Source organism: Phyllobates terribilis, unplaced genomic scaffold (genome assembly GCF_046119375.1).
Source record: "Phyllobates terribilis strain yellow unplaced genomic scaffold, ASM4611937v1 Scaffold_5__5_contigs__length_657084704, whole genome shotgun sequence".
NCBI lineage: Eukaryota > Metazoa > Chordata > Amphibia > Anura > Dendrobatidae > Phyllobates > Phyllobates terribilis.
This window is the reverse complement of record NW_027362765.1, coordinates 299,121,502-299,257,817: the sequence shown is the minus strand read 5'-3', so window position 1 is coordinate 299,257,817 and position 136,316 is coordinate 299,121,502. Positions and strand designations below refer to the sequence as shown.

At 49.6% G+C, this 136,316-nt stretch overlaps 2 protein-coding genes across 2 annotated transcripts; one reads left to right on the top strand and one right to left on the bottom strand.

The window, feature by feature from the left end:
* Positions 1-4,868: 4,868 nt before the first annotated feature.
* On the bottom strand, positions 4,869-17,265 carry LOC141273064 (uncharacterized). Its single transcript, XM_073684414.1, has 5 exons — positions 17,165-17,265; positions 15,665-15,802; positions 10,927-11,115; positions 10,718-10,841; positions 4,869-10,632 (listed from the first exon to the last, which is right to left on the bottom strand). The coding sequence occupies exons 2-5, from the start codon at positions 15,740-15,742 to the stop codon at positions 9,248-9,250; spliced, it is 1,776 nt and encodes a 591-aa protein (XP_073540515.1). The 5' UTR covers positions 15,743-15,802; positions 17,165-17,265; the 3' UTR covers positions 4,869-9,247.
* A 21,888-nt stretch (positions 17,266-39,153) lies between these two features.
* LOC141273055 (uncharacterized) lies at positions 39,154-79,061 on the top strand. The gene is made up of 6 exons (XM_073684390.1): positions 39,154-39,215; positions 56,642-56,891; positions 67,226-67,390; positions 69,306-69,437; positions 75,210-75,333; positions 77,140-79,061. The coding sequence occupies exons 2-6, from the start codon at positions 56,703-56,705 to the stop codon at positions 78,483-78,485; spliced, it is 1,956 nt and encodes a 651-aa protein (XP_073540491.1). The 5' UTR covers positions 39,154-39,215; positions 56,642-56,702; the 3' UTR covers positions 78,486-79,061.
* Positions 79,062-136,316: the final 57,255 nt, after the last annotated feature.

Sequence of the window (136,316 nt, the reverse complement as noted above, 5' to 3'; positions counted from 1 at the left end):
TATTACACGGCCAAGTGCTACCTGATGATTTATCAGATAGCAGGCGATCAAATGTTATACTATAATGCAATACAGATCGGAGTTTTTTTTCTCATGCCGATCAAGCATGAGAAAGAGAAACGCAGCATGCTGAAAATGGCTCTGCAAATCTATCTGTTCTATTCCCATTTATTTGTGTGTATATATACAGAAAGTGAGATTTACACCAAGTATTTATGACAGGAGAAGTGGTACTGTGCAGCGTATATATACAGAATAATAAAGATACTGAGAATTACACTCAATATTCATGACAGAAGTGGTACTGTGCAGCGTATATATACAGAATAATAAAGATACTGAGAATTACACTCAATATTCATGACAGAAGTGGTACTGTGCAGCGTATATATATACAGAATAATAAAGATACTGAGAATTACACTCAATATTCATGACAGAAGTGGTACTGTGCAGCGTATATATACAGAATAATAAAGATACTGAGAATTACACTCAATATTCATGACAGAAGTGGTACTGTGCAGCGTATATATACAGATACTGAAAATTACACCCAGTATAGAGGACAGGAGAAGTGGTACTGTGCTGTGTATATATACAGAATAATACAGAAACCGAGAATTACACTCAATATTCATGACAGGAGAAGTGGTACTGTGCAGCGTATATATACAGATACTGAAAATTGCACCCATTATACAGGACAGGAGAAGTGGTACTGTGCAGTGTATATATAGAGAATAATACAGAAACTGAGAATTACACCCAATATTCATGACAGAAGTGGTACTGTGCAGCGTATATATACAGATACTGAAAATTGCACCCATTATACAGGACAGGAGAATTGGTACTGTGCTGTGTATATATACAGAATAATACAGAAACTGAGAATTACACCCAATATTCATGACAGGAGAAATGGTACTGTGCAGCGTATATACACAGATACTGAAAATTGCACCCATTATACAGGACAGGAGAAGTGGTACTGTGCAGTGTATATATGCAGAATAAAACAGATACTGAGAATTACACCCTGTATATAGGACAGGAGAAGTGGTAATGTGCAGTGTACATATACAGAACAATACAGATACTTACAATTACACCCAGTATACAGCATAGGAGAAGTGGTACTGTGCTGTGTATATATACAGAATAATACAGAAACTGAGATTACACCCAATATTCATGACAGGAGAAATGGTACTGTGCAGTGTATATACACAGATACTGAAAATTGCACCCATTATACAGGACAGGAGAAGTGGTACTGTGCAGTGTATATATGCAGAATAAAACAGATACTGAGAATTACATCCTGTATATAGGACAGGAGAAGTGGTAATGTGCAGTGTGTATATACAGAATAATACAGATACTGAGAATCACTCCCAGTATACAGGACAGGAGGAACGGTACTGTGCAGTGTATATATACAGAATAATACAGATGCTGAGAATTTCTCCCAGAATACAGGACTGGAGAAGTGGTATTGTGTGTGTATACAAGTTACTGAAGGAGGTTTCATAAACTCAAGATAATATGTCCACTTAACATTAAAATTAAACTTTTATTAGGATATTAAAAACGTATTCAAACATCCACTGTGCTTGTATGCAGTCTATCCCCTCTGAATCCTCATTCAAGGACAGAGCTGTACACTAACAATAATAAAATATGCATAACCATCCATCTTTAATGTCTTTCCTATATTTATGACTGATTCAGCAAAGTGTTGCCAGCACCCCACTTATTGTTATTGCACAATTAACACTATCTTTATTTGTGCACAGGTATTTATTATTCTTCAAGCCAATAAATAAAAGACATTATATTGCACTTAACCCCGAGACCATAGAAAAATTCCCTACTAATCCCACTATCAGGTGGACATTTACAAACTCACATTATATTAAATAGAGGGCTAGGCAGGACCCATTATAATATATGTAAAGCTATGGGGTGCCCATTACATTAATTGAAGGGCTACTTGGGACCCACTATATTAAATGGAGGGCTATGTGGTGCTCAATACATTAAAGGGAAGGCTATGTGGGGCCCATTATATTAAGTGAAAGGGTATATAGGGCTGTTATTAAATTTATGGCCATGTGATACCCATTATATTATGTGAAGGGCTATATGTGACCCCTTATATTAAATGGAAGGCTATGTGGGTCCCGTGATCTTATATGGATGGCTATGTGGCGCCTATTATATTAAATGAAAGGCTAAGTGGGATCCATTATATTAAATGGAGGGTTATGTGGGGTCCACTATATTAAATGGAGGGCTATGCGGGTCCCATTATAATAAATAGAATCCTATGTAGGTCCCATTATATTAAATGAAGTTCTTTGTGGGACCCATTATATTAATTGCAGGGCTACGTGGCGCCCATTGTATTAAATGAAGGGTTTTGTGGGTTACATTATATTAAATAGAAGGCTATGTAGGGCGCATTATAATAAATGGAGGGCTATATGGGACCCCTTATATTCAATGGAGGGCTATGTGGGTCCCAATATATTATAAGAAAATCTATGTGGGGCCTATAATATTAAATGGAGGGTTATATGGGACCCATTATATTACTTACACTAAGAATTGCACCCATTACACAGGACAGGAGAAGTGGTACTTTGCAGTGTATTTATACAGAATAAAACAGATGAGAATTATACCTTGTATACAGGACAGGAGGAGTGGTATTGGGTATGAGGGTCATCTTGCTACATATAAGGGGCATTGGGGCCCATTATATTATATAAAAGGGGAAGTGGGTGCCATAATACAGTATATAGGGTGCAGTAGGGGCCATAATAATGTACAAGTGGGTGTGGGGGCCATCATACAGTATATATTGGGCTGTGGGGGCCATCATACAGTACTGTATACATGGGGCTGCGAGGGCGATTATACAGGATATAGGGAGTTGTAGGGGCCATCATACCAGTCATAGGGAGCTGTGGGGGCCATCATACTGGATATAGGGAGCTGTGGAGACCATCATACAGTGCATTGGGAGCTGTTGAGATCATCATACCGTGCACAGGGAGCTGTGGAGACCATCATACAGTGCACTGGGGAACTGTGGGGACCATCAGTGTGTAGGGAGCTGTGGGGACCATCATACAGTGCACTGAAAGCTGTGGGGATCATCATACAGTGCACAGGGAACTGTGGGGACCATCAGTGTGTAGGGAGCTGTGGGGGCCATCATACAGTGCACAGAGAACTGTGGGGATCATCATACAGTGCACAGGGAACTGTGGGGACCATCATACAGTGCACAGGGAACTGTGGGGACCATCATACAGTGCACAGGGAACTGTGGGGACCATCATACAGTGCACAGGGAACTGTGGGGACCATCATACAGTGCACAGGGAACTGTGGGGACCATCATACAGTGCACAGGGAACTGTGGGGATCATCATACAGTGCACATGGAACTGTGGGGGCCATCATACAGTGCACAGGGAACTGTGGGGGCCATCATACAGTGCACAGGGAACTGTGGGGATCATCATACAGTGCACAGGGAACTGTGGGGACCATCATACAGTGCACAGGGAACTGTGGGGACCATCGTACAGTGCACAGGGAACTGTGGGGGCCATCGTACAGTGCACAGGGAACTGTGGGGACCATCGTACAGTGCACAGGGAACTGTGGGGACCATCGTACAGTGCACAGGGAACTGTGGGGGCCATCATACAGTGCACAGGGAACTGTGGGGATCATCATACAGTGCACAGGGAGCTGTGGGGACCTTCATACAGTGCACAGGGAGCTGTGGGGACCTTCATACAGTGCACAGGGAGCTGTGGGACCTTCATACAGTGCACAGGGAACTGTGGGGATCATCATACAGTGCACAGGGAACTGTGGGGGCCATCATACAGTGCACAGGGAACTGTGGGGGCCATCATACAGTGCACAGGGAGCTGTGGGGACCATCATACAGTGCACAGGGAAATGTGGGGACCATCATACAGTGCACAGGGAAATGTGGGGACCATCATACAGTGCACAGGGAAATGTGGGGACCATCATACAGTGCACAGGGAAATGTGGGGACCATCATACAGTGTGTAGGGAGCTGTGGGAACCATCATACAGTGCACAAGGAGCTGTGGGGACTTTCATACAGTGCACAGGTAACTGTTCATACAGTTCACAGGGATCTGCGGAGACCATCATACAGTGTGTAGGGATAATCATATTAATGACATCATTTTTGAAGTATTGTGGTCACTGTTTCACGTCGGAAAAGCCGGCAGCATGAGAAGGTTGTGCAGGTTGGCAATAGATGGGGACGGTGCTGGAAATGTGAGAAGTCAAATGGTCTTTGTACAGTGTGTTTTTTATGTAGAGGCAATGGTCATATCATAATATTATGTACTCACTGTGAACTGGTGATGGTAGGGGACATTGTGTAGCAGTATTTTTTTTTTGCCCTGTATAGTTGTAAGTTTGTAATATCGGTCTTTGCATTGTGTATTTTAGGTTAGCAACAGTGGTATACTGTAATTATATATGTACAGATCCTCTTTGAAGTGGCGGGGAGGTTGTATGGGGAAACACGTACTTTGGGGCTTGGGCCCTTGACCCTAGCAATGCCCCTGCTGAACACTATAACGACAGGTTGAGTGGCACTAACAAAAATGAAGAAGTACATTTTAGAATTCAAATGGCATTTTATTGCTCAGCACATACCAACTTATATTGTTAAATCATAATTAACCAGAAATTGAATATTTTTTTTGTAGTTTAATTCAATAATAATTATTAGATGTTGAGGGAACATTGCAAGAAGCCAGCAAGAACAGAAAGAAACCGACACTGACAGTGTATGTGAGGACAGTTTTATTAGCAGAAAAAAAAAGAATGTCCCAAATAACTATAGCTAATTAACTAAACCAAATTAAACTGTTGTGCTGAGTCATTAAAAAACAGTGTTTAAGATGTCTAAATAAATCAAAAGTAATGAAACAGGATAGTGGAAATTTCTGACCATGCCAGAGGTAGAAAAAGTGAACAATTAATACATTTTGGTCACATTGGATAAACCATACCTACAGTAAAGACTCTCCTGACACCTCCTTTTAAGAAGGAGAAATCCAAAATTCCAATCTATAAAACAGTCAAAGTGTGACAACCACAACAAAGTAATCAAGGTAACATGCTGGAAATTGCTCATTCTTCTAGAATGCTACAGTTCAAAGTCTTCACCTCCACAAAAAAATTGTTATAAGGCCTTCTAGAGTGGTTACTGAAAAGAGATAGGAAACCATGTGAAACTGTCAGTAAGTTTTTATAACTCCATCTGAGTGCAGCATGATGTAAGGGCAGAGTCCCTGATTACAGTGATGTATCACTTACTGGGCTTGCTTACTGTAGTATTTTCTCAGATGTACATCTACCAGTTCACTGAATGATGACCTAACGTATAACCCTGTCTAAACCACTAATTGGCAGCTTTCTGTGTACACTGTGCCTAGGCAGAAAGCTGCTAATTAGTGTGGGCGGGATTACACAGACCTGATGAATATGGAGGACTACCTGGCAGCAGTGATAATCTCCTGCTGATAAAACAATAAAAAGTGGACCATAAAGTGCTGAGATGTACAAGGAGGTGACCAGAGTATATATGTACAAAAACCTATGTCATTATTGTCATCTACGGATAGTTTCCAAAAATTGCCTCAAAAGGGAGTCTGTCACCCCAAATTCAAACTAACCACAGCCTTATAGATGGAAATAGTCATTAATTTCAAGTGTAAAAATGGTGTGATAGACTCCATATAAAGAGCACAGTAGACTAAATACAAAAAACAAACAAATTCCATGAGTATAAGGGCAACTGCTGGTATAGCAATGCTGAACAAAGCCAACAATATAAATACATACAAGTCAAATCAACAAAAATTACCTATTTAGCGGTGCAGTCACAAGTACAATTCATATACCTGCTAACAAGTAAGTGGAAATACATCTACGTCCCATGTGGTCCGTGCCCCTCTACAAGGAAGACTGATGTGTCTTGGAGCTAAGGCATATTATAAGCAATTATTGTGAACTGCTCCCCGATGACAGTAATAACCTAATGTAGGCATTAAATATACAGTCTATATTCTTCTGGTCACAAGTCTCATGTAATGGTCCAAATTGTATACATTTAAGCATGTATTGTCTTATTTCTTTGGTAAATGTACTATTTTTGGAGGTTGGCATGCTGAAGAAACCATAACAATGTTTTCTAGCTACAACAATATAACTTACTAGACTGTGTTGTTTCTCTTCTGTAGCATAAATGGGGAAACCACTGCCCAGCCCCCAACTACAACATACCTATACACTGTATATAAATTCTACAGACAGCTGAAATGAGTTACCACCGTAACAACTATTTACCCGATAAATGCGCCAAAAAAAGTCTTTGACTATTACCTGTTGAGACACTTTCTACGCCTTGTCCTACCTGAAAAGGGGGCTGTGGATTATCAGAAAAGGGGCATGTCCTAACATGCGATATGCGGTGACAAAAGTGCGTCACAATTGAAGAGCGCATTTTTCGCACAAAAAAAAAGTCATTTTAGACTAGACAACCTTAAAATACAAACAGATTTATCAATATGAATCACGTAGATAAATCTAGAGCATTTTAAGACTGTGTAATCTAAAGCACGCCATGCACAATATGGCTGTTGGCCGATCGATGCTTCGGCCAGAAGTCGTCTCTCCCATACACAGAAGCTGGAGTGAAACTGCCAGGCTTATCTCTGGGAAAAGCAAATTATCAGCAGTCCAAAATTAGACATGTGGGATAAATATCTCCCCTGAAAGTAAATTGTCCAAGGCTCCCACGCACATTAAAGTGTCGGCCGAACCCATTCATAGACTGTACCAACTAAAGCCCCCCCTAAGAATTAGACAGTATTGATAAATCTGCCTTAATAACTATTCTACATTATTCATGCTCTATCAACAATCATCGTGCCAAGAGACCTTGATTCAACCTAACAGCACAATGAAGACTAAAGTGGTAAAATGTCATACCTGGGGTCTCAACTGAATGTGGACTGATCAACTTAAAGTTTTTGTGCCAAGTTTGTACCATACTGATTGCAAGAGGATCAACTGCAGGACCTTCACAAATCCCAAGATTGGAAATCTTCATCTGAATGTTTGCGAATGCACATCTCCGCTCCATTCATTCTCTACGGGACTGCCCAGCACACAGCTTGGCTATCTCTAGCAGTCCTATAGACAATGAATGAGTGAAGGTGGACATGTTTAACCTCCGATCCATTCAGATGGAACTCTGCAAAGCCTCGTTTTTGGAATCAGTGGAGATCCCAGCAGTCAGTCATCAGTAGCTTATATCCTACCCTATAGATAGGGGTTGGCTTACACACTTTGTACAAGCCCTTTAACTTAAACCATGGGTTTTCATTTTCAAGTTTAGGTAAGGAGAAAAACAGGTGATTTGTAAAGAACAGAAGAGTCGGTATAAACATGGGGCACATTGAAGGAGTTATTTCATCAATGGCCTTCACATTAAAGAGAGTCTGTCAGCACAATTTTGCATGTTGAAGTAAAGGCATGGCCAGAATTGAAAATTAAATAGATATCTTTAGTGAAGAAAATCCTCTCTGTGCTTGTTCTTTAATCAGCATTTGAAGTTTTGGTGTAAGAAGCTTTAGGTGCAAACGGGCAGGACTGTGGGTATGGTCTTCGTTTCTTGAGTTGGCTCCTCCGCAGGCTTCTGGTGTCTGTATTCCAGGTCACTGTGGCTTTGTGAGTGACCTGCCTCCTGTTTGCGCTGTCCTTGCTGTGGACGGTGCTTGCGTAGATTGATTACCCTGCAGTCTTCAATAAAATGATGCTGGTGGAGGTGCATGCACAGACTGACCTCCTGGCTGTCCTCAGTAAAATGTTGCTGGTGGAGGTGCATGCACAGAGTGACCTCCTGGCTGTCCTCAGTAAAATGTTGCTGGTGGAGGTGCATGCACAGACTGACCTCCTGGCTGTCCTCAGTAAAATGTTGCTGGTGGAGGTGCATGCACAGACAGACCTCCTGGCTGTCCTCAGTAAAATGTTGCTGGTGGAGGTGCATGCACAGACAGACCTCCTGGCTATCCTCAGTAAAATGTTGCTGGTGGAGGTGCATGCACAGAGTGACCTCCTGGCTGTCCTCAGTAAAATGTTGCTGGTGGAGGTGCATGCACAGAGTGACCTCCTGGCTGTCCTCAGTAAAATGTTGCTGGTGGAGGTGCATGCACAGAGTGACCTCCTGGCTGTCCTCAGTAAAATGTTGCTGGTGGAGGTGCATGCACAGACTGACCTCCTGGCTGTCCTCAGTAAAATGTTGCTGGTGGAGGTGCATGCACAGACTGACCTCCTGGCTGTCCTCAGTAAAATGTTGCTGGTGGAGGTGCATGCACAGACAGACATCCTGGCTGTCCTCAGTAAAATGTTGCTGGTGGAGGTGCATGCACAGAGTGACCTCCTGGCTGTCCTCAGTAAAATGTTGCTGGTGGAGGTGCATGCACAGAGTGACCTCCTGGCTGTCCTCAGTAAAATGTTGCTGGTGGAAGTGCATGCACAGAGTGACCTCCTGGCTGTCCTCAGTAAAATGTTGCTGGTGGAGGTGCATGCACAGACTGACCTCCTGGCTGTCCTCAGTAAAATGATGCTGGTGGGGTCACGTGCACAGATTGAGATCTCAGTTCATTAAGATCTTTTAACGATTTAATTAAGCCGAGATTTCAATTTGTGCATGCGCCGCCAGTTTACTAAAGACAGCCAAGAGGTCAATCTGTGCATGTGCCGCCAAGGTCGTCATTTTTTTGAAGAACAGGAGATCAATTTGTACAAGCGCCGCTCATGGCGAGCAAAGCGCCAGTGGGAACTTTCAGACAGAAGGCAGGTCACTCACAAAGCAGTGACCTGTCATATGGACACTAGAGGCAGGCGGAGGGGCCGAAGTCGAAGACCCTACTCACAATCCTGCGGCTATACACCTAAAGCTTATTAAACCTAAACTTCAAATGCTGAGAGGCTTTCTTCACTAAAGGGATCCATTTAGCTGTATAACAGCGCCATTATGGCCATGCTTTTACCTTAACATGCTGACAGGTTCACTTAAACATCAACGATCAAGTCACATAAGTCAAAGTAATATCAGTTTTTACCAGCTGGAAATCTATAGCGAACCCCCACGGACACATCATTTAGACAGTTCTACTTTTGTATGACATAACATGTGTCTGTCATGAACGTATTTGGAAGTAAAATGTTTTCCACACACATGGCATCCATAGGGCTTCTCTAATGTGTGCCTCCTTTTGTGTATTTCCAGCTCTGTCTTACTGAAAAAGCATTTGCCACAATTGTAGCAGTGCACAGGGGATGAATGAGTTTTCTCATGTTTTATTAAAGATGCTTCACTGTAGAAACATACCCCACACACTTTGCATACACACAACTTCAAGTCTGTGTGAATGACCTGGTGTTTGACAAGGAACGACAGCTCTGTGAAGCTTTTCCCACATATGGGACATAGAAAGAGTTTATCTACGGAGTGAGTGACTTGATGTCGAGCAAGTTCCAAATTACTTGAAAAGCGTTTTTGGCAACTGGGACAGTGGTACAAGATCTCCATTGCGTTGTCACTTTGACGGACTGAGTAGACGGAAGAACTGTTCTTCTCATCATCCACATCCATTTGAAGATGCTCTGAACCATCAGATTTTTTTAAGATTTTGCGCTCGCTTTTTTGATGAAAAGCTGGTATAATTTGCTTAACAAGTATAGATGTAGATTGTTGTATAGGATAACTCAGTGTTTTCATGTCTATATCTTTACATGAGACTAGTATTTTGTTGGATGAGGATGGTTCCTCCATAGTATCAGGAGTTGGATATTGGTTTTTGTGGTCAGTATTTGCGTCATTTCCTCTCTCACGTGAGGCTGCCTTCTCAATAATATGAATAAATGGATATTGAGAGGGATCTGCGGGTGCATACATATTGGGTTGTATGAGTTTTTTTCCATCATATGAGGACTGTTCCTCCACGGTATGATGTTGTGTATGATCGGTAGATATATACATATTAGGTTGTGTTTCATCAGAAGTAGACAGCAGCTCCCTGATATGTGGATAAGATTGATGTAGCGTATGATCTGTAGGTGTATATGTATTGAACTGTGGCCCACCAGATGAGGATGGCTCTTCTACAGTATGATGTTGTGTATGAACTGTGGGTGTGTAACTGATGGAGTTTGTGAGGTGACCTCCATCATATGAGACTGGTTCCTCCTTAACATGAACGGAATGAACTTGTACAGCTGAGTGAGGAGTTGGGAGATCTTCTCCATCACATGAGTCATCAAAGGGTTCCTCCTTAATACGCCTACAGCAATAATTAGTATGATCTACATTACTGATGCTTCCATCTTCACATGCAGATATTTTTTCAGTAAAATTTGCACTGGATATATTTTGCATTGTTAGGTTTTCCATCCCTGATTCAGTTTGCATGGTCATGTCATCTTCATTTAAAAGATCTGATGTTCCATTATGGAGAAGACTATTTTTACAAATGGGGTCATCTAGAGGACAAAAACAAAAAAATGAATTATCAGCTTTGGAATCTACGAAGATCTGGTTTTGAAGTACAAAACATTCTTCTCTTACCCAGTAATTCAGTATTTTGATGTTTCTTCATCGGGACATCTTTGTACAGATCCTTGTGTCCTTCTATATACTCCCACTCCTCCATGGAGAAATGGACAGTGACATCCTGACATCTTATAGGAACCTGACACACAATGATACAGTCATCATCCAGACACATTAACACTTGTATTATGGTACAATGTCCCAGTATTCCCAGCAGCGCTCACCTCTCCACTCAGCAGATCAGTGATCTTGTTGGTGAGGTCCAGGATCTTCTGCTCAGTTTCCTCTTGAGAAGTCACAGATTGAGATGGAGTCCGTAATACATTTCCCAGAGTTCTAGAAATCCCTTCTACGACCAAAAGTTTGTTGTTGTGTGTGGTTTGTCTACCAGGCTTCTTAACAATAATATAATCCTGTAGAGAAAAAGAGACTTCTGTACAAACTAGGTTCTGAAATCATTCCTGTTCTCAGTATATAACACATTTCTGCATGATCTAAAATATATGCCAATATTTCCCTTAGTTGGAACATTTACAGTAGATATAAAAAGTCTACACATCCCTATTTAAATGCCAGATTTTTTTCATGTATTAAAATCATACCAAAAATAATAATTTTAGTACTTTTCCCACCACACTTTGTCACCCATAATTTGTACAATTCAATTGGAAAAGTAAAGTGAAATCTTTTCAAGTGGAAAAATAAAAATAAAGAACTATAATAATGTTGTTACATAAATATGCACACGCTTAAAAGGAACCTGTCACCGTGAAAATGTAGTCCAATCTGCAGGCACCATGTAATAAAAGCAGTAGGAGCCGAGCAGATTGATGTACAGTCATAGCCGAAAGTGCTGGCACCATTGAAACTGTTCCAGAAAATGAAGTATTTCTCCTAGAAATTTATTGCAATTACACATGTTTTGTTATTTCCTTTGTGTGTATTGGAACATCGCAAAAAATCATAGGGAAAAAAGCAAATTGAACATAGGAAATCGTGATTTTAGCTACATGTGGCAGTGCTGATGCACCATTATGTATAGCACAAGCGATCAGGCGATCGCAGCTTTAAATCCACTTAGGGCACGTTCCCACTATCAGGAATAGCAGCGTTTTGGACCCAGGGCACCTGCGCTGTGTTCTACAGTACAAGCACAGTGGATGGGATTTAGAGAAATCCCATGCCCACTGTGCTTGTTTTTGACACTCTGTAAACTCACCCGCGGTGTGGGTTTACGAGCCGCAGCATGTCAGTTTCTGTAGCGGAGACGCAAGTCTCCGTTGCAGATTTTGACCTATTTTTGGATGTCACTACATGCGGTGGATCCGCATGTACTGACAAAACAAGTGCGCAGTGTTTTGGAAGCAGCGAAAATCCGCTGCGTCCAAAGCACTTCTGGTTCCTGATCGTGGGGATGTACCCTAAGGGGACTAACAAATACAGTAAAAAGTTTTTAAAAAATATATATAAAAATTTTTTTTAAAAAAAGTTCAAATCGCCTCCCTTTCGTCTCATTAAAAATAAAACAATTTAAAAAAAATAACTGGTAAATGGGGTAACAAAAAAACAGAATTATGTTTTTTTTGGAAGTCGCAACATTGCAATAAAGTGCAATAAGGCGCAATCAAAATGCATCTACGACAAAATGGTATCAGTAAAAATGTCTGCTCAAGCAGCAAAAACATACCCTCACACAGCCCCATATCCCGAAAAATGAAAACATTATGGGTAGTATTGAGAGAACGTACTGAGATAACGTGCTATCCGAGCATGCTCGTTTTATCAGAGTATCCTCGGCTAACATGTTTGCCTCTCTGCGCCTGCATGTTTCCCAGCGGTAGACAGACGCAACACATGCGGGGATTGCCAGTTTGTTAGGCAATCCCCGCATGTGTTGCATCTGTCTTCCGCTGGAAGGCAAACATATTAGATGAGCACGTTTGCGCAACACTAGTTAGGGGTCTTGGGAAATGGCGACAAAAGCCACATTTTTTATTTATTTATTTTTTACAAATTTTATAATTTTCACCAATTAAATAAAACAAACAAAAACACTATACATGTTTGGTATCTGCATATTCGTAATGACCTGGGGAATCATACTGCCAGGTCAGTTTTACCATATAGTGAACATGGTAAATAAAAAAAAAAAAAAACAATTGTGAATTGCACTTTATTTTTTTACAATTTCAAAGCACTTGGATTTTTTTCCCGCTTTCCAGTATGTCACATGATGAAATGAATGATGTTATTCAAAAGTACAACTCGTCCAGCAAAAAACAAGCCCTCATGGAAACATAAAAAAGTTATGGCTCTTGGAAAAAGGGGAGGAGAAACACAAATTAAAAAAACTGAAAAATCGTCTGGGGGTAAAGAGGTTAAAGGTGGAAAAAGTTCTGAAATTATTCTTACAGGGATTTAAAAAATAACTAAATAAAATACCAGATCATAAAAGTGAACCTCCAGTTTTCGGATAGTTGATTTTTAAAAAAGTGGGGAACTTCATGCAATTTTATTTTTTAGTTTGTTTTTCCAAATATAATAGCTCTTTTTATTTTAAAGAAATAAATTATTAAAATAAATTTGAATGGTGTCCCTCTACCCTTTTTCAAAAGCCACCAAGATAAGCAGGCAGTCACATGCTGATATCATAAAGGAAAGGGTTTATGGATATTGCTCCTCTCTCACCTTTAAGTGCTTCCTGACATCCGTCTTAGGGCTCTTTCACATGTCCGGATATTTCTGGTACTGGAAAAACCAGTACAGGATATATTCGTGTCCGTGTGATACGTGTGTGTGATACGTGTGGCAACCGTGTGCTGCATCAGGATCACATGTACCGGTGCCTGGGAATCAGCGTACAGATAGTGCCGGGTGCTGAAGGAATCTCATCATTGTCCCCTGCTCGCGCTGCCATAAGCACCAGCAGTGAACAATGTTGAGAGTAGTATTCTGCTCCCGCTGTCTCCTAGTGTAAAAATAATAATAAAATAAAAAAAAAATCATTATACTCACATGTCCAAAGATGAAATAAGTGTCCCACGCTGTAATCCATCTGACCGCACACGCTGAGGAGTAGGAGGAGAATGACTCGCTCCAGCGCACGGGCCCCTGTACTACTCTGAACTCAGTGAGCAGTGTCCTGTCACTCACTGAGATCAGCGCAGTCTAGGGGCCCCCTCGCTGCAGCGGCTCATTCTCCTCTGCTCCTCAGCGTGTGCGGACATCTCAAGCCACCGCACATGCTGATGCAGAAGACAGTATGTCTGACTGGTGAGTATTAGGGTTGTTTTTTATTTTATTTTTTTTTACAGGGGACAATGGCTTCAGGGAATTAGGTTGTAAAGGTGAGCATAATGTTTTTTTTTATTCTTATTTTACCCTTGCTGGACACAGCGGGGCAGAATACAACTCTCAACATTGTCCCTTGCTTGCACTGATCTCAGCGCTGGTAGGGGACACCCGGCGCTTGGGAACAGCCCGAACTATACCGCTGGTTCCCAGGCACCGGTAAGTGTCACACGGATACTTTGCGTCTCGTGCTGCAGGTAAAAACCGGACATGTCAGTGTGTGTTGCCCACGGACACGCGGTCTGTGAAAACACACTGACATGTGCACAGACCCATTCATTTCAATGGGTCTACGCGTGTATGTGTCTCCAGTACGTGTGGAAACTGTCACCACACGTACTGGAAACACTGAAGTGCGAAAGAGCCCTTACACGTAGGACAGATGTCAGGTGCACATGTACAGAACGAGCTCAAGTGCTACACAGCCGACACCTACATATAAGGCCACGCTCACACGTTCAGTATTTGGTCAGTATTTTACATCAGTATCTGTAAGCTAAAACCAGAAGAGGAACAATCAGAGGAAAAGTATAATAGAAACACGTCACCACTTCTGTATTTATCACCCACTCATTGTTTTGGCTTGCAAATACTGGGGTAAAAAAACTCACCAAATACTCAATGTGTGCACATGGCCTAACAGCAGAGATTACAGCTTGCACTGATCATTGTTGTTTAACCATTTAAACACTGTTCTTCTTTAGCTTGAATGATCAATAGGGGTGTGAGTCCAAAGAGCACAGCATGAGCTCTAAATACAGCACTGCCTGCACCCCTCCTAATGTGGGCCTTGGACGGTTTGCAAAATGAAATAAGTGACAGCGGCCAGCTTGGATTATCTTTCGGAGAACCACTGTAAACTTTTTTTTTTTTATATATATATATATATGTTTTAATAAGAAAAATCATATTGGTTCCAAGCTAGAGAGAGCTAGTCTCCAATATGCACTGTGCTCCATAGATGACAACTATTTTTTCACTGACATAATTCTTTGTTTTTAACCTGTAACTACCATTTTTTCAGCCCTAAAAAAACCATTGCACCTATTTTACTAAAACATTTTTTTTAATATTTAGAATTCTTTATTATTTAAAGGGATTTTCCAGTCCTAATATATTTTTGTTCACTGGCTTGCTCCATCTGAAAACAACAAAATGTGCGTAACTTACACCCTTACTGCCTAAGCAATGACTCTCCACTGCTGCTCCGTTTTTTGTCCACATGGCTGTATCGGTGATGTCACAACTGCATAATGTGACCACTGCAGCCAATCTCATACTATCAACCTTGGTAGCACTGCTGATCCCAGTTGTTGGCAGCACCGATCATGTGCAGCAATTGTGACTTCTGAGGAACAGTTGTTTTTTATTTTGCAGTTTCCCACTAAAACACAGTGGAAAATTGCCAAGGAAATATTTCCCTCTTCCATTATACCAATCGCTGGTAAAAATTATTTAGGTTTGTCTTTTCTTAAATTCTCAGACAAACACACATCCAAAGCTGATCCTGCCATGCAGAGATTAAGGTCCATGACCAGTATACATGGACTGTGCTCAGTTGTTAGGAAGGTAATAGGGAGGTCATGCGACATATTTCTCAGTATTCCTCACCTCTCCAGTCAGTAGGTAAAGGATCTCCATGATGTGGTACAATATTTGTTCTGTAACCGCACTTTTGTCCTTTTCCATCCTTAGATGATCAGCCCTTGGAGTGACCTTGCAGAATAGGGTCTTTGATAACTGCTTATCCTGAAAATGCAAAGACAGAAGATTATCAGAGTTTTCATTAGTTAAAGGAGTTGTCTGACAGTAATTATATATATATATATATATATATATATGCATGCAAAAATGGAGGCAGCACACAGAGTAGAATAAAGTGATAAGGTTTAATAGCCCATATGCCAACATTTCGGTCCAAAATTGTGGACCTTTTTGCTGCCTCCAATTTTGCATGGATATCTAAAGGACTGGTATGCACCTGGGGGGCGGATCTAGAGCAGGTTTCTCTGGAGTGTGAAGCCGCCTCTGGAAGCTGTGTCCGCCCTGCCCGGGAGTTATAGTAGATGACTAGAAGAGCACATTATCAATCAAATGTTTCTCTGACAACACGCTCGTCAACTGACCGCTGCAGACAACTACAGGTTGCAGCAGTGCTGTGATTTTGGAATGAGGCAGACACCTAATAAGGAGAAGGCTATGCTGAATCTGCAGGGGCACTGCCAGGTGAGTATACCTCCATCTGTTACTTCTAATCAATCCATGGCTAAAAAGAAAACTCATTTTACTGTCAACCCTCACAAGGGTTTAGGATTATAGTATTCAGAAAGAAATAGCTAATTTACGACACAGTCATGACCGGTAGGAGGTTTTTGAATAGATCCCATGATGCATCCCGATGGGATCCACCGACTTATGATGGGGTCCATGTGATTTCCATCTTGGTTCCACTATTTTTGATAATAAAAGTTGTGACCAGATACCAAAACCTCACCCTCCCTGTGTCCAGCATTGAGCCTTCAGCGCTGCTCCTAGTGTCTAGCATTGGCTACGGTGCAGACGTCCACAGCGCTGCAGCCAATCAATGAGTGTAATGGGTACAGCGCTGGAGAGCTCACTGATTGGCTGCCTTATTGTCGTTGTGACGTCAGCGCTGCAGCCACTATCAGACACTGGGAGCAGCTGCAGAGACACAGTGCTGGACCCGGGAAGGGTGAGTAGAGCATAATTTGTTATTTTATAACTACAGCAAAGATTTTCTGAAAGGGGACATTCCCTCTAAACAATAAACGCTGACAAATAAGAATAGCCGTAAAAAGGGTTAAACAACGGGAGGTCCTTATTGCTACTTTAACTAAAAATTGGGCTGAGGTGTTTGAATTGAAAAGAAAAATCCGAAATGCTGTAAGCACGATACGTCCACCATGAGGAGAAGGCTGCAGTCCCACTGGTGATGGGCATGCAATGACGTAATAGCAGTGTAACCATACAGGAAGTGGGAGAATAACGCGTAGAGCGCTGTGACCTGCCTGCTAATGAGGCAAGAGAGGGGCTATCACGACATACACGATAGTCACACACATCGCTCCTCATCAGTCTTCTGGCTCTTACCTTTCCGAGGGGCAGCAGTGGCTAAAAGACCTCCGATGACGTCACGCCCATGTGACCAGGCTCCTGTGTGGGAGGAGCTATAGTAACGGCAGGAAGTGAAGTGTTTTGTCAGGGCAGTGACTGAATGGAGCAGCCCCGCCCCTTGTGCCTCTACCTACAGCAGCTCCATTACACCCAGTGCACTCACTGAGGGCAGTGCAGAGCTGAGGTGAATACGATGGAGGAGACCACTGCTCAGAGACACTCCATTCTGGGCCCCTTACTGCAGACTGTGCTCATAATGGAGAATATTATTACTACACTCCTTGTATCCTGAATTGGGAGAAAGTAATAACATTCAGATTCACATGCACGCACTATAACTATATATATATATATATATATATATATATATATAACTGTATATATATGCGTAGAGCGGCCAATGGGACGAATAACAAGTCACATAGGACCATAGCTTAAAGGGGCTGTCCATGCTTGGGGTCACTCTGTAGCTGCAGACTTCTGAACCCTGACAGGGTGGCAGTGTGCACATTATCAATGTGGCTGATACCTGCTGGTGGTCACATGACGACAGATAAACAATTTGCATATGTAGCACCCTGAGGACTCGGCTGCTACAGGGGTATTACACCTCAAGCCAGAGGTGTTGTATTCCACTCCCGGGTAAGGATGGAGTGTGGAACTGAGCTCAGTAGGCTGCATGCACTACATACATCCCATTTCCGGGGGACAGATCAACGGTACTCCCACCAGTTTATGTGCAGGTACGACAGCGTCTGTCCCTGGCTGGAGTGGGAGGGGGGTGGAACATCCCAGTAGTGTAGGGGCAGATAGGGGGAGTAGTCTGGGTAAAGCTAGGAGCTCATTGGGTGCTGGTCACCTGAGCTCACACATAGAGGGAGTATATAAGGTGGGCACCATCTTAGAACAGGGTTGAGTTCAGTTCAGGCAGAGGAGCTCAGCCAGAAGGGCTGACAGGGAGCTGTGGCTCCGGCTGGGCCCAGCTCCAGAGCAAGGCCTGCTGAGAGAGAGAGAGAGGAGTCAGAAGGACCCAGAGAGGAAACAAGAAGGAACCCCAAGATCCCAGAATAAGGACAGAAGGGTGAAGGGTTGGCGCACAAGGGTACCGGAACCCAAGCTGGCAGAGGCCAAAACGAACCTTAACCAGGAACCGGAGGTTGTGGGCAAGATCTGCCACGACCCTCACCAAATCCACTAGAAAGGCACACCGAGCATAGGGTCAGGGAGCCCAGAGGAGGCTTGACCACCAAGAGACCCGAGGGAGCCGGCCAAAAGTGGATCCCTGGTGGGAACGGCCAGAGGAAGGGAGAGTCAGAAAGGAGCTCAGGACCACGCTCCAGAATTGCCTGGGGGTTGACCGAGTCCCGCACCTGGTGGACGCAGCACGGCTTGGGTGGTCACTGCTGTACAGAGTGACCCGAGCAACACCAGTGAGTAAAAACCCTGAAACTGCATTTCATGCCTCTGAGTCTCCTTGCTGCACCTTTACAACCACCATCCTCCACGTCTGACCCCCTGAGGCTATACCTCTCCCGTTGGGGGTTATACTACCACAGCTGCACACACACCACCAGCCTCAGCGGACCATCCTGCAGCGGCGGCCTTTTGACCGCAAATCAACGGGTGGCGTAGTCGACACTAAGAACATCTGCAAGGACTGCCGCACACTGAGTTTGACACCCTGGGCACGGACCGGGTCACAGCCACTCGGAGACTACAACCCCCATCTGATCCGGCTCCGGGTATCTCTAACAACATGGCCCAGGGGGCGCGTCACATACTTGAGATCACATGCCAACTAGAAGTGCAGTAAGGGAAGCCAGCAAGTCTGGCAGCAGAAGTATGCAAATTGCATACGTGAGGTCACATGACCGCCAGCTTTCATCCGCACTATGCACACTGCCAGGATTCAGAAGGCTGCAGTGAGTGCAGACTTTCATCCCAAGTCTGGACAACGCCTTTAAGTTATGGTTCCATGTGACTCATTGACTCAGTCAATGCTGGCTTCACTCTCCACTTCAGAATCATGACAGTTGGAGGAAGTGAGAGAGCAGTCTCAACGGCGCCAGCACTGGAGGTGAGTATAAGGGCTCACTCACACTAGCATATAAATCGGAGTGCAATGTGAGAGAACATCGCATTGATCATTGTTAGTAAATGAGTCAGTGCTGATCTGCAAGTTACTCCCGGTCATGTCTCACGAGCGATGGCACTACTGAGTTACTGACGTCATCGCGAGTGAGACATGACCGGGTGTGACCTATGATGCATTGTTCTCAGAACGAGGCGAGCGATGGCACTACTGAGTTACTGACGTCATCGCGAGTGAGACATGACCGGGTGTGACCTATGATGCATTGTTCTCAGAACGAGGCGAGCGATGGCACTACTGAGTTACTGACGTCATCGCGAGTGAGACATGACCGGGTGTGACCTATGATGCATTGTTCTCAGAACGAGGCGAGCGATGGCACTACTGAGTTACTGACGTCATCGCGAGTGAGACATGACCGGGTGTGACCTATGATGCATTGTTCTCACAATGAGGCGAGCGATGGCACTACTGAGTTACTGACCTCATCGCGAGTGAGACATGGCCGGGTGTGACCTATGATGCATTGTTCTCAGAACGAGGCGAGCGATGGCACTACTGAGTTACTGACGTCATCGCGAGTGAGACATGACCGGGTGTGACCTATGATGCATTGTTCTCAGAACGAGGCGAGCGATGGCACTACTGAGTTACTGACGTCATCGCGAGTGAGACATGACCGGGTGTGACCTATGATGCATTGTTCTCAGAATGAGGCGAGCGATGGCACTACTGAGTTACTGACCTCATCGCGAGTGAGACATGGCCGGGTGTGACCTATGATGCATTGTTCTCAGAACGAGGCGAGCGATGGCACTACTGAGTTACTGACGTCATCGCGAGTGAGACATGACCGGGAGTGACCTATGATGCATTGTTCTCAGAACGAGGCGAGCGATGGCACTACTGAGTTACTGACGTCATCGCGAGTGAGACATGACCGGGTGTGACCTATGATGCATTGTTCTCAGAACGAGGCGAGCGATGGCACTACTGAGTTACTGACGTCATCGCGAGTGAGACATGACCGGGTGTGACCTATGATGCATTGTTCTCAGAATGAGGCGAGCGATGGCACTACTGAGTTACTGACCTCATCGCGAGTGAGACATGGCCGGGTGTGACCTATGATGCATTGTTCTCAGAACGAGGCGAGCGATGGCACTACTGAGTTACTGACGTCATCGCGAGTGAGACATGACCGGGTGTGACCTATGATGCATTGTTCTCAGAACAAGGCGAGCGATGGCACTACTGAGTTACTGACGTCATCGTGAGTGAGACATGACCGGGAGTGACCTATGATGCATTGTTCTCAGTACGAGGCTCCATAGGTTGCAGTACTGAATCGCTGGACGCCGTGGGAATGCCATGGATTACGTTGGAGCGGCGGGGATTTTTTAATAATTGGTGAATGAAGGAGTGTTTCTTGTTTTAATTCTTTACCTCTATTTTTATGTCTTTCAGGTTCCCATTTGTGGACTACTTTGGATTCGGTGGACTACGTCGGAATCCCTGGACTGGATGTTTGTTTTTTGGTGAAGCAGGGCTAGAGTCAGGGGGTGTTTTTTTAAATATATTTGTGTTTGTTTTTTTCTTCTAAACCATTACCCCGATTGCATCAGGGCAATCGGGAAGAGTAGGCCAAGCGCCATTATTGGCGCATCTAATGTGATGAGCCAATTCTGGGGTGGCTGTGGGCTGGCAATTCTAGGCTGGGAAGGGCCCATTAGCCAGGGATCTTCCTAGACTGATAATATTAGCCCGCAGCTGTCTGCTTTACCTTGGCTGGTTATTAAAACTCATTTTTAGTTATTTATTTAGAAGTTTATTGTGGGCGGGAGCATTATCCTGCAAAAACAAGATGCCTTTGAGGTTTGCAGGGCTCTGGTCTGGTGGTCACAAACTACTGAGATAACTGCTGAGCCAGGGACCTTTTACTGTTTTAGCTCAACGCTATTCTCCTCCCTTCAACCCCCTCCAGCATACAGTCAAGTTACAAAAAAACTCACTCCCCTCTTTGGGCACCCCTCTCAAAATACATAAGTTTTGTCAGCCCCTCGACATACAACCCACTCCTGCGGTATATTACCCCTCTCAACCCCTTCTATGTACAACGCCATCCTGCAGTACAACGCTCCTTTCAGCCCTCTATACACAACCTCATCCTGCAGTATAACTGTTTTACTATTTTCTCTATATACAGCCCCAATGCCCCATTGTGCAGTACATCACTCTTCTCAGACCCTCTGTATACAGCCCCATCGTGCAGTACATCACTCTTTTCAGACCCTCTGTATACAGCCCCATCGTGCAGTACATCAATATTTTCAGACCCTCTGTATACTGCCCCATCATGCAGTACATCACTCTTTTCAGACCCTCGGTAAACAGCCCCATCGTGCAGTACATCACTCTTCTCAGACCCTCCATATAGAGGAAGTACATCATCATCATGGAGTACATCACTCCTTTAGTTACCAGCATACATGCACAACCTTGTTTCTTCTTTATGGCCTCCACCCCATGACATCATTCCTCACAGTAGCAACTCCATTCTAAACATAACAGTTTTCTCAGTAGGAAACAACCACATGTAAGAAAATGAGCTGGAAAAGAATACTCTGCCTTTGTGATACAGGGGTCCATGAGTGACAGGCACAGACTGTGGGTGTCATGATGGGTACACACTTACAGGCTGTGTGTGTGATAGAGGGGTATGTATGCTGTCATCTAATGCTCTGCTGACCCATCTCTCTGGTACATGCTCTGCATAATTCCCCTGCTCCTATGTATGCTGTCATCTAATGCTCTGCTGACCCATCTCTCTGGTACATGCTCTGCATAATTCCCCTGCTCCTATGTATGCTGTCATCTAATGCTCTGCTGACCCATCTCTCTGGTACATGCTCTGCATAATTCCCCTGCTCCTATGTATGCTGTCATCTAATGCTCTGCTGACCCATCTCTCTGGTACATGCTCTGCATAATTCCCCTGCTCCTATGTATGCTGTCATCTAATGCTCTGCTGACCCATCTCTCTGGTACATGCTCTGCATAATTCCCCTGCTTCATCTGTCCCACTCCAATCAATATTCACATATGTTTGTCCTTTCCCCACTATATACCTTATCTGATTTTTAGAGGTGCTAAACTGCAGAGACTTGCGTCCTGGCTCTGTCTTTGATCACCCAGCCATCTCCTGTTGAAATGACCAGCTGTTAATTTATCCACAAGCCGTTCCCACAATGCCCTACACCTGATATAGTTTAATGTGGCCTATATATTTAGACTCTCTGTAAGGGGTGCACGCGTGCTGGGGTGTGCACGCGTCTTCTTGTGCAAAGTGGCTTCGGAGAGAAGTGGCAGTTATTTCAGAGGCCGTTAGTCGGGGCAGGAGTCAGGTAACCAACACTTTGACCACTTACTCTCCTTTAACTATGTTTCTGTTAGCTCTCACTTTTTCCTCTATAGTCCTCCACTTTCTAATAACCCCTCAAATCCCCACACCAAGTAAGAAACTCTTCATCTCTCCCTCTATTCTCCCCATTCATCTCACCTCCTCCTCCAAATTATTCCTCAACATTCAATCCTGGATCTCCAAACACAGACAGCCACCTCATGCTCTCTCTTGCTCCCACCTGCTAACACTTTCTCTGCTCCTCCTCACTGCTGGAGATATCTCTCCAAATCCTGGTCCTCCTCGCCATATCCCCACAGTCACTTCTACCTCCTATCCACGACCTTCCTCAAACTGTCGCAACCCTTCTAACCTCATACCCATCCAACTAATACCCACCTCCTCAGCTATACTAACAGGAGCTCTCTGGAACGCTCGCTCTGTCTGCAACAAACTTTCCTTCATCCACGATCTTTTCATTACAAACAAACTCTCCTTCCTCGCCATCACCGAAACCTGGCTCACCCCCTCTGACACAGCCTCCCCAGCTGCCCTTTCATATGGCGGATTCCACCTTTCCCACACCCCCCGCCCCAATGGCAAACATGGTGGAGGCGTAGGTTTCCTCCTATCAGAACTCTGCGCTTTCACCAAAATCCCACTGCCACCCTCCGTTACACTCCCCTCTTTTGAGGTGCACTGTGTGCGCATCTATTCCCCCTCCAACCTTCAACTGGCCGTCGTTTACCGACCCCCAGGGCAAGCCACCACCTTCTTAGACCATTTCACTACCTGGCTGCTTCACTTCCTTTCCACTGACATCCCCACTATCATAATGGGTGACTTCAACATCCCCATTGACACTCCCCACTCGTCTGTCTCTAAGCTCCTATCCCTCACTTCCTCCTTTGGACTCACTCAATGGTCTTCCACACCCACCCACAAAGATGGCCACACACTGGACCTCATCTTCACCCGCCTCTGTTCCCTATCTAACCTCTCTAACTCACCACTCCCTCTCTCTGACCATAACCTCCTCACATTCTCTACCCTCTCCTCTCCGGGTGCACAATCCCCACTCCACAAACTCACACACCCTCGCAGAAATCTCAAACACCTTGACCTACACTCTCTGAATCCCTCCTTCCTCTCACAGACATAAATTCCTTGCACGATGCAGACGTTGCTGCTGCTTCATATAACACCACAATAGCTTCAGCTCTAGACTCGATCGCCCCTCTCACACACACCACACCTCGCACATTCAACAGGCAACCCTGGCACACTAAACTTACCAAAGAACTGCGCCGGGCCTCCAGGGTTGCGGAGCAGAGATGGAAAAGGTCTCACTCCATCGAGCACTTCATCGCATTCAAGCAATCCCTCACTAATTTCAAGTCCGCACTCACTACAGCAAAACAAACCTACTTCTCATCTCTCATATCCTCCCTATCTCACAACCCTAAACAGCTATTTAACACTTTCAACTCTCTCCTTCGTCCCCCAGCACCTCCTCCCTCTTCTCTCATCTCAGCCGACGACTTTGCCTCATTCTTCAAACAGAAGATTGACACCATCAGACAAAACTTTGGCCTAAAGTCCACACAACCCCTCCTCATATCTACTCAACCCTCCTCCTCCAAACCCCACTTCTCCACCATTACAGAAGGTCAAGTCTCCTCTTTACTCTCCAAATCACACCTCACCACCTGCGAACTTGACCCAATCCCATCCCACCTCATCACTAACCTCACCACAGTCTTCATCCCAACCCTAACCCACCTCTTCAATCTATCACTAACAACCGGAGTCTTCCCCTCATGTTTCAAACATGCCGCAATCACACCCATCCTCAAAAAGCCCTCCTTTGACCCTTCCTCTCTGACCAGCTACCGCCCCATATCACTCCTCCCCTTTGCCTCAAAACTTCTAGAACAACATGTCCACCTTGAACTGTCCTCCCACCTCTCCTCCTGCTCCCTCTTCGACCGTCTACAATCTGGCTTCCGACCGCATCACTCGACTGAAACTGCCCTGACCAAAGTCACCAATGACCTACTAAATGCCAAATCCAAGCAACACTACTCCATCCTCCTCCTTCTGGACCTGTCATCTGCCTTTGACACAGTGGACCATTCCCTCTTACTCCAGATTCTCTCATCTCTTGGCATCACAGACTTGGCCCTATCCTGGATCTCCTCATACCTAACAGACAGGACATTCAGCGTCTCCCACTCACGCACCACTTCCTCATCTCGCCCCCTATCTGTCGGTGTCCCCCAAGGTTCAGTTCTAGGACCTCTGCTCTTCTCCATCTACACCTTCGGCCTGGGACAGCTCATAGAGTCTCACGGCTTTCAGTATCACCTCTATGCTGACGACACACAGATCTACCTCTCTGGACCCGATATCTCCTCCCTACTAACCAGAATCCCACAATGTCTGTCCGCCATCTCATCCTTCTTCTCCGACAGGTTTCTAAAACTCAACATGGATAAAACAGAGTTCATCATCTTTCCACCCTCTCATTCACATCCCCCATCCGACCTATCCATCAACGTCAATGGCTGTTCACTCTCCCCAGTCCCACAAGCTCGCTGCCTTGGGGTAACCCTGGACTCTGATCTCTCCTTCAAGCCACATATCCAAGCCCTTTCCACCTCCTGCCGACTCCAACTCAAAAACATCTCCCGGATCCGTGCATTCCTCAGCAAAGACTCTGCAAAAACACTAGTGCATGCCCTCATCATATCCCGCCTCGACTACTGCAACCTCCTGCTCCGTGGCATCCCTTCCAACACTCTTGCACCTCTCCAATCTATCCTAAACTCTGCTGCTCGACTAATCCACCTGTCCCCCCGCTATTCCCCGGCCTCTCCTCTCTGTCAATCCCTTCACTGGCTCCCCATTGCCCAGAGAATTCAGTTCAAAACTCTAACCATGGCATACAAAGCCATCCACAACCTGTCTCCCCCATACATCTGTGACCTAGTCTCCCGGTACTTACCTGCACGCAACCTCCGATCCTCACAAGATCTCCTGCTCTACTCCCCTCTTATCTCCTCCTCCTCCCACAATCATATACAAGATTTCTCCCGTGCTTCCCCCCTACTCTGGAACTCTCTACCCCAATATATCAGACTCTCGCCGACCGTGGAAACCTTCAAAAGGAACCTGAAGACCCACCTCTTCCGACAAGCCTACAACCTGCAGTAAACACCACTGCACGACCAGCTCTACCCTCACCTACTGTATCCTCACCCATCCCTTGTAGACTGTGAGCCCTCGCGGGCAGGGTCCTCGCTCCTCCTGTACCAGTCGCTGACTCGTTTTGTTAAGATTATGTAAATGCTTTTGTTATGTATATCCCTATCACATGTAAAGCGCCATGGAATAAATGGCGCTATAATAATAAATAATAATAATATTGGTGTGCAGACTGTGTGTGTGTGATAGAGGGGTACATGGAGGAGCAGAGTGTGTGTGACAGATGTACATGGGAGGGGCAGGCTCTGTTTGTGAATGTATAAAAGGGGTATATTTGGTGTGCAGGCTGTGTGTGTAATACAGGTGTACATAGGGGTGCGGACTGTGTGTGATAGAGGTGTACAGGGGGTCAGTCTGTGTCTGAAAAATTGGTACATGGGGGTGCAGGTACATGGGGGTGCAGGCTATGTGTCATAGAGGGGTACACAGGGGTGCAGGTTGTGTCAAAGAGGTGTACATGGGTGCAGTTTATGTGTTTCATAGAGGAGTACATGGGGATGAAAACTGTGATAAAGGGTACATGGGGGTGCAGGCTGTATCATCGCGGTACATGGTTGCAGGTTGTGTTTCACAGAGGTGCACACAGGAGTGCAAGCTGTGTGTGATCGGAGCATCAATGGGAAGTATAGGCTGTGTGTGACAGAAGGGTACATGAAGGTGGAAGTTGTGTGTGATAGAGGGATACATTAGGGGTGCATGTTGTGTATGTCAGAGGAGTACATGGGGTGCAGAATACACAGTGTATGTGTGCGCTAGAAGACTACATGTGAGGTTGCAGCTTGTGTGTGTAATACAGGTGTACATGGGAGCACAGGCTATGTGTGGAAGATGGGTACATGGTGGTGCAGCCTGTCTGATAAACGGGCACATGGGAGGTGCAGGCTATATGTGTGTGAAATAGCGGGAAAATGTGAGGTGCAGATTGTGTGTGTGATAGAGGAGTACATGGCAGTGCAGCCTGTTTGTGGATAAATGGCACATGGGAGGTGCAGGGTGTGTGTGTGAAATAGCAGGGAAATATGGGGTGCAGGCTGTGTGTATGATAGAGGGGCATAAGGGAGGTGTAGTTGGTTTGTGTAACATAGCATGGAGAATGGAGGCTTTGTGTATGATAGAGGGGTACATGCAAGGTGCAGGCTGAATCTAATAGATTCAGGGGTGACATTGTGAAAAGAAAACTCCACATGTACGACTTCTCATGTGCATCAGATTCCTAAATTCCGCAATTGAAGCATGTAGAGTAGCTGAGTTGGTGTGCTGCTGAGCGCGTCTCTCCAACTCTTATGATGAATGCGGGGGTGGGCACACCGTTGGTGCATCCTGTGCATCCACACAGGAGCCTAAGATGTTGGGGGGCACACCTTCAAAGGAGCTCCTGTCACAGACTGGACTGCACACAGCACTTCTTCTGTCTGTGTCCGCTCCTGGATGAAGGCTATCTTCATCACCATTTTTTTCTAAAATAATTTGGACATTCTATATTGTCATGGAACTGTTCACACATTGCTGAATATATACTTTATTTCTTGTGTTTGAAATGGAATGCCATAGATCAAATATTTGATAGAAGAGCCTGACTGTGTTAATTTTTCTATATGTTGCAAAAAAACCTGTAATTCCAACTTTGCATTTTTGGGTTCTTGTTTTAACAGTGTATTCATTCTGTGGTAAAAATAACCTGGCAACATGACTCTTCAGATCAGTACGATCTTGGCTATACTAGACAGTATATAGTATTTTTTATTTTAGTGGTCAAAAAAAATTCAAAAGTGTGTCACCGTTATCTGAGATTCGTCACTTTTATTTTTTTTCTTAGATTGAGCAGTGTAAGGCTGTGTGCCCACTATGCGTTTTTCAAGCGTTTTTGCCTCGTAATTTCCGCAGCGAAAGCGCTTAAAAAACGCTTGGTAAATGGTAATATGTGCCCCATGGTCCCCAATGATAATCCGCATGTGCTGTGCACATGCTGCGGAAATTTCCACTGCGGAAAAATCCGCAGCATGTCCATTCATTTTGCGGACACGCAGCGTAATTGCCGCCATTGACTTGCATTGAATCACATAATATCCGCAAGAGCACATGTGCACATGTGGATATTAAGCGATTCAATGTGCAGATGGTACCTGGGTCTGGAGAAGAGGAGACTCTCCTCTGGACCCGGGTTCCATAGTACCTGTTAAAAAAAAGGATTTAAAATAAAAAATATACATCATACTCGCCTTCCGATGTCCCCCGGTTTCCTCTATGGTGCGTCCTGGCTCCCCGGTGGCTCGTGATGGTGTAAAAGGACCTTCCATGACGTCATTTAGTCATGTGACAGGTCACGCGACCACTGACGTCGGCGGTCGCGTGACCTGGCACATGACTAAATTACATCATGGAAGGTCCATTTACACCACCGCAAGCCGTACAAGAGACAGGACGCACCGGAGAGAAGACCGCGGGCCATCAGAAGGTAAGTATAATGTGTGTTTTTTTTTTTTTTACCATTTTTATTCTTTTTTTAACTATTAACTTGGTCACACTACTATAAATCCATGTCGGTTGCATGGATTTATATAGTGTGACCAAGTTGTCAAGCACTTTTCCAAGTGATGCTAAAATCGCTTGGAAAAGCGCTTGATAACCCGCATGCAGAAATGCATGCAAAAACGCTTGACAAACGCTTCTACCTGGCAGGAAAAACGCATTTGTTTTTCCTGCCAGGGAGATGCAGAAAAAATCTGCAGCATTTCTGCATCGTGGGCACTTAGCCTTAGGCTATGTGGCCACGATGCAGAAATGAAGCGGAAAATTTCCGCTTCATTTCTGCATGTCCTTGCCAGTAAAAACGCGTGCGAAATTTAACACGCGTTTTTGATGCGTTTTGGACATGCGGAAATGCCATGCGTTTTTCTAATGTATTGAGTAGGCAATTCCGCATGCGTAAATGCACAAATAATGGACATGCTGCGGATTTTTCCACACAAAATCCGCTGCGGAAAATTCCGCAGCATGGGCATAGAACATGCGGATTGTCATTGGGGACCATGGGGCACGTATTACCAAGCGTTTTTCAAGCGTTTCCGCAGCAGAAATTCCGCAGCAAAAATGCTTGAAAAACGCATCGTGGGCACATAGCCTTAGGCTATGTTCACACACGTTGGGTTTTGCAGCGTATTTTGCTGCAGATTTTTATGCAAATTTTCAGCTGCATCTAGCAGTACCCGCAAAGTCTATGAGAAACCAGAATTCTCTGTTCACACATGTTGTTTTTTTTTTTGCTGCATATTTTGTGACTTGGTTGTGTTTTTGGAAAATAGAGCATGTCACTTCTTTCAGCGTTTTTGCAACGTTTTTTCACCCATAGGAATGGGTGGTTAAAATAAAGCAGCAAAAAAACGCACCAAAACCTGCAGCTGTTTTCCTGCCAGAGAAAAGTTAGCAGCAGATGAGAGAGCTGAATTTTTATTACCATTTTAACGTATATACGTCTTAATCACTTTTTAGTGCATTTTTTTTGGGCAGAGATGCAGCGAATAAAGAATGGCAGTTCTAGGAGTTTGAATTTTTTTTGCTTTACTGCGTTCATCTATGGGTCAAATAATTTTAGATTTTGATAAATTGGACTATTTTGGAGGCGGTGATTCCAAATATATTTAATTGTTTTATATTTTTATTTTTAATGGAGGCAAGTGGTGGGATGAGTCAAATTTAAAATGATGGTCTTCTTTGATGCCCAGCTCCTGGGAACTATGAAGCCCGGCTGCTCTGGCAATTTACTGGTACCCCATAACTGTGTCCCGATGGGGTGAATGGACACATTAAATACTGCCGTTAGAGACTGATGGCAGCATTTAAAAGGTTAAAGAGCTGCAGTCTAAGCTTTGCTCCAATCACAGCTGTTACAGGCAGACGTTGGCTGTGTAACACGACCAGCATCTGCCAGGTATGGTGTGAGGTCATGAGTTCACACCATAATCTCGCATCCGATATGCATACATGTATGGTGGATGTCGGGAAGGGGTTAAAAATTATAACTAGAACCTGATTATTTATTGCCATGATTTCAATTTGCTTTATATTATTAGGATTTTTCTGAAATCAATGCAAAAAAGCATAATTTTTGCCGCAATATCTGAAATTGCAGCCTTTTGCTGCGTTATTGGAAATCGAGGCAAAATACAGTACACATAGAGTTGCTAGCCAACTGTTTGATGGGAATTAAACAGCAAAATTGAAATGTATTAAAAAAAAATGAAAAAACAAAACACATCTTTGCGTGCTAACTATAACATCCATATATTCCCTCTAACAACTATAACATCGGTATTCTCCCCTTAACATCTGTATACTGCTCCTGTCACCACACCAGAACAAACACAAAACTTGCAATCTCTAAGTGTGAACACGTAGTTGCTACTAGTTTGCGCATTAAAACTGCAGCAATCATTGTAAAAGCAAAGATGATCGCGTAAAGGGTAATTGCTGGAAGGGTAACTACCTAAACTTTAAATACACTTGCAATCACACTTCTGCTACAGCATGATATATGTAATAAGAGGCAAAAATAAAGTAAATGCATAGAAATAAACTGGTGGAAATAAATTAACCCCTTCATGATCTTGTAACTTTCCATTTTTGCGTTTTTGTTTTTTGTTCCCCTTTTTCCCAGAGCCATAACATTTTTTTATTTTTCCGTCAATATGGCCATGTGATTTTGTGGGACAAGTTGTATTTTTTGAACAACACCATTGATTTTACCATGTAGTGTACTGGAAAACGGGAAAAAAATTCCAAGTGCGGTGAAATTGCAAAAAAGTGTAATTCCACAATTTTTTTTTTTTTACCATGTTCACTAAATGCTAAAACTGACCTGCCGTTATGATTCTCCAGGTCATTACAAGTTCACAGATACCAAACATGTATAGGTTATTTTTTTTTATTTAACCCCTCCACGACCTTGGACGTATCCATACATCATGGTTGGTAAGTACTTACCGACTTTGAACGCATGAATACCTCATGGCGATTTTGCGCGCACAGGAGTGAGCGATCGCCGCTGGCTGTTCAGCTGATATGACAGCTGACACTTGGCATTCACTGCCAGGAGCGGTTCCCGCACCGCTCCTGGCAGTTTAACCCGCTAAGTGCTGTGATCGATATCAACGACAGCATTTAAAAGGCCCTGCACACTGGTCAGCACCCGGTGACGTCATCACGAGGGCCCGATTGTTGCCATGTTGACCCGATGTCATTATGACGACACCCAGGTCAGCTCTAGCAAGTTACTTAGATCATGCGCAATGCATGATCTAACTAACTTGTGTCTGCAGCACTGACAGGTTATAAAGCATACCATTGCTCTTGCATTGAATTGCTTTATAACTGTGATTAGACTGCAAAAAGTGAAATTCTCATATTGGGACAAAGTAAAACATTTTTTTTAAATATTTAAAAAAAAAATTGAAAAATAATAATTAAAAAAAATATATATATATTATACTCCTAAATAAATATTTATTAGTTCACCCATGACAGCACCACGAGAGAGGGGATCCGCCCATCAGGGACAGGAAACCTACAGACTTAAAAGGGCGACAACTTTCTCCCGCCTCAGTTTCCTGTCCTTGACGGGAGGATCTTTACCTGCGTGGACATACCCATTCATGAGGAATATCAAAAATACCTTAGGGTGGCGGTAAGGTTAGAGGGTATGATAAGGCACTTGCAGTATGTGGCCCTTCCCTTTGGTCTGGCAGTAGCTCCTAGAGTTTTTACCAAAGTTATAGCCAAAGTTATGGCCCATCTTCGGGAGAAGGATGTGCTTATCATTCCTTAACTGGATGATTTCTTAGTAGTGGGAAGCTCCTTCCACCATTGTAATAAACAGTTGTAGGAGGTAATATTCACTTTAAAAAACCTTGGTTGGTTACTAAACCTTCAAAAGTCGAGACTAGTGTCCATGAGAACCCAACAGTTTTTAGGGGTGGTAATGGATTCGGTAGCGCAGGAATCCCGCCTTACAGACTCAAAAATTAGGAGGATTCAACTCCAAATAGAAGATGCCATACAAGCCTCCTGTATGTCTCTCAGAAGAGCAATGTCCCTTTTGGGAACCTTGACATCGTGTTTCCCAGCAGTGTTATGGGCACAGTATCATTCCATAACCCTGCAGTGGGATGTTCTGTATAATGAGTCTGTCCTCAAGGGACACTTAGAGGGTAGAATGACATTGTCCCCTCGTTCGACACTATCCCTTCGGTGGTGGTTGGATGTCCAGAACCTGTCCCCTGGGTGATAAATCCATCATGTATAATAAGCACTGATGCCATTGGCCGGGGACTCTTTAGGATGGCGGGAATCTGCGCATGGTGCGCGCCACAGCAGCAGGGGAGCAGGAAGATGCCGGACCAGGACCGCGGCGGTGAGGGGAACGGCGTCTCTGCCCGGCAGGAGGCTGAGACGCCTATGCTACAATGGGTCCTTCCGGAGATTCCAGATCTCCTCTCGCAGGGGCCAATTTCCCATCTTAATACTCCGGGGTTACACCTGACAGCGTGGAATTTGAGAGGGCATTATTGAAAAGAAGGGGTTTTTCATCAAATCCAGTAGATACCCTCTTATGTAGCAGAAAGGCTACCTTTTCATGATCCAATATTGAGGATGGGGCTCCTGTAGGGAAGATTCTAGAATTCCTTCAGAGGGGCCTTGAGTTGGGATTGTCCACCAGTACCCTGAAGGTGCAGATGTCAGCACTCGGGGCCTTGTTTAGCTGCTACCTAGTGGGGAATTTCTGGATATCTTGGTTCATTAAGGCATCTTTTAGGCCTAGACCCATCTCAAGGCCAAATCTGATGCTCTGGGACCTGAATCTGGTCCGAACAGCATTGACCAGATCCCCCTTTGAACCTCCCTGATGAACATCTCATTCAAGACCGCTCTTCTGGTTGCATTAACCTTGGCCAGAACAGTGAGTGATATCCAGAGCCTATCCTCAGCCCCGTCCTATAGTCAGATACTAGAGGATAGAGTAGTATTTAAGCAAGATCCAGCATACCTCACTAAGGTGGCTACCCGCTTTCATAGAACCCAGGAGATAGTGTTACCTTCCTTTTGCTCTAACCCCAAAAACCCTGAGGAGGAGAGGTTGCACTCCCTAGATGTTAGGAGATGTATAATCAAGTACCTGTTGGTCACTGAGGGTTTTAGGAAAGATAGACCCTTTTTTGCTTGTCATCAGGGGGCTAGGAAGGGGTGTAGGGACTCGAAACCCACCGATGGATAAGGGAAGCCATCGCTCTCACCTACTCATCAAGTGGGGAAGAAATACCGGAAGGTGTGAGGGCCCATTCTACTTGGGCCATGGCGACCTCCTGGGCAGAGAAGACGGGGTCTCCATATACGAAATATGTAAGGCCGCTACCTGGTTCTCCACTCTACATTTTTAGGCACTATAGGTTGGATATGGGTGTTTCTACCAATCGCACCTTTGGGAGACGGGTGCTCTAGGCTGTGGTCCCTCCCTAGAATCTCCGTTCTCTGTAATTCTCTTGTGGTGCTGTGATGGGTGAACGAATAAAGTCTTAGTTACTTACCGGTAACGGGATTTTTCGGAACCCATGACAGCACCCTTATATTCCCTCCCTTCACTTTGTGGGAACACTCCCTTTAGTTGCCATTGACGCACTCTTATATGGTGTCCATGGTATATGTATGTTTTATTAAAAAAAGTAAAAATAAATAATAGGGCTGTAAGTGCCACAATTTTGTAAATTTGAATATTTTGTTGCTGTACTAACCTTGGCGGACCTCTCATGCTCTCTAAACCAACTGAGGCGGGAGAGAGGTGCCGCCCTTTTAAGTCTGTAGGTTTCCTGTCCCCGATGAGTGGATTCCGTCTCTCGTGGTGCTGTCATGGGTTTCGAAAAATCCCGTTACCGGTAAGTAACTAAGACTTTTTATGAAAAAATAAAAAAAGTACACATATTTGTTATTGCCGCATCCAGAACGCCCCGCCTATAAAAATGTCACACTAGTTCACCCCTTCAGTGAACACCGTAACAAAAGTAATAAAAAAATAGGCAAAAAAGATGCTTTATCATCATACCGCCGAACAAAAAGATGAATAAAACACAATCAAAAAGACAAATGTAAATAAAAATGGTACCGCTGAAAACTTCATTGTGTCGCGCAAAAAACAAGCCACATACAGCTCCATCAGCAGAAAAATAAAAAAGTTATAGCTCTCAGAATAAAGCAATGCAAAAATGATTATTTTTTTCTATAAAATAGTTTTTATTATGTAAAAGCGCCAAAACATAAAAAAATATATAAATGTGGTATCGCTGTAAATGTACTAACCCGAAGAATAAAGCTGCTTTATCCATTTTACCACGTGCGGAACGGCATAAGAAAAACCCAAAAAAACAATTCCTGGATTGCTGGAATCGAAAAGTGTCTTGTGCCCAAAAATGGTACAAATAAAAACGTCAACTCATCCCACAGAAAACAGACCCTCACATGAGCCTGTCGGCAGAAATATGGAAAAATTATAGATTATTAGATGGAAACCCATATATAAGTGCTCAGCGTAGAGCACAGGATAAATGTGATCCGAAATGTTATGTCAAATGTTTCTAACAAAAGCTTCAAATCAATCCATGTTACTGGTAGTACAAAGACTCTGGAAAAGCGAAATGGCTCCTTGGCCCCAAAAGAAATTCAGCAAATTCTGTGCTCCCAAATCCAAATGCCTCCACCCTTCTGAGCCCCAGTGTGCCTAAACCACATTTAGCGTCCGCATGTTTTGCATTTCTGTAGCGATAAGAGCCCACCTAATTTATGGATGCATGTCTCCAGAAACATGATCCAGACACTACAACGTACTGGTCACTACAATGGCAGTTTGCAATTTTCACTCAGCAACATCCACTGCTGCTTGTTTATGGAAAACACCTAAGGAGTCAAAATCATCTCTATACCTGTAGATAAATTCCCAAAGGGGTATAATTTCCAAAATGGGGTCATTTGAGGGGGGATTCTGCTCTTCTAGCACTTAGGGGCTCTGTATATGGAGTCTGCAAACTATTCTACAAAAATCTGCACTCCAGGAGGCAAATAGCATTCCGTCCTTCCTGAGTCTTACTGTATGGCTAAACAGTACTGTACAGGCACATATGGGGTATTGCCATGTTCAGAAGAAATTGTGGGACAAATTTTGGTGCCATTTCTACCAATTTCTCTGTGTGAAAATGTAAAATCTGGGGCTAAAAAAAATTTTTGTGGTAAAAATTTAATTATTTTTTCTTCACTGCCCAATGGTATAAAATTCTGTGACACACCTGTGATGTCAATATAATCACTGCACCCCTAGATGAATTCATTGAGAGGTGTAGTTTGTAAAATGGGGTCACTTATGGGAGTTTCTGCTGTTCTGGCACCTCAGGGGCTCTGCCAGTGGTTCACGGCACCCGCAAACCATAACAGTAAAATCTGCACTATAATATGGCGCTCCTTCTCTTCTGACCTTTGCACTGTGCCTGAAAAGTATTTCCCGATTACACGTAGGGTATTGGCACACTCAGGAGAAATGTTTACAACAAACTGAGATCCATTTTTTCCTACTACTTAGAAAAATTAAAAACTTGGGGCTAAAACAACATTTTAGTGGTAAAAATGTAATTATTCTTTTTCCACTGCCCAATGGTATAAAATTCTGTGAGGCATATGTGGTGTCAATATGATCACTGCACCCCTAGATTAATTCATTGGTGAGTGTACTTTGTAAAATGAGGTCACATATGGGAGATTTCAGCTGTTCCTGCACCTCAGGGGCTCTGCCAATATGACATGGCACCCTCAAACCATTCCAGAAAAATCTGAACTCCAATATGGCGCTACTTCCTTTCTAAGCTTTGCACTGTGCCTCAAAAGTAGTTTTTGAACACATATGGGGTATCTGCGTACTCAGAAATTGCACAACAAATTTTGGGGTCAATTTTCTCCTGCTATCCTTACGAAAATGAAAACATTTGGGGCTAAAACAACATTTTTGTGGGAAAAATTATTTTTTTAATTTTCACAGATCAACTTTGTAAAATTTTGTGAAGTATCTGAAGGTTCAAGGTGCTCACCACATGTCCAGATAAATTCATTTAGGGGTCTAGTTGCCAAAATGTGGTCACTTGTGGGGGGTTTCGACTGTTTAGGCACATCAGGGGCTCTCCAAACATGGCATGACACCCGTTGGCCATTCCAGCCAAGTCTGCGTTCCAAAACGTCACTCCTTCCTTTCTGAGCCATGCTGTGTGCCAAAACAGTAGTTTTCCCCCACTGTCAAGTATGTCCAAGGTGGCATCCCCACACTCCATGTGGGCTCTGGCGCTGAGCCCACATGTTACCGGGCACATGACAGCTGATCTGATCAGTTGCCATGTGCCTCTAACAGCCGCGATTGGAATCAAGATGCACCCACGGCTGTTAACATGTTAAACGACATTGTCAAGCTCTGACAGCTGCATTTAACATGGCTGCGGCGGAAGGATAACACTGTCCCGCCCATCGGCGCCCTTGTCACATGACCGTGGGTCGCCGATGGGTTGACATGACAACCCAGGATCTGCTGGAGACCCCTGCGGTTGTCATTGCCGGAAGGCTATGAGCACTACCCAGTGGTCGGCGGTTATAGCTAGTGAGCATTACTGCTACACACAGGTGATCAGACAATTGCAGCTTCTAATCTCCCATGGACACTATTGATACAAGTAAAAAGTTAAAGAAGTTGTTCACTACTTTTTTATTGATGCCCCATCTGTAGGATAAGGCATCAATGTTTGATCGGCCAGGGTCCCACACAAGACACCCCCGCCGATCAGCAGATATCGGTGCCGGAAGTACTTGCGGTGCTTGGCCATCCATCTGTAGTGGCCGCTGCGGGGTACTACACATCCGCCTCCCATTGAATAGGAGGCGGATGTGCAGTACCCCACGGCGAACACTACAGATGGACGGCCAAGCACCGCAAGTAAGTACTTCCGGCTGCCGGCATGGATAACTGCTGATCGGCGGGGGTGCCTTGTGTGGGACCCGATCAAACATTGATGCCTTATCCTACTTGCTTCAATAGTGTCCATGGGAGACTAGAAGCTGCAATTGTCTGATCGCCTGTGTGTAGCAGTAATGCTCACTAGCTATGACCGCTGGACAGTGCTCATAGCCTCCCGGCAATGATAACCGCACTTTGAATATTTTTCCCATTTTCCAGTACACAATATGGTAAAACCAAAGGTGTCTTTCAAAAGTACAACTCGCCCCACAAAAAAACAAGCCCTCACACGGCCATATTAACCGAAAAATAAAAAAGTAATGGCATTGGGAAGAAGGGGCGCAAAAAATGAAGAGGTTAAAAGTGGAAGACATCTATTTTCTGCTGTTCTTGTTATTAAATGTGAACAACAACAACAAAAAAAGGTCAGACAGTTTACTTCCTTCAGTTTTTAAGAACGAAGGAGGGAAAAAAAGAGGATGAAACGGGAGAACAAAATGGTCAATTTGTGGTGGATGCAATTACGGAAACGGATGTGTGAATGGAGGGAAAAGGCAGAGAATAGTGAGGTGCTGTGGTTCAGTAATTCCCAAGTTATGGAGCCTGCATAGCTCACTCTATACAGGAAAACACAGCATTAATAACATAATACAAGTGTAAAAAAATGTGCTGCCAAAACGTGAGGTGAAAAATGTTGTCATTTGAGGTAAAATGCGTTTGCAGTTGGTATGTGCTTTTTGACTGCAGTGGGGCCCGTAATAGTCACCCGTAGATGCTGCACAGAAATCAGCATTACATTTCTATAAGGGCTAGGAATCCGTGCACTGGCAGGCCGAAGAGGGCCCCTGTGCAAGGACAGTATTAGGGCCCCTGTGCAAGGACAGTATTAGGGCCCCTGTGTAAGGACAGTATTAGGGCCCCTGAGCAAGGACAGTATTAGGGCCCCTGTGCAAGGACAGTATTAGGGCCCCTGTGCGAGGACAGTATTAGGGCCCCTGTGCAAGGACAGTATTAGGGCCCCTGTGCAAGGACAGTATTAGGGCCCCTGTGCAAGGACAGTATTAGGGCCCCTGAGCAAGGACAGTATTAGGGCCCCTGTGCAAGGACAGTATTAGGGCCCCTGTGCAAGGACAGTATTAGGGCCCCTGAGCAAGGACAGTATTAGGGCCCCTGTGCAAGGACAGTATTAGGGCCCCTGTGCAAGGACAGTATTAGGGCCCCTGTGCAAGGACAGTATTAGGGCCCCTGAGCAAGGACAGTATTAGGGCCCCTGTGCAAGGACAGTATTAGGGCCCCTGTGCAAGGACAGTATTAGGGCCCCTGTGCAAGGACAGTATTAGGGCCCCTGTGTAAGGACAGTATTAGGGCCCCTGAGCAAGGACAGTATTAGGGCCCCTGTGCAAGGACAGTATTAGGGCCCCTGTGCAAGGACAGTATTAGGGCCCCTGTGTAAGGACAGTATTAGGGCCCCTGAGCAAGGACAGTATTAGGGCCCCTGTGCAAGGACAGTATTAGGGCCCCTGTGCAAGGACAGTATTAGGGCCCCTGTGCAAGGACAGTATTAGGGCCCCTGAGCAAGGACAGTATTAGGGCCCCTGTGCAAGGACAGTATTAGGGCCCCTGTGCAAGGACAGTATTAGGGCCCCTGTGCAAGGACAGTATTAGGGCCCCTGAGCAAGGACAGTATTAGGGCCCCTGTGCAAGGACAGTATTAGGGCCCCTGTGCAAGGACAGTATTAGGGCCCCTGTGCAAGGACAGTATTAGGGCCCCTGTGCAAGGACAGTATTAGGGCCCCTGTGCAAAGACAGTATTAGGGCCCCTGAGCAAGGACAGTATTAGGGCCCCTGTGCAAGGACAGTATTAGGGCCCCTGAGCAAGGACAGTATTAGGGCCCCTGTGCAAGGACAGTATTAGGGCCCCTGAGCAAGGACAGTATTAGGGCCTCTGAGCAAGGACAGTATTAGGGCCCCTGTGCAAGGACAGTATTAGGGCCCCTGTGCATGGACAGTATTAGGGCCCCTTTGCAGCTGCACAGCTTGCACCAGTGCTATGTCCGCCCCTGAATCAGTGGACTGCAGCTCAACATTGGAGGAGTTAATGGAGTCACTGAGCAGACCCCTGCCAGTGCCTGGAGTAGAGATAGAGGAGGGGCATAGCTTGGCTCCATGTGACAGTGGGGAAGATCACATGGGCAGGAAGAGGGGGCTGCAGAGCTGCTGCTGAGGCTGGAAGCATTTCCAGGTCAGGTATCTAATCAGTGATATTATACAAGGCGTAATGATCATTGTAACCCATGCATGAGCGAGCAGGGCTCTGCAGGGAGGGGAAAGCATGGCATGCTGGGAAGTCACCTGTGGAAAGTGACTCCTAAAAACTGCTGTCGCCTATGTTATACTATGTGAACTGCAGGGTGTAATGATAGTGACATGCCGGAGGTGACCCTGAGCCTACCATAATGGTAGTAACATGGGCAAGGAGGAGACGCTCATCCTATAATAGAAACATGTATGAGGTGACACCGATCTTATAGTAACATAATCAAAAACCGCTGAAAAAAACATAAGGTGTGAACATTGTCTTACAATGTATTAACAGTGTAGTAACACAGGGGAGACACTCAAGTCATTGTTGTATGGCACCTAGGAAAGAGTAATCCTTTTGCTGCATATACATTAAATGGGAGTATGCTCAGGACTACAGAACAGGAGAAGGACTTGGGTATTCTGGTTACAAGTAAGCTGAGCAGCAGTACTCAATGTCAAGCAGCAGCCGCAAAAGCAAACAGGATTTTAGGGTGTATAAAAAGAGATTAAAATCCTGCGATACCAATGTATTGTTAGGCTATGTGCCCACGATGCAGAAATGCTCCGGATTTTTCCTGAGCGTTTCTGCATCTCCCTGGCAGAAAAAACGCATGCGGATTGTACAGGCGTTGTTCCTGCCAGGGACATGCTTATGTGAAGCATTCTTCACTTGCATTTCCGCATGCGGGTTGACAAGCGCTTTCCAAGCGATTTTAGCATCACTTGGAAAGTGCTTGTCAACTTGGTCACAGACCATAAAAGAATGGTAAAAAATAATAAATAAATATTATGATGGCCCCCGGTGTCCTTATCCGATCCGTCCTGGCTTGCCGGCAGCTCGCGATGGTCTAAAGGGACCTGCCATGACGTTATTTAGTCATGTGACTGGTCACGCGACTGCCAGAGAGTCTCCTCTTCTCCAGACCCGGGTACCATCCGCACATTGAATCGTTTAATATCCACATGTGCAAATATAGTCATGTGGATATTAACCCCTTAACAACATCTGACGTACTAATACGCGTCTGTGCCCTGGGACTTAAGAGCCAGACCCGTATTAGTACGTCATGGCGATCGCGCGCACACAAGCTGTGCGGGCGCGATCGCCGCCGGGTGTCAGCTGATTGTCACAGCTGACACCCGATACTATGTGCAGGGAGCGGTCCTGCACCGCTCCCAGCACATTAACCCCCGCGATGCTGCGATCGAAGTCGCAGATACTCACCTCCTCTTCCGGCTTCCAGCGCTGTCTGCAAAGGCTTCCCGGGTGTTGCCATGACGACCCGATGTCGTCATGACAACATCCGGGTCACCAGACAGCAGGAAGATTGTTTGGACATGCGCAGTGCATCTCCAAACAATCTTCTCCCTTTCCAGCGCTGACAGCCTGCATGGCACAGGGATGGTGCTGCATTCCTGTGCCATGCAGGCGATCAGAATAAAAAAAGTGAAAGTCCCACAGTGGGACAAAGTAAAAAAAGTATATAAACTTTCAGAAAGTGGGGAGAAAAAAAAAAATTGAAAAAATATTTAAAAAAAAAATAAAAAAAATAATCCACCAAAAATAAAAATATAATGTACCCATCAATAAATATTATTATAAAAAAAAACAACAATAAAAGTACACACATTTGGTATCGCCGCGTCCGGAACAACCTGACCTATAAAACTGTCCCACTAGTTAACCCCTTCAGTGAGCACGGTAAAAAAAATAAAAAAAACCGAAGCAAAAAACAATGCTTTATCACCATACCGCCAAACAAAAAATGGAATAACACGCGATCAAAAAGACAAATATAAATAAAAATGGTACCGCTGAAAACGTCATCTCGTCCCGCAAAAAACAAGCCGACATACAGCTCCATCAGCCGAAAAATAAAAAAGTTATAGCTCTCAGAATAAAGCTATGCTAAAAAATAATTTTTTCTATAAAATTGCTTTTATTATGTAAAAGTGCAAAACATAGAAAAACGATATAAATGTGGTACCGCTGTAAACATACTGACCCGAAGAATAAAGCTACCTTATCAAATTTACCACACGCGGAACAGAATAAAAAAAAAACAAAAAAAAAACAATTCCTGAATTGTTGGTTTTTGTTTATTCTCCCTCCCAAAAATCGGAATAGAAAGCGATCAAAAAATGTCACGTGCCTGAAAATGGCACCAATAACAACGTCAACTCATCCCGCAAAAAACGAGCTGTCACATGACTGTCTGCCAAAATCTGGAAAAATTATAGCTCTCAAAATATGGCGATGCAAAAACTAGATTTACAAAAAATGCGTCATGTAGTGTGTGACAGCTGTCAGTCATAAAAACCCGTTATGATTCTGGTATTGCTGTAATCACACCGACCCGAAGAATAAAGTCGTCTAATCACTTATACCGCACGAGGAACGGCGTCAAAAATAAACTCTTGGGTTAGGATTGGGCTAGGGTTAGGGCTGGGTTTGGGGTTGGGGTTGTGCTAGGGTTAGGGTTGTGCTAGGGTTAGGGTTAGGGTTGTGCTACGGTTAGGGCTGGGGTTGGGGTTAGGGTTGGGGTTAGGGTTGTGATGGGGTTGGGATTTTTTTCAAAAGTAAGAAAAAAAGATGACGATATGGCGACTAGTGTTGAGCGCAAGTGCTCGCTACTTGAGTTTGCATTGGGTGCTCTGGTATGCATTGAGTATCGTGGGTATTTGAGTGACATGCTCGAGTCTCTGCCCCATATGCTTCGCGGCCAAAAAAACTTTACGGGGATTGCCTGCCATGCACGAGCGATCCCCGCATGTTTTTTTTGGGTGTCTAATAACCGTGAAACATGCGGAGCAGGGACTCGAGCATGTCACTCGAGCACACTCTGTACATGGTGCATACCTGAGTACCCGATGCAAACTCAAGTAGCGAGCACTTGCTCTCAAGACTAATGACAACTTATTCAATATGATGACCTAATGTAAACAAATTCTGTGTCGTACCTCTGGGTTCAAAATGTTCACTATACACCTTAATAAACTCCTTGAGGGGTATAGTTTCCAAAATGGGGTCACTTGTGGGGGAGCTCCACTGTTTAGGCACATCACGGGCTCTCCAAACGCGACATGGTGTCCGCTAACAAATTGAATGGAAAATCGGCTCAAATTGTTAGTGGACGCCATGTTGCGTTTGGAGAGCCCCTGCGTACCCAAACATTGGAGCTCCCCCACAAGTGACCCCATTTTGGAAACTAGACCCCCCAAGGCACCAATCTAGATGCATAGTGAGCACTTGGAACCCCCAGGTGCTTCACAAATTGATTCATAAAAATGAAAAAGTGAAAAAAAAAAACACTTTTTCATTTTTATGAATCAATTTGTGAAGCACCTGGGGGTTCCAAGTGCTCACTATGCATCTAGATAGGTGCCTTGGGGGGTCTAGTTTCCAAAATGGGGTCACTTGTGGGGGAGCTCCAATGTTTGGGCACACAGGGGCTCTCCAAACACAACATGGCGTTCGCTAATTATTCAAGCAAATTTTACAATCAAAAAGTCAAATGGCGCTCCTTCCCTTCCGAGCCCTGCCGTGCGCCCAAACAGTGTTTTTTCCCCACATATTGGGTATCTGCGTGCCCAGGGGAAATTGCACAACAAATTTTGCGGTCCATTTTTTCTTGTTACCCCTGTGAAAATAAAAAAAATTGGGTCTAAAGTAACATTTTTGTGAAAAAAGTTAAATGTTCATTTTTTTCTTCCACATTCAAAAAATTCCTGTGAAGCACCTGAAGGGTTAATAAAGTTCTTGTATGTGGTTTTGAGCACCTTGAGGGGTGCAGTTTTTAGAATGGTGTCACTTTTGGGTATTTTCTGTCATAAAGACCTCTCAAAGTGACTTCAAATGTGATGTGGTCCCTAAAAAAATGGTTTTGTAAATTTTGTTGGAAAAATGAGAAATCGCTGGTCAACTTTTAACCCTTATAGCTCCCTAACAAAAAAAAATTTTGGTTCCAAAATTGTGCTGATGTAAAGTAGACATGTGGGAAATGTTATTTATTAACTCTTTTGTGTGACATATCTCTCTGATTTAAGGGCATAAAAATTCAAATTTTGAAAATTGCAAAATTTTCTAAATTTTCGCCAAATTTCCATTTTTTTCACAAATAAACGCAAGTGATATCAAAGAAATTTTACCACAATCATGTAATCAGTACAATATGTCACGAAAAAACAATCTCAGAATCAGGGGGATCCGTTGAAGCGTTCCAGAGTAATTACCTCATAAAGTGACAGTGGTCAGAATTGTAAAAATTGGCCTGGTCATTAACGTGCAAACCACCCTCGGGGCTTAAGGGGTTAAGCGATTCAATGCAAGTCAATGGTGGCGAAAACGCGCGATTCCGCAAAATAATTGGTAGTGCTGTGGATTTTTCAGCAATGATAATCCGCAGCAGAAATTTCCGCAGCATGTGCAGAGCGCATGCGGATTATCATTGGGGAACATGGCAGACCTTCTACCAAGCGTTTTTAAGCGTTTCTGCAGCGGAATTGCCGCTGCGGAAACGCATAGTGGGCACACAGCCTTATCCTTTATAAATCACTGGTGAGGCCACATCTAGAATGTGGGATCCAGTTTCAGGCTCCACATTCTAAAAAAGATATTGAAAAGTTAGAGTCAGATCATTGGAGGAAAACTAGATTATTACAAGGGATGGAAAGTTATCCTTAGACCGGTTTCACAGCTGTCAAAACAGTTCGTGCTGGAAACAAAGGATCCCAATGTGAGCTAATTGTCTTATGAGCATATATAAAACTAGCTATTGAACCCGTTCTATTCCCGGGTGGTGAGCATTTTTATTGGTATATGGTCTCCCATGCTGGTATGTGCTGCCCCCCTCCTGGTATTAGTGCTGCCCCCATCCTGTCCCCACCATCCTATCCCGGTATGCATGGCACCCCTCATCCCTATCCTGGTATGAGTGTCACCCCTCATCCCCAATCCTGGTATGCATGGCACCCCTCATCCCTATTCTGGTATGCATGGCTCCCCTCAATCCTATTCTGGTATGCATGGCTCCCCTAATCCCGGTAGGCGTGGCACCCCTCATCCCCAAGCCCGGTATGTGTGGCACCCCTCATCCCCAATCCTGGTATGTTTGGCACCCCTCATCCCCTATCCTGGTATGTGTGTCACCCCTCATCCCCAATCCTGGTATGCATGGCACCCCTCATCCCTATCCTGGTATGCGTGTCACCCCTCATCCCCAATCCTGGTATGCATGGCACCCCTCATCCCTATTCTGGTATGCATGACTCCCCTCATCCCTATTCTGGTATGCATGGCTCCCCTCATCCCTATTCTGGTATGCATGGCTCCCCTAATCCCGATATGCGTGGCACCCCTCACCCCCCCAACTAAACACACATCCCAAAAAAAATAGTTATAACAGTTATACTCACCTTTCTTCTCTGTACTCCAGCGCTGCAGCGTCCTGTTCTGCCGGAGGCCGGGGGAGAAGTGCGGCGCCAGAGCACCGCTCTGTCTGGCGCCATTTTGCTGAAGACACCCTGTAAATGTGTCTTCAGTAAAATGGCGCCGGATAAAGCTATGCGCACGCGCCGATCCGACGTCTCACTCCACCCCCGGTCTCCGCTGAAGAGAGGCGCCGCGGCAACGCTCTTCCCGGTCAGGTAAGTATGGCGCCGGAGATCGCAGTGTGCGTTCAGTGCCTATGCATACCGCGTGATCTCCAGCGCCATACACCTCCTCTTACCTGTAACGGCTGGATGCGGTCTTCTGTCTGGAGCCAGACTGCGCGTCACGCATGCGCAGTCTATCGAGGCTTCGGACAGAGACACGCATCCCCGGTTATATTATAGATAGTTTGGTCAGCTTGAGAGATCAAGCAGTCGGGCTAGGTCTTCTGATCTGAGCATAGTTCATGGACTTGTGAAAATGGCCCGAGGCCTCATTCAGGCGTCAGTGATTTTTCATATACGTAAAAACTGAAGCGAGTTTCATCAGTGTTTGGTCCATGTGTCAGTTTTTATCAACAGTATTCCATCCAGCGAAGGGCAGTCTGGTTCTTTAGTGAGATGGATCATTTGGCTCCACTCACCAAAAAGAGCCTGCTCTTTTGGATCCAAAACAAATGCCTATTTAACCCCTTAGTGATAGATTTTAACTTTAATGACCAGGCCAAATTTTTTGAGATCTGACCAGTGTCACTTTATGTGGTAATAACTCTGTAATGCTTCAACATATCCCAATGATTCTGAGATTGTTTTTTTCGTGAGACATTGTACTTCATGTTAGTGGTAAATTTAAGTTGTTATGTTTTGCGCCTATTTGTGAAAATATCAGAATTTTGGCGAACGTTTTGAAAAATTTGCAATTTTCAAGCTTGCAATTTTTATATCATTAACCCCTTTCTGACGATGTCAGTAATAGTACATAGCTGTGCCCTGGGACTTATGGACCAGCTGCGTACTATTACACATAATGCAATCGCACTCGCACACAAGCGGTGCGGGGCGATTTTCACAGCTGACACCCAGTGCTATGTGCAGGGAGCGGTCCTGCACTGCTCCCAGCACATTAACCCCCGCAATGCTGCGATCGAAGTCGATCGCAGCATTGCGGGGGCGAAGCGGGAGATAAGCGCCGATAATCACCTCCTCTCCGGCCTCCAGCGATGTCTACGGTGGCTCCCGGATGTTGTCATGATGGCGCGATATCGTCATGACAAAATCCGGGTCACCAGGAGGCAGGAAGTTACTTTGGTCATGCGCAGTGCATGACCAAAGTACTTCTCCCTGTGCTGCGCTGACAGCCCGTATAGCACAGGGATGGTGCTGCTCTCTATGCTATACAGCCGATCAGACTGCAAAAAGTCAAAGTCCCATAGTGGGACATAGTGTAAAAGATCAAAAAGTGTCAGAAAGTGAAAAAAAAAATTGTAAAAATATTTAAAAAAAAAAAGAAAAAAATAATCTCCAAAAAATAAAAATATATTGTACCCATAATATTTATTCTGAAAAAAAAAAAATAAATAAACCAATAAAAGTACACATATTTGGTATCGCCGTGTCCGGAACGACCTGACCTATAAAACTTTCCACTAGTTAACCCCTTTAGTGAACACGGTAAAAATAAATAAATAACAAGCAAAAAACAATGCTTTATCATCATACCGCCCCAAAAAATATGGAATAACAAGCAATCAAAAAGACGAATGTAAATAAAAATGGTACCGCTGTAAACGTACTGACCCGAAGAATAAAGCTGCCTTATCAATTTTACCACACGCGGAACCGCATAAAAAAAAAAACATTAAAACAATTCCTGAATTGTTGTTTTTTGTTTATTCTGCCTCCCAAAAGTCGGAATAGAAAGCGATCAAAAAATGTCACGTGCCCGAAAATGATACCAATAAAAACGTCAACTTGTCCCACAAAAAGCAAGCCGTCTGACTCTGACTCTATGACTCTGTCAGCCGAAATATGGAAAAATTATAGCTCTCAAAATATGGCAATACAAAAACTAGTCTTTGCAAAAAAAAAAGCGTCTTTTAGTGTGTAACAGCTGTCAATCATAAAAATCCAATATGAATATGGCATCACTGTAATCACACTGACCCGAAGAATAAAGTCGTCTAATCCCTTATACCGCACAAGGAACGGCGTAAAAAATAAACTCTAGGGCTAGGGTTAGGGTTGGGCTAGGGTTAGGGTTGTGTTGGAGTTGAGTTTTTTTCAAAAGTAAAGAAAAAAAAATTATGGCGATAAGGCAACTAGTGTTGAGCGCAAGTGCTCGCTACTTTTGCATCGGGTGCTTGGGTATGCACCGAATATCGCGGGTGCTCGATTGACATACTCACGTCTCCGCTCCATATGCTTCTTGGCCAAAAAAAAACTTGTGCGGATTGTCTGCCATGCACGAGTGATCCCAGCATGTTTTTTTTGGGTGTCTAACAATCGTGAAACATGTGGAGCAGGGACTCGAGCATGTCACTCGAGCACCCGTGATACATTCTGGATACCCAAGTACCCGATGCAAACTAAAATAGCGAGCACTTGCGCTCAAGACTAATGACAGCTTATTCAATATGATGACCTAATGTTATCAAATTCTGTGTCGTACCTCTGGGTTCAAAATGTTCACTCTACCCCTTGATAAAACCCTTGAGTGTAGTTTTCAAAATTGGGTCACTTGTGGGGGGGGTTTCTACTATTTAGGCGCAACAGGGGATCACCAAACGGAACATGGCTTCCGCTCTCGATTCAAGCCAATTTTGTGCTCAAAAAGTCACACAGTGCTCCTCCCCTTCTGAACCGTGTTGTGCGCCCAAACAGTGTATTTTCCCCACATCTGGGGTATCAGTGTACTCAGGAGAAATTGCACAACAGTTTTGGGGTCCATTTTCTCCTCTTACCCTTGTGAAAATAAAAAAATTGGGGCTAAAAGATCATTTTTGTGGAAAAAGTTCGATTTTTTTATTTTCACAGCTCCATGTTAGAAAACTTCTGTGAAGCACCTCGGGGTCCAGGGTGCTCACCACACATCTAGATAAGTTCCTTCCAAACTCTGCAGTGAATGCTCCAAACATCGGGGGAGTGCAACACAATGCTTGACACGACCTGTCAGTGCACTATCCACCTGGATGGCTGCTCAGGACTGTGAGCATGCAGACAATACTGCCGTGGATAGGAATAGCTTTAAAGGTGCAGGCAGGAGATCTGGATCTGTGGCTGCTGGATTGATGTGTGGATGTCCAGGGCCAGCAGGATCTACTTTGTGCCGCTCAGGCTGATGTGGCGGTACACTTCAGATTCTTGCTGCGTGCCAGTCAGACTGGTGTAGCAGTAGAGACCTGGTAGTCAGCAGGGAGTCCGGAATGGAGAAGTCGCAATATTATTTCCAAAATGGTGTCACTTGTGGGGGGTTTCCACTGTTTAGGCACATCAGGGGCTCCCCAAACGCAACATGGCGTCCGCTAATTATTCAAGCAAATTTTACATTCAAAAAGTCAAATGGTACTCCTTCTCGTCCGAACCATGCCGTGTACCCAAACAGTGGTTTTACCCCGCAATTTGGGTATCGGCGTTCTCAGAAGGAATTGCAGAACAAATTTTGGGGTCCATTTTTTCCTGATACCCTTGCGAAAATAAAAAAAATTGGGGTCTAAAGTAACATTTTTATGAAACAAGTTAAATGTTCATTTTTTTTCTTCCACATTCAAAAAATTCCTGTGAAGCACCTGAAGGGTTAATAAACTTCTTGAATGTGGTTTTGAGCACCTTGAGGGGTGCAGTTTTTAGAATGGTGTCACTTTTGGGTACTTTCTGTCATAAATGCCCCTCAAAGTCACTTCAAATGTGATGTGGTCCCTAAAAAATGATTTTGTAAATTTTGTTGGAAAAATGAGAAATCGCTGGTCAACTTTTAACCCTAAGGCTGTGTGCCCACGTAGCATTTTTCAAGCGTATATGCTGCGGAATTTCCGCAGCGTAAACGCTTGAAAAACGCATGTATATCCGCACCCCATGGTCCCCAATGGGATTCCGCAAGTTCTATGCACATGCTGCGGATTTTTCCGCAGCGTTTATGCCGCGTTCAAAAATCCGCAGCATGTCACTTAATTTTGCTTTTCCGCAAGCAGAATTGCCTTAGTCAAATGCATAAAAAACGCAAGGCAATTCCGCATGTGGAAAACGCGTGATAAACGCGCGATAAACGCGTGCGGAATTCCGCATGCGTTTTTCCGGGAGAGGACTTGCATTTATGCAGCAGAAATTTTCTGCTTCATAAATGCAACGTGGGCACATAGCCTTATAACTTCCTAACAAAAAAAAATTTTGGTTCCAAAATTGTGCAGATATAAAGTAGACATGTGGGAAATGTTATTTATTAACTATTTTGTGTGACATACAGTGCCTACAAGTAGTATTCAACCCCCTGCAGATTTAGCTGGTTTGATAAGATGCAAATAAGTTAGAGCCTTCAAACTGCAAACGAGAGTAGGTTTTATGAACAGAAGCATAAAACTTACAAACCAAAAAGTTATGTTGCTCAGCTGAATTTTATTAAATTTTAAACATAAAAGTGTGGGTCAATTATTATACAACCCCTATGTTTAATATTTTGTGGAATAACCCTTGTTTGCAATTACAGCTAATAATCGTCTTTTATAAGACCTGATCAGGCCGGCACAGGTCTGTGGAGTTATCTTGGCCCACTCCTCCATGCAGATCTTCTCCAAGTTATCTAGGTTCTTTGGGTGTCTCATGTGGACTTTATTCTTGAGCTCCTTCCACAAGTTTTCAATTGGGTTAAGGTCAGGAGACTGACTAGGCCACTCCAACACCTTGACTTTTTCCCTATTGAACCAGGCCTTGGTTTTCTTGGCTGTGTGCTTTGGGTCGTTGTCTTGTTGGAAGATGAAATTTACGACCCATCTTAAGATCCTTGATGGAGGAGCGGAGGTTCTTGGCCAAAATCTCCAGGTAGGCCGTGCTATCCATCTTCCCATGGATGCGGACCAGATGGCCAGGCCCCTTGGCAGAGAAACAGCCCCACAACATGATGCTGCCACCACCATGCTTGACTGTAGGGATGGTATTCTTGGGGTCGTATGCTGTGCCATCCAGTCTCCAAACGTCACGTGTGTGGTTGGCACCAAAGATCTCGATCTTGGTCTCATCAGACCCTAGAACCTTGAACCAGTCTGTCTCAGAGTCCTCCAAGTGATCATGAGCAAACTGTAGACGAGCCTTGACATGACGCTTTGAAAGTAAAGGTACCTTACGGGCTCGTCTGGAACGGAGACTATTGCGGTGGAGTACGTTACTTATGGTATTGACTGAAACCAATGTCCCCACTGCCATGAGATCTTCCCGGAGCGCCTTCCTTGTTGTCCTTGGGTTAGCCTTGACTCTTCGGACAAGCCTGGCCTCGGCACGGGAGGACACTTTCAAAGGCTGTCCTGGCCGTGGAAGGCTAACAGTAGTTCCATAAGCCTTCCACTTACGGATGATGCTCCCAACAGTGGAGACAGGTAGGCCCAACTCCTTGGAAAGGGTTTTGGACCCCTTGCCAGCCTTGTGACCCTCCACGATCTTGTCTCTGATGGCCTTGGAATGCTCCTTTGTCTTTCCCATGTTGACCATGTCTGAGTGCTGTTCACAAGTTTGGGGAGGGTCTTAAATAGTCAGAAAAGGCTGGCAAAAGAGATCTTTAATCCACACATGTGAAGCTCATTATTCTTGGTGCCTGAATTACTTCTTAATACTTTAGGGGGACCAAACAGAATTCTTGTGGTTTGAGAGGTTGAATAATAAATGACACTCTGAATTAACTTTTTACGTTTAAAAAAAAAAAAAAAAAATTTGCTGCAGTGCATTTCCCACTTCCAGGCTGATCTACAGTACAAATGTCACAATGCCAAGTTAATTCCGCATGTGTCAACCAGCTAAATCTGCAGGGGGTTGAATACTACTTGTAGGCACTGTATCTCTCTGATTTAAGGGCGTGAAAATTCAAAGTTTGAAAATTGCAAAATTTTCTCCAAATTTTCAATTTTTTCACTAATAAACGCAAGTGATATCGAAGAAATTTTACCACTATCATGAAGTACAATATGTTACAAACAAACAGTCTCCGAATCAGTGGGAGCCGTTAAAGCGTTCCAGAGTTATTACCTCATAAAGTAACAGTGGTCAGAATTGTAAAAATTGGCCTGGTCATTAATGTGCAAACCACCATAAGGGAGTAAAGGGGTTAAACCCGTATGTGCTTCACAGAACTTTTTAAAATGTTGTGGATGTGAAAACGAAAATTAAGTTTTTAGCCTCAAACTTGTAATTTTCACAATGGTTAATAGGAGGAAACCGACTCCATTGTTTGTTACGCAATGTCTCCTGAACGCAATGATACCCCATATGTGGTCAAAAACTTCTGTTTGGGTACATGGCAGGGCTTGGAAAGGAAAGAGCACTATTTGAGTTTTGAATATTACATTTGTCTGCAATAGACTGTGAATGCCATGTCGCATTTGCAGAGCCCATGGCATGCCAAAAACAGCATGCCAAAAATGACCCCATTTTGGGAAGTAGACCCCTCAAGGAATTCATCTAGGGGTGTATTGAGCATTTTTAACCTACAGGTGATTCATTAAACTTCATAACATTTAGATGTGATAACAAAAAATATTTTTTTCCACTAAAATACTGTTTTAGCACCAAATTTATAATATCCACTAGAGGTAATAGGAAAAATTGGACCGTATAATTTATGTAATTTTTACCGAATGTGGTAGTACCCCATATAGTTCTACACTACCATTTGAGCACACGGCAGGGATCGTATAGGAAGGAGCTCTACCTGGCTTTTAGAACACAGATTCTGTTTGAATAGATTGTGGGTGCCATTAGCTGAGCCCCTGAGGTGCCAGAACAGCAGAAATCCCCCTCCCCCCACAAATGACTCCCATATTGGAAACTTCACGGCAAAAGGAATTCATCTGGGGGTGTAGTGAGTATTTTAAACCCATAGGTGCCTCACAGAATTGGACATGGAAATATAACATTTCAGGGGTAAAAATTAATTTTTTCTTATTTGCTGCAAATTTGTCAGTTTCACAAAGGTGAAACTGGACCCCACAATTTATTGCACAATTTCTCCCTATGTCTCTGGAAACTACTGTTTAGTAACACGTCTGAACTGAGAAGGTAGGAGAGATGTTTGGCTCTTGGAGCACAGATTTTGCTAGAATAGTTTGCGGGCAGCATTTTCGGAGCCCCGAAGGTACAAGAACAGCAGAAAACCCCCAAAGTGACTTCATTGTAGAAATTGCCTCTCTCAATGAATTACCGTATTTTTCGGACTGTAAGACACTTTTTTTCCTCAAAGTTTTTGGAGGCAAGTGGGGGTGTGTCTTATAGTCCTGATGTGCCTTATGTGGCTGTGGATGGGTGGGGGGGCGGCACAGTTTTGGAACCAAATTTTTTTTTAGCAAGTTATAAGGGTTAAAACTTGACCAGCGATTTTCTAATTTTTCCAACTAAATTTACCAAACCATTTTTTTAGGGACCTCATCACATTTGAAGTGATTTTGAGGGGCCTTTATGACAGAAAATGCCCAAAAGTGACACCATTCTAAAAATTGCACCCCTCAAGGTGTTCAAAATCACATTCAAGAAGTTTATTAACCCTTCAGGGGCTTCACAGGAATTTTTGGAATGTGGAAGAAAACAATGAACATTTAACTTTTTTTCACAAAAATTTTACTTTAGACTCCTGAGCACGCCGATACCCCATATGTGGGGGAAAAATACTGTTTGGGAGCACGGCAGAGTTCGGAAGGGAAGGAGCGCCATTTGACTTTTTGAATGCAAAATTTGCTTGAATGATTAGCGGACGCCATGTTGTGTTTGGGGAACCCCTGATGTGCCTAAACAGTAACCCCCCACAAGTGACATCGTTTTGGAAACTAGACCCCTTAAGGAACTTATCTAGATGTATGGTGAACACTTTGAACCCCCAAGTGTTTCACAAAAGTTTATAACGTAGAGCCTTGAAAATAAAAAAAAAAAACACTTTTTTTTTTCCACAAAAATGATCGTTTAGCCCCAATTTTTTTATTTTCACAAGTGTAACAGGAGAAATTGGACTCCAAAAGTTGTTGTGCAATTTCTCCTGAGTACGCTGATACCCCATATGTGGGGGAAAAATACTGTTTGGGAGCACGGCAGAGTTCGGAAGGGAAGGAGCGCCATTTGACTTTTTGAATGCAAAATTTGCTTGAATGATTAGCGGACGCCATGTTGTGTTTGGGGAACCCCTGATGTGCCTAAACAGTAACCCCCCACAAGTGACATCGTTTTGGAAACTAGACCCCTTAAGGAACTTATCTAGATGTATGGTGAACACTTTGAACCCCCAAGTGTTTCACAAAAGTTTATAACGTAGAGCCTTGAAAATAAAAAAAAAACAACTTTTTTTTTCCACAAAAATGATCGTTTAGCCCCAATTTTTTTATTTTCACAAGTGTAACAGGAGAAATTGGACTCCAAAAGTTGTTGTGCAATTTCTCCTGAGTACGCTGATACCCCATATGTGGGAGAAAACTACTGTTTGGTCGCGTGTCAGGGCTCGGAAGGGAAGGAGTGACGTTTTGGAATGCAGACTTTGATCGAATTGTCTGCGAGCGTCAAGTTGCATTTGCAGTGCCCATGATGTACATAAACAGTGGAAATGCCCAATAAGTGCCCTCTTTTTTGGAAACAAGACCCTCCAATGAATTTATCTAGATGTGTGGTGAGCACCTTGAACACCCAGGTGCTTCACAGAAAATTTTAATGTTGACTTGTGAAAATAAAAAAAAATTACATTTTTTTCCACAAAAATGTTATTTTAGCCCTAAAAAAATATTTTCACAAGGGTAACAGGAGAAAGTGGACCTCAAAATTTGTTGTGCAATTTCTCCTGAGCATGCAGATACCCCATATGAGGTCGAAAACTACTTTTGAGGCACAGTGCAAAGCTAAGAAGTGAAGAAGCGCCATATTGGAGTTCATACTTTGCTGGGCTGGTTTAACGGTGCCATGTCACATTGACAGAGCCCCTAACGTGCCAGAACAGCAGAATCCCCCATAAGAGACCCCATTTTGCAAACTACACCTCTCAATGAATTCATCTAGGGGTACAGTGAGCATGTTGACACCACATGTGCCTCACAGAATTTTACACCATTGGGCCGTGAAGAAAGAATAATTACATTTTTGCCACCAAAGTTTTGTTTTAGCCCCAGATTTTACATTTTCACACTGGGAAATTGTTAAAAATGGCACCAAAATTTGTCATACAATTTTTACTGAATGTAGAAATACCCCATATGTGGCTGTACTGCTTAGCCACACGGTGAGACTTTGGAGGGACGGAGCCTCCTGGAGTGCAGATTTTCCTAGAATAGTATGCAGACTCCTAAGTGCTACAAGAGCAGAATCCCCCTCAAGTGACCGCATTTTGGAAATTATACCCCTTTGGAAATTTATCTACAGGTGGGGTGAGGATTTTAACTGCATAGGTGTTTTCCAGAAACAAGCAGCAGTGGATCCTGTGGAGTGAAAACTGCAAACTGCCGTTGTAGTGACTAGAACATTATGCCCAGCTCGCACCCGTAAATTAGGCGGGCTCTCATCACTATAGAAATGTCAAACATGTGGACGTTAACTGCGGTTTAGGCACACTGTGAGTCTCAAAAGGGAGGTGGGCATTTGTATTTGGGAGCACTGAATTTGCTGAATTTCTTTTGTGGGGCAAGGGCCATTTTGCTTTTCCAGAGCCTTTGTGCTACTAGTAACGTGGAAGCCCTCTATATTTCTGTTAACAGATGACAGACCTGAGTGGGGACTTGCTTTTTTTAGTGAATTGAGTCGAAGCATTTATTGTGATCCAAAATGTTATGTAAAATGTCCCCATTTGTCCTGTGCTCTATGCTGAACACTGAGGGGTTTCCATTTAACTCTCCGAGTGATGTAATTCAGATAGAACCCCCCAGGGATCCATTCATTGTAATGAGGCAGCAGAGTCAGGACTCTTTCATATGTCAGTGTGTCCGGTACGTGTGATGATAGTTTCACACGTACCGGAGACACATAAACAAGCAGACCCATTCAATTGAATGGATCTGTGCACATATCAGTGTGTTTCCACGGAAGTTAGCGCTGTTCCTAAGTGCCTGGTGCTGAACGCTGTCCTCATGATTGTCCCCTTCTTGTGCTGCGATCAGTGCTAGCAAGGGTCAATGATGAGAGTGGTATTCTGCTCCCGCTGTGTCCTGGTGTAAAAATAGGAATAAAATAAAGGAATCCTTATACTCACTTGTCCGAAGATGTCCTTGCTGTAATCCACCTGACTGCTCACGCAGAGGAGCCGGGGAGAATGACTCACTCCAGCAAGTGGACTCCTGCTCGGTGCTGAGCTCAGTGAGAGACAGGACACTGCTCGCTGAGCGCAGTTCCAGGGCTCACTCGCTGGAGCGGGTCATTCTCCCCGGCTCCTCTGCGTGAGCGGTCAGATGGGTTACAGCGTGGGACATATGTGTATGTATTTGATTTATTTTCGTATATTTATTTTATTTTTATTTTAAATATTTTTACAACTTTTTTTTTACTTTTTTTTCCCGCTTTTTTACTTAGTCTCACTATGGGACCTTCACTTTCTGCAGTCTGATCGCAGTTACAGGGTATAGCAGTGCAGGATCACGGCTATACCTTATAACCTGTCAGCCCTGCAGACACAAGAGTGTGATCATACACTGCGCATGATCAAACAACCTTGCTAGTGCCTGGTGACCCGGATGTTGAGTCACCATGGCAACGATTGATACCCCGTGATGACGTCGCGGGGTCTCTGATCCAAGAGCAGAGGGGGTCTTGAGTGCTGGGTATCAGCTGTCAGAATCAGAGGCTGTGCGGGCGATCAGTGAGACGTAATAATACTTACCTGGTCCATAATACCCAGGGCACAGGGACGTATTATTATGGCTGAATTGGTCGCAAACGACCCATCACTAGTTTCTTCAGTAGTTTTTAAATATGAAAACATAAATTACAAAGTTTCTTCAATTCAATGTAGGTTTAATCACGGACAGCACACGGATTGTACACTGATGCCATTTGTGTGCTGTCCATGATTTTTACAGACCCCTAGATTTGTATGGGTAATTTTTATCCATGACTCAAATAAAAAACGGACATGTCTTTGTGATTTTTTTTTGCACATACTTGGTCCACAAAAAATACAGACATGTGGATAGCACCATAGACTTTAATGGGTATGTGTTCTATCCATGAAAATCACAAATAGAGCATGTATGTGAGAAACTGGTGTTTGAATAAGGCCTACTAGCAAGAAGTTAGTAAAATTGGGTTTGTTTAGTTTAATAGCAAGAAATGAAATACGTCTTCTCTGCGAGGGACCACAATGGAATTTTTCTCCAGCCTCAGACCTCCATGTGCAGTCAGCCAAGGAGAAGGTGTGTTTCTTCTGATGTCACATACTTCTCCTTGGCTCAGTTGAGAGTTGAGGTCTTGGGAGCTGTGTTTCCTCAGACGGCAGCCTGCCTTGACACGAGACTAGGACTAGTTGCTGTTTGAATTATTACATTCTTGGAGAATCCCTTTAAATAATGAAGGCTCTTCCTCTATATCTATGAACCATCTATCAGACCATCTTCAGCCTACAGATTTATCTCTGTATTCTTCTGTAACACTGCTTTATGTCTTTTCTTCTAGGAAAAAGTAAAAAATGCCAAAATGCATTGTTGATTATTGCCATAATTATGCTGGAATGAGGAAGAATTATGCCAATGTAATTCTCCATGGTTTTCCCACCACTCTTGATAGAATAAAAACCTGGCTGAAATCTTTAGAACAAGGTGGTCAAGTTTTCGAGAACCTCGAAGAGATGGCAGCAAAAATACACGAGGGCAAAAAGCATGACTCGTATCGCGTTTGCTCCGAGCATTTTTCCCAGCAATGTTATATTGTGAGCGGAGACAAAAAGGTATTGAATAAAAATGCAGTTCCAACAATCCTGACTCCCTGTGTGACGGAACCACGCTGTATCCATAAGCCAGAGACCCTGAGCAGACAGGTAAGTTGTGTACTTAAATGGACACAACTGATGAGGTCTATATCTCTGTGCATTACCATTATATTGGAAAAACACATTGGGGCCAATTCATCAAATCTTTTACGCTAGAAAACTCACCGTCCAACTTTGTACTTCTTAAGATATAATTAAATTATTGCTCAATCTAAAATTATTATCATATACATATAAATAAGACTACCACCACCAGTTTAGTTAAAAGGGTAAATACAATCAGGGGGACAATACCTTGCCCTATTGAAGGACTGTCAGTTCCCTACCTTGACTCGAAGGTTGGCACCCTAGGATTGGCTCACCGACTGCTAAACTTATTAACCCTGTTAAGCCCCAGCTTACCAAAGGACAAAGGAAACAATATCAAAATACCAAAAGTGTACTAATACTATAGGGATAACATGACCGATTCTTGTTATTGGTATCACACCATTGCTTCAGCACACAATTATCAAAGTGCAAGTGCATACTAATTCTATAAGGATAAGACAACCGATTTTTATCTGTTAGTCTCCTACAATTGTTCAAACATAGGTCTATGGTCACAGGTTAGCTAGGGTTTAACCTAATAGTCTGGCCCTCAAAGGATTTGATAGTGAACAAAACTAATTAACACTAAACACAATCAGCATATATCACTAACATAGACCCGGATTGGGTCCTAACTTATGTACAGCAAGTGTTGCATATTCTGGTTTCAGTTCACTAATTCCATATTTTTTAAGCATCATAATAGCTAATTGTTATATTTCAAAGCTCAATACTAAAAACAACTCAATTGTTATAATCAAAAGCGCATTACCAAAAAACAACTCAACGTATTTCCTTTTAGCCAGGTTTTTCAGGAGTGATAGATTAGGTACCGTATATTCCGGCGTATAAGACGACCTGGTGTATAAGACGACCCCCTACTTTCCTGTTAAAATATAGAGTTTAGGATATATTCACCGTATAAGACTACCCCTTTTCCAACGCATACCAAACACCGGTAAAAATAAAAAAAAACAGATTTGAATTTAACATGGTCCTTTTTTAATTTAAATTCTTATGACATGCAGGTATATAGCAGGAAAACTGTCACTCATAAACATAAGGCATACAACAACAACATTACTATCATCCATTTTCATCAGCGCATACACCGGTACCCGACAATTTACAACAGAAAGAATAGAGCTTCACACATAGATTAGATAGATAGAAATATGTCAGTCACATATATATGAAGTTCAGTGACAGTGTTGCTTACTGTACTTGTCATTTAGTGTAAAGGATTTATTAAAAAATATAATAGTGTTTTCGTGCACCGTCTCTTTAAAAAAGCCGGCCGGCAATTCAGCATCTGTACCCGACAATTTAGAATAGAAGGAATAGAGAATCATACATAGATTAGATAGATAGAAACATGTCAGTCACATATATATGAAGTACAGTGACAATGTTGCTTACTGTACTTGTCATTTAGTGTAAAGGATTTATTAAAAAATATAATAGAGTTTTCGTGCACCGTCTCTTTAAAAAAGCCGGCCGGCAATTCAGCATCTGTACCCGACAATTTAGAATAGAAGGAATAGAGAATCATACATAGATTAGATAGATAGAAACATGTCAGTCACATATATAATAAGTACAGTGACAGTGTTGCTTACTGTACTTGTCATTTAGTGTTAAAATAAAGGATTTATTTAAAAAAAAATTGGCGTGGGGTTCCCCTTAATTTTAGTCTCTAGCGGAGGTTAAGCAGACAGCTGGGGCAGATGTTTGAAGCCTAGGAAGGGGGTAATACCCACGGAGCTTCCCAGACTACTAATATCAGCCCCCAGCTGAATACCTAGCCTTTACTAGCTATTAAAATGGGGGACCCCCCCAAAAAAATGACGTGGGGTCCCCCCTATTTTAATAGCTAGCAAAGGCTAGGCAGACAGCTGGGGGCTGATATTAATAGCCCAGGAAGGGTGCCATGAATATTGGCCCCCTCCCAGGCTAGAAACACCAGCCGTCAGCCGCCCCAGAAATGGCGCATCCATAGGATGCGCGAATTCTGGCACTTAGCCTCGCTCTTCCACGCTGCCCTGGTGCGGTGGCAGGGGGTAATAGGGCTGGGGTTCATGTCAGCGCCAGCTGCCATGAAGCCCAGGTTAGTAATGATGGGCGTCTATAAGACACCCCCATTACTAACCTACAAAGTGTTAAAAAGAAAAAACACACACTACACCAAGAAAAAAATAATTTATTTGAAATAAACCACACCATTTTATTTAATTCTTAGTTTACTAAAAAAAAAATAGTTACCTGTCCACGTTCCTGCGCTGATCTCCCATGCACAGCTGTCACATCTGAAGATGGTGACAGCTGTGCATGGCTGCTGTAAGCTCACGCTGCCGGGAACACGTCCGCTCCCGGCAGCGGGAGCCACTGACTGAGGTCACCGGAGTGCATTCAGGCAGCGCAGCTCCGGAGACCTCCTTTACGGCACTGCTGTACCGTGGGAATTTCTCACGATACAGCAGGGCCCTAAAGCAGCTAACCGGAGCAGCGCTGCCTGAACTCCGGCGAACCCGCTTATGCAATGACGGGGCTGCTTTACGGCCCCGTCATTCTAGCGGCGGCAGCGGTTCAGAGCGGTCACATTCTATGTGGCTGCTCTAAACTGGAGATCATCGTGGGACACTCGTGGACTGCTACGAAGGGGTAAGGATAAGGTTGTGGTTTATTATTTTATATTTTATTACAGGAGATCGATGGCTTCGGGGAATTAGGTGTCTAGGTGAGTATAGGTGTAGTTTTTTATTTTTTACTTTATTTTAGGTGGCGATCGGCGGGGACAGGTAATGTATGAACTAATTTATTGTAGGTAACCACTAGCCACCAATGACATGTATTTAACATTTATTGGGGACACAGTAGGGCAATTTATATAGCAGGATCAGGCTGATGGGAACTACTGCTCCCATCGAGCTGATCCTGCTGGCAGGAGTGGACGGGGGACAGACATAGGCCGATGGGAGTAGTAGTGTCACATCGGCATATGTCTGCCTGCACGTACACACCCGCACACATCGCACAGACACCGCACACATCGCACAGACACCGCACACACCCCCAGACATCGCACAGACACCGCGCACACCCGCACACACTCGCATACATCTCACAGACACCGCACACACCCGCAGACATCGCACAGACACCCCACACACACGCACAGACACCCGCACACACCAATCATGACGGGTCTGGGAGGTGAGGCTGACCTGTAAGACCGTGGGAAAGTTCATGTGAGTTCATGCAATGCAGTCAAGCATGAACTCACATGAACCCTCTGAGGGCACCGCGGCGACTTCAAATGAACAGCTTATCGGCATCACCTGATACCTCAGCTGTTCATTTGAAATAACCGGCGGGAAAGCGCAGCACAGAACGGGAAAGCCGGCGGTGAAGTCTTTTTTTCACTGCCAGCTTCCCCGCCCGGGTCCTTCGCTCCCCGCTCCTTTGTGCTGCACTCCCCGCCCGGTCCTAACTTACGATCGGGATGGGAGGTGGCGAGGGGAGCGAAGGATCGGGGTGGGAGGCTGCGGGGAAGCAGTATGGGGCTGTGTGATTGTTTAAAAGCCGGCGGCTTTTTACCGCCCGCCGGCTTTTAACCCCTTAAGCCCCGCGGGTGGTTTGCACGTTAATGACCGGGCCAATTTTTACAATTCTGACCACTGTCACTTTATGAGGTAATTACTCTGGAACGCTTCAACGGATCCCCCTGATTCTGAGATTGTTTTTTCGTGACATATTGTACTTCATGATTGTGGAAAAATTTCTTCGATATCACTTGCGTTTATTTGTGAAAAAAATGGAAATTTGGCGAAAATTTTGAAAATTTTGCAATTTTTAAAATTTGAATTTTTAAGCCCTGAAATCAGAGCGATATGTCACACAAAAGAGTTAATAAATAACATTTCCCACATATCTACTTTACATCAGCACAATTTTGGAACCAACATTTTTTTTTGTTAGGGAGCTATAAGGGTTAAAAGTTGACCAGCGATTTCTCATTTTTCCAACAAAATTTACAAAACCATTTTTTTAGGGACCACATCACATTTGAAGTCACTTTGAGAGGTCTTTATGACAGAAAATACCCAAAAGTGACACCATTCTAAAAACTGCACCCCTCAAGGTGCTCAAAACCACATTCAAGAACTTTATTAACCCTTCAGGTGCTTCATAGGAATTTTTTGAATGTGGAAGAAAAAAATGAACATTTAACTTTTTTCACAAAAATGTTACTTTAGACCCAATTTTTTTTATTTTCACAGGGGTAACAAGAAAAAATGGACCGCAAAATTTGTTGTGCAATTTCCCCTGGGCACGCAGATACCCAATATTTGGGGAAAAAACACTGTTTGGGCGCACTGTAGGGCTCGGAAGGGAAGGAGCGCCATTTGACTTTTTGATTGTAAAATTTGCTTGAATAATTAGCGGACACCATGTTGCGTTTAGAGAGCCCCTGTGTGCCCAAACATTGGAGCTCCCCCACAAGTGAACCCATTTTGGAAACTAGACCCCCCAAGGCACCTATCTAGATGCATAGTGAGCAGTTGCAACCCCCAGGTGCTTCACAAATTGATTCGTAAAAATGAAAAAGTGAAAAAAAAAACACTTTTTCATTGTTACGAATCAATTTGTGAAGCACCTAGGGGTTCCAAGTGCTCACTATGCATCTAGATAGGTTCCTTGGGGGGTCTAGTTTCCAAAATGGGGTCACTTGTGGGGGAGCTCCAATGTTTGGGCACACAGGGACTCTCTAAATGCAACATGGAATCCGCTAACAAATTGAATGGAAAATCGGCTCAAATTGTTAGCGGACACCACATTGCGTTTGGAGAGCCCCTCTGTGCCCAAACTTTGGAGCTCCCCCACAAGTGACCCCATTTTGAAAACTAGACCCCCCAAGGCACCTTTCTAGATGCATAGTGAGCACTTGGAACCCCCAGGTGCTTCACAAATTGATTCGTAATAATGAAAAAGTGAAAAAAAAAACACTTTTTCATTTTTACGAATCAATTTGTGAAGCACCTGGGGATTCCAAGTGCTCACTATGCATCTAGATAGGTGCCTTGGGGGTCTAGTTTCCAAAATGGGGTCACTTGTGGGGGAGCTCCAATGTTTGGGCACATAGGGGCTCTCCAAACGCAACATGGCGTCCGCTAACAATTTGAGACGATTTTCCATTCAATTTGTTAGCGGACACCATGTCGCGTTTGGAGAGCCCGTGATGTGCCTAAACAGTGGAGCTCCCCCACAAGTGTCCCCATTTTGGAAACTATACCCCTCAAGGATTTTATTAAGGTGTATAGTGAACATTTTGAACCCAGAGGTACGGCACAGAATTTGTTTACATTAGGTCATCATATTGAATAAGTTGTCATTATTCTTGAGCGCAAGTGCTCGCTACTTGAGTTTGCATCGGGTACTCAGGTATGCACCATGTACAGCGTGTGCTCGAGTGACATGCTCGAGTCCCTGCTCCGCATGTTTCACGGTTATTAGACACCCAAAAAAAAACATGCGGGGATCGCTCGTGCATGGCAGGCAATCCCCGTAAAGTTTTTTGGCCGCGAAGAATATGGGGCAGAGACTCGAGCATGTCACTCAAATACCCACGATACTCAATGCATACCAGAGCACCCGATGCAAACTCAAGTAGCGAGCACTTGCTCTCAACACTAGTCGCCATATCGTCATCTTTTTTTCTTACTTTTGAAAAAAATCCCAACCCCAGCCCTAACCCTAGCACAACCCTAGCCCCAGCACAACCCTAGCCCCAGCACAACCCTAGCCCCAAACCCAGCCCTAACCCTAGCCCAATCCTAACCCAAGAGTTTATTTTTAACGCCGTTCCTTGTGCGGTATAAGTGATTAGACGACTTTATTCTTCGGGTCGGTGTGATTACAGCAATGCCAGAATCATATGGGGTTTTTATGACTGACAGCTGTCACACACTAAAAGACGCATTTTTTGTAAAATCTAGTTTTTGCATCGCCATATTTTGAGAGCTATAATTTTTCCAGATTTTGGCAGACAGTCATGTGACGGCTCGTTTTTTGCGGGATGACTTGACGTTGTTATTGGTGTCATTTTCAGGCACGTGACATTTTTTGATCGCTTTCTATTCCGATTTTTGGGAGGCAGAATAAACAAAAACCAACAATTCAGGAATTGTTTTTTTTTTTTTTTTTTTATTCTGTTCCGTGTGTGGTAAAATTGATGAGGTAGCTTTATTCTTCGGGTCAGTACGTTTACAGCGGTACCACATTTGTATCATTTTCCTATGTTTTGGCGCTTATACACAATAAAAGCTATTTTATAGAAAAAAATATTTTTTAGTATCGCTTTATTCTGAGAGCTATAACTTTTTTATTTTTCGGCTGATGGAGCTGTATGGTGGCTTGTTTTTTGCGGGACGAGATGACGTTTTCAGCGGTATCATTTTTATTTATATGCGTCTTTTTGATCGCGTGTTATTCCACTTTTTGTTTGGCGGTATGGTGATAAAGCATTGTTTTTTGCTTCGTTTTTTTTTTTTTTTTTTTACTGTGTTCACTGAAGGGGTTAACTAGTGGGACAGTTTTATAGGTCAGGTTGTTCCGGACGCGGCGATACCAAATATGTGTACTTTTATTGTTTTTTTTTTATAATAATATTTATTGATGGGTACATTATATTTTTATTTTTGGTGGATTATTTTTTTTATTTTTTTTATAATATTTTTGCACATTTTTTTTATTTTTTTTTTCCCACTTTCACACAGTTTATACACTTTATTACTTTGTCCCACTCTGGGACTTTCACTTTTTTTTTTCTGATCGCCTGCATGGCACAGGAATGGAGCACCATCCCTGTGCCATGAAGGCTGTCAGAAGTGCACAGTGTGAAGATTGCTTGGAGATGCACTGCGCATGTCCAAGCAATCTTCCTGCTCTCTGGTGACCCGAATGTTGTCATGACGACATCGGGTCGTCATGGCAACACCCGGGAAGCCTTTGCAGACTGCGCTGGAAGCCGGAAGAGGAGGTGAGTATCGCCGATCACCTCCCCTTGCCCCCGCAATGCCGCGATCGACTTCGATCACAGCATCGCGGGGGTTAATGTGCTGGGAGCGGTGCAGGACCGCTCCCTGCACATAGTACCGGGTGTCAGCTGTGACAATCAGCTGACACCCGAAGGCGATCGCGCCCGCACAGCCTGTGTGCGCGCGCGATCGCGATGACGTACTAATACGGGTCTGGCTCTTAAGTCCCAGGGCACAGACGCGTATTAGTACGTCAGATGTTATTAAGGGGTTAAACAATCAGTAGAATTCTCCCACGCTGGGATGGCATTCTGATGACAGGCTGGATCTCAGCTGAGCTCTGCCATCCAGCTTGTCATCCTTCAGAGACACTGCAGAGCGCAGGCATTATGGGAACTTCCGATTCCGGTATTCGATATTGTAAAAGTATCGGAATTAAGTATTGGAATTCCGATACCGCGAATATCGGCCGATACCCGATATTACAGTATCTGAATGCTCAACACTACTTGTCACAGAAGCGATGTGAACTTCCCAGCTCCGGACACAGCGCAGCGCTTCTGTGACAAGTGAAAGCTGTCGGCACAGAAGCCCTGCGCTGTGTCCGGAGCTGGGAAGACACTGCGATGTGTCAGAAAAGTTCGCTAGGTTCTGTCTGTCTCCGCTGCTGGGAATACGCTGCGCTGTGTCCCAGGCCTGAGAAGACACAGCGCAGCGATGTGTCAGTTTCAGCACAGAAGCGCTGACTGTCTGGACCTACCGCCGCCGTATTTTAACTCCCTCCACCTTATATTAACTCCCACATGGCAGGGATACGGCCACGACAGCTTATTAACACCCCCAGAGTATCCCCGCATGTCAATTTCTGAAAGTTCAAAAACATTACCGGCGTATAAGACGACCCCAGACTAGACAGAAGATTTTTCAGTCTTCAAAAGTCGTCTTATACGCCGGAATATACGGTAATTAGGAAAAGTAAGTGAAATATACTTAGCTGACATTAGTTGTCCTCACATCACACAAGATCATGTCATTTGTTCGGACACAATATGATAAGGTTCCTCTGGATGCACAAGGTACATTCCTTCCAGATAATGTGCATGATTGCTGATATATGCCGTCCTTTTAAATACCCCCCTGTTGCAACACCTGTTGCGTTCCAGTCATACATTTCACTTACATGTTAGATACACAGGCCGGAAGTTGTCATCATTGTCACTTAGGCTCGTGTATAACCGGAAGTGCGTCAGATAACCAGTTCCGCTCTCGTGCGTACCATTATGCGTTCCACACGGGAACCATGGCTGAAGGGGAAACGCGTGGAGATGTTTTTTGTTAATGAGCATTTGATTATAACAATTGAGATGAAGAGGAATTTCACTTTTCAGCAGGACAATGACCCTAAGCATACCTCCAAATCAACAAAAGAATGGCTTCTCTAGAAGAAGATCAAAGCTATGGTTATAGCCCAGCCAGAGCCCAGACTTAAATCCAATTGAAAATTTGTGGGTGACCTGAAGACGGCAGTGTACACTGGAGATGCCCTCGCAATCTGACAGTTTTTGTGCGCTATTGCAAGGAAGAGTGGGCAAAGATTGCCAGTTCTAGATGTGCCATTCTTATAGACTCCTACCCAAAAAGACTGAAGGCTGTCATAAATTCAAAGGGTACTTCAACAAAGTATTAGTTTAAGGACATGCATATTTATGCAACTACATTATTTTAGTTCTTTACCTTTTCGTTTTCCACCCGAAAAGATTTCAGTTTATTTTTCAATTGAAATGTACAGATTATGGGTGACATTAAACCCTTCACGACATATGAGGTATATTTACGTCATATGTCGAGTCCCCGACTTTGATTCGGGCTCTGGCGCTGAGCCTACATCTTTACCCGCACATGACAGCTGATTTAATCAGCTGTCATGTGTCTTTAACAGCCGTGGGTGGATCGGAGCGCCACCCGCGGCCGTTAACCAGTTATATCCCACTGTCAATCTCTGACAGCGGGACTTAGCACGCACTAGCTGGAAACACGTCACAAATCCCACCCATTGTTGCCCATGTCACTTGATGAGGGGGCACCGATGGGTTTCACTGCTGTGTATAGTACAGGTGATCGGACGATCGCAGATTAAAGTCTCTTAAGGGGTCTATTGAAGACAGTAAAAAGTGAAGAAAAAAAAAAGCTTTTAAAAATATGAAAATAATAAAAAAAAGTTCAAATTGCCCCCCTTTCACCCCATTGAAATTAAAATAAAAAAATACACATTTTTGGTATCACTGCGTTCAGAAATGTCCGATCTATCAAAATCTAAAAAAATTAATCCAATCGGTAAACGTCGTAATGAGAAAAAAAATCAAACACCAGAATTATGTTTTTTTGGCCGCCGCAACATTGCAATAAGAGGAGATCAAAACATCTTATCCAGCCCAAAATGGTATCAATGAAAACGTCAGCTCAGGGCACAAAAAATAAGCCCTCACCCGGCCCCAGATCACGAAAAATTAAAACGCTACAGGTCTCTGAAAATGGTGACAAAAACAAAAACTTTTTCATACACATTTCTGAATTTTTATCACCACTAAAATAAAAAATACTATACATGTTTAGCATTTGCGTACTTGTACTGACCTGGGGAATCATATTGCCAGGTCAGTTTTACCATATAGTGAACATAGTAAATAACAAAACCCCAAAAAACAATTGTTGAATTGCACTTTTTTTTTGGAATTTCACCGCCCTTGGAATTTTTTTCCCCTTTTCCACTACACTATATAGTAAAATCAATGGTGTCATTCAAAAGCACAACTCGTCCTGCAAAAAACAAGCCCTCAAACGGCCATATTGATGGAAAAACAAAAAATGTATGGCTCTCAGCAGAAGGGGAGCGAAAAACAGATTATGGCCATGGCATGAAGGGGTTAAAGGTGGAAAAAGTTCTGAAATACTCCTTGGTATGATTTATTCACTTGATGTAAGCCTGGCAATTTAAAAGGGGTGTTCAGACTTTATGTCCACTGTATATGTGTGTATTTGCTCCATGTCTTTTTTAACCCTATATATTAAAATGTCCTTAGTTGAGCTATTTATGAATCGCAGCAGAAGTGTCCATAAAATATATAAAACACCCGGTCAACAGACTGTTTGTATTATGCAGGGACAATACTATTACTTAATTTTTCTTGAACGTCTGAGTGCTAAAAACTACCAATTTGAGGGGTAGTATTTATGTTTTTCATTTCTCACATTCAGCCTAAAGAATTTATGAAAAGAAGATCAACTGAAGACTCCTCATGGTGCTCACGGGATGCAAAACTATTTTGTAAGGACAATACCAAATCAGTGAAAAGTGGACGAGAGTTAACTGGAATAGTTTTAAATCTCACACTAGAGATCATCTACCTGCTGACTGGAGAGGTGAGTGATTCTGGGAATTGATCCTAACTACCTAGGGATTCACAATCTTTTCTGGCCCAAAGGCCAGAATGTACTACTCACAATGACTGCAAAAAATGAAAGGGCCATTCATGGCTTTGTAATTATTATGTCCTTATGCAATAAAAAAGTAGCTCTCTATGTACTCCTCTATATGTGAGCCTGTGATAGATTACACATCAGCCAATCTGAAAAGTCAGAGTTGTAGAAGAGGGGGAATAGCAGACTGGACCAATAATGAACTAACAAATAAAAGCTGCACTCTGAAACGCTGTAATATGTGAACATTGAAGATATGAAATTGGAACTGTATTACTGCTGTTAAAAACATGTTAAAAAATGAAGGTACTTGGCGCACAAATTGGCCAATTTGTGTGAGCCCAACAACCAGCTACGAGGCATACCTCTTTGTTGGGATCCTAAACCTAACATTATGCTTCTCCTGGGCTAAATGCCTACAATTATATGGGCAGATAGGATCAAGTTCTATTTAAAAACACCTTTGGCTGATGTGAGGAGTGCTCATTCAGAGGGTGTGTACTACAAAACTTTTTGATATATGAACCAATAATGAGAGAGGAGGTGTGTCTCAGATAATATATTTTAGGAGTTGGAGTCGGTCCATTTTATACCAACTCCGATTCCGACTCCACCAAAATGGACACCGACTCCAACTCCACGACTCCGACTCCACAGCCCTGCAGACTACCTCAGGCACTGTGGGTTAACTGTAGTCACATCATAGCTCTGTCCTTATGGAACTATGGGGAAAAGCACTCTACTGAAACTGCCCTCACTAAAGTTTCTAATGATCTACTAACAGCTAAATCTAATGGTCACTACTCCCTGCTGATTCTCCTAGATCTCTTTGCAGCAATCAACACTGTGGATCACCAGCTCCTCTTCACTATGCTCCACTCTATCAATCTCAAGGATACTCTTCTGTCTTGGTTCTCCTCCTACCTTTTTGATCGCTCCTTTACTGTGTTTTGCTGTCTCATCTTTCTCTCCTCTTCCCCTTACTGTCGGGGTTCCTCAGGGATCGGTCCTAGGCCCCCTCCTCTTATTTCTGTACACTACGCCTATTGGACAACCATGAGTAGATTTGGTTTTCAGCATCATTTCTATGCTGATGATACCCAATTATACACATCATCTCCTGAAATCTCCCCTACCTTACTACGAAATACTATTAATTGTCTGTCCGCTGTCTCTAACATCATGTCCTCCCTCTGCCAAAAACTGAACTCTTTGTGTTTCTTCCCTCTACTACCCCTTCCCAAACCTAATATTGCCATTTCCGTGTGGTTCTACCATAACTCCCAAGCAGCACGCCCACTGTCTTGGGGTTATACTTGACTCAGATCTTTCCTTCACTCCCCACATCTGACCACTAGCTCTCTCATGTCACCTGCACCTCAAAAACATCACTCAATTCCACCTTTTCTTACCTTTGACTCTCTAAAAACTCTTACTATCGCTCTTATTCATTCTCGTCTGGACTATTGCAACTCTCTACTAATCAGTCTCCCTCTTACTAAACTCTCTCCTCTCCAATCCATCCTGAACACAGCAGCCAGGAACATATTCCTGCCAATCGCTACACCTATACCTCTTGAAGCTCATCAAGAGAATGCCAAGAGTGTGCAAAGCAGTCATCAAAGCAAAAGGTGGCTACTTTGAAGAACCTAGAATATAAGACATATTGTCAGTTGTTTCACACTTTTTTGTTAAGTATATAATTCCACATGTGTTAATTCATAGTTTTGATGCCTTCAGTGTGCATGTACAATTTTCATAGTCATGAAAATACAGAAAAATCTTTAAATGAGAAGGTGTGTCCAAACTTTTGGTCTGTACTGTATATATTTTTTTTATTATTATCTTTTTTATGTAGGATTTTTCCCTTGTGAAGAAGCCCCAGAGCCTCATCACAGAACCCCCACCTCATTCACCAATTCATGAAAAAAGCAACATGGAGAAGATCATAAAACTCACCAACAAGATCGTAGAGCTACTGACAGGAGAGGTGAGCGTTGCTGGGACATTCTAAAGAACTGGCCAAAATTGTTGGTCTTCAAAGCAACCCCAAAACATCTGTGAGCCTCCTTCATGTTTCACGGTAGGGATGGCATTCTGTTATGAAAAGCTGATTTTGTTTACTGTGAATATGATTGTTGCTTTCCAACATGAATTTTGATAACCTCAATCAGGTGCCACTTTCTCTAGCATCACATGCAAATGATAATAATTTAGGTGGGTTTTGCTAACAATCTAGTATATAAGGAGGCCTCCTGACTTCTCGCTATTAGGCCACGTGCACATGTTGAGTGTTTGGTGAGTTTTTTACCTCAGTATTTGTAAGCCAAAGGCACATGACCACAAAAATCTGATGACTGGAATCCATCATTTTGACGGACAGCACTTGTCCCTATGTTATTCTGTGAGGCAGTGTACATATCCGATTTTTTTCTCGGACAGAATCGGTCTGAAGAAAAAAAAAATTTGCAGTATGCACAAGTTGCCTCCAAATCGGATGGCACTCCGGCCATTCATGTCTATGGGTCTGTAGAAAACATTGGACCACACTCGGACAACATCAGTTTTCACATACACACTGCATGTAAAAGATCGAGAAAATCGTATCACACTCTGATAAAACTCTGATCAGAGAGTGATTAGCATAATCTGACCGATTTTCTCGGGTGAGCTAAAATCATTCATGTGACCCTAGCTTTTGGGTGAATGGTGCTTTGTGCAAAATTGCCATCTGGTGCCCCTGACCCTTTTTTTTTTTTTTTTTTTTTATTCACTTTCCCCAGGATGGTGCATAGGCAAATGTGAAATTCCCAAATTTAGGCTGGGTCTACTTATCTGCAGAAATAGAATTTGTTATGTGTTACATAATGGATGCAAATATAAGCAGAAGTACCCTATTTACTATAATCGGGTCATTCTGCTTTCATTGCGAAACTCTCATTTTTCACATAAATTCCATTTGTCTGTTCCTAGAAGCATAACAGACAAACAAAACTGAAAATGCAGGTGTGAACTGCTCCCTAGGCTGGGTTTTCTCATAGAGCGACTGCAGATTTTTATATGACCTCTGGACAACCCCTTTAAGTTGAACTATTTAAAAAAAATAACATTAATTGAAAATAGGATGACTTTTTTGTTTGTTTCTATTGTGTTATTACTACCAATAAGGCTGTGCTGACATATTGCAGACACCCCCCCGGCTAACCTCATGGCATGTAGGTTTGTTCAGTTTTAAAATTGTCTGCTTCTAGTAGTGGAATCATAGCCACTATCATTATAATCCTGTTTTCAGGTGCAGTCAGTTTTAAAATGGTGCCAATCTATATGTTGACTTAGTTTTGGGTGCATGGCTGGCGAAATGTTGCTGCAACATGTGAACCCAGTCTTATATTTCCAGACTTTTTGTACTTAGCGTCCATCTTCCTTCCATGAAAAAAAATATCGTATCATCAGTCCAGACTTTTTACAGTGGATTCACATCATGTGACAAAGATGCCTTCCTTTGCCAGAATATTCCAATATTGCAGATAACATGCTTAATTTTTGATATTTCCAAAAATTGCAGCAAATATGCAGCTGTTTTACTGTGATTTTGGAAAATAGTCCTATAAAAAACTCATTGACTGAACCGACCCTAAAAGCACAGGCTTTTTGTAATTTTACCGGTGGAGTGGTATTACTAATGTCTGTTCTCTGTCCCTAGTAAAACACTTACCAGTCACTGTCTTCTGCTCTTCTTAGCGCTGCTCTGGTTCTGTTCCGACTTCTTGTGACTTCATCTCCTTACTGGCCAGAAATAATGGTCACAAGCTCTCAATGCAAGTCTATGAGGGCCTCGTTGTATCTCTCATAGATTTACATTGAGAAGTGACTCCCGTATCACCCACCAAAAGTGGAGCAATCTGGCAGGTCACAACCCGCAGAAGACTACTGAAGCGGCGCTGAGAACAGAACAAGACGGCAACTGGTAAGTATTTTACTAGGGTAAGTTATACCACTCCAGGGGTGAAATAAAAAAAACACAATGATGGAGTGGTGATTTAAGGCTTCTTCCAGCTTGTGGTCATTCTCTGACATACACCTCTCATACACTTACCCTATACACTTACACTATATTATTATATTACCTTCTACTTACACTATACTTCTCAGGAGGAAGCTGAGGTGAATGTTGATGGCACAGGCTTTTTCTGGCTTGGTCCTGGCTACTGACAATCTTTTCATTGTGTTCCCTCTTAGTGATTAGGATGCATGAATATTAGTGTAAGTATTTCAGATGAGCATTTTGAGCAGGTCAAGTTGGATCAAATGTGGCAGTCGGTCTTCACTTCTCTGTTCAGCATCCTCGGCAATTACTAGGCCATGAAATGTTTGTCATGACGTAGCTGGGTCTACTAAGTGGAGGAGTGAAAACCAGCAGCCACGGAAGACCGGACTGGATACCAGACAAGGTCAGCAAGAATATAAATGCTCATCTCTAATAAGTATCCTACATACACTACAGGCTGCAGCTGAGGAGGAGATGTTGAAATGTGGAGTTGGGTGACTGTACTTAATTTTTCACTGGAAAACCTCCGTACCCAGCAAATAGGTGTTAACTTAATGATCAGTCAGGTCTGGTGGCTGAGACCCGCACCGATCAGCAGATCAGGGACTAGTTATCTCTGTTACATAATGGAGAGGACGTTCCATTCATTCTCTATGGAGCTGCAAGAAAAGACCCACACAGCGCACACCAGAACCATAGAGAATGAATGGAGAGTTGGTGCAAATGAATGGAGTGGCATGCGTTGATCAGTGTGGGTCTCAGTGATGGCCCCACACTGATCAACAAATTATCACCTATCCCATAGATAGGTGATGGCATGTTTTCCTCAGATAGTCCCTTCAACTGTGGTTGGTGAAGCAGCAAACTAACTGCTGATCCACCAAATCAGTACAGTCCTCCTATTGTACATGCTGAAGGAGAGTCTGTGTGAAGCAAGGGAGGAGAGCTGAAAGAAAGAAAAAATCTGCCACCATCCCCTGCAACCATCACCCTATGGCCCATTTCCCTCCTGTGGCAGCCATTGGTTAAAAAAAGAAATTTGCATACTGCGCATCCTAAAATCAAAAGCAGTGGAAAAAAATATGTTTTTATTCATCCGCTTTTTAGTGATATACACTGCTCAAAAAAATAAAGGGAACACTCAAATACCACATCCTAGATCTGAATGAATGAAATATTCTCATTGAATACTTTGTTCTGTACAAAGTTGAATGTGCTGACGACAAAATCACACAAAAATCATCAATGGAAATCAAATGTATTAACCAATGGAGGCCTGGATTTGGAGTTACCCCCAAAATTAAAGTGGAAAAACACACTACAGGCTGATCCAACTTTAATGTAATGTCCTTAAAACAAGTCAAAATGAGACTCAATATTGTGTGTGGCCTCCACGTGCATGTATGACCTCCCTACAACGCCTGGGCATGCTCCTGATGAGGTTGCGGATGGTCTCCTGTGGGATCTCCTCCCAGACCTGGACTAAAGCATCCGCCAACTCCTGGACAGTCTGTGGTGCAACGTGACGTTGGTGGATGGAGCGAGACTTGATGTCCCAGATGTGCTCAATCGGACTCAGGTCTGGGGAACAGGCGGGCCAGTCCATAGCTTCAATGCCTTCATCTTGCAGAAACTGCTGACACACTCCAGCCACATGAGGTCTGGCATTGTCCTGCATTAGGAGGAACCCAGGGCCTACCGCACCAGCATATGGTCTCACAAGGGGTCTGAGGATCTCATCTCGGTACCTAATGGCAGTCAGGCTACCTCTGGCGAGCACATGGAGGGCTGTGCTTCCCTCCAAAGAAATGCCACCCCACACCATTACTGACCCACTGCCAAACCGGTCATGCTGGAGGATGTTGCAGGCAGCAAATCACTCTCCATGGCATCTCCAGACTCTTGTTACGTCTGTCACATGTGCTCAGTGTGAACCTGCTTTCATCTGTGAAGAGCATAGGACGCCAGTGGCTACTTTGCCAATCCTGGTGTTCTGTGGCAAATGTCAAGCGTCCTGCACGGTGTTGGGCTGTGAGCACAACCCCCATCTGTGGACGTCGGGCCCTCATACCACCCTCATGGAGTCTGTTTCTAACCGTTTGTGCAGACACATGCGCATTTGTGGCCTGCTGGAGGTAATTTTGCAGGGCTCTGACAGTGCTCCTACTGTTCCTCCTTGCACAAAGGCGGAGGTAGCGGTCCTGCTGCTGGTTTGTTGTCCTCCTACGCCTCCCTCCATGTCTCCTGGTGTACTGGCCTGTCTCCTGGTAGCGCCTCCAGCCTCTGGACACTACGCTGACAGACACAGCAAAGCTTCATGCCACAGCTCGCATTAATATGCCATCCTGGATGAGCTGCACTACCTGAACAACTTTTGTGGGTTGTCCGTCTCATGCTACCACGAGTGTGAAAGCACAACCAACATTCAAAAGTGACCAAAACATCAGCCAGAAAGCATTGGTACTGAGATGTGGTCTGTGGTCCCCACCTGCAGAACCACTCCTTTATTGAGGGTGTCTTGATAATTGCCAATAATTTCCATCTATTGTCTATTCCATTTGCACAACAGCATGTGAAATTGATTGTCAATCAGTGTTGCTTCCTAAGTGGACAGTTTGATTTCACAGAAGTTTGATTTACTTGGAGTTATATTCTGTTGTTTAAGTGTTCCTTTTATTTTTTTTAGCAGTGTATATTGTTTAAGATAAAAATATTGTGAAAGATCTTCAAGTCATCCAAATAATCTTTGTCCATCAATCTTGGTCAGTTGTTGCTTTGCCATATTCCATATTAAGGGACGTTGGCTACAGATCCATGTGCCTTTATCTTCTTGGTGATAAGACTTATAGTTATTACAGCAACACCAAGCTCCTCGGAGATGGTTTCTTGCCATGGATGATCTTTGGCTAATACCTTCTTTCTTTTTTTAAATTTAGTCAGAAAGAAAGAACTTTTCTCTGTTTCAGGCTAAAAGAATGATTATATGGTTGGACATCTTTGAAAATATTGGAGTGATATTATTCTACTTACAGGGGTTGTCCGGGACTTTAATATTGATGGCCTTTCCTTGGGATAGGTCATCAATATCTGATCATTGGTGGTGCGACACCCGGCACTCCCGCTGATCAGCTGTTCCAGGTGGTGGTGGTGGTGGTGGCTGGATCTGCTGAGTTGCGAAGCTGCACAGCTCCATCAAATGCATAGTGGCCACAGCCAGGTATTACACATCTGCTCCCATTGATTCGGCTAGTTGGTGGATGTGCAGTACTCAGCCACGGCCACTATTCTGTTGACTTAGCTGTGCTGTTCCTCTCTGCAGCTGAGCACATCCAGCTGCCGCCTGGACTGGAAACAGCTGATCAACAGGGGTGACTGTTGTCACACCCCAACCATCAAATATTGATGACCTATCTGTCATTTGCCAGATTGGTAATTGCTTGGGGCATGGGGGCTATATATAGCTAGAAGGAAAAGGTCCAAATTCTCTGCTTGGTGCTGTGGCCATAAAGCATTTTTTGTCTCTTCATGCAGACAAAAGAACATGTATAGCCTGTACGTGGCTGTTAGTGACATAGAGGACATACTGTATACTTAGCAGGGTAAACAGAGTCTTATTTGAATGAAATGTAAGCATACTAACAATTTGAGCAGTATCTATAAAGTTAACCCCAAGGGATAATGTGTCTAGATGATGACTATATCATTGTGTGTCAGGTTCCTATAAGATGCGAGGATGTCACTGTCCATTTCTCCATGGAGGAGTGGGTGTACATTGAAGAACACAAGGACCTGTACAAGGACGTCATGCTGGAGAATCACCAGAACCTCACATCATCAGGTAATAAAATATATTCATAAGGAGTGAAAAAAATCTTTTATCATCCCAGTTCTCAACGGTTAGTCCCATGAATATTTGATAAATTTATGATAGATTTTGTTCTCACCAGTGAAACCCTGCATTTATCTTGAGAATGGAGCTCCTATTATAGGAGAGGCAACCACATATTGCCAGCTTTCATAGTGGCACGCAATGGAGCCCCATTCTCGAGATACAATTGGCAGTGATATATCCTGTGGATGGTCCATAAATGTACAAGATGGAACAACCCCCTTAACAGTTTGAGTTATAGATAATATAATCACTTATCTTCATGCAAAATCAATCTTTGTAGTTTTGGTTAAAAGGGTTTTCTGAGATCGTCAAAGAATTAACCAAAAGCAATGAATGGTATAAAACAACAAATGAACCTATTCTGCTCTGTTAGATCAGCGCCACTCCAGCAGTCGTCTTCAGTCTTTGCTGCAGCGATGACATCCTCATCTACATGTAAGGATACATTCCCACAATGAGCTTTTGGTCTGTTTTATTTATTTATTTTTTTTTTAAATCAACTGTTTATTATTAATTTTTCTAAAGATTTTCACAAAGGTAAAAATAAAAAAAACAACTACAACAACCAGACAAACATTGGAGAAACACAGTTCTCCACCCCTGAACCTTAAGAAGCATTAAACATGAGTTATTTATACATTTTGGCTCTGTAAAACCAGCATAATTAGATGAACAAATATTTGAACATAGTAACAATAGTCAATTGGTGCGTTTTTGACGCTGAATATTTCCGCTGAGTCAAAAATGCAGTGTCTTATAGTTCCAGAAAAGGGGATGGGATTTATAGAGATTTCATACCCACTGTGCTTTTTTTACTCAGCGTAAACTGACCTGTGGTGCGTGTTTCAAATCCACAGCATGTCAATTTCTCCTGTGGGTACGCTGAGATTTCTGCACTGATTTCCCCCTAGTCTTGCATTAGATGCGGAAAATCTCCGGTAGAAAACGCACATGCGGTTTTAGTGCATTTCCGCAGAAGAAACCCATCGAAAACACGATTAATCCGTACCTAAGTATATCAATAAAGTTTTATCAAAGCCAAATACCAGAAACTATTAAAACAAACCAGTTTTATTTTGAGCATGACACACCAAAAAGAGACAAACGCAATGTCAAAAAACACGATAAAAGCGCAAGTTAAAAAAACGCACACAAATACGCAATGAAAAACCGCAAGTAACCTACCGTAATTTAAATAATAGGTGTAGTAATTCTGAAGTGTTAAAAGCTCATCGTGGAAACTAAATCAGTGCTGTAAAAAAAACCACAAGTTTGAAGGAAGACTAACTGTTCATTCAGACGTCAGTGATTTTGTCGTCCCGAGTTTTATCGTGGCTTTTTTTATCAGACTGTCATCAGAGTTTGGTCCAAGTTTCATCTTTTGTTCCCAGGTGGGAAACTAACATAAAACAGTTTCTCAATCTTTTTCTATCTAGCAGTCTGTGAAAAATGGACAGTACTCAGATACCATCCAAGTGCTGTTTGATTTTTTTCACAGGCCCATAGACTTACTTTGCTGAATTTGATCTGACACTTCGATCAATATATGACATGTCGCTGCGATTTTGCTTTGACCACTCAGTCCACAAAAAAATCACTGACATGTGATCATGGATAGCACTCCTATGTGAAAAACCGACGTGTGAATGAGCCCTAAGGGGGTGTCTAGACAAACTTCCATAGAAGACCGGAAGGGCTGATGTTGAGTGTTATAGTAGAATAACATAGATTTTAATTTATTATTTTTTACAGGTCTTTCATGTGAACAAATTCAGTCTCTTCAGCACATTTCTTGTTCAAACCTCGGAAACCCAAATAGAAATCGTGCCAACCAAAAATCTTCATGCCTTAAAATGGCCAACAAAATGAAAGAACGGGTTAAAAATATCTCAAGAGCAAGCAATTCATGCAAAGAAAAAGATGTCTCAGATACAAATGCTACTTCTACACATCTGTCTACATTTATTAAGACGGAGCCAGTCTCAAGTAATGGGGGAAACAACACAAATACCTGTGGGTATACACACACAAATCATACTGAAAAGTATCCACGTACTCTGGATATGGTGGAGTTTAAAGGAAATGTTCTACCAGATGCCACTAGATTTCCACCCGCAGAAGGTGTGCAAAACGGTCCGTCTACTTGTATTAAGAAATTTGCTACCTGTAAGAGGGAAAATCTCATGTACCCTGGCCCTACTATACCTGTAGATCATATGCCACATAAACTACCCCCACATATTAAAGTTGAATATATTCCTTATGAAGAAGAACAAAAAAGTTCCACAACTACCACACTTGATACAACTGCTGCTCAAACCCAATGCAGTCCAACACCTCATATAAAAGTGGAATATATCCTACGTGAGGCAGAACGTACCTCACCTAACACATTTTATACACCAGCGGGTCACATCCCGTGCCCATCTATCAATATCAAGGAGGAACCAGTCTACTATGAGGATGGAGATCTTGCAGACACCAACATTTATACACCCAGAAATCATCTGCAACAGCAACCCTATGTTCATATTAAGGAGGAACCAGAGATATATGATGCAGGAACTTTCACAACGACAAATATGTCTATGCCGATAGGTCATACACAACGATACCCATTTACTCGCATCAAAGAAGAATTGCTCACCCTGGATGAAATAAGGGTCCCTGACAAAACTCTGGCCTTTAAATGCACGGAGTGCTCGGAAGGTTTTACCTCCAAGTCAGATCTCGTATATCATCAAACTATTCACAGAATCGAAAGACTGAAGTGTCCGGAGTGTGGGAAATACTTCTCAAATAAGTCAAATCTTGCTAATCATATCAGGAGTCATACAGGAGAAAAACCGTACTCATGTTCCGCTTGTGGGAAACGTTTCACTAGGAAAAGCACGCTGATCATACATCAGCGGATCCACACGGGAGAGAAGCCCTTTGTCTGCTTAGAATGTGGACGATGCTTTCCTGGTAAGGGGAACCTCATGAAACATCAAAAGGTGCATAAAGCAAAAAAGCCAATGACTATGAAGAGCTTTTTCCCGATGCCAATGACTCTTTTACTAGACTCAAATGCGGCATCGTTTCAGATGCTTCAATAATGGTCTGACTCTCACTCACGTGATGCTTCATGGAGACCCTACCAGAAATATATTTGAGTAAAAATATTGTCATGTGAGTTAGGAAAGAACTGCTATGTGGGATTTCACAGTGATGGGCTCCAATGTGGGTCAACCAGGAACCCAAATAATATCTGGTGAGCTCTACGTTATGAACAAGACATGTGTATTTTCCCTAAGAGTAAAAAAAATTTGCATGAACATATATTGGTACAGTGCCCTGAATCATGTGAGCTAATTTAGGATTTCAGTTGTGGAATATATTTTTCCAAAGCACATGGGGTTTAATGTTGGATCCTTGACTATCTGTTTTTTGTTTTAATGTCATTATACCTGGAATAACTTGTCACAAAATGGAAAATAAAAACCTGTTTTGTTGTTTCGGCAAGTTCCATTCTGAGGGGGAACTAGGCTTTCCTGCACCCAGTGCAAACATTCAGTTTGGCACCCCTCTTAAGCTTAAGCGATAGCGGTCATTTAATTTTTTATATGTGTATAAATCAATAGTACACATGAAAATAAGAAACATTATAATACAGTTATATGAAAAAGTTTGGGCACCCCTATTAATCTTAAGCTTAATGTTTTATAAAAATTGGTGTTTTTGCAACAGCTATTTCAGTTTGATATATGTAATAACTGTTGGACACAGTAATGTTTCTGCCTTGAAATGAGGTTTATTGTACTAACAGAAAATGTGCAATCTGCATTCAAACAAAATTTGACAAGTGCATAAGTATGGGCACCTCACCAGAAAAGTGACATTAATATTTAGTAGATCCTCCTTTTGCAAAAATAACAGCCTCTAGTCGCTTCCTGTAGCTTTTAATGATTTCCTGGATCCTGGATGAAGGTATTTTTGACCATTCCTCTTTACAAAACAATTCCCGTTCAGTTAAGTTTGATGGTCGCCGAGCATGGACAGCCCTCTTCAAATGATCCCACAGATGTTCAATGATATTCAGGTCTGGGGACTGGGATGGATATTCCAGAACATTGTAATTGTTCCTCTGCATGAATGCCTGAGTAGATTTGGAGCGGTGTTTTGGATCATTGTCTTGCTGAAAGATCCATCCCCTGCGTAACTTCAACTTTATCACTGATTCTTGAACATTATTGTCAAGAATCTGCTGATACTGAGTGGAATCCATGCGTCCCTCAACTTTAACAAGATTCCCGGTGCCGGCATTGGCCACACAGCCCAAAGCATGATGGAACCTCCACCAAATTTTACTGTGGGTAGCAAGTGTTTTTCTTGGAATGCTGTTTTTTGCCGCCAAGGCGTTATGCCTTTTTGTATGACCAAACAACTCAATCTTGGTTTTATCAGTCCACAGGACCTTCTTCCAAAAGGAAATTGGCTTCTCCAAATGTGCTTTTGCATACCTCAGCCGACTCGGTTTGTGGCGTGCTTGCAGAAACGGCTTCTTTCGCATCACTCTCCCATACAGCTTCTCCTTGTGCAAAGTCCGTTGTATAGCTGTCCGATGCACAGTGACACCATCTGCAGCAAGTTGATGCTGCAGCTCTCTGGAGGTGGTCTGAGGATTGTCCTTGACTGATCTCACCATTCTTCTTCTCTGCCTTTCTGATGTTTTTCTTGGCCTGCCACTTCTGGCCTTAACAAGAACTGTCCCTGTGTTCTTCCATTTCCTTACTATGTTCCTCACAGTGGAAACTGACTGGTTAAATCTCTGAGACCGCTTTTTGTATCCTTCCCCTGAACAACTATGTTGAATTATCTTTTTTTCAGATCATTTGACAGTTGTTTTGAGGAGCCCATGATGCCACTCTTCAGCGGAGATTCAAACAGGAGAACAACTTGCAAGTGGCCACTTTAAGTAGCTTTTCTCGTGATTGCATACACCTGGCTATGAAGTTCAAAGCTCAATGAGGTTACAAAACCAAAAAAAGTGCTTTAGTAAGTCAGGGTACCCATACTTATGCACCTGTCAAATTTTGTTTGAATGCAGATTGCACATTTTCTGTTAGTACAATAAACCTCATTTCAAGGCAGAAACATTACTGTGTCCAACAGTTATTACATATATCAAACTGAAATAGCTGTTGCAAAAACACCAATTTTTATAAAACATTAAGCTTAAGATTAATAGGGGTGCCCAAACTTTTTCATATAACTGTATATCAGAGAAATCTGCTTCTTTCTTCTCGTTGACTGATCTTTCTCAATATTCTCAATACATGATTAAAATCTGTCTTGAAAAAATACAGATGTTCCCATAACTTAGATAGAAGGTGACAGTAGTTGCTCATAAAGTTCTAGAGTAGGGAGGAGGTAGAGACAGACAGACATTCTGCTGCAAGTTTACCAGAAATAACTATTAGATCAGGGTCACACGACCATTTCGCTCCATGTGAGAAAAACGATCCGATTATTCTGATCATAGTGGCATCAGTTTTTCTCGGAGATGGAGAGAAAAGGAAAAAAAGTTTCTCTACCCTCTCTATTCTGTCAGGCTGTGAAAATCCTCCCGTGCTCGGATGTTATCCGAGTGTGGTTTGATGTTTTTCACGAACCCTAGATTGCATTGCCAATTTTGATGTGACACTCGGATCAAAATCAGACATGTCTCCGATTTTTTTTCCTTGGACTACTCTGTCCAAGGAAAAAATCAGACATGTTCACAGCCCCATAAAATATCATAGGTACGAGTGCTATCTGTGAAAACCACAGATATGGATAAAACTGCAATGACAAGTGCAATAGGGTCTTAATTGAATTACAAGGGGAAAGAGTAAAACAGGATTTGCTCACCTAGAGGGGTTGTGACATTCACAACCCGTTTGTTAACCTATATGAAAACGGCTGCTGCAGATCCACCAAAATCATAGGATACAAACTTGGAGATAGAAGTGGATGTAAACCCGCACTGCTGAGGATCCAATATACGATAAGAGACCTGATGTAACGGGGTTTCTGCTACAGTTTGGAGCCAGAAGACCTCAGCGTCGGATGGCTCCTACTCCAGCTCTGAGAAGAAGCACTTCTCCGTCATTTTAAATGTGTGTTTATTTCTTCCAGAAGAACAGCGGTTAAGCTTCCATGTTGGGATTCCCTGTGCTCACAGCTGAGCTCGGTTAGCCACTCCTTGTCCCTTTATAATCTGGGCTCTGATACTAATCCTTGTCAGAGCTAGCTTTTGCTGCATGGCTAATGAAGGGAGATGAGTTCTTAAGAAAAGGAAAGTTGAAGGAATTATTTGTGACTGTTGTCTGGTTTGTACGCGTGGTAATTCCTTATCCATTTTTTGTTTATTCACCTACCTTCACACCCCGGTGCTTTCCTCTGATTTCTCTTTTCCCCTGTCTGTGTAACCCTGTTGATCGAGTTGGTGTACTACGGTTCACAGTAGCGCCCTCTTCTCTGGGTGGGGGGAGTTAACAGACGGAAGGCTTACTCAGGAGTTAGGGTGAGGATGGAGGCCCCAGCATCCTCACATTCAGAGGTATCCCGGGGAATGGGGCAAGCTAGGGCGCCCCCTAGTGTTAGGGTTAGGGTAGGAGCCCCTGGTCATCCGACAGCTGTGTCGTGACACCTGATGTGGTTTTATTTGTAAACGTGTTTTGAGGTAATCTTACATCTTCATCAGGACAAACCACAATGATCATTCCTCATCTCTCTGTACAGTATAATTCTGCAGCATCACTTGTCTCAACCCTTGTATACAAAACCCCATCCTGCATTACGCCACTCCTCTCAGCCCATCCTGTAGTACATCACTCATCTCATCTATATGCTGTGCCATGCTGCAGTATATCACCCTTCTCATCTATATACTCTCCATCCTGTAATATTACCATTCCTTTAATTTATGCACAGCTCTATCCTGCAGAACATCACTCCTCTATAAATAGCCCCATCCTCCATTACATCACTCCTCTCAGCTCATCTTATAGTACATATATGCTGTGCCATCCTGCAGAATATCACCCTCTCATCTATATACAACCCCATCCTGCACATGCTTTTATCTCTGTTGGAATTGTATTTTTTAACGATGGATTAAATAAAGGCTTTTTCTAATTTTTCTACATCGTGTGCTGGAAAACTATTTTTTACTTTCACTGAACCCCATCCTGCAGTATATCATTCCTTTAATTTATGCACCGCTCTATCCAGCAGAACATCACTCCTCTATGAATAGCCCCATCTTGCAGTACATCATTCTTCTCAGATCCTATATACAGATTTAGGGCTCATACTGATCTGCATTTAAAATGGACGAGTGCAATCTGATAAAAAATCAGATTGCACTCTGACTAATGTTAGTCAATGAATCTGTGTTCATCTGCGATTTTTTTTTTTCAGCTCGGATCGTACTAAGAAAAAAAATCGCAGCATGCTGTGAGTGGCCATGTACTGTATATCGGACGAGACTCGCCAAATGCAAGTCAATGGGTGCGAGAAAAAAAAGCATGGCACACAGACCATGCGTGTGCAGTGCGAATTTTACGCACCCATCTCATAGGAAACCCGACATTTCATCAGCCGAGTACAGTAAAATCAAAGCGTGAACCATCAGCATAGATATGGATAGAATAAAAGGAACAAAATGGCGTGGGGTCCCCCATATTATTCTTAACCAGTTGAGGGAAAGCCGACAGCCGGGTGCTGATGTTTATAGTGTGGAAAGAGGTTAAACATGGATCTACCCAGGCTATTAATATCAGCTCACAGCTGTGTACTTAGCCTTTACTGGTTATTAATAAGGGTGGACCCCACAAAAAAAATGTGTGGTCCTCACTATTTTTAATAACCAGCAATGGCTCAGCAGACAGCTGCGGGCTGATATTAATGGGCTAGGAAGGGGACATGGATATTGGCCCCCTCCCAGACTAAGAACATAAGCCCTTAGCCGCACCAGAAATGGCACATCTATCAGATGCGCCAATTCTGGCGCTCAGCCTCCGCTCTTCCTGGAAAGTGGGGTAATAGTTGTTTGGTTCATGTCAGCTGTTTTATGGCTGCTGAAATCAAGCCCAGGGGTTAGTAATGGAGATGTGTCTATAAGACACCCACTTTACTAGCCCCATAGTCAAATTTAAAAAACACACTGTCCATGTTAAAAAACTTACTGTCCATGTTAAATACATGGACAGTAAGCTACATGCGCACTGCAATGATGATATCTCACAGACATATTTCTATCTATCAATCATCTATCTACAGTACAGACCAAAAGTTTGGACACACCTCATTTAAAGATTTTTCTGTATTTTCATGACTATGAAAATTGTACATTCACACTGAAGGCATCAAAACTATGAATTAACACATGTGAAATTATTTAACAAAAAAGTGTGAAACAACTGAAAATATGTCTTATATTCTAGGTTCTTCAAAGTAGCCACCTTTTGCTTTGATGACTGCTTTGCGCACTCTTGGCATTCTCTTGATGAGCTTCAAGAGGTAGTCACCGGAAATGGTCTGCCGGTGCGGGGCTGTGTGTGTATATTGCAGGCAGTACAGGGCTGTGTGTGTATAGTGCAGGCAGCGCAGGGCTGTGTGTGTATAGTGCAGGCAGTACAGGGCTGTGTGTGTATAGTGCAGGCAGTACAGGGCTGTGTGTGTATAGTGCAGGCAGTACAGGGCTGTGTGTGTATAGTGCAGGCAGCGCAGGGCTGTGTGTGTAAAGTGCAGGCGGTACAGGGCTGTGTGTATAGTGCAGGCAGTACAGGGCTGTGTATGTATATTGCAGGCAGTACAGGGTTGTGTGTGTATAGTGCAGGCAGTACAGGGCTGTGTATAGAGCAGGCAGCACAGGGCTGTGTGTGTATAGTGCAGGCAGCACAGGGCTGTGTATAGAGCAGGCAGTACAGGGCTGTGTGTGTATAGTGCAGGCAGTACAGGGCTGTGTGTATATTGCAGGCAGTACAGGGCTGTGTGTGTATAGTGCAGGCAATACAGGGCTGTGTATAGAGCAGGCAGCACAGGGCTGTGTGTGTATAGTGCAGGCAGCACAGGGCTGTGTGTGTGTATAGTGCAGGCAGCACAGGGCTGTGTGTGTATAGTGCAGGCAGCACAGGGCTGTGTGTGTATAGTGCAGGCAGCACAGGGCTATGTGTGTATAGTGCAGGCAGCACAGGGCTGTGTGTGTATAGTGCAGGCAGCACAGGGCTGTGTGTGTATAGTGCAGGCAGCACAGGGCTGTGTGTGTATGGTGCAGGCAGCACAGGGCTGTGTGTGTATAATGCAGGCAGCACAGGGCTGTGTGTGTATAGTGCAGGCAGCACAGGGCTGTGTGTGTATAGTGCAGGCAGCACAGGGCTGTGTGTGTATAGTGCAGGCAGCACAGGGCTGTGTGTGTATAGTGCAGGCGGTACAGGGCTGTGTGTATAGTGCAGGCAGTACAGGGCTGTGTATGTATATTGCAGGCAGTACAGGGTTGTGTGTGTATAGTGCAGGCAGTACAGGGCTGTGTATAGAGCAGGCAGCACAGGGCTGTGTGTGTATAGTGCAGGCAGCACAGGGCTGTGTATAGAGCAGGCAGTACAGGGCTGTGTGTGTATAGTGCAGGCAGCGCAGGGCTGTGTGTGTAAAGTGCAGGCGGTACAGGGCTGTGTGTATAGTGCAGGCAGTACAGGGCTGTGTATGTATATTGCAGGCAGTACAGGGTTGTGTGTGTATAGTGCAGGCAGTACAGGGCTGTGTATAGAGCAGGCAGCACAGGGCTGTGTGTGTATAGTGCAGGCAGCACAGGGCTGTGTATAGAGCAGGCAGTACAGGGCTGTGTGTGTATAGTGCAGGCAGTACAGGCTGTGTGTATATTGCAGGCAGTACAGGGCTGTGTGTGTATAGTGCAGGCAATACAGGGCTGTGTATAGAGCAGGCAGCACAGGGCTGTGTGTGTATAGTGCAGGCAGCACAGGGCTGTGTGTGTGTATAGTGCAGGCTGCACAGGGCTGTGTGTGTATAGTGCAGGCAGCACAGGGCTGTGTGTGAATAGTGCAGGCAGCACAGGGCTATGTGTGTATAGTGCAGGCAGCACAGGGCTGTGTGTGTATAGTGCAGGCAGCACAGGGCTGTGTGTGTATAGTGCAGGCAGCACAGGGCTGTGTGTGTATAGTGCAGACAGCACAGGGTTGTGTGTGTATAGTGCAGACAGCACAGGGCTGTGTGTGTATAGTGCAGGCAGTACAGGGCTGTGTGTGTATAGTGCAGACAGTACAGGGCTGTGTGTGTATATTGCAATCAGTACAGGGCTGTGTGCGTACTGCAGACAGCGCAGGGCTGTGTGCGTGCTGCAGGCGGCGCAGGGCTGTGTGCGTACTGCAGGCGGCGCAGGGCTGTGTGTGTATAGTGCAGGCGGCGCAGGGCTGTGTGTGTATATTGCAGACAGTACAGGGCTGTGTGTGTATATTGCAATCAGTACAGGGCTGTGTGCGTACTGCAGACAGCGCAGGGCTGTGTGCGCGCTGCAGGCAGCGCAGGGCTGTGTGCGCGCTGCAGGCAGCGCAGGGCTGTGTGCGCGCTGCAGGCAGCGCAGGGCTGTGTGCGCCCTGCAGGCAGCGCAGGGCTGTGTGCGCCCTGCAGGCAGCGCAGGGCTGTGTGCGCCCTGCAGGCAGCGCAGGGCTGTGTGCGCCCTGCAGGCAGCGCAGGGCTGTGTGCGTCCTGCAGGCAGCGCAGGGCTGTGTGCGTCCTGCAGGCAGCGCAGGGCTGTGTGCGTCCTGCAGGCAGCGCAGGGCTGTGTGCGTACTGCAGGCAGCGCAGGGCTGTGTGTGTATAGTGCAGGCTGTACAGGGCTGTGTGTATAGTGCAGGCTGTACAGGACTGTGTGTATAGTGCAGGCAGTACCGGACTGTGTGACTTTCTGACTCCGGAGGGTGTGGACATGCCTGTCTGCCTCTCTGCTAGATTGTGGAGACAATACGGCGCCGGACTACTGGCAGCCCATTGCAGCAGCAGAAGCTTCTACTTTATTTTAGTTACAGTTTTGTTACAGTTATTTTATTTTATTATTTTATTACCTTCTCTGGATTGCAACGTTCCTGTATACTCGTCTATTGGGGATGGAAGATACAACACTTCCCACACTATCAACTGCTGCTGGGCACACAGCACGAGATCTGCACCTGGATCTTCTTCCACCACTTACAAGTCTCCTGCAGGTACAGACACTCTGGGGCACGCAATACGGACCATCTCAGCTAATGCTACTGAAGGATGCATGCTGCTACCCACAGCCTGTGACAGGGATACAGCCATATGTGAGCGGTGGAGGTCACTGTATACGATTTGCCATGGAGAGGACTGGTGTGACGGGTGGAAATAATGACGGGATGGTGGACCCTAGGTCTGTTGCTAAACGAGCAGTGTATTCTAGGGATCGTCTTCTGGAACTGCGCAGGATAAAGTCTTCTCCAGCAGTGGCAATACTGAATGTTCCACGGGAAATAAGGAGACCTTTCAGAGGCTGCAGAGCAGGCAAGAAGATCAAGTCCTGGAGGAGAAGGTTTAAACCAGTGGTCCCATCCATTATCATGGGTAACGTACGATCGCTGGGAAATAAGTCGGATGAACTGCTGGCTCTGAGTAAGACCCAGAAGGAGTTTAGGGAATGCAGTCTCATGTGCTTTACAGAAACCTGGCTGCATGAGGAGGTCCCAGATTCATGTGTCTCGGTACCAGGGTTTCAAATGGTTCGGGCTGATAGAGAGAGAGTTAGATGCGGCAAGAAAAAAGGTGGAGGAGTGATACTCTACATTAACAACAGATGGTGCAATCAGGGGCATGTAACTGTTAAGGAGAAACATTGCTGTCCAAATATTGAACTGTTAGCAGTGGGCCTCAGGCCTTACTATCTGCCTAGAGAATTCACTCTTGTTATTGTAGTTGTGATGTATATACCACCATCTGCGAACCCAGAGGCTGCTGGGGATGTGTTGTCAAGGGTGATGGCCCGGCTTCAGACTAAACACCCAAACTCTCTAACTGTAATTTCTGGGGATTTCAATCGAGTAAAGATCTCATCTGCAATACCAAAGTTCTATCAATATGTCAAATGTCCTACACGGGACAACAACACACTGGATCTCCTCTTTGCTAATGTTAAGAATGCTTATTCATCGGCTGCATTACCCCCCCTGGGGAAATCTGACCACAACCTCATACTATTGTCTCCTGCTTACCAACCAGACGTCCGCAAACAACCAGTGACAATTAAAAAGATAAGGAAGTGGTGTCCAGCAGCAGAGGAGGCGTTACAAGACTGCTTTGACTGTACAGACTGGGAGGTGTTGTGTACCATGAAAGAGAAATGTAATGTTAATGAGATTACTGGCAGAGTTACTGATTACATCAACTTCTGTATGGACATTGTAGTACCTGTTCAAGAGATTCGGTGTTATGCAAACAATAAGCCATGGATTACAAAAGAGTTGAAACATTTACTAAACATGAAAAAACTGGCTTTTAAAAGGAAGGACAAGGAGGCATTGAAAATTATACAGCGAGACCTAAAGGGGAAAATTAAGATTGCCCGTGAGGCATTCAGAGTTAAATTAGAAAATCAATTTGCACAAAAAAGCTCCAGAGAGGTGTGGGCTGGAATGAAGCTAGTGACTGGGTTTAAGGCAAGGTCGGAGCAGGGGGGTGGTGGACTTATAATGGCTAATGAAATGAATCAGTTCTTCAATAGATTCAGCAATAAAGGTGCGGTAGCAGCAGGGAAGGGGGAGGAGGCCGGGGAACAACTAGCTAAATTAACAGGGGGTGAAATAGATCATTTCTCGGTCTCCAAAAATGACGTGAGGGACCAGTTTAGTAAGCTGGCCATTGGCAAAGCAGCAGGGCCTGACGGTCTCAGTCCACGTGTCCTCAGAGTGTGTGCAAATGAGTTATGTACTGTCTTCCAGCATCTCTTTAACCAGAGCTTACAATCAAAGAGAGTACCAGTGCTATGGAAGACTTCCTGCCTGGTGCCGATTCCCAAGACTACCTTCCCGGCTTCCCCGGGGGACTATAGACCGGTGGCCTTAACATCGCATGCGATGAAGTCCTTGGAGAGAATAGTACTTGCTCACTTGTGTCCGAGGGTGATGGCGCATACTGATGCTCTTCAGTTTGCGTACCGGCAGGGACTGGGTGTGGACGATGCTGTAGCGTCTCTGCTACAAACAGTACATTCCTTTTTGGACAATGATGGAACCACAGTGCGTGCTTTGTTCTTTGATTTCTCTAGTGCGTTCAACACATTACAGCCACTCTTACTGCGAGGAAAGTTGATTAAAATGGCGGTGGATGAGGGACTTGTGAATTGGATAATTGACTACCTGTCGGATAGGCCACAGTTTGTTAGGTGGGGGACGGCTACATCAGATAGTGTACTGAGCAGTGTCGGAGCCCCGCAGGGAACAGTGCTGTCGCCATTCCTCTTTACATTGTACACAGCTGACTTTCAGTATAAATCAGACCGTTGTCACCTCCAGAAGTACTCGGATGACTCTGTGATAGTTGGCGGTATTGGGAAGGACCAGGACGAAGAGGAATATAGAAGGGTGGTTGCGGACTTTGTAGTATGGTGCCAGGCTAACCATCTAGAACTAAATGTTAAGAAAACCAGGGAGTTGGTGATGAGCTATGGAAGGTGCAAGAAGGTATGCCTACCTGTTACCATTGACGGTCAGGATGTGGAGATGGTGGACAGTTTCAAATATTTGGGGGTTTACCTGGATAGCAAGCTAGACTGGAAGTGCCACATGGAGAAGGTCTACAAGAAGGGGATGAGTAGATTGTACTTCCTAAGGAAGTTAAGGTCTTTTAATGTGTGTGGCAAAATGCTTGAGGTGTTCTACCAATCCATTGTGGCTAGTGCCACCTTTGCGGCAATAATTTGCTGGGGTAACAGTGTGCGTGTTGCTGACGCCAACAAGCTCAACAAACTTATAAAGAAGGCTAGCGCGACGGTGGGCCTACAGCTTGGGACTTTTGAAGAGGTGGTAGAGGATAGGATTAAGAAGAAGTGCAGAGCTATAATGGGCAACAACACACACCCGCTTTATGAACTGTTTGCGAAACAGAAGAGCACATTCAGCAATCGCCTAATACAACTAAGGTGTAAAAAGGAAAAATACAGGAGATCGTTTGTTCCAACAGCTATGGGGGTGTTTAACAAATGTCTGAAAAGCAATGTCTAAAGTATTCCAAATGTTTTGTTATCATATGTGTCATGTTCGAGATCTGTGTTCTGCTGCTGTGATACCGCAATTTCCTCCGGGATAAATAAAGTATATCTTATCTTATCTTATCTTATCTTATAGTGCAGGCAGTACAGGACTGTGTGTGTATTGTGCAGGCTGTACAGGACTGTGTGTGTATAGTGCAGGCTGTACAGGGCTGTGTGTATAGTGCAGGCAGTACAGGGCTGTGTGTGTATGTTGCAGGCGGTACAGGACTGTGTGGGTATATTGCAGGCGGTACAGGACTGTGTATAGTGCAGGCAGTACAGGGCTGTGTGTATAGTGCAAGCGGTACAGGGCTGTGTGTGTACATTGCAGGCGCTACAGGACTGTGTATAGTGCAGGCAGTACAGGGCTGTGTGTGTATATTGCAGGCGGTGCGGGGCTGTGTGTGTATAGTGCAGTCAGTACAGGGCTGTGTGTATAGTGCAGGCGGTGCGGGGCCGTGTGTGTATATTGCAGGCGGTGCGGGGCTGTGTGTATATTGCAGGCGGTGCGGGGCTGTGTGTGTATAGTGTAGGCAGTGCGGGGCTGTGTGTATACTGCCGGCGGTGCGGGGCTGTGTGTATACTGCCGGCGGTGCGGGGCTGTGTGTGTATAGTGTAGGCGGTGCGGGGCTGTGTGTATACTGCCGGCGGTGCGGGGCTGTGTGTATATACTGCAGGCGGTGCGGGGCTGTGTGTGTATAGTGCAGGCGGTGCGGGGCTGTGTGTGTATAGTGCAGGCGGTGCGGGGCTGTGTGTGTATAGTGCAGGCGGTGCGGGGCAGTGTGTGTATAGTGCAGGCAGTGCGGGGCTGTGTGTATATTGCAGGCGGTGCGGGGCTGTGTGTATAGTGCAGGCGGTGAAGGGCTGTGTGTATACTGCAGGCGGTGAGGGGCTGTGTGTGTATAGTGCAGGCGGTGCAGGGCTGTGTGTATACTGCAGGCGGTGCAGGGCTGTGTATAGTGCAGGCGGTGCGGGACTGTGTGTGTATATTGCAGGCGGTGAGGGGCTGTGTGTGTATAGTGCAGGGCTGTGTGTATAGTGCAGGCGGTGCGGGGCTGTGTGTATAGTGCAGGCGGTGCGGGGCTGTGTGTATAGTGCAGGCGGTGCGGGGATGTGTGTGTATATTGCAGACGGTGCGGGGATGTGTGTGTATATTGCAGCCGGTGCGGGGCTGTGTGTGTATATTGCAGGCGGTGCAGGGCTGTGTGTATAGTGCAGGCGGTGCGGGGCTGTCTGTGTATATTGCAGGCGGTGCGGGGCTGTGTGTATAGTGCAGGCGGTGCGGGGCTGTGTGTATAGTGCAGGCGGTGAAGGTCTGTGTGTATACTGCAGGCGGTGCGGGGCTGTGTGTGTATAGTGCAGGCGGTGCAGAGCTATGTGTATACTGCAGGCGGTGCAGGGCTGTGTGTATAGTGCAGGCGGTGCGGGGCTGTGTGTGTATATGGCAGGCGGTGCGGGGCTGTGTGTGTATAGTGCAGGGCTGTGTGTATACTGCAGGCGGTGCGGGGCTGTGTTTGTATAGTGCAGGCGGTGCGGGGCTGTGTGTGTATAGTGCAGGACTGTGTGTATACTGCAGGCGGTGCGGGGCTGTGTTTGTATAGTGCAGGCGGTGCGGGGCTGTGTGTGTATAGTGCAGGCGGTGCGGGGCTGCGCGTGTATAGTGCAGGCGGTGCGGGGCTGCGCGTGTATAGTGCAGGCGGTGCGTGGCTGCGCGTGTATAGTGCAGGCGGTGCGGGGCTGCGCGTGTATAGTGCAGGCGGTGCGGGGCTGTGTGTGTATAGTGCCGGCGGTGCGGGGCTGTGTGGGTATAGTGCAGGCAGTACAGGGCTGTGTGTATATTGCAGGCGGTGCGGGGCTGTGTGTATATTGCAGGCGGTGCGGGGCTGTGTGTGTATAGTGCAGGCGGTGCGGGGGTGTGTGTGTATAGTGCGGGGCTGTGTGTGTATAGTGCAGGCGGTGCGGGGCTATGTGTGTATATTGCAGGCGGTGCGGGGCTGTGTGTATAGTGCAGGCGGTGAAGGGCTGTGTGTATACTGCAGGCGGTGCGGGGCTGTGTGTGTATAGTGCAGGCGGTGCGGGGCTGTGTGTGTATATTGCAGGCGGTGCGGGGCTGTGTGTATACTGCAGGCGGTGCGGGGCTGTGTGTGTATAGTGCAGGCGGTGCGGGGCTGTGTGTATAGTGCAGGCGGTGCAGGGCTGTGTGTATAGTGCAGGGCTGTGTGTATAGTGCAGGCAGTGCGGGGCTGTGTGTATAGTGCAGGCGGTGCAGGGCTGTGTATAGTGCAGGCGGTGCGGGGCTGTGTGTGTATATTGCAGGCGGTGCGGGGCTGTGTTTGTGTAGTGCAGGCGGTGCAGGGCTGTGTGTATACTGCAGGCGGTGCGGGGCTGTGTGTATAGTGCAGGCAGTGCGGGGCTGTGTGTATAGTGCAGGGCTGTGTGTGTATATTGCAGGCGGTGCGGGGCTGTGTGTGTATAGCGCAGGCGGTGCGGGGCTGTGTGTGTATAGTGCAGGCGGTGCAGGGCTGTGTATACTGCAGGCGGTGCGGGGCTGTGTGTGTATATTGCAGGCGGTGCGGGGCTGTGTGTGTATAGTGCAGGCGGTGCGGGGCTGTGTGTATAGAGCAGGCGGTGCAGGGCTGTGTGTGTATAGTGCAGGCGGTGCGGGGCTGTGTGTATAGTGCAGGCGGTGCGGGGCTGTGTGTATAGTGCAGGCGGTGCGGGGCTGTGTGTGTATATTGCAGGCGGTGCGGGGCTGTGTGTGTATACTGCAGGCGGTGCAGGGCTGTGTGTATACTGCAGGCGGTGCAGGGCTGTGTGTATACTGCAGGCGGTGCAGGGCTGTGTGTGTATATTGCAGGCGGTGCGGGGCTGTGTGTGTGTATAGTGCAGGCGGTGCGGGGCTGTGTGTGTATATTGCAGGCGGTGCGGGGCTGTGTGTGTATACTGCAGGCGGTGCGGGGCTGTGTGTGTATATTGCAAGCGGTGCGGGACTGTGTGTGTATACTGCAGGCGGTGCGGGGCTGTGTGTATAGTGCAGGGCTGTGTGTGTATATTGCAGTCGGTGCGGGGCTGTGTGTGTATAGTGCAGGCGGTGCGGGGCTGTTTGTGTATAGTGCAGGCGGTGCAGGGCTGTGTGTGTATACTGCAGGCGGTGCGGGGCTGTGTGTATAGTGCAGGAGGTGCGGGGCTGTGTGTGTATATTGCAGGCGGTGCGGGGCTGTGTGTGTGTATAGTGCAGGCGGTGCGGGGCTGTGTGTGTATAGTGCAGGCGGTGCGGGGCTGTGTGTGTATATTGCAGGCGGTGCGGGGCTGTGTGTGTATACTGCAGGCGGTGCGGGGCTGTGTGTGTATATTGCAAGCGGTGCGGGACTGTGTGTGTATACTGCAGGCGGTGCGGGGCTGTGTGTATAGTGCAGGGCTGTGTGTGTATATTGCAGTCGGTGCGGGGCTGTTTGTGTATAGTGCAGGCGGTGCAGGGCTGTGTGTGTATACTGCAGGTGGTGAGGGGCTGTGTGTATAGTGCAGGAGGTGCGGGGCTGTGTGTGTATATTGCAGGCGGTGCGGGGCTGTGTGTATATAGTGCAGGCGGTGCGGGGCTGTGTGTGTATAGTGCAGGCGGTGCGGGGCTGTGTGTGTATAGTGCAGGCGGTGCGGGGCTGTGTGTGTATAGTGCAGGCGGTACAGGGCTGTGTGTATACTGCAGGCGGTGCGGGGCTGTGTGTATACTGCAGGCGGTGCGGGGCTGTGTGTATACTGCAGGCGGTGCGGGGCTGTGTGTCTATATTGCAGGCGGTGCGGGGCTGTGTGTATAGTGCAGGCGGTGAAGGACTGTGTGTATAGAGCAGGCGGTGCGGGGCTGTGTGTGTATATTGCAGGCGGTGCGGGGCTGTGTGTATACTGCAGGCGGTGCAGGGCTGTGTGTATAGTGCAGGTGGGGCGGGGCTGTGTGTGTATATTGCAGGCGGTGCGGGGCTGTGTGTATAGTGCAGGGCTGTGTGTATAGTGCAGGCGGTGCGGGGCTGTGTGTATAGTGCAGGCGGTGCGGGGCTGTGTGTATAGTGTAGGCGGTGCGGGGCTGTGTTTGTGTAGTGCAGGCGGTGCAGGGCTATGTGTATACTGCAGGCGATGCGGGGCTGTGTGTATAGTGCAGGCGATGCAGGGCTGTGTGTGTATATTGCAGGCGGTGCGGGGCTGTGTGTGTATAGTGCAGGCGGTGCGGGGCTGTGTATACTGCAGGCGGTGCGGGGCTGTGTGTGTATATTGCAGGCGGTGCGGGGCTGTGTGTGTATAGTGCAGGCGGTGCGGGGCTGTGTGTGTATAGTGCAGGCGGTGCGGGGCTGTGTGTGTATAGTGCAGGGCTGTGCGTATACTGCAGGCGGTGCGGGGCTGTAAGTATAGTGCCGGCGGTGCAGGGCTGTGTGTGTATAGTGCAGGCGGTGCGGGGCTGTGTGTATAGTGCAGGCGGTGCGGGGCTGTGTGTATAGTGCAGGCGGTGTGGGGCTGTGTGTGTATATTGCAGGCGGTGCGGAGCTGTGTGTGTATACTTCAGGCGGTGCAGGGCTGTGTGTATACTGCAGGCGGTGCAGGGCTGTGTGTATACTGCAGGCGGTGCAGGGCTGTGTGTATACTGCAGGCAGTGCGGGGCTGTGTGTGTATATTGCAGGCGGTGCGGGGCTGTGTGTGTATACTGCAGCCGGTGCGGGGCTGTGTGTGTATAGTGCAGGCGGTGCGGGGCTGTGTGTGTATAGTGCAGGCGGTGCGGCGCTGTGTGTGTATAGTGCAGGGCTGTGTGTATACTGCAGGCGGTGCGGGGCTGTGTGTGTATAGTGCCGGCGGTGCAGGGCTGTGTGTGTATAGTGCCAGCGGTGCGGGGCTGTGTGTATAGTGCAGGCGGTGCGGGGCTGTGTGTATAGTGCAGGCGGTGCGGGGCTGTGTGTATAGTGCAGGCGGTGCGGGGCTGTGTGTATAGTGCAGGCGGTGCGGGGCTGTGTGTATAGTGCAGGCGGTGTGGGGCTGTGTGTGTATATTGCAGGCGGTGCGGGACTGTGTGTGTATATTGCAGGCGGTGCGGGGCTGTGTGTATACTACAGGCGGTGCAGGGCTGTGTGTATACTGCAGGCGGTGCAGGGCTGTGTGTGTATATTGCACGCGGTGCGGGGCTGTGTGTGTGTATAGTGCAGGCGGTGCGGGGCTGTGTGTGTATATTGCAGTCGGTGCAGGGCTGTGTGTGTATAGTGCAGGCAGTGCAGGGCTGTGTGTGTATAGTGCAGGCGGTGCGGGGCTGTGTGTATATAGTGCAGGCGGTGTGGGGCTGTGTGTGTATACTGCAGGCGGTGCGGGGCTGTGTGTATAGTGCAGGCGGTGCGGGACTGTGTGTGTATACTGCAGGCGGTGCGGGGCTCTGTGTATAGTGCAGGGCTGTGTGTGTATATTGCATTCGGTGCGGGGCTGTGTGTGTATAGTGCAGGCGGTGCGGGGCTGTTTGTGTATAGTGCAGGCGGTGCAGGGCTGTGTGTGTATACTGCAGGCGGTGAGGGGCTGTGTGTATAGTGCAGGAGGTGCGGGGCTGTGTGTGTATATTGCAGGCGGTGCGGGGCTGTGTGTATATAGTGCAGGCGGTGCGGGGCTGTGTGTGTATAGTGCAGGCGGTGCGGGGCTGTGTGTGTATAGTGCAGGCGGTGCGGGGCTGTGTGTGTATAGTGCAGGCGGTACAGGGCTGTGTGTATACTGCAGGCGGTGCGGGGCTGTGTGTATACTGCAGGCGGTGCGGGGCTGTGTGTCTATATTGCAGGCGGTGCGGGGCTGTGTGTATAGTGCAGGCGGTGAAGGACTGTGTGTATACAGCAGGCGGTGCGGGGCTGTGTGTGTATAGTGCAGGCGGTGCGGGGCTGTGTGTGTATATTGCAGGCGGTGCGGGGCTGTGTGTATACTGCAGGCGGTGCAGGGCTGTGTGTATAGTGCAGGTGGTGCGGGGCTGTGTGTGTATATTGCAGGCGGTGCGGGGCTGTGTGTATAGAGCAGGGCTGTGTGTATAGTGCAGGCGGTGCGGGGCTGTGTGTATAGTGCAGGCGGTGCGGGGCTGTGTGTATAGTGCAGGCGGTGCGGGGCTGTGTGTATAGTGCAGGCGGTGCGGGGCTGTGTTTGTGTAGTGCAGGCGGTGCAGGGCTGTGTGTATAGTGCAGGCGATGCAGGGCTGTGTGTGTATAGTGCAGGCGGTGCGGGGCTGTGTGTGTATAGTGCAGGCGGTGCGGGGCTGTGTGTGTATATTGCAGGCGGTGCGGGGCTGTGTGTGTATAGTGCAGGCGGTGCGGGGCTGTGTGTGTATAGTGCAGGGCTGTGCGTATACTGCAGGCGGTGCGGGGCTGTATGTATAGTGCCGGCGATGCAGGGCTGTGTGTGTATAGTGCAGGCGGTGCGGGGCTGTGTGTATAGTGCAGGCGGTGCGGGGCTGTGTGTATAGTGCAGGCGGTGTGGGGCTGTGTGTGTATATTGCAGGCGGTGCGGAGCTGTGTGTGTATACTTCAGGCGGTGCAGGGCTGTGTGTATACTGCAGGCGGTGCAGGGCTGTGTGTATACTGCAGGCGGTGCAGGGCTGTGTGTATACTGCAGGCAGTGCGGGGCTGTGTGTGTATATTGCAGGCGGTGCGGGGCTGTGTGTGTATACTGCAGCCGGTGCGGGGCTGTGTGTGTATATTGCATGCGGTGCGGGGCTGTGTGTATAGTGCAGGGCTGTGTGTGTATATTGCAGGCGGTGCGGGGCTGTGTGTGTATAGTGCAGGCGGTGCGGGGCTGTGTGTGTATAGTGCAGGCGGTGCGGGGCTGTGTGTGTATAGTGCAGGCGGTGCGGGGCTGTGTGTATATAGTGCAGGCGGTGCGGGGCTGTGTGTGTATACTGCAGGCGGTGCGGGCCTGTGTGTATAGTGCAGGCGGTGCGGGGCTGTGTGTGTATATTGCAGGCGGTGCGGGGCTGTGTGTGTATAGTGCAGGCAGTGCGGGGCTGTGTGTGTATATTGCAGGCGGTACAGGGCTGTGTGTGTATAGTGCAGGCAGTACAGGGCTGTGTGTATAGTGCAGGCGGTGCGGGGCTGTGTGTATAGTGCAGGCGGTGCGGGGCTGTGTGTATAGTGCAGGTGGTGCGGGGCTGTGTGTGTATAGTGCAGGTGGTGCGGGGCTGTGTGTGTATAGGGCAGGCGGTGCGGGGCTGTGTGTGTATATTGCAGGCGGTGCGGGGCTGTGTGTGTATAGTGCAGGCGGTGCGGGGCTGTGTGTATAGTGCAGGCGGTGCGGGGCTGTGTGTATACTGCAGGCGGTGCGGGGCTGTGTGTATACTGCAGGCGGTGCGGGGCTGTGTGTGTATATTGCAGGCGGTGCGGGGCTGTGTGTATAGTGCAGGCGGTGAAGGGCTGTGTGTATACTGCAGGCGGGGCGGGGCTGTGTGTGTATAGTGCAGGCGGTGCGGGGCTCTGTGTGTATATTGCAGGCGGTGCGGGGCTGTGTGTATACTGCAGGCGGTGCAGGGCTGTGTGTATAGTGCAGGCGGTGCGGTGCTGTGTGTGTATATTGCAGGCGGTGCGGGGCTGTGTGTATAGTGCAGGTCTGTGTGTATAGTGCAGGCGGTGCGGGGCTGTGTGTATAGTGCAGGCGGTGCAGGGCTGTGTGTGTATAGTGCAGGCGGTGCGGGGCTGTGTGTATAGTGCAGGCGGTGCGGGGCTGTGTGTATAGTGCAGGCGGTGCGGGGCTGTGTGTGTATATTGCAGGCGGTGCGGGGCTGTGTTTGTGTAGTGCAGGCGGTGCGGGGCTGTGTTTGTGTAGTGCAGGCGGTGCAGGGCTGTGTGTATACTGCAGGCGGTGCGGAGCTGTGTGTATAGTGCAGGCGGTGCAGGGCTGTGTGTGTATATTGCAGGCGGTGCGGGGCTGTGTGTGTATAGTGCAGCCGGTGCGGGGCTGTGTGTGTATAGTGCAGCCGGTGCGGGGCTGTGTATACTGCAGGCGGTGCGGGGCTGTGTGTGTATAGTGCAGGCGGTGCGGGGCTGTGTGTGTATAGTGCAGGCGGTGCGGCGCTGTGTGTGTATAGTGCAGGGCTGTGTGTATACTGCAGGCGGGGCGGGGCTGTGTGTATAGTGCCGGCGGTGCAGGGCTGTGTGTGTATAGTGCCGGCGGTGCGGGGCTGTGTGTATAGTGCAGGCGGTGCGGGGCTGTGTGTATAGTGCAGGCGGTGCGGGGCTGTGTGTATAGTGCAGGCGGTGCGGGGCTGTGTGTATAGTGCAGGCGGTGCGGGGCTGTGTGTATAGTGCAGGCGGTGTGGGGCTGTGTGTGTATATTGCAGGCGGTGCGGGACTGTGTGTGTATATTGCAGGCGGTGCGGGGCTGTGTGTATACTACAGGCGGTGCAGGGCTGTGTGTATACTGCAGGCGGTGCAGGGCTGTGTGTGTATATTGCACGCGGTGCAGGGCTGTGTGTGTGTATAGTGCAGGCGGTGCGGGGCTGTGTGTGTATATTGCAGGCGGTGCGGGGCTGTGTGTGTATACTGCAGGCGGTGTGGGGCTGTGTGTGTATATTGCAGGCGGTGCGGGGCTGTGTTTGTATACTGCAGGCGGTGCGGGGCTGTGTGTATAGTGCAGGGCTGTGTGTGTATAGTGCAGGCGGTGCAGGGCTGTGTGTGTATAGTGCAGGCGGTGCGGGGCTGTGTGTATATAGTGCAGGCGGTGTGGGGCTGTGTGTGTATACTGCAGGCGGTGCGGGGCTGTGTGTATAGTGCAGGCGGTGCGGGACTGTGTGTGTATATTGCAGGCGGTGCTGGGCTGTGTGTGTATAGTGCAGGCAGTGCGGGGCTGTGTGTGTATAGTGCAGGCAGTGCGGGGCTGTGTGTGTATATTGCAGGCGGTACAGGGCTGTGTGTGTATAGTGCAGGTGGTGCGAGGCTGTGTGTATAGTGCAGGCGGTGCGGGGCTGTGTGTGTATAGTGCAGGCGGTGCGGGGCTGTGTGTGTATAGTGCAGGCGGTGCGGGGCTGTGTGTGTATAGGGCAGGCGGTGCGGGGCTGTGTGTGTATAGTGCAGGTGGGGCGGGGCAGCGCATGTATAGTGCAGGCGGGGCTGCGCATGTATAGTGCAGGCGGTGCGGGGCTGTGCGTGTATAGTGCAGGCGGTGCGGGGCTGTGTGTATAGTGCAGGCGGTGCAGAGCTGTGTGTATAGTGCAGGCGGAACAGGGCTGTGTGTATAGTGCAGACTGTGCAGGGCTCTGTGTATAGTGCAGGCGGTGCAGGGCTGTGTGTATACTGCAGGCGGTGCGGGGCTGTGTGTATATTGCAGGCGGTGCGGGGCTGTGTGTATACTGCAGGCGGTGCAGGGCTGTGTGTATAGTGCAGGCGGTGCGGGGCTGTGTGTCTATATTGCAGGCGGTGCGGGGCTGTGTGTATAATGCAGGGCTGTGTGTATAGTGCAGGCGGTGCGGGGCTGTGTGTATAGTGCAGGCGGTGCAGGGCTGTGTGTGTATAGTGCAGGCGATGCGGGGCTGTGTGTGTATAGTGCAGGCGATGCGGGGCTGTGTGTATAGTGCATTCGGTGCGGGGCTGTGTGTGTATATTGCAGGCGGTGCGGGGCTGTGTTTGTGTAGTGCAGGCGGTGCAGGGCTGTGTGTATAGTGCAGGCGGTGCAGAGCTGTGTATATAGTGCAGGCGGAACAGGGCTGTGTGTATAGTGCAGGCTGTGCAGGGCTGTGTGTATAGTGCAGGCGGTGCAGGGCTGTGTGTATACTGCAGGCGGTGCGGGGCTGTGTGTATATTGCAGGCGGTGCGGGGCTGTGTGCATACTGCAGGCGGTGCAGGGCTGTGTGTATAGTGCAGGCGGTGCGGGCCTGTGTGTGTATATTGCAGGCGGTGCGGGGCTGTGTGTATAATGCAGGGCTGTGTGTATAGTGCAGGCGGTGCGGGGCTGTGTGTATAGTGCAGGCGGTGCAGGGCTGTGTGTGTATAGTGCAGGCGGTGCAGGGCTGTGTGTGTATAGTGCAGGCGATGCGGGGCTGTGTGTGTATAGTGCAGGCGATGCGGGGCTGTGTGTATAGTGCATTCGGTGCGGGGCTGTGTGTGTATATTGCAGGCGGTGCGGGGCTGTGTTTGTGTAGTGCAGGCGGTGCAGGGCTGTGTGTATACTGCAGGCGGTGCGGGGCTGTGTGTATAGTGCAGGCAGTACAGGGCTGTGTGTATATTGCAGGCGGTGCGGGGCTGTGTGTATATTGCAGGCGGTGCGGGGCTGTGTGTATATTGCAGGCGGTGCGGGGCTGTGTGTGTATAGTGCAGGCGGTGCGGGGCTGTGTGTATAGTGCGGGGCTGTGTGTGTATAGTGTAGGCGGTGTGGGGCTGTGTGTGTATAGTGTAGGCGGTGCGGGGCTGTGTGTATATAGCAGGCGGTGAGGGGCTGTATGTGTGTATATTGCAGGCGATGCGTGGCTGTGTGTGTGTATAGTGCAGGCAGTACAGGGCTGTGTGTATACTGCAGGCGGTGCGGGGCTGTGTGTATAGTGCAGGCGGTGCGGGGCTGTGTGTATAGTGCAGGCAGTACGGGGCTGTGTGTATAGTGCAGGCAGCGCAGGGCTGTGTGTGTTTAGTGCAGGCGGTACAGGACTGTGTGTATAGTGCAGGCTGTACAGGGCTGTGTGTATAGTGCAGACGGTGCAGGGCTGTGTGTGTATATTGCAGGAGGTGCAGGGCTGTGTGTATAGTGCAGGCTTTGCGGGGCTGTGTGTGTATAGTGCAGGCGGTGCGGGGCTGTGTGTGTATAGTGCAGGCAGTACGGGGCTGTGTGTATATTGCAGGCAGTACGGGGCTGTGTGTATATTGCAGGCGGTGCGGGGCTGTGTGTATATTGCAGGCGGTGCGGGGCTGTGTGTGTATAGTGCAGGCAGTACGGGGCTGTGTGTATATTGCAGGCAGTATGGGGCTATGTGTATATTAAAGGCGGTGCGGGGCTGTGTGTATATTGCACGCGGTGCGGGGCTGTGTGTGTATTGTAGGCGGTGCGGGGCTGTGTGTGTATATTGCAGGCGGTGCGGGGCTGTGTGTGTATATTGCAGGCGGTGCGGGGCTGTGTGTGTATATTGCCGGCGGTGCGGGGCTGTGTGTATAGTGTAGGCGGTGCGGGGCTGTGTGTGTATAGTGTAGGCGGTGGGGGGCTGTGTGTGTATAGTGCAGGCGGTGCGGGGCTGTGTGTATAGTGCAGGCGGTGCGGGGCTGTGTGTATAGTGCAGGCGGTGCGGGGCTGTGTGTATACTACAGGCGGTGCGGGGCTGTGTGTATACTACAGGCGGTGCGGGGCTGTGTGTGTATAGTGCAGGCGGTGCGGGGCTGTGTGTGTATAGTGCAGGCGGTGCGGGGCTGTGTGTGTATAGTGCAGGCGGTGCGGGGCTGTGTGTGTATAGTGCAGGCGGTGCAGGGCTGTGTGTATACTGCAGGCGGTGCAGGGCTGTGTGTATACCGCAGGCGGTGCGGGGCTGTGTGTGTATATTGCCGGCGGTGCGGGGCTGTGTGTATAGTGCAGGCGGTGAAAGGCTGTGTGTATACTGCAGGCGGTGCGGGGCTGTGTGTGTATAGTGCAGGCGGTGCGGGGCTGTGTGCGTATATTGCAGGCGGTGCGGGGCTGTGTGTATACTGCAGGCGGTGCGGGGCTGTGTGTATACTGCAGGCGGTGCGGGGCTGTGTGTATAGTGCAGGCGGTGTGGGGCTGTGTGTGTATATTGCAGGCGGTGCGGGACTGTGTGTGTATATTGCAGGCGGTGCGGGGCTGTGTGTATACTACAGGCGGTGCAGGGCTGTGTGTATACTGCAGGCGGTGCAGGGCTGTGTGTGTATATTGCAGGCGGTGCGGGGCTGTGTGTGTATAGTGCAGGCGGTGTGGGGCTGTGTGTGTATATTGCAGGCGGTGCGGGGCTGTGTGTGTATACTGCAGGCGGTGTGGGGCTGTGTGTGTATACTGCAGGCGGTGCGGGGCTGTGTTTGTATACTGCAGGCGGTGCGGGGCTGTGTGTATAGTGCAGGGCTGTGTGTGTATAGTGCAGGCGGTGCAGGGCTGTGTGTGTATAGTGCAGGCGGTGCGGGGCTGTGTGTATATAGTGCAGGCGGTGTGGGGCTGTGTGTGTATACTGCAGGCGGTGCGGGGCTGTGTGTATAGTGCAGGTGGTGCGGGACTGTGTGTGTATATTGCAGGCGGTGCTGGGCTGTGTGTGTATAGTGCAGGCAGTGCGGGGCTGTGTGTGTATATTGCAGGCGGTACAGGGCTGTGTGTGTATAGTGCAGGCAGTACAGGGCTGTGTGTATAGTGCAGGCGGTGCGAGGCTGTGTGTATAGTGCAGGCGGTGCGGGGCTGTGTGTGTATAGTGCAGGCGGTGCGGGGCTGTGTGTGTATAGTGCAGGTGGTGCGGGGCTGTGTGTGTATAGGGCAGGCGGTGCGGGGCTGTGTGTGTATAGGGCAGGCGGTTCGGGTCTGTGTGTGTATAGTGCAGGCGGTGCGGGGCTGTGTGTATAGTGCAGGCGGGGTGGGGCTGCGCGTGTATAGTGCAGGCGGTGCGGGGCTGTGCGTGTATAGTGCAGGCGGTGCGGGGCTGTGCGTGTATAGTACAGACAGTGCGGGACTGTGCGTGTATAGTGCAGGCGGTGCAGAGCTGTGTGTATAGTGCAGGCGGAACAGGGCTGTGTTTATAGTGCAGGCTGTGCAGGGCTGTGTGTATAGTGCAGGCGGTGCAGGGCTGTGTGTATACTGCAGGCGGTGCGGGGCTGTGTGTATATTGCAGGCGGTGCGGGGCTGTGTGTATAGTGCAGGCGGTGCGGGGCTGTGTGTGTATATTGCAGGCGGTGCGGGGCTGTGTGTATAATGCAGGGCTGTGTGTATAGTGCAGGCGGTGTGGGGCTGTGTGTATAGTGCAGGCGGTGCAGGACTGTGTGTGTATAGTGCAGGCGATGCGGGGCTGTGTGTATAGTGCATTCGGTGCGGGGCTGTGTGTGTATATTGCAGGCGGTGCGGGGCTGTGTTTGTGTAGTGCAGGCGGTGCAGGGCTGTGTGTATACTGCAGGCGGTGCGGGGCTGTGTGTATAGTGCAGGCAGTACAGGGCTGTGTGTATATTGCAGGCGGTGCGGGGCTGTGTGTATATTGCAGGCGGTGCGGGGCTGTGTGTGTATAGTGCAGGCGGTGCGGGGCTGTGTGTGTATAGTGCGGGGCTGTGTGTGTATAGTGCAGGCGGTGCGGGGCTGTGTGTATATAGTGTAGGCGGTGCGGGGCTGTGTGTATATTGCAGGCGGTGCGGGGCTGTATGTGTGTATATTGCAGGAGGTGCGGGGCTGTGTGTGTGTATAGTGCAGGCAGTACAGGGCTGTGTGTATACTGCAGGCGGTGCGGGGCTGTGTGTATAGTGCAGGCGGTGCGGGGCTGTGTGTATAGTGCAGGCAGTACGGGGCTGTGTGTATAGTGCAGGCAGCGCAGGGCTGTGTGTGTTTAGTGCAGGCGGTACAGGACTGTGTGTATAGTGCAGGCTGTACAGGGCTGTGTTTATAGTGCAGGCGGTGCAGGGCTGTGTGTGTATATTGCAGGAGGTGCAGGGCTGTGTGTATAGTGCAGGCGGTGCGGGGCTGTGTGTGTATAGTGCAGGCGGTGCGGGGCTGTGTGTGTATAGTGCAGGCAGTACGGGGCTGTGTGTATATTGCAGGCAGTACGGGGCTGTGTGTATATTGCAGGCGGTGCGGGGCTGTGTGTATATTGCAGGCGGTGCGGGGCTGTGTGTGTATAGTGCAGGCAGTACGGGGCTGTGTGTATATTGCAGGCAGTACGGGGCTGTGTGTATATTGCAGGCGGTGCGGGGCTGTGTGTATATTGCACGCGGTGCGGGGCTGTGTGTGTATTGCAGGCGGTGCGGGGCTGTGTGTGTATATTGCAGGCGGTGCGGGGCTGTGTGTGTATATTGCAGGCGGTGCGGGGCTGTGTGTGTATAGTGTATGCGGTGCGGGGCTGTGTGTGTATAGTGTAGGCGGTGGGGGGCTGTGTGTGTATAGTGCAGGCGGTGCGGGGCTGTGTGTATAGTGCAGGCGGTGCGGGGCTGTGTGTATACTACAGGCGGTGCGGGGCTGTGTGTGTATAGTGCAGGCGGTGCGGGGCTGTGTGTGTATAGTGCAGGCGGTGCGGGGCTGTGTGTGTATAGTGCAGGCGGTGCAGGGCTGTGTGTATACTGCAGGCGGTGCAGGGCTGTGTGTATACTGCAGGCGGTGCGGGGCTGTGTGTGTATATTGCAGGCGGTGCGGGGCTGTGTGTATAGTGCAGGCGGTGAAAGGCTGTGTGTATACTGCAGGCGGTGCGGGCCTGTGTGTGTATAGTGCAGGTGGTGCGGGGCTGTGTGTGTATATTGCAGGCGGTGCGGGGCTGTGTGTATACTGCAGGCGGTGCAGGGCTGTGTGTATAGTGCAGGCGGTGCGGGGCTGTGTGTGTATATTGCAGGCGGTGCGGGGCTGTGTGTATACTGCAGGCGGTGCAGGGCTGTGTGTATAGTGCAGGCGGTGCGGGGCTGTGTGTGTATATTGCAGGCGGTGCGGGGCTGTGTGTATAGTGCAGGGCTGTGTGTATAGTGCAGGCGGTGCGGGGCTGTGTGTATAGTGCAGGCGGTGCAGGGCTGTGTGTATAGTGCAGGCGGTGCGGGGTTGTGTGTGTATATTGCAGGCGGTGCGGGGCTGTGTTTGTGTAGTGCAGGCGGTGCAGGGCTGTGTGTTTACTGCAGGCGGTGCGGGGCTGTGTGTATAGTGCAGGCGGTGCGGGGCTGTGTGTATAGTGCAGGCAGTACGGGGCTTTGTGTATAGTGCAGGCAGCGCAGGGCTGTGTGTGTTTAGTGCACGCGGTGCAGGGCTGTGTATACTGCAGGCGGTGCGGGGCTGTGTGTGTATAGTGCAGGCGGTGCAGGGCTGTGTGTGTATAGTGCAGGGCTGTGTGTATACTGCAGGCGGTGCGGGCCTGTGTGTATAGAGCAGGCGGTGCAGGGCTGTGTGTGTATAGTGCAGGCGGTGCGGGGCTGTGTGTATAGTGCAGGCGGTGCAGGGCTGTGTGTATAGTGCAGGCGGTGCGGGACTGTGTGTGTATATTGCAGGCGGTGCGGGGCTGTGTGTATACTGCAGGCGGTGCAGGGCTGTGTGTATAGTGCAGGCGGTGCGGGGCTGTGTGTGTATATTGCAGGCGGTGCGGGGCTGTGTGTATAGTGCAGGGCTGTGTGTATAGTGCAGGCGGTGCGGGGCTGTGTGTATAGTGCAGGCGGTGCAGGGCTGTGTGTATAGTGCAGGCGGTGCGGGGTTGTGTGTGTATATTGCAGGCGGTGCGGGGCTGTGTTTGTGTAGTGCAGGCGGTGCAGGGCTGTGTGTTTACTGCAGGCGGTGCGGGGCTGTGTGTATAGTGCAGGCGGTGCGGGGCTGTGTGTATAGTGCAGGCAGTACGGGGCTTTGTGTATAGTGCAGGCAGCGCAGGGCTGTGTGTGTTTAGTGCACGCGGTGCAGGGCTGTGTATACTGCAGGCGGTGCGGGGCTGTGTGTGTATAGTGCAGGCGGTGCGGGGCTGTGTGTGTATAGTGCAGGGCTGTGTGTATACTGCAGGCGGTGCGGGGCTGTGTGTATAGAGCAGGCGGTGCAGGGCTGTGTGTGTATAGTGCAGGCGGTGCGGGGCTGTGTGTATAGTGCAGGCGGTGCGGGGCTGTGTGTATAGTGCAGGCGGTGTGGGGCTGTGTGTGTATATTGCAGGCGGTGCGGTGCTGTGTGTGTATACTGCAGGCGGTGCGGTGCTGTGTGTGTATACTGCAGGCGGTGCAGGGCTGTGTGTATACTGCAGGCGGTGCAGGGCTGTGTGTGTGTATAGTGCAGGCGGTGCGGGGCTGTGTGTGTGTATAGTGCAGGCGGTGCGGGGCTGTGTGTGTATATTGCAGGCGGTGCGGGGCTGTGTGTGTATACTGCAGGCGGTGCGGGGCTGTGTGTGTATATTGCAGGCGGTGCGGGACTGTGTGTGTATACTGCAGGCGGTGCGGGGCTGTGTGTATAGTGCAGGGCTGTGTGTGTATATTGCAGGCGGTGCGGGGCTGTGTGTGTATAGTGCAGGCGGTGCGGGGCTGTTTGTGTATAGTGCAGGCGGTGCGGGGCTGTGTGTATATAGTGCAGGCGGTGCGGGACTGTGTGTGTATACTGCAGGCGGTGCGGGGCTGTGTGTATAGTGCAGGCGGTGCGGGGCTGTGTGTGTATATTGCAGGCGGTGCAGGGCTGTGTGTGTATATTGCAGGCGGTGCAGGGCTGTGTGTGTATAGTGTAGGCGGTGCGGGGCTGTGTGTGTATAGTGTAGGCGGTGCGGGGCTGTGTGTATAGCGCAGGTGGTGCAGGGCTGTGTGTATACTGCAGGCGGTGCGGGGCTGTGTGTATACTGCAGGCGGTGCGGGGCTGTGTGTCTATATTGCAGGCGGGGCGGGGCTGTGTGTATAGTGCAGGCGGTGAAGGGCTGTGTGTATACAGCAGGCGGTGAAGGGCTGTGTGTATACAGCAGGCGGTGCGGGGCTGTGTGTGTATAGTGCAGGCAGTGCGGGGCTGTGTGTTTATACTGCAGGCGGTGCAGGGCTGTGTGTATACTGCAGGCGGTGCGAGGCTGTGTGTGTATATTGCAGGCGGTGCGGGGCTGTGTGTATAGTGCAGGGCTGTGTGTATAGTGCAGGCGGTGCGGGGCTGTGTGTATAGTGCAGGCGGTGCGGGGCTGTGTGTATAGTGCAGGCGGTGCGGGGCTGTGTGTGTATATTGCAGGCGGTGCGGGGCTGTGTTTGTGTAGTGCAGGCGGTGCAGGGCTGTGTGTATACTGCAGGCGGTGCGGGGCTGTATGTATAGTGCAGGCGGTGCAGGGCTGTGTGTGTATATTGCAGGCGGTGCGGGGCTGTGTGTGTATAGTGCAGGCGGTGCGGGGCTGTGTGTGTATAGTGCAGGCGTTGCAGGACTGTTTATACTGCAGGCGGTGCGGGGCTGTGTGTGTATATTGCAGGCGGTGCGGGGCTGTGTGTGTATAGTGCAGGCGGTGCGGGGCTCTGTGTGTATAGTGCAGGGCTGTGTGTATACTGCAGGCGGTGCGTGGCTGTGTGTATAGTGCCGGCGGTGCGGGGCTGTGTGTGTATAGTGCAGGCGGTGCGGGGCTGTGTGTATAGTGCAGGCGGTGCGTGGCTGTGTGTATAGTGCCGGCGGTGCGGGGCTGTGTGTGTATAGTGCAGGCGGTGCGGGGCTGTGTGTGTATAGTGCAGGCGGTGCGGGGCTGTGTGTATAGTGCAGGCGGTGCGGGGCTGTGTGTATAGTGCAGGCGGTGCGGGGCTGTGTGTATAGTGCAGGCGGTGCGGGGCTGTGTGTATAGTGCAGGCGGTGCGGGGCTGTGTGTATATAGTGCAGGCGGTGCGGGGCTGTGTGTATATAGTGCAGGCGGTGCGGGGCTGTGTGTGTATAGTGCAGGCGGTGCGGGGCTGTGTGTATATAGTGCAGGCGGTGCGGGGCTGCGTGTGTATAGTGCAGGCGGTGCGGGGCTGTGTGTATACTGCAGGCGGTGCGGGGCTGTGTGTATAGTGCAGGCGGTGCGGGGCTGTGTGTGTATATTGCAGGCGGTGCGGGGCTGTGTGTGTATAGTGCAGGCAGTGCGGGGCTGTGTGTGTATATTGCAGGCGGTACAGGGCTGTATGTGTATAGTGCAGGCAGTACAGGGCTGTGTGTATAGTGCAGGCGGTGCGGGGCTGTGTGTATAGTGCAGGCGGTGCGGGCCTGTGTGTGTATAGGGCAGGCGGTGCGGGGCTGTGTGTGTATAGTGCAGGCGGTGCGGGGCTGTGTGTGTATAGTGCAGGCGGTGCGGGGCTGCGTGTGTATAGTGCAGGCGGTGCGGGGCTGCGTGTGTATAGTGCAGGCGGTGCGGGGCTGCGTGTGTATAGTGCAGGCGGTGCGGGGCTGCGTGTGAATAGTGCAGGCGGTGCGGGGCTGCACGTGTATAGTGCAGGCGGTGCTGGTCTGCGCATGTATAGTGCAGGCGGGGCGGGGCTGCGCGTGTATAGTGCAGGCGGTGCGGGGCTGTGTGTGTGTATAGTGCAGGCAGTACAGGGCTGTGTGTATACTGCAGGCGGTGCGGGGCTGTGTGTATAGTGCAGGCGGTGCGGGGCTGTGTGTATAGTGCAGGCAGTACGGGGCTGTGTGTATAGTGCAGGCAGCGCAGGGCTGTGTGTGTTTAGTGCAGGCGGTACAGGACTGTGTGTATAGTGCAGGCTGTACAGGGCTGTGTTTATAGTGCAGGCGGTGCAGGGCTGTGTGTGTATATTGCAGGAGGTGCAGGGCTGTGTGTATAGTGCAGGCGGAGCGGGGCTGTGTGTGTATAGTGCAGGCGGTGCGGGGCTGTGTGTGTATAGTGCAGGCAGTACGGGGCTGTGTGTATATTGCAGGCAGTACGGGGCTGTGTGTATATTGCAGGCGGTGCGGGGCTGTGTGTATATTGCAGGCGGTGCGGGGCTGTGTGTGTATAGTGCAGGCAGTACGGGGCTGTGTGTATATTGCAGGCAGTACGGGGCTGTGTGTATATTGCAAGCGGTGCGGGGCTGTGTGTATATTGCACGCGGTGCGGGGCTGTGTGTGTATTGCAGGCGGTGCGGGGCTGTGTGTGTATATTGCAGGCGGTGCGGGGCTGTGTGTGTATATTGCAGGCGGTGCGGGGCTGTGTGTGTATAGTGTATGCGGTGCGGGGCTGTGTGTGTATAGTGTAGGCGGTGGGGGGCTGTGTGTGTATAGTGCAGGCGGTGCGGGGCTGTGTGTATAGTGCAGGCGGTGCGGGGCTGTGTGTATACTACAGGCGGTGCGGGGCTGTGTGTGTATAGTGCAGGCGGTGCGGGGCTGTGTGTGTATAGTGCAGGCGGTGCGGGGCTGTGTGTGTATAGTGCAGGCGGTGCAGGGCTGTGTGTATACTGCAGGCGGTGCAGGGCTGTGTGTATACTGCAGGCGGTGCGGGGCTGTGTGTGTATATTGCAGGCGGTGCGGGGCTGTGTGTATAGTGCAGGCGGTGAAAGGCTGTGTGTATACTGCAGGCGGTGCGGGCCTGTGTGTGTATAGTGCAGGTGGTGCGGGGCTGTGTGTGTATATTGCAGGCGGTGCGGGGCTGTGTGTATACTGCAGGCGGTGCAGGGCTGTGTGTATAGTGCAGGCGGTGCGGGGCTGTGTGTGTATATTGCAGGCGGTGCGGGGCTGTGTGTATACTGCAGGCGGTGCAGGGCTGTGTGTATAGTGCAGGCGGTGCGGGGCTGTGTGTGTATATTGCAGGCGGTGCGGGGCTGTGTGTATAGTGCAGGGCTGTGTGTATAGTGCAGGCGGTGCGGGGCTGTGTGTATAGTGCAGGCGGTGCAGGGCTGTGTGTATAGTGCAGGCGGTGCGGGGTTGTGTGTGTATATTGCAGGCGGTGCGGGGCTGTGTTTGTGTAGTGCAGGCGGTGCAGGGCTGTGTGTTTACTGCAGGCGGTGCGGGGCTGTGTGTATAGTGCAGGCGGTGCGGGGCTGTGTGTATAGTGCAGGCAGTACGGGGCTTTGTGTATAGTGCAGGCAGCGCAGGGCTGTGTGTGTTTAGTGCACGCGGTGCAGGGCTGTGTGTACTGCAGGCGGTGCGGGGCTGTGTGTGTATAGTGCAGGCGGTGCGGGGCTGTGTGTGTATAGTGCAGGGCTGTGTGTATACTGCAGGCGGTGCGGGGCTGTGTGTATAGAGCAGGCGGTGCAGGGCTGTGTGTGTATAGTGCAGGCGGTGCGGGGCTGTGTGTATAGTGCAGGCGGTGCGGGGCTGTGTGTATAGTGCAGGCGGTGTGGGGCTGTGTGTGTATATTGCAGGCGGTGCGGTGCTGTGTGTGTATACTGCAGGCGGTGCAGGGCTGTGTGTATACTGCAGGCGGTGCAGGGCTGTGTGTGTGTATAGTGCAGGCGGTGCGGGGCTGTGTGTGTGTATCGTGCAGGCGGTGCGGGGCTGTGTGTGTATATTGCAGGCGGTGCGGGGCTGTGTGTGTATACTGCAGGCGGTGCGGGGCTGTGTGTGTATATTGCAGGCGGTGCGGGACTGTGTGTGTATACTGCAGGCGGTGCGGGGCTGTGTGTATAGTGCAGGGCTGTGTGTGTATATTGCAGGCGGTGCGGGGCTGTGTGTGTATAGTGCAGGCGGTGCGGGGCTGTTTGTGTATAGTGCAGGCGGTGCGGGGCTGTGTGTATATAGTGCAGGCGGTGCGGGGCTGTGTGTGTATACTGCAGGCGGTGCGGGGCTGTGTGTATAGTGCAGGCGGTGCGGGGCTGTGTGTGTATATTGCAGGCGGTGCAGGGCTGTGTGTGTATATTGCAGGCGGTGCAGGGCTGTGTGTGTATAGTGTAGGCGGTGCGGGGCTGTGTGTATAGCGCAGGTGGTGCAGGGCTGTGTGTATAGCGCAGGTGGTGCAGGGCTGTGTGTATAGCGCAGGTGGTGCAGGGCTGTGTGTATACTGCAGGCGGTGCGGGGCTGTGTGTATACTGCAGGCGGTGCGGGGCTGTGTGTCTATATTGCAGGCGGGGCGGGGCTGTGTGTATAGTGCAGGCGGTGAAGGGCTGTGTGTATACAGCAGGCGGTGAAGGGCTGTGTGTATACAGCAGGCGGTGCGGGGCTGTGTGTGTATAGTGCAGGCAGTGCGGGGCTGTGTGTTTATACTGCAGGCGGTGCGGGGCTGTGTGTATACTGCAGGCGGTGCGAGGCTGTGTGTGTATATTGCAGGCGGTGCGGGGCTGTGTGTATAGTGCAGGGCTGTGTGTATAGTGCAGGCGGTGCGGGGCTGTGTGTATAGTGCAGGCGGTGCGGGGCTGTGTGTATAGTGCAGGCGGTGCGGGGCTGTGTGTGTATATTGCAGGCGGTGCGGGGCTGTGTTTGTGTAGTGCAGGCGGTGCAGGGCTGTGTGTATACTGCAGGCGGTGCGGGGCTGTATGTATAGTGCAGGCGGTGCAGGGCTGTGTGTGTATATTGCAGGCGGTGCGGGGCTGTGTGTGTATAGTGCAGGCGGTGCGGGGCTGTGTGTGTATAGTGCAGGCGTTGCAGGACTGTTTATACTGCAGGCGGTGCGGGGCTGTGTGTGTATATTGCAGGCGGTGCGGGGCTGTGTGTGTATAGTGCAGGCGGTGCGGGGCTCTGTGTGTATAGTGCAGGGCTGTGTGTATACTGCAGGCGGTGCGTGGCTGTGTGTATAGTGCCGGCGGTGCGGGGCTGTGTGTGTATAGTGCAGGCGGTGCGGGGCTGTGTGTATAGTGCAGGCGGTGCGTGGCTGTGTGTATAGTGCCGGCGGTGCGGGGCTGTGTGTGTATAGTGCAGGCGGTGCAGGGCTGTGTGTATAGTGCAGGCGGTGCGGGGCTGTGTGTATAGTGCAGGCGGTGCGGGGCTGTGTGTATAGTGCAGGCGGTGCGGGGCTGTGTGTATAGTGCAGGCGGTGCGGGGCTGTGTGTATAGTGCAGGCGGTGCGGGGCTGTGTGTATATAGTGCAGGCGGTGCGGGGCTGTGTGTATATAGTGCAGGCGGTGCGGGGCTGTGTGTGTATACTGCAGGCGGTGCGGGGCTGTGTGTATAGTGCAGACGGTGCGGGGCTGTGTGTGTATATTGCAGGCGGTGCGGGGCTGTGTGTGTATAGTGCAGGCAGTGCGGGGCTGTGTGTGTATATTGCAGGCGGTACAGGGCTGTATGTGTATAGTGCAGGCAGTACAGGGCTGTGTGTATAGTGCAGGCGGTGCGGGGCTGTGTGTATAGTGCAGGCGGTGCGGGCCTGTGTGTGTATAGGGCAGGCGGTGCGGGGCTGTGTGTGTATAGTGCAGGCGGTGCGGGGCTGTGTGTGTATAGTGCAGGCGGTGCGGGGCTGCGTGTGTATAGTGCAGGCGGTGCGGGGCTGCGTGTGTATAGTGCAGGCGGTGCGGGGCTGCGTGTGTATAGTGCAGGCGGTGCGGGGCTGCGTGTGTATAGTGCAGGCGGTGCGGGGCTGCGCGTGTATAGTGCAGGCGGTGCGGGGCTGCGCGTGTATAGTGCAGGCGGTGCGGGGCTGCGCATGTATAGTGCAGGCGGGGCGGGGCTGCGCGTGTATAGTGCAGGCGGTGCGGGGCTGTGTGTGTGTATAGTGCAGGCGGTGCGGGGCTGTGTGTGTATATTGCAGGCGGTGCGGGGCTGTGTGTGTATACTGCAGGCGGTGCGGGGCTGTGTGTGTATATTGCAGGCGGTGCGGGACTGTGTGTGTATACTGCAGGCGGTGCGGGGCTGTGTGTATAGTGCAGGGCTGTGTGTATACTGCAGGCGGTGCGGGGCTGTGTGTATAGAGCAGGCGGTGCAGGGCTGTGTGTGTATAGTGCAGGCGGTGCGGGGCTGTGTGTATAGTGCAGGCGGTGTGGGGCTGTGTGTGTATATTGCAGGCGGTGCGGGGCTGTGTGTGTATACTGCAGGCGGTGCAGGGCTGTGTGTATACTGCAGGCGGTGCAGGGCTGTGTGTGTATATTGCAGGCGGTGCGGGGCTGTGTGTGTATAGTGCAGGCGGTGGGGGGCTGTGTGTGTATATTGCAGGCGGTGCGGGACTGTGTGTGTATACTGCAGGCGGTGCGGGGCTATGTGTATAGTGCAGGGCTGTGTGTGTATATTGCAGGCGGTGCGTGGCTGTGTGTGTATAGTGCAGGCGGTGCGGGGCTGTTTGTGTATAGTGCAGGCGGTGCAGGGCTGTGTGTGTATAGTGCAGGCGGTGCGGGGCTGTGTGTATATAGTGCAGGCGGTGCGGGGCTGTGTGTGTATACTGCAGGCGGTGCGGGGCTGTGTGTATAGTGCAGGCGGTGCGGGGCTGTGTGTGTATATTGCAGGCGGTGCAGGGCTGTGTGTGTATATTGCAGGCGGTGCAGGGCTGTGTGTGTATAGTGTAGGCGGTGCGGGACTGTGTGTGTATAGTGTAGGCGGTGCGAGGCTGTGTGTATAGTGCAGGCGGTGCGGGGCTGTGTGTATACTACAGGCGGTGCGGGGCTGTGTGTGTATAGTGCAGTCGGTGCGGGGCTGTGTGTGTATAGTGCAGGCGGTGCGAGGCTGTGTGTGTATAGTGCAGGCGGTGCAGGGCTGTCTGTATACTGCAGGCGGTGCAGGGCTGTGTGTATACTGCAGTCGGTGCGGGGCTGTGTGTGTATATTGCAGGCGGTGCGGGGCTGTTTGTATAGTGCAGGCGGTGAAAGGGTGTGTGTATACTGCAGGCGGTGCGGGGCTGTGTGTGTATAGTGCAGGCGGTGCGGGGATGTGTGTGTATATTGCAGGCGGTGCGGGGCTGTGTGTATACTGCAGGCGGTGCAGGGCTGTGTGTATAGTGCAGGCGGTGCGGGGCTGTGTGTGTATATTGCAGGCGGTGCAGGGCTGTGTGTATAGTGCAGGTGGTGCGGGGCTGTGTGTGTATATTGCAGGCGGTGCGGGGCTGTGTGTATAGTGCAGGGCTGTGTGTATAGTGCAGGCGGTGCGGGGCTGTGTGTATAGTGCAGGCGGTGCAGGGCTGTGTGTATAGTGCAGGCGGTGCGGGGTTGTGTTTGTGAAGTGCAGGCGGTGCAGGGCTGTGTGTATACTGCAGGCGGTGCGGGGCTGTGTGTATAGTGCAGGCGGTGCGGGGCTGTGTGTATAGTGCAGGCAGTACGGGGCTGTGTGTATAGTGCAGGCAGCGCAGGGCTGTGTGTGTTTAGTGCACGCGGTGCAGGGCTGTGTATACTGCAGGCGGTGCGGGGCTGTGTGTGTATAGTGCAGGCGGTGCGGGGCTGTGTGTGTATAGTGCAGGGCTGTGTGTATACTGCAGGCGGTGCGGGGCTGTGTGTATAGAGCACGCGGTTCGGGGCTGTGTGTGTATAGTGCAGGCGGTGCGCGGCTGTGTGTATAGTGCAGGCGGTGCGGGGCTGTGTGTATAGTGCAGGCGGTGCGGGGCTGTGTGTATAGTGCAGGCGGTGCGGGGCTGTGTGTATAGTGCAGGCGGGGCTGTGTGTATAGTGCAGGCAGTGCGGGGCTGTGTGTGTATAGTGCAGGCGGTGCGGGGCTGTGTGTGTATAGTGCAGGCGGTGCGGGGCTGTGTGTGTATACTGCAGGCGGTGCGGGGCTGTGTGTGTATATTGCAGGCGGTGCGGGACTGTGTGTGTATACTGCAGGCGGTGCGGGGCTGTGTGTATAGTGCAGGGCTGTGTGTGTATATTGCAGGCGGTGCGGGGCTGTGTGTGTATAGTGCAGGCGGTGCGGGGCTGTTTGTGTATAGTGCAGGCGGTGCGGGGCTGTGTGTATATAGTGCAGGCGGTGCGGGGCTGTGTGTGTATACTGCAGGCGGTGCGGGGCTGTGTGTATAGTGCAGGCGGTGCGGGGCTGTGTGTGTATATTGCAGGCGGTGCAGGGCTGTGTGTGTATATTGCAGGCGGTGCAGGGCTGTGTGTGTATAGTGTAGGCGGTGCGGGGCTGTGTGTGTATAGTGTAGGCAGTGTGGGGCTGTGTGTATAGTGCAGGTGGTGCAGGGCTGTGTGTATACTGCAGGCGGTGCGGGGCTGTGTGTATACTGCAGGCGGTGCGGGGCTGTGTGTCTATATTGCAGGCGGGGCGGGGCTGTGTGTATAGTGCAGGGCTGTGTGTATAGTGCAGGCGGTGCGGGGCTGTGTGTATAGTGCAGGCGGTGCGGGGCTGTGTGTATAGTGCAGGCGGTGCGGGGCTGTGTGTGTATATTGCAGGCGGTGCGGGTCTGTGTTTGTGTAGTGCAGGCGGTGCAGGGCTGTGTGTATACTGCAGGCGGTGCGGGGCTGTATGTATAGTGCAGGCGGTGCAGGGCTGTGTGTGTATATTGCAGGCGGTGCGGGGCTGTGTGTGTATAGTGCAGGCGGTGCGGGGCTGTGTGTGTATAGTGCAGGTGGTGCAGGACTGTGTATACTGCAGGCGGTGCGGGGCTGTGTGTGTATATTGCAGGCGGTGCGGGGCTGTGTGTGTATAGTGCTGGCGGTGCGGGGCTGTGTGTGTATAGTGCAGGGCTGTGTGTATACTGCAGGCGGTGCGTGGCTGTGTGTATAGTGCCGGCGGTGCGGGGCTGTGTGTGTATAGTGCAGGCGGTGCGGGGCTGTGTGTATAGTGCAGGCGGTGCGGGGCTGTGTGTATAGTGCAGGCAGTGCGGGGCTGTGTGTATAGTGCAGGCGGTGCGGGGCTGTGTGTATAGTGCAGGCGGTGCGGGGCTGTGTGTATATAGTGCAGGCGGTGCGGGGCTGTGTGTGTATACTGCAGGCGGTGCGGGGCTGTGTGTATAGTGCAGACGGTGCGGAGCTGTGTGTGTATATTGCAGGCGGTGCGGGGCTGTGTGTGTATAGTGCAGGCAGTGCGGGGCTGTGTGTGTATATTGCAGGCGGTACAGGGCTGTATGTGTATAGTGCAGGCAGTACAGGGCTGTGTGTATAGTGCAGGCGGTGCGGGGCTGTGTGTATAGGGCAGGCGGTGCGGGGCTGTGTGAGTATAGTGCAGGCGGTGCGGGGCTGTGTGTGTATAGTGCAGGCGGTGCGGGGCTGCGTGTGTATAGTGCAGGCGGTGCGGGGCTGCGCGTGTATAGTGCAGGCGGGGCGGGGCTGCGCGTGTATAGTGCAGGCGGGGTGGTGTTGCGCGTGTATAGTGCAGGCGGGGCGGGGCTGCGCGTGTATAGTACAGGCGGTGCGGGGCTGTGTGTGTATATTGCAGGTGGTGCGGGGCTGTGTGTATACTGCAGGTGGTGCGGGGCTGTGTGTATAGTGCAGGCGGTGCGGGGCTGTGTGTGTATATTGCAGGCGGTGCGGGGCTGTGTGTATAGTGCAGGGCTGTGTGTATAGTGCAGGCGGTGCGGGGCTGTGTGTATAGTGCAGGCGGTGCAGGGCTGTGTGTGTATAGTGCAGGCGGTGCGGGGCTGTGTGTATAGTGAAGGCGGTGCGGGGCTGTGTGTGTATAGTGCAGGCGGTGCGGGGCTGTGTTTGTGTAGTGCAGGCGGTGCGGGGCTGTGTTTGTGTAGTGCAGGCGGTGCAGGGCTGTGTTTGTGTAGTGCAGGCGGTGCAGGGCTGTGTGTATAGTGCAGGCGGTGCAGGGCTGTGTGTGTATATTGCAGGCGGTGCGGGGCTGTGTGTGTATAGTGCAGGCGGTGCGGGGCTGTGTGTGTATAGTGCAGGCGGTGCGGGGCTGTGTGTGTATAGTGCAGGCGGTGCGGGGCTGTGTATAGTGCAGGCGGTGCGGGGCTGTGTGTGTATAGTGCAGGCGGTGCGGGGCTGTGTGTGTATAGTGCAGGCGGTGCGGCGCTGTGTGTGTATCGTGCAGGGTTGTGTGTATACTGCAGGCGGTGCGGGGCTGTGTGTATAGTGCCGGCGGTGCAGGGCTGTTTGTGTATAATGCAGGCGGTGCGGGGCTGTGTGTATAGTGCAGGCGGTGCGGGGCTGTGTGTATAGTGCAGGCGGTGCGGGGCTGTGTGTGTATATTGCAGGCGGTGCGGGGCTGTGTGTGTATACTGCAGGCGGTGCAGGGCTGTGTGTATACTGCAGGCGTTGCAGGGCTGTGTGTATAGTGCAGGCGGTGCGGAGCTGTGTGTGTATATTGCAGGCGGTGCGGGGCTGTGTGTGTATACTGCAGGCGGTGCGGGGCTGTGTGTGTATATTGCAGGTGGTGCGGGGCTGTGTTTGTATACTGCAGGCGATGCGGGGCTGTGTGTATAGTGCAGGGCTGTGTGTGTATATTGCAGGCGGTGCGGGGCTGTGTGTGTATAGTGCAGGCGGTGCGGGGCTGTTTGTGTATAGTGCAGGCGGTGCAGGGCTGTGTGTGTATAGTGCAGGCGGTGCGGGGCTGTGTGTATATAGTGCAGGCGGTGCGGGGCTGTGTGTGTATACTGCAGGCGGTGCGGGGCTGTGTGTGTATACTGCAGGCGGTGCGGGGCTGTGTGTGTATATTGCAGGCGGTGCGGGGCTGTGTGTGTATAGTGCAGGCAGTGCGGGGCTGTGTGTGTATATTGCAGGCGGTACAGGGCTGTGTGTGTATAGTGCAGGCAGTACAGGGCTGTGTGTATAGTGCAGGCGGTGCGGGGCTGTGTGTGTATAGTGCAGGCGGTGCGGGGCTGTGTGTGTATAGTGCAGGCGGTGCGGGGCTGTGTGTGTATAGGGCAGGCGGTGCGGGGCTGTGAGTGTATAGTGCAGGCGGTGCGGGGCTGTGTGTATAGTGCAGGCGGGGCGGGGCTGCGCGTGTATAGTGCAGGCGGTGCGGGGCTGTGCGTGTATAGTGCAGGCGGTGCGGGGCTGTGCGTGTATAGTGCAGGCGGTGCGGGGCTGTGCGTGTATAGTGCAGGCGGTGCGGGGCTGTGTGTATAGTGCAGGCGGTGCAGGGCTGTGTGTATAGTGCAGGCGGTGCAGGGCTGTGTGTATAGTGCAGGCGGTACAGGGCTGTGTGTATAGTGCAGGCTGTGCAGGGCTGTGTGTATAGTGCAGGCGGTGCAGGGCTGTGTGTATTCTGCAGGCGGTGCGGGGCTGTGTGTATATTGAAGGCGGTGCGGGGCTGTGTGTATACTGCAGGCGGTGCAGGGCTGTGTGTATAGTGCAGGCGGTGCGGGGCTGTGTGTGTATATTGCAGGCGGTGCGGGGCTGTGTGTATAGTGCAGGGCTGTGTGTATAGTGCAGGCGGTGTTTGGCTGTGTGTATAGTGCAGGCGGTGCAGGGCTGTGTGTGTATAGTGCAGGCGATGCGGGGCTGTGTGTATAGTGCATTCGGTGCGGGGCTGTGTTTGTATATTGCAGGCGGTGCGGGGCTGTGTTTGTGTAGTGCAGGCGGTGCAGGGCTGTGTGTATACTGCAGGCGGTGCGGGGCTGTGTGTATAGTGCAGGCGGTGCAGGGCTGTGTGTGTATATTGCAGGCGGTGCGGGGCTGTGTGTGTATAGTGCAGGCGGTGCGGGGCTGTGTGTGTATAATGCAGGCGGTGCGGGGCTGTGTGTGTATAGTGCAGGGCTGTGTGAATACTGAAGGCGGTGCGGGGCTGTGTGTATAGTGCCGGCGGAGCAGGGCTGTGTGTGTATAGTGCAGGCGGTGCGGGGCTGTGTGTATATAGTGCAGGCGGTGCGGGGCTTTGTGTATAGTGCAGGCGGTGCGGGGCTGTGTGTATACTGCAGGCGGTGCGGGGCTGTGTGTGTATATTGCAGGCGGTGCGGGGCTGTGTGTGTATACTGCAGGCGGTGCGGGGCTGTGTGTATACTGCAGGCGGTGCAGGGCTGTGTGTATACTGCAGGCGGTGCAGGGCTGTGTGTGTATATTGCAGGCGGTGCGGGGCTGTGTGTGTGTATAGTGCAGGCGGTGCGGGGCTGTGTGTGTGTATAGTGCAGGCGGTGCGGGGCTGTGTGTGTATATTGCAGGCGGTGCGGGGCTGTGTGTATAGAGCAGGGCTGTGTGTGTATATTGCAGGCGGTGCGGGGCTGTGTGTGTATAGTGCAGGCGGTGCAGGGCTGTTTGTGTATAGTGCAGGTGGTGCAGGGCTGTATGTGTATAGTGCAGGCGGTGCGGGGCTGTGTGTATATAGTGCAGGCGGTGCGGGGCTGTGTGTGTATACTGCAGGCAGTGCGGGGCTGTGTGTATAGGGCAGGCGGTGCGGGGCTGTGTGTGTATATTGCAGGCGGTGCGGGGCTGTGTGTGTATAGTGCAGGCAGTGCGGGGCTGTGTGGGTATATTGCAGGCGGTACAGGGCTGTGTGTGTATAGTGCAGGCGGTACAGGTCTGTGTGTATAGTGCAGGCGGTGCGGGGCTGTGTGTGTATAGTGCAGGCGGTGCAGGGCTGTGTCTATAGTGCAGGCGGTACAGGGCTGTGTGTATATTGCAGGCTGTGCAGGGCTGTGTGTATAGTGCAGGCGGTGCAGGGCTGTGTGTATACTGCAGGCGGTGCGGGGCTGTGTGTATATTGCAGGCGGTGCGGGGCTGTGTGTATAGTGCAGGCGGTACAGGGCTGTGTGTATATTGCAGGCGGTGCGGGGCTGTGTGTATATTGCAGGCGGTGCGGGGCTGTGTGTATATTGCAGGCGGTGCGGGGCTGTGTGTATATTGCAGGCGGTGCGGGGCTGTGTGAATATTGCAGGCGGTGCGGGGCTGTGTGTGTATATTGCAGGCGGTGCGGGGCTGTGTGTGTATATTGCAGGCGGTGCGGGGCTGTGTGTGTATATTGCAGGCGGTGCGGGGCTGTGTGTGTATAGTGTAGGCGGTGCGGGGCTGTGTGTGTATAGTGCAGGCGGTGCGGGGCTGTGTGTATAGTGCAGGCGGTGCGGGGCTGTGTGTGTATACTGCAGGCGGTGCGGGGCTGTGTGTGTATACTGCAGGCGGTGCGGGGCTGTGTGTGTATACTGCAGGCGGTGCGGGGCTGTGTGTATAGTGCAGGGCTGTTTGTGTATATTGCAGGCGGTGCGGGGCTGTGTGTGTATAGTGCACGCGGTGCAGGGCTGTGTGTGTATAGTGCAGGCGGTGCGGGGCTGTGTGTGTATACTGCAGGCGGTGCGGGGCTGTGTGTGTATACTGCAGGCGGTGCGGGGCTGTGTGTATAGTGCAGGCGGTGCGGGGCTGTGTGTGTATATTGCAGGCGGTGCGGGGCTGTGTGTGTATATTGCAGGCGGTACAGGGCTGTGTGTGTATATTGCAGGCAGGTACAGGGCTGTGTGTCTATAGTGCAGGCAGTACGGGGCTGTGTGTATAGTGCAGGCGGTGCGGGGCTGTGTGTATAGTGCAGGCGGTGCGGGGCTGTGTGTGTATAGTGCAGGCGGTGTAGGGCTGTGTCTATAGTGCAGGCGGTACAGGGCTGTGTGTATATTGCAGGCTGTGCAGGGCTGTGTGTATAGTGCAGGCGGTGCAGGGCTGTGTGTATACTGCAGGCGGTGCGGGGCTGTGTGTATATTGCAGGCGGTGCGGGGCTGTGTGTATATTGCAGGCGGTGCGGGGCTGTGTGTATATTGCAGGCGGTGCGGGGCTGTGTGTGTATAGTGCAGGCGGTGCGGGGCTGTGTGTATATTGCAGGCGGTGCGGGGCTGTGTGTATATTGCAGGCGGTGCGGGGCTGTGTGTATATTGCAGGCGGTGCGGGGCTGTGTGAATATTGCAGGCGGTGCGGGGCTGTGTGTGTATATTGCAGGCGGTGCGGGGCTGTGTGTGTATATTGCAGGCGGTGCGGGGCTGTGTGTGTATATTGCAGGCGGTGCGGGGCTGTGTGTGTATAGTGTAGGCGGTGCGGGGCTGTGTGTGTATAGTGCAGGCGGTGCGGGGCTGTGTGTATAGTGCAGGCGGTGCGGGGCTGTGTGTATACTGCAGGCGGTGCGGGGCTGTGTGTGTATACTGCAGGCGGTGCGGGGCTGTGTGTGTATACTGCAGGCGGTGCGGGGCTGTGTGTATAGTGCAGGGCTGTTTCTGTATATTGCAGGCGGTGCGGGGCTGTGTGTGTATAGTGCAGGCGGTGCAGGGCTGTGTGTGTATAGTGCAGGCGGTGCGGGGCTGTGTGTGTATACTGCAGGCGGTGCGGGGCTGTGTGTGTATACTGCAGGCGGTGCGGGGCTGTGTGTATAGTGCAGGCGGTGCGGGGCTGTGTGTGTATATTGCAGGCGGTGCGGGGCTGTGTGTGTATATTGCAGGCGGTACAGGGCTGTGTGTGTATATTGCAGGCAGGTACAGGGCTGTGTGTCTATAGTGCAGGCAGTACGGGGCTGTGTGTATAGTGCAGGCGGTGCGGGGCTGTGTGTGTATAGTGCAGGCGGTGCGGGGCTGTGTGTGTATAGTGCAGGCGGTGCGGGGATGCGCTTGTATAGTGCAGGCGGTACAGGGCTGTGTGTATATTGCAGGCTGTGCAGGGCTGTGTGTATAGTGCAGGCGGTGCAGGGCTGTGTGTATACTGCAGGCGGTGCGGGGCTGTGTGTATATTGCAGGCGGTGCGGGGCTGTGTGTATATTGCAGGCGGTGCGGGGCTGTGTGTATATTGCAGGCGGTGCGGGGCTGTGTGTGTATAGTGCAGGCGGTACGGGGCTGTGTGTATATTGCAGGCGGTGCGGGGCTGTGTGTATATTGCAGGCGGTGCGGGGCTGTGTGTATATTGCAGGCGGTGCGGGGCTGTGTGTATATTGCAGGCGGTGCGGGGCTGTGTGAATATTGCAGGCGGTGCGGGGCTGTGTGTGTATATTGCAGGCGGTGCGGGGCTGTGTGTGTATATTGCAGGCGGTGCGGGGCTGTGTGTGTATATTGCAGGCGGTGCGGGGCTGTGTGTGTATAGTGTAGGCGGTGCGGGGCTGTGTGTGTATAGTGCAGGCGGTGCGGGGCTGTGTGTATACTGCAGGCGGTGCGGGGCTGTGTGTGTGTACTGCAGGCGGTGCGGGGCTGTGTGTGTATACTGCAGGCGGTGCGGGGCTGTGTGTGTATTCTGCAGGCGGTGCGGGGCTGTGTGTATAGTGCAGGGCTGTTTGTGTATATTGCAGGCGGTGCGGGGCTGTGTGTGTATAGTGCAGGCGGTGCAGGGCTGTGTGTGTATAGTGCAGGCGGTGCGGGGCTGTGTGTGTATACTGCAGGCGGTGCGGGGCTGTGTGTGTATACTGCAGGCGGTGCGGGGCTGTGTGTATAGTGCAGGCAGTGCGGGGCTGTGTGTGTATATTGCAGGCGGTGCGGGGCTGTGTGTGTATATTGCAGGCGGTACAGGGCTGTGTGTGTATATTGCAGGCAGGTACAGGGCTGTGTGTCTATAGTGCAGGCAGTACGGGGCTGTGTGTATAGTGCAGGCGGTGCGGGGCTGTGTGTGTATAGTGCAGGCGGTGCGGGGCTGTGTGTGTATAGTGCAGGCGGTGCGGGGATGCGCTTGTATAGTGCAGGCGGTGCGGGGCTGTGTGTATAGTGCAGGCGGTGCGGGGCTGCGCGTGTATAGTGCAGGCGGTGCGGGGCTGCGCGTGTATAGTGCAGGCGGTGCGGGGCTGTGCGTGTATAGTGCAGGCGGTGCGGGGCTGTGCGTGTATAGTGCAGGCGGTGCGGGGCTGTGCGTGTATAGTGCAGGCGGTGCGGGGCTGTGCGTGTATAGTGCAGGCGGTGCGGGGCTGTGTGTGTATACTGCAGGCGGTGCGGGGCTGTGTGTATAGTGCAGGCAGTGCAGGGCTGTGTGTATAGTGCAGGCGGTACAGGACTGTGTTTAGTGCAGGCGGTGCGGGGCTGTGTGTGTATATTGCAGGCGATGCGGGGCTGTGTGTGTATATTGCAGGCGGTGCGGGGCTGTGTGTGTATATTGCAGGCGGTGCGGGGCTGTGTGTGTATAGTGCAGGCGGTGCGGGGCTGTGTGTGTATAGTGCAGGCGGTGCGGGGCTGTGTGTGTATAGTGCAGGCGGTGCAGGGCTGTGTGTATACTGCAGGCGGTGCAGGGCTGTGTGTATAGTGTAGGCGGTGCAAGGCTGTGTGTGTATATTGCAGGTGGTGCGGGGCTGTGTGTATAGTGCAGGCGGTGCAGGGCTGTGTGTGTATAGTGCAGGCGGTGCGGGGCTGTGTGTATAGTGCAGGCGGTGCGGGGCTGTGTGTATAGTGCAGGCGGTGCGGGGCTGTGTGTGTATAGTGCAGGTGGTGCGGGGCTGTGTGTGTATACTGCAGGCGGTGCAGGGCTGTGTGTATACTGCAGGCGGTGCAGGGCTGTGTGTATAGTGCAGGCGGTGCAGGGCTGTGTGTGTATATTGCAGGCGGTGCGGGGCTGTGTGTGTATATTGCAGGCGGTGCGGGGCTGTGTGTGTATAGTGCAGGCGGTGCGGGGCTGTGTGTATACTGCAGGCGGTGCGGGGCTGTGTGTGTATACTGCAGGTGGTGCGGGGCTGTGTGTATAGTGCAGGGCTGTGTGTGTATATTGCAGGCGGTGCGGGGCTGTGTGTGTATAGTGCAGGCGGTGCAGGGCTGTGTGTGTATAGTGCAGGCGGTGCAGGGCTGTGTGTGTATAGTGCAGGCGGTGCAGGGCTGTGTGTGTATAGTGCAGGCGGTGCGGGGCTGTGTGTGTATAGTGCAGGCGGTGCGGGGCTGTGTGTGTATACTGCAGGCGGTGCGGGGCTGTGTGTATAGTGCAGGCGGTGCGGGGCTGTGTGTGTATAGTGCAGGCGGTGCGGGGCTGTGTTTGTATAGTGCAGGCGGTGCGGGGCTGTGTTTGTATAGTGCAGGCACTGCGGGGCTGTGGGTATATATTGCAGGCGGTACAGGGCTCTGTGTGTATAGTGCAGGCAGTACAGGGCTGTGTGTATAGTGCAGGCGGTGCGGGGCTGAGTGTATAGTGCAGGCGGTGCGGGGCTGTGTGTGTATATTGCAGGCGGTGCGGGGCTGTGTATGTATAGTGCAGGCGGTACAGGGCTGTGTGTATAGTGCAGGGCTGTGTGTATAGTGCAGGCTGTACAGGGCTGTGAGTATAGTGCAGGCGGTGCAGGGCTGTGTGTATACTGCAGGCGGTGCGGGGCTGTGTGTGTATAGTGCAGACGGTGCGGGGCTGTGTGTATAGTGCAGGCGGTGCGGGGCTGTGTGTATAGTGCAGGCGGTGCGGGGCTGTGTGGGTATAGTGCAGGCAGTACAGGGCTGTGTGTATATTGCAGGCGGTGCGGGGCTGTGTGTATATTGCGGGCGGTGCGCGGCTGTGTGTGTATAGTGCAGGCGGTGCGGGGCTGTGTTTGTATAGTGCAGGCGGTGCGGGGCTGTGTGTGTATAGTGCAGGCGGTGCGGGGCTGTGTTTGTATAGTGCAGGCGGTGCGGGGCTGTGTGTGTATAGTGCAGGCAGTGCGGGGCTGTGTGTGTATAGTGCAGGCGGTGCGGGGCTGTGTGTGTATAGTGCAGGGCTGTGTGTATACTGCAGGCGGTGCGGGGCTGTGTGTATAGTGCAGGCGGTGCGGGGCTGTGTGTATATTGCAGGCGGTGAGGGTCTGTGTGTGTATACTGCAGGCGGTGCAGGGCTGTGTGTGTATACTGCAGGCGGTGCAGGGCTGTGTGTGTATACTGCAGGCGGTGCAGGGCTGTGTGTATACTGCAGGCGGTGCAGGGCTGTGTGTATAGTGCAGGCGGTGCAGGGCTGTGTGTGTATATTGCAGGCGGTGCTGGGCGGTGTGTGTATAGTGCAGGTGGTGCGGGGCTGTGTGTATACTGCAGGCGGTGCGGGGCTGTGTGTGTATACTGCAGGCGGTGCGGGGCTGTGTGTGTATACTGCAGGCGGTGCGGGGCTGTGTGTGTATATTGCAGGCGGTGCATGGCTGTGTGTGTATATTGCAGGCGGTGCGGGGCTGTGTGTGTATAGTGCAGGTGGTGCGGGGCTGTGTGTATACTGCAGGCGGTGCGGGACTGTGTGTGTATAGTGCAGGTGGTGCGGGGCTGTGTGTATACTGCAGGAGGTGCGGGGCTGTGTGTGTATACTGCAGGCGGTGCGGGGCTGTGGGTATAGTGCAGGGCTGTGTGTGTATGTTGAAGGCGGTGCGGGGCTGTGTGTATATAGTGCAGGCGGTGCGGGGCTGTGTGTGTATAGTGCAGGCGGTGCAGGGCTGTGTGTGTACTGCAGGCGGTGCGGGGCTGTGTGTATAGTGCAGGCGGTGCGGGGCTGTGTGTATAGTGCAGGCGGTGCGGGGCTGTGTGTGTATATTGCAGGCGGTGCGGGGCTGTGTGTGTATACTGCAGGCGGTGCGGGGCTGTGTGTATACTGCAGGCGGTGCAGGGCTGTGTGTATACTGCAGGCGGTGCAGGGCTGTGTGTATAGTGCAGGCGGTGCAGGGCTGTGTGTGTATATAGCAGGCGGTGCGGGGCTGTGTGTGTATAGTGCAGGTGGTGCGGGGCTGTGTGTATACTGCAGATGGTGCGGGGCTGTGTGTGTATACTGCAGGCGGTGCGGGGCTGTGTGTGTATACTGCAGGCGGTGCAGGGCTGTGTGTGTATATTGCAGGCGGTGCGGGGCTGTGTGTGTATAGTGCAGGTGGTGCGGGGCTGTGTGTATACTGCAGGCGGTGCGGGGCTGTGTGTGTATAGTGCAGGTGGTGCGGGGCTGTGTGTGTATACTGCAGGCGGTGCGGGGCTGTGTGTGTATACTGCAGGCGGTGCGGGACTGTGTGTATAGTGCAGGGCTGTGTGTGTATGTTGCAGGCGGTGCGGGGCTGTGTGTGTATAGTGCAGGCGGTTCGGGGCTGTGTGTGTATAGTGCAGGCGGTGCAGGGCTGTGTGTGTATAGTGCAGGCGGTGCGGGGCTGTGTGTGTATACTGCAGGCGGTGCGGGGCTGTGTGTATAGTGCAGGCGGTGTGGGGCTGTGTGTGTATATTGCAGGTGGTGCGGGGCTGTGTGTGTATAGTGCAGGCAGTGCGGGGCTGTGGGTGTATATTGCAGGCGGTACAGGGCTGTGTGTGTATAGTGCAGGCAGTACAGGGCTGTGTGTATAGTGCAGGCGGTGCGGGGCTGTGTGTGTAGTGCAGGCGGTGCGGGGCTGTGTGTGTATATTGCAGGCGGTGCGGGGCTGTGTGTTTATAGTGCAGGCGGTACAGGGCTGTGTGTATAGTGCAGGCTGTACAGGGCTGTGTGTATAGTGCAGGCGGTGCAGGGCTGTGTGTATAGTGCAGGCGGTGCGGGGCTGTGTGTGTATAGTGCAGACGGTGCGGGGCTGTGTGTATAGTGCAGGCGGTGCGGGGCTGTGTGTATAGTGCAGGCGGTGCGGGGCTGTGAGGGTATAGTGCAGGCAGTACAGGGCTGTGTGTATATTGCAGGCGGTGCGGGGCTGTGTATATTGCAGGCGGTGCGGGGCTGTGGGTGTATATTGCAGGCGGTGCGGGGCTGTGTTTGTATAGTGCAGGCGGTAAAGGGCTGTGTGTATAGTGCAGGGCTGTGTGTATAGTGCAGGCTGTACAGGGCTGTGTGTATAGTGCAGGCGGTGCAGGGCTGTGTGTATAGTGCAGGCGGTGCGGGGCTCTGTGTGTATAGTGCAGACGGTGCGGGGCTGTGTGGGTATAGTGCAGGCGGTGCGGGGCTGTGTGTATAGTGCAGGCGGTGCGGGGCTGTGTGTGTATAGTGCAGGCGGTGCGGGGCTGTGTGTGTATAGTGCAGGCGGTGCGGGGCTGTGTGTGTATAGTGCAGGCGGTGCGGGGCTGTGTGTGTATAGTGCAGGCGGTGCAGGGCTGTGTTTATATTGCAGGCGGTGCGGGGCTGTGTGTGTATACTGCAGGCGATGCGGGGCTGTGTGTGTATAGTGCAGGCGGTGCAGGGCTGTGTGTATAGTGCAGGCGGTGCGGGGCTGTGTGTGTATAGTGCAGGGCAGTGTGTATAGTGCAGGCGGTGCGGGGCTGTATGTATAGTGCAGGCGGTGCGGGGCTGTGTGTGTATAGTACAGGCGGTGCGGGGCTGTGTGTATAGTGCAGGCGGTGCGGGGCTGTGTGTATAGTGCAGGCGGTGCGGGGCTGTGTGTATAGTGCAGGCGGTGCGGGGCTGTGTGTGTATATTGCAGGCGGTGCGGGGCTGTGTGTGTACAGTACAGGTGCGGGGCTGTGTGTATAGTGCAGGCGGTGCGGGGCTGTGTGTGTATATTGCAGGCGGTGCGGGGCTGTGTGTGTATAGTACAGGCGGTGCGGGGCTGTGTGTATACTGCAGGCGGTGCGGGGCTGTGTGTATACTGCAGGCGGTGCGGGGCTGTGTGTATAGTGCAGGCGGTGCGGGGCTGTGTGTGTATATTGCAGGCGGTGCGGGGCTGTGTGTGTATAGTGCAGGTGGTGCGGGGCTGTGTGTATACTGCAGGCGGTGCGGGGCTGTGTGTGTATACTGCAGCCGGTGCGGGGCTGTGTGTGTATACTGCAGGCGGTGCGGGGCTGTGTGTGTATACTGCAGGCGGTGCGGGGCTGTCTGTATAGTGCAGGGCTGTGTGCGTATGTTGCAGGCGGTGCGGGGCTGTGTGTGTATAGTGCAGGCGGTGCGGGGCTGTGTGTGTATAGTGCAGGCGGTGCAGGGCTGTGTGTGTATAGTGTAGGCGGTGCGGGGCTGTGTGTGTATACTGCAGGCGGTGCGAGGCTGTGTGTATAGTGCAGGCGGTGCGAGGCTGCATGTGTATATTGCAGGCGGTGCGGGGCTGTGTGTGTATAGTGCAGGCGGTGCGGGGCTGTGGGTGTATATTGCAGGCGGTACAGGGCTGTGTGTGTATAGTGCAGGCAGTACAGGGCTGTGTGTGTAGTGCAGGCGGTGCGGGGCTGTGTGTGTATATTGCAGGCTGTGCGGGGCTGTGTGTTTATAGTGCAGGCGGTACAGGGCTGAGTGTATAGTGCAGGGCTGTGTGTATAGTGCAGGCTGTACAGGGCTGTGTGTATAGTGCAGGCGGTGCAGGGGTGTGTGTATAGTGCAGGCGGTGAGGGGCTGTGTGTATACTGCAGGCGGTGCGGGGCTGTGTGTATAGTGCAGGCGGTGCAGGGCTGTGTGTATACTGCAGGCGGTGCGGGGCTGTGTGTATAGTGCAGGCGGTGCGGGGCTGTGTGTATAGTGCAGGCGGTGTGGGGCTGTGTGTGTATATTGCAGGCGGTGCGGGGCTGTGTGTGTATACTGCAGGCGGTGCGGGGCTGTGTGTATACTGCAGGCGGTGCAGGGCTGTGTGTATACTGCAGGCGGTGCAGGGCTGTGTGTATAGTGCAGGCGGTGCAGGCGGTGCAGGGCTGTGTGTGTATATTGCAGGCGGTGCGGGGCTGTGTGTGTATAGTGCAGGTGGTGCGGGGCTGTGTGTATACTGCAGACGGTGCGGGGCTGTGTGTGTATACTGCAGGCGGTGCGGGGCTGTGTGTGTATATTGCAGGCGGTGCAGGGCTGTGTGTGTATATTGCAGGCGGTGCGGGGCTGTGTGTGTATAGTGCAGGTGGTGCGGGGCTGTGTGTATACTGCAGGCGGTGCGGGGCTGTGTGTGTATAGTGCAGGTGGTGCGGGGCTGTGTGTGTATACTGCAGGCGGTGCGGGGCTGTGTGTGTATACTGCAGGCGGTGCGGGGCTGTGTGTATAGTGCAGGGCTGTGTGTGTATGTTGCAGGCGGTGCGGGGCTGTGTGTGTATAGTGCAGGCGGTTCGGGGCTGTGTGTGTATAGTGCAGGCGGTGCAGGGCTGTGTGTGTATAGTGCAGGCGGTGCGGGGCTGTGTGTGTATACTGCAGGCGGTGCGGGGCTGTGTGTATAGTGCAGGCGGTGCGGGGCTGTGTGTGTATATTGCAGGCGGTGCGGGGCTGTGTGTGTATAGTGCAGGCAGTGCGGGGCTGTGGGTGTATATTGCAGGCGGTACAGGGCTGTGTGTGTATAGTGCAGGCAGTACAGGGCTGTGTGTATAGTGCAGGCGGTGCTGGGCTGTGTGTGTAGTGCAGGCGGTGCGGGGCTGTGTGTGTATATTGCAGGCGGTGCGGGGCTGTGTGTTTATAGTGCAGGCGGTACAGGGCTGTGTGTATAGTGCAGGCTGTACAGGGCTGTGCGTATAGTGCAGGCGGTGCAGGGCTGTGTGTATAGTGCAGGCGGTGCGGGGCTGTGTGTGTATAGTGCAGACGGTGCGGGGCTGTGTGTATAGTGCAGGCGGTGCGGGGCTGTGTGTATAGTGCATGCGGTGCGGGGCTGTGAGGGTATAGTGCAGGCAGTACAGGGCTGTGTGTATATTGCAGGCGGTGCGGGGCTGTGTATATTGCAGGCGGTGCGGGGCTGTGTGTGTATATTGCAGGCGGTGCGGGGCTGTGTTTGTATAGTGCAGGCGGTACAGGGCTGTGTGTATAGTGCAGGGCTGTGTGTATAGTGCAGGCTGTACAGGGCTGTGTGTATAGTGCAGGCGGTGCAGGGCTGTGTGTATAGTGCAGGCGGTGCAGGGCTCTGTGTGTATAGTGCAGACGGTGCGGGGCTGTGTGGGTATAGTGCAGGCGGTGCGGGGCTGTGTGTGTATAGTGCAGGCGGTGCGGGGCTGTGTGTGTATAGTGCAGGCGGTGCGGGGCTGTGTGTGTATAGTGCAGGCGGTGCGGGGCTGTGTGTGTATAGTGCAGACGGTGCGGGGCTGTGTGTGTATAGTGCAGGCGGTGCAGGGCTGTGTTTATATTGCAGGCGGTGCGGGGCTGTGTGTGTATACTGCAGGCGATGCGGGGCTGTATGTGTATAGTGCAGGCGGTGCAGGGCTCTGTATATAGTGCAGGCGGTGCGGGGCTGTGTGTGTATAGTGCAGGGCAGTGTGTATAGTGCAGGCGGTGCGGGGCTGTATGTATAGTGCAGGCGGTGCGGGGCTGTGTGTGTATAGTGCAGGCGGTGCGGGGCTGTGTGTGTATAGTGCAGGCGGTGCGGGGCTGTGTGTGTATAGTGCAGGCGGTGCAGGGCTGTGTTTATATTGCAGGCGGTGCGGGGCTGTGTGTGTATACTGCAGGCGATGCGGGGCTGTGTGTGTATAGTGCAGGCGGTGCAGGGCTGTGTGTATAGTGCAGGCGGTGCGGGGCTGTGTGTATAGTGCAGGCGGTGCGGGGCTGTGTGTGTATAGTGCAGGGCAGTGTGTATAGTGCAGGCGGTGCGGGGCTGTATGTATAGTGCAGGCGGTGCGGTGCTGTGTGTGTATAGTGCAGGCGGTGCGGGGCTGTGTGTATAGTGCAGGCGGTGCGGGGCTGTGTGTATAGTGCAGGCGGTGCGGGGCTGTGTTTATAGTGCAGGCGGTGCGGGGCTGTGTGTATAGTGCAGGCGGTGCGGGGCTGTGTGTGTATATTGCAGGCGGTGCGGGGATGTGTGTGTACAGTACAGGTGCGGGGCTGTGTGTATAGTGCAGGCGGTGCGGGGCTGTGTGTGTATATTGCAGGCGGTGCGGGGCTGTGTGTGTATAGTACAGGCGGTGCGGGGCTGTGTGTATACTGCAGGCGGTGCGGGGCTGTGTGTATACTGCAGGCGGTGCGGGGCTGTGTGTATAGTGCAGGCGGTGCAGGGCTGTGTGTGTATATTGCAGGCGGTGCGGGGCTGTGTGTGTATAGTGCAGGTGGTGCGGGGCTGTGTGTATACTGCAGGCGGTGCGGGGCTGTGTGTGTATACTGCAGCCGGTGCGGGGCTGTGTGTGTATACTGCAGGCGGTGCGGGGCTGTGTGTGTATACTGCAGGCGGTGCGGGGCTGTGTGTATAGTGCAGGGCTGTGTGCGTATGTTGCAGGCGGTGCGGGGCTGTGTGTGTATAGTGCAGGCGGTGCGGGGCTGTGTGTGTACAGTGCAGGCGGTGCAGGGCTGTGTGTGTATAGTGCAGGCGGTGCGGGGCTGTGTGTGTATACTGCAGGCGGTGCGGGGCTGTGTGTATAGTGCAGGCGGTGCGGGGCTGCATGTGTATATTGCAGGCGGTGCGGGGCTGTGTGTGTATAGTGCAGGCGGTGCGGGGCTGTGGGTGTATATTGCAGGCGGTACAGGGCTGTGTGTGTATAGTGCAGGCAGTACAGGGCTGTGTGTATAGTGCAGGCGGTGCGGGGCTGTGTGTGTAGTGCAGGCGGTGCGGGGCTGTGTGTGTATATTGCAGGCTGTGCGGGGCTGTGTGTTTATAGTGCAGGCGGTACAGGGCTGTGTGTATAGTGCAGGGCTGTGTGTATAGTGCAGGCTGTACAGGGCTGTGTGTATAGTGCAGGCGGTGCAGGGCTGTGTGTATAGTGCAGGCGGTGCGGGGCTGTGTGTATAGTGCAGGCGGTGCAGGGCTGTGTGTATACTGCAGGCGGTGCGGGGCTGTGTGTATAGTGCAGGCGGTGCGGGGCTGTGTGTATAGTGCAGGCGGTGCGGGGCTGTGTGTGTATATTGCAGGCGGTGCGGGGCTGTGTGTGTATACTGCAGGCGGTGCGGGGCTGTGTGTATACTGCAGGCGGTGCAGGGCTGTGTGTATACTGCAGGCGGTGCAGGGCTGTGTGTATAGTGCAGGCGGTGCAGGGCTGTGTGTGTATATTGCAGGCGGTGCGGGGCTGTGTGTGTATAGTGCAGGTGGTGCGGGGCTGTGTGTATACTGCAGACGGTGCGGGGCTGTGTGTGTATACTGCAGGCGGTGCGGGGCTGTGTGTGTATATTGCAGGCGGTGCAGGGCTGTGTGTGTATATTGCAGGCGGTGCGGGGCTGTGTGTGTATAGTGCAGGTGGTGCGGGGCTGTGTGTATACTGCAGGCGGTGCGGGGCTGTGTGTGTATAGTGCAGGTGGTGCGGGGCTTTGTGTGTATACTGCAGGCGGTGCGGGGCTGTGTGTGTATACTGCAGGCAGTGCGGGGCTGTGTGTATAGTGCAGGGCTGTGTGTGTATGTTGCAGGCGGTGCGGGGCTGTGTGTGTATAGTGCAGGCGGTTCGGGGCTGTGTGTGTATAGTGCAGGCGGTGCAGGGCTGTGTGTGTATAGTGCAGGCGGTGCGGGGCTGTGTGTGTATACTGCAGGCGGTGCGGGGCTGTGTGTATAGTGCAGGCGGTGCGGGGCTGTGAGTGTATATTGCAGGTGGTGCGGGGCTGTGTGTGTATAGTGCAGGCAGTGCGGGGCTGTGGGTGTATATTGCAGGCGGTACAGGGCTGTGTGTGTATAGTGCAGGCAGTACAGGGCTGTGTGTATAGTGCAGGCGGTGCGGGGCTGTGTGTGTAGTGCAGGCGGTGCGGGGCTGTGTGTGTATATTGCAGGCGGTGCGGGGCTGTGTGTTTATAGTGCAGGCGGTACAGGGCTGTGTGTATAGTGCAGGCTGTACAGGGCTGTGTGTATAGTGCAGGCGGTGCAGGGCTGTGTGTATAGTGCAGGCGGTGCGGGGCTGTGTGTGTATAGTGCAGACGGTGCGGGGCTGTGTGTATAGTGCAGGCGGTGCGGGGCTGTGAGGGTATAGTGCAGGCGGTGCGGGGCTGTGAGGGTATAGTGCAGGCAGTACAGGGCTGTGTGTATATTGCAGGCGGTGCGGGGCTGTGTATATTGCAGGCGGTGCGGGGCTGTGTGTATAGTGCAGGCGGTGCGGGGCTGTGGGTGTATATTGCAGGCGGTACAGGGCTGTGTGTGTATAGTGCAGGCAGTACAGGGCTGTGTGTATAGTGCAGGCGGTGCGGGGCTGTGTGTGTAGTGCAGGCGGTGCGGGGCTGTGTGTGTATATTGCAGGCTGTGCGGGGCTGTGTGTTTATAGTGCAGGCGGTACAGGGCTGTGTGTATAGTGCAGGCGGTGCAGGGCTGTGTGTATAGTGCAGGCGGTGCGGGGCTGTGTGTGTATAGTGCAGACGGTGCGGGGCTGTGTGTATAGTGCAGGCGGTGCGGGGCTGTGTGTATAGTGCAGGCGGTGCGGGGCTGTGTGTATAGTGCCGGCGGTGCGGGGCTGTGTGGGTATAGTGCAGGCAGTACAGGGCTGTGTGTATATTGCAGGCGGTGCGGGGCTGTGTGTATATTGCAGGCGGTGCGGGGCTGTGTGTGTATATTGCAGGCGGTGCGGGGCTGTGTGTGTATAATGCAGGCGGTACAGGGCTGTGTGTATAGTGCAGGGCTGTGTGTATAGTGCAGGCTGTACAGGGCTGTGTGTATAGTGCAGGCGGTGCAGGGCTGTGTGTATAGTGCAGGCGGTGCAGGGCTGTGTGTATAGTGCAGGCGGTGCGGGGCTGTGTGTATAGTGCAGACGGTGCGGGGCTGTGTGTATAGTGCAGGCGGTGCGGGGCTGTGGGTATAGTGCAGGCGGTGCGGGGCTGTGTGGGTATAGTGCAGGCAGTACAGGGCTGTGTGTATATTGCAGGAAAGCGGGGCTGTGTGTATATTGCAGGTGGTGCGGGGCTGTGTGTATAGTGCAGGCGATGCGGGGCTGTGTGTGTATAGTGCAGGCGGTGCGGGGCTGTGTGTGTATAGTGCAGGCGGTGCGGGGCTGTGTGTGTATAGTGCAGGCGGTGCAGGGCTGTGTTTATATTGCAGGCGGTGCGGGGCTGTGTGTGTATACTGCAGGCGGTGCGGGGCTGTGTGTGTATAGTGCAGGCGGTCCAGGGCTGTGTGTATAGTGCAGGCAGTGCAGGGCTGTGTGTGTATATTGCAGGCGCTGCGGGGCTGTGTGTGTATAGTGCAGGCGGTGCAGGGCTGTGTGTATACTGCAGGCGGTGTGGGGCTGTGTGTGCATATTGCAGGCGGTGCGGGGCTGTGTGTGTATAGTGCAGGGCAGTGTGTATAGTGCAGGCGGTGTGGGGCTGTGTGTATAGTGCAGGTGGTGCGGGGCTGTGTGTATAGTGCAGGCGGTGCGGGGCTTTGTTTATAGTGCAGGCGGTGCGGGGCTGTGTGTGTATATTGCAGGCGGTGCGGGGCTGTGTGTGTATGTTGCAGGCGGTACAGGGCTGTGTGTATATTGCAGGCGGTGCGGGGCTGTGTGTATATTGCAGGCGGCGCGGAGCTGTGTGTATATTGCAGGCGGTGCGGGGCTGTGTGTATATTGCAGGCGGTGCGGGGCTGTGTGTATATTGCAGGCGGTGCGGGGCTGTGTGTGTATAGTGCAGGCGGTGCGGGGCTGTGTGTGTATAGTGCAGGCGGTGCGGGGCTGTGTGTGTATAGTGCAGGCGGTGCAGGGCTGTGTGTGTATAGTGCAGGCGGTGCGGGGCTGTGTGTGTATAGTGCAGGCGGTGCGGGGCTGTGTGTGTATAGTGCAGGCGGTGCGGGGCTGTGTGTATATTGCAGGCGGTGCGGGGCTGTGTGTGTATAGTGCAGGCAGTACGGGGCTGTGTGTGTATAGTGCAGGCAGTACAGGGCCGTGTGTATACAGCAGGCGGTGCGGGGCTGTGTGTATAGTGCAGGCGGTGCGGGGCTGTGTGTATAGTGCAGGCGGTGCGGGGCTGTGTGTATAGTGCAGGCGGTGCGGGGCTGTGTGTATAGTGCAGGCAGTACGGGGCTGTGTGTATAGTGCAGGCAGCGCAGGGCTGTGTGTGTTTAGTGCAGGCGGTACAGGACTGTGTATAGTGTAGGCTGTACAGGGCTGTGTGTATAGTGCAGGCGGTGCAGGGATGTGTGTATAGTGCAGGCGGTGCAGGGCTGTGTGTATATTTCAGGAGGTGCAGGGCTGTGTGTATAGCGCAGGCGGTTCGGGGCTGTGTGTGTATAGTGCAGGCAGTACAGGGCTGTGTGTATATTGCAGGCGGTGCCAGGCTGTGTGTATATTGCAGGTGGTGCGGGGCTGTGTGTGTATACTGCAGGCAGTACCGGGCTGTGTGTATATTGCAGGCGGTGCCGGGCTGTGTGTATATTGCCGGCGGTGCCGGGCTGTGTGTATATTGCAGGCGGTGCCGGGCTGTGTGTATATTGCAGGCGGTGCCGGGCTGTGTGTATATTGCAGGCGGTGCCGGGCTGTGTGTATATTGCAGGCGGTGCGGGGCTGTGTGTATATTGCAGGCGGTGCGGGGCTGTGTGTATATTGCAGGCGGTGCGGGGCTGTGTGTATATTGCAGGCGGTGCGGGGCTGTGTGTGTATAGTGCAAGCGGTGCGGGGCTGTGTGTATATTGCAGGCGGTGCGGGGCTGTGTGTGTATATTGCAGGCGGTGCGGGGCTGTGTGTGTATATTGCAGGCGGTGCGGGGCTGTGTGTGTATATTCCAGGCGGTGCGGGGCTGTGTGTGTATATTGCAGGCGGTGCGGGGCTGTGTGTGTATATTGCAGGCGGTGCGGGGCTGTGTGTGTATAGTGTAGGCGGTGCGGGGCTGTGTGTATAGTGCAGGCGGTGCGGGGCTGTGTGTATAGTGCAGGCGGTGCGGGGCTGTGTGTGTATATTGCAGGCGGTGCGGGGCTGTGTGTGTATAGTGCAGGCGGTGCGGGGCTGTGTGTGTATAGTGCAGGCGGTGCGGGGCTGTGTGTGTATAGTGCAGGCGGTGCGGGCCTGTGTGTATACTGCAGGCGGTGCGGAGCTGTGTGTATACTGCAGGCGGTGCGGGGCTGTGTGTATACTGCAGGCGGTGCGGGGCTGTGTGTGTATATTGCAGGCGGTGCGGGGCTGTGTGTATAGTGCAGGCGGTGAAGGGCTGTGTGTATACTGCAGGCGGTGCGGGGCTGTGTGTGTATAGAGCAGGCGGTGCGGGGCTGTGTGTATAGTGCAGGCATTTCGGGGCTGTGTGTGTATATTGCAGGCAGTGCGGGGCTGTGTGTGTATAGTGCAGGCGGTGCGAGGCTGTGTGTGTATAGTGCAGGCGGTGCGGGGCTGTGTGTGTATAGTGCAGGCGGTGCGGGGCTGTGTGTATAGTGCAGGCGGTGCGGGGCTGTGTGTCTATAGAGCAGGGCTGTGTGTGTATATTACAGGCGGTGCGGGGCTGTGTGTGTATAGTTCAGGCGGTGCGGGGCTGTGTGTGTATACTGCAGGCGGTGCGGGGCTGTGTGTGTATAGTGCAGGCGGTGCGGGGCTGTGTGTGTATAGTGCAGGCGGTGCGGGGCTGTGTGTGTATAGTGCAGGCGGTGCGGGACTGTGTGTGTATAGTGCAGGCGGTGCGGGGCTGTGTGTGTATAGTGCAGGCGGTGCGGGGCTGTGTGTGTATAGTGCAGGCGGTGCGGGGCTGTGTGTATAGTGCAGGCGGTGCGGGGCTGTGTGTATAGTGCAGGCGGTGCGGGGCTGTGTGTATAGTGCAGGCTGTGCGGGGCTGTGTGTATAGTGCAGGCGGTGCGGGGCTGTGTGTATAGTGCAGGCAGTACGGGGCTGTGTGTATAGTGCAGGCAGCGCAGGGCTGTGTGTGTTTAGTGCAGGCGGTACAGGACTGTGTGTATAGTGTAGGCTGTACAGGGCTGTGTGTATAGTGCAGGCGGTGCAGGGCTGTGTGTATAGTGCAGGCGGTGCAGGGCTGTGTGTATATTGCAGGAGGTGCAGGGCTGTGTGTGTATAGTGCAGGAGGTGCGGGGCTGTGTGTGTATAGTGCAGGCAGTACAGGGCTGTGTGTATATTGCAGGCGGTGCCGGGCTGTGTATATATTGCAGGCGGTGCCGGGCTGTGTGTATATTGCAGGCGGTGCGGGGCTGTGTGTGTATACTGCAGGCAGTAGAGGGCTGTGTGTATATTGCAGGCGGTGCCGGGCTGTGTGTATATTGCAGGCGGTGCCGGGCTGTGTGTATATTGCAGGCGGTGCCGGGCTGTGTGTATATTGCAGGCGGTGCCGGGCTGTGTGTATATTGCAGGCGGTGCAGGGCTGTGTGTATATTGCAGGCGGTGCGGGGCTGTGTGTATAGTGCAGGCGGTGCGGGGCTGTGTGTATAGTGCAGGCGGTGCGGGGCTGTGTGTATAGTGCAGGCGGTGCGGGGCTGTGTGTATAGTGCAGGCAGTACGGGGCTGTGTTTATAGTGCAGGCAGCGCAGGGCTGTGTGTGTTTAGTGCAGGCGGTACAGGACTGTGTGTATAGTGTAGGCTGTACAGGGCTGTGTGTATAGTGCAGGCGGTGCAGGGCTGTGTGTATAGTGCAGGCGGTGCAGGGCTGTGTGTATATTGCAGGAGGTGCAGGGCTGTGTGTGTATAGTGCAGGAGGTGCGGGGCTGTGTGTGTATAGTGCAGGCAGTACAGGGCTGTGTGTATATTGCAGGGGGTGCCGGGCTGTGTATATATTGCAGGTGGTGCCGGGCTGTGTGTATATTGCAGGCGGTGCGGGGCTGTGTGTGTATACTGCAGGCAGTAGAGGGCTGTGTGTATATTGCAGGCGGTGCCGGGCTGTGTGTATATTGCAGGCGGTGCCGG

Coding starts and splice junctions, on each gene's coding strand:
- LOC141273064 (XM_073684414.1), bottom strand. CDS start 15,742: ATGGAAAAGGACAAAAGTGCGGTTACAGAACAAATATTGTACCACATC. Junction 11,116..15,664: donor TTTACCTACTGACTGGAGAG/GTGAGGAATACT, acceptor TTTTCTCTACAG/GATTATATTATTGTTAAGAA. Junction 10,842..10,926: donor CTGATCTGCTGAGTGGAGAG/GTGAGCGCTGCT, acceptor ATTGTGTGTCAG/GTTCCTATAAGATGTCAGGA.
- LOC141273055 (XM_073684390.1), top strand. CDS start 56,703: ATGGCAGCAAAAATACACGAGGGCAAAAAGCATGACTCGTATCGCGTT. Junction 69,438..75,209: donor TAGAGCTACTGACAGGAGAG/GTGAGCGTTGCT, acceptor ATTGTGTGTCAG/GTTCCTATAAGATGCGAGGA. Junction 75,334..77,139: donor CCAGAACCTCACATCATCAG/GTAATAAAATAT, acceptor TATTTTTTACAG/GTCTTTCATGTGAACAAATT.